This window comes from Corvus moneduloides, chromosome 19 (assembly GCF_009650955.1).
Source record: "Corvus moneduloides isolate bCorMon1 chromosome 19, bCorMon1.pri, whole genome shotgun sequence".
In the NCBI taxonomy this organism is placed as follows: domain Eukaryota; kingdom Metazoa; phylum Chordata; class Aves; order Passeriformes; family Corvidae; genus Corvus; species Corvus moneduloides.
Genome location: NC_045494.1, coordinates 11,377,125 through 11,516,878, shown reverse-complemented (window position 1 = coordinate 11,516,878; position 139,754 = coordinate 11,377,125). Strand labels below are relative to the sequence as shown.

The 139,754-nt window shown below is 49.4% G+C and overlaps 2 protein-coding genes and 1 long non-coding RNA gene across 11 annotated transcripts in view; 1 reads left to right on the top strand and 2 right to left on the bottom strand.

The window, feature by feature from the left end:
- The window catches only part of LOC116453707, a 4,376-nt gene extending 2,763 nt beyond the window's left edge, over positions 1 to 1,613 (bottom strand). Inside the window, exons 1-2 of the long non-coding RNA XR_004243908.1 lie at positions 1,346 to 1,613; positions 1 to 375 (exon numbers count right to left, since the gene is read on the bottom strand). The exon at positions 1 to 375 is cut by the window's left edge and continues 2,763 nt beyond it. This is a non-coding gene — a long non-coding RNA (uncharacterized LOC116453707). The remainder of the gene's footprint in view (positions 376 to 1,345) is intronic.
- Positions 1,614 to 21,943: 20,330 nt separating this feature from the next.
- MYH10 (myosin heavy chain 10) lies at positions 21,944 to 113,580 on the top strand. Of its 4 annotated transcripts, XM_032129189.1 has the most exons (43): positions 21,944 to 21,984; positions 24,424 to 24,801; positions 36,342 to 36,498; positions 54,893 to 54,920; positions 64,590 to 64,692; positions 69,990 to 70,019; positions 73,645 to 73,737; positions 77,147 to 77,210; positions 78,972 to 79,070; positions 79,957 to 80,100; positions 80,398 to 80,493; positions 83,949 to 84,067; positions 84,495 to 84,647; positions 85,024 to 85,197; positions 86,475 to 86,648; positions 87,421 to 87,535; positions 88,560 to 88,622; positions 90,960 to 91,153; positions 91,398 to 91,519; positions 91,851 to 91,920; positions 92,018 to 92,178; positions 92,744 to 92,852; positions 92,939 to 93,070; positions 93,890 to 94,096; positions 95,224 to 95,361; positions 95,825 to 95,948; positions 98,253 to 98,424; positions 99,207 to 99,419; positions 99,513 to 99,657; positions 100,755 to 100,961; positions 101,947 to 102,051; positions 103,041 to 103,193; positions 103,518 to 103,766; positions 104,318 to 104,530; positions 105,235 to 105,447; positions 106,658 to 106,819; positions 107,442 to 107,570; positions 108,715 to 108,803; positions 109,107 to 109,230; positions 109,315 to 109,523; positions 110,271 to 110,379; positions 110,672 to 110,844; positions 111,935 to 113,580. In XM_032129189.1, exons 2-43 carry the CDS (start codon positions 24,457 to 24,459, stop codon positions 112,077 to 112,079), a joined length of 6,024 nt encoding a protein of 2,007 aa, XP_031985080.1. In that variant the 5' UTR covers positions 21,944 to 21,984; positions 24,424 to 24,456; the 3' UTR covers positions 112,080 to 113,580. The 4 variants fall into 4 exon arrangements, with proteins under 4 accessions (XP_031985080.1, XP_031985081.1, XP_031985082.1 ...); XM_032129190.1 differs by lacking the exon at positions 69,990 to 70,019; XM_032129191.1 differs by lacking the exon at positions 88,560 to 88,622.
- A 1,207-nt stretch (positions 113,581 to 114,787) lies between these two features.
- Positions 114,788 to 139,457, bottom strand: NDEL1 (nudE neurodevelopment protein 1 like 1). 6 transcript variants are annotated; one of them, XM_032129195.1, is made up of 10 exons: positions 131,091 to 131,146; positions 130,850 to 130,947; positions 129,258 to 129,411; positions 127,928 to 128,076; positions 126,779 to 126,915; positions 124,606 to 124,779; positions 123,763 to 123,854; positions 121,538 to 121,689; positions 118,409 to 118,443; positions 116,223 to 116,315 (listed from the first exon to the last, which is right to left on the bottom strand). In XM_032129195.1, exons 2-10 carry the CDS (start codon positions 130,933 to 130,935, stop codon positions 116,308 to 116,310), a joined length of 987 nt encoding a protein of 328 aa, XP_031985086.1. In that variant the 5' UTR covers positions 130,936 to 130,947; positions 131,091 to 131,146; the 3' UTR covers positions 116,223 to 116,307. The 6 variants fall into 6 exon arrangements, with proteins under 6 accessions (XP_031985087.1, XP_031985090.1, XP_031985088.1 ...); XM_032129196.1 differs by lacking the exons at positions 118,409 to 118,443; positions 131,091 to 131,146 and adding an exon at positions 139,355 to 139,457 and having other exon boundaries at positions 114,788 to 116,315; XM_032129199.1 differs by lacking the exons at positions 118,409 to 118,443; positions 131,091 to 131,146 and adding an exon at positions 138,121 to 138,916 and having other exon boundaries at positions 114,788 to 116,315.
- Between the last annotated feature and the right edge of the window lie 297 nt (positions 139,458 to 139,754).

Here is a 139,754-nt window from a genome sequence, read left to right as displayed (position 1 = left end):
CATCACCCCCGCCCCAGCCCAGCTCAGGGTATGCCCAGGCTGTGCCAGTTCCAGGGACACCCTGGCAGCAGCACACAGGGATTAAACCGGGCCCTTCAAACGGACCGTGAGAGCTGCTGGAGGAGGCAGCCAGGGCCGGGAGCTGCCGGGGGCTGGACACGCTCCTTGTGCTGCCCCGTGCTCCTGTATCAGCTCCGAGCAGACACAGGAATGTCACACGTGTCCCAGTCACCAGGAACTGCGAGTCCTCCATGCTCAGCACTTGCTGGGGGTGGCTGTCCCCTTGCTCCGGGGAGCAGCAGCTCCTATCTGGCTGCTTTCATCTGCTGTGAAATCACTGCAGGAATTCTCCTCTAGCAGTTACTCATCCTCCTCCTCCCTCCCGGAAAAAAAAAAAAAAAAAAAAAAAAGCTGTTTTGTCAGTAAATGCGATAAAAATCTCTCCTTCATGTAGATTCAAGGTGAAGTTAATCAAAATATTTACACAATCCTCACGATACTGCACTCACCAGGGTTTTTGTTCCTGATTGCAGCAGGTGCCCCTCGAGCATCGCCCCAGCCCAGGGGAGCAAATCCCGAGCTGGTCTCTCCAGCCCTGGTGCCCACGGGCACCTCACACTGTCCCTGTGGTGCTTCCCCATGCCCACGGTCCCTGTCCCACCCTGCCCTGCTGCCTGCAAGGAGCTGTGTCTGTCAGCAGCTGGAAGCCTTGTACCTCCATGGAAGTTTTGAACTGGGGCTGGGAGGGAGAGCTCTCACTCGCTGGGCTGGGCTGGAGCAGTTAAAGGCAAAGCAGGTTCAAACCTGCAGCCCTGCACAGCACTGGACAGGACAGAGCCTGATGGACCCTGGGCTGTCCAGCTCAGCGTGCTCAGCACGGGGCTGTGGATCTGCTCCTGCACATCCCAGAGCCAGAGGCTCCCTTGCCCACCTTGCCCAGGAGTGTGGGTGCCCTGCAGTGGCACTGGCTGGGGCTGTGGGACTGGGCAGTGCCCTCTGGGCAGGTGCCCGTGTGTTCCTCCCCCTCTGCTCACACAGACAGATGGGAGCGATGGCAAAGCCACATCCTGCTGGCAGGGAGCACTCCCTGTCCTGTCACAGGCTGTGAACCGCAGCCACATCCACCCTGGGCTGCCAGGGAGTGCCCAAAGGAGCTGCTCCTCCCCTCCAGGCCACCAGCCCTCCTGTGATCCAGCAGCTCCATCCATCCCACCTCCTCCCACCGCACCCAGCAGCTCCCTGTGCATCCCAGCTCATCCCACCGGACCCACTGCTGTCCAGCCCACCTCGTCCTACCCAGACATCCCTCAGGTTGTGTTCATTCCTTCCCGGATGAATGCCTGACCTGGTGCTCCCGTCCTCTCAGGTTTGCAGAGGGGTTGGTGATTTTCTAGGCCCCCCACCCAGAGAAGGGAGCGAGGGGTGCCTCCTGCAGCACCCTCCCGATGGACAGCACAGCCTGCAGGGAGACCTGCAGAGATTTTTCAGGAAGCTGTGGCAGATCCCAACTGAGATTGGGCCAGGACCTTGCTTTGCCTTTGCTGACAGCTCACACACCTCACCCTGCCCATGGCATCGGCTCTGGCACCTCCTCAGCAGCCGGGAGCTGCCTGCACTGGCACCAGGGGTGATCTCACCACGGCGCTCCTCAGGTTGCTCCCGTTTATGGAGCTGCGGCAGTGAAGATTAAATTCTGAATTTCCACTTTTCACTGCTGAGCCACATCAGCACTGACGCGTGGCCAGACCTGCTTGGCCAGGTGAGCCACCTCCACCCTCAGTGCTTTGCATCCTCAGTAGCTCTGGTGGATCTGGGAGACCTGTTTTAGGAAGCTGAGAATCAGGATCTAGCACAAGGTCATCGTTTTGTTTTGTTGGGGTTTTTTCAGGCACTATAGAGAAACCTGTGCTCCTTTGCTCCTGGAGATAAGCTTTTCCTGCACCATTGTTCCAGGCTATTTTCCTTGATGTACTCTATTTTTGGCACATGCAACAAGCCCTAACGTCCTTCCCTATCTCTGCGCTCGCTGGAGTTCAGTTTAAAATATTTCTGGCCTTTATCTTAGATTTTCCAGTGCTGAAGCAACACCATGTATCCTCTAGACCATATTTTTGTCTTATGAATCACCAAGCTTTAGACAAGCCCCTACTGGGTATAAAGAGCCCCTGCTAAAGAGCCAGCAGTGCTGGGGCAGTGACCCAGCAGCTCCCCGAGCCTCCCCAGCAGTAGCTCTGGCACTGTTTGCATCCTGCCAGAGTCTAGACGAGTGTTTCTGATCCAGCAGAGAGGTATTAGCTCAGGCTCTGGACTTTGCTCCCACACACTTTTATCAAATGCTCCGGGAGTGCATTTGGAGCCACTAAATCTTCTCCTATTAACAGCCCATTTGCAGAAATGGAAAAGGTATTTCTGCGGTCTTGAGGGGGCAGTTTGTCAGGCAGGTTTCACTGATATTGGCTCTCTGTGAATAAAGACACGAAATATTCACGCTGGTTTCTCCTTCCCTGGGGCTTTTAATGCTCCAGCCCAGGTTGTGTTCTGGGCTCAGCCGTGCCATGGGTATCATGTCCTGGGGTCCCACTGACCAACAGCTCCTGGGGGCATTTGCAGCCCTTTGCAGGAGAACAACAGGGAATTGTCCATGGAGGAATTCCCACTGGAAAGTTAAAGGGGGTCCCAGCTACCACAGGCTGTCCCACAGGGGGTCTTTGTGGCCCCTTTATGGTGCCCCCTCCCCTATTCCTCGGCAGCTCTGATGTTGCCTCATCTCTCCTGGGGAGATGCCCAGTGCCCTTTGTGGGCAGGCTGAGTTCACCCCTGTGGGACTGAGCTGCCACACTGGGGACACCCAGCCCTGCTGGCATCGCAGGGGCTGCTGCCAGACCCTCACCCCCACCTTCCACACCCTCCTGCACCAACTGCCCACTCAGGCACATTATTTCCATCATGGGCGATTTACTGTGTTCCCTTTGGTTTTGAGACTGAGCCTCAGCCCCACAGCTCTGGGGGTCAAAGGGTGGCTCAGACTCATGAAGCCTCTTCCTTTACTCTTTGCAACATGGCTGGTGTAAAACGAAATGCCCAACACGCCCTTAAAAACCATAGAACCCCAGCCTGGTTTGGGTTGGAAGGGGCCTTAAAAATCATCCAGTGCCAGCCCTGCCATGGCAGGGACACCTCCCACTGTCCCAGGCTGCTCCAAGCCCCAATGTCCAGCCTGGCCTTGGGCACTGCCAGGGATCCAGGGGCAGCCCCAGCTGCTCTGGGCACCCTGTGCCAGGGCCTGGCACCCTCACAGAGGAATTTCTTCCTAACACCTAATCTAAATCTACCCACACATTCCCTGTGTCCTGTCCCTCCCTCCCTGCCTTGGAAATCCTCTCTCCCCATCTTTCCTGGAGCTCCTTCAGGCCCTGCAAGGCCACACTGAGGTCACCCCAGAGCTTCTCCTCTCCAGGTGAACACCCCCAGCTCTCGCAGCCTTTCCTCCCAGCAGAGCTGCTCCATCCCTCTGCTCATCCTGGTGCCTCCTCTGGACTGGCTCCAGCAGCTCCATGGTTTTATTTTTCTGTGCCACCCCCGGTGCTGCTCACCACCCAGCGGGAGTGAGGTCAGAGTATCCTGCAGGAGCTGCACCAGACTGCTCCTGTTTTTCCAAGCCTACCTGCCAGACCCTGCTAATGCACACAGCGTCAGATTATTTGGCATGAGTCACCTCGCCCAGAATGTTCCCCCTTGGAAGCAGTGGAAATATTCCTCCTCCATGTGCAGAATGCTGGGGCAGCGTGTGAGTGCAGGCTTGTGTCAGCTCTGCACACCTCCACCCCTGTGTGGGTGTCTGGGGCAATGTCCTGCCTGCCTCTGCTCTTGGCCCCTCCCGTGGCGATGCACTGGGGCACCTCAGGGCTCTTCTGCCTCTCTGCAGGGAGCTGGGTGATTCCCTGGCCAAGGGAAGGGTTCTGGAAAACTTTTTACAGCTCACCCATCCAAGGGCACCCAGTGGTGCTCCCACTGTCAGCCAGGGGAGTGCCACGGGCTGCAGGGGAAGGAGCAGGGGAAATAAACACGTGCTCCTGCACTGTCCCCATGGCCCTGGCTTTGAGCAGGGCCACCTCCACTCCTGGGCCATCACATCAGGACATGGCCCTGGTCACCAGGTACCACAGGCATCTCCCCACAAGGGACTTCGAGGGCCCCAGGCAGAACCTCCTTTGCCTAATTTTGGACACACCTGAAACAGGAGGTTATCAAGGGATGGGGAGGGGCAGGATGGGGAGGGAGAGAAGAATTCCTGGTAAATCACAGATGAGGGTGGCTGGAAAATCACAAACCACAGAAAGATGACTGAGAGAAAGAGAGAATGAGGACAAGGGATTTGGTGCACAGCTTCATGGACATCCCCTCCTGGCAAGGCCCAGGGTGAGCTAACGCCTGCCTTGGTGCTGCTCCAACACCAGGGACCCCCCCAGCCCTGCTGGGGCCACTGCACCCTGAGCCACTGTCACAGCAGCATCACAGGATGCTGGGCTGGAACAGCAAAGGCTCCACCCCTGTGTCCCTCTGCAGGGCTGACCCGAGCAGGATGCTCCCACCAGGATGCTGGGGAGGTGAGAGGGGGCTGAGAGCAGAGGGACAAAGACAGCACTGTGCAAACCCCAGAAATAAAAACACTTGCAGGAACTCACTTTTCCCACCCAAGGGTTGCTAATCTTATCCTGGCACAGCCTTCAGCCCCCAGCTCTGCACAAAGGCCACCCACTGCCCAGGAAGGCCCATCACATCCCACAATGTCTCTTTGTTCAGGAAGAGTTTCGGCTCCTGGGAGAAAGGAGTTGGCTCCCTCTGAACACATTAAACCCAACAAGCTTGGACAGAGCAGCTCTGAGTTTGCCCGTGGGGGGATTCAGCAGGAGCTGGGATTTATCCTGTTCCTCCTGTCCCGTGTTGGGTGCTGGTCCCCAGCAATGCTCCAAGTGCTCCCCAGCTTTGTGAGGCTGCCCTGAAGCAGGGGCAGAACCTGAGCCCTGCACAGGGATTTTATCCCCTCAGCCCTTCCCCCAAAGCTCTGTGCAAACACCCTTCACCCTCCAAGGCACAGAAACCCTGCTGCTGTTCTAGAGAAGACAATGAGCCCCAGGATGCTGAAGTGACCTGTCCATGCTCACACTGGAATGGGTCCAGCCAGGCCTGCGATATGAGAATTATGGGGTTCCTCACTCTGTAGGCTGGAGATGAAATGTCAGGGTTTTTCCCCAATTCCCAAAGGCTTTCCAGTAACGGAGCAGTTCTAATGAGGCAGGCAGCAGCAATCCAATCGGTGTTCAAGCCAGAGAGTTCTCTGAAATCCCTGCCATTGCTTCCAGATATTTTTCTTGCTGATCCTGTATTTGTTGCAGAGCTCCCAGGGTGCACCTGCAATGAAGTGCACTAATTACTAACCTGAAACTGGTTGTGTTTAGGATCCCGAATTTATGCTGCAGGGCCCTTTCAGGTTAACTGTAACAGCCTCAATTAATCCTTTATTTGTGGAGACTCAACCTGGTGAAAACAAACAGAGGTGAGGAGGAGCTGGGGCTCTTGGGTTTGGTTCCTTGCTCTCACCTCTGTCACTGACCCTTGGCACGACTTGGCAGAAGAAGCCAGGCCTGGTGGAGGAGATTCAAAGGAGATTTAGGAGATCTGCATCCAACTCCTGGCTCTGTTGCACATTCCCTGGGTCAAGTAAGGAGCCTCCTTAAACCCAAACCCTCCAGCAGCTTTTCCAGGAGTGGGGTGATCACAGAATCACAGAATTAATTTGGTTGGAAAGGACCTCTGTGATCATCGAGTCCAACCTGTGACCCATCACCACCCTGTCACCAGACCAAGGCACTGAGTGCCATGTCCTGAACACCTCCAGGGGTGACAGATCTCTCTTCTCAGGGATGGGGCCAATTCTCAGCCTCCCTGGCATTAGGACAAACATGTTTTGGCCATCCAACACTGAGAGCTCGTGGCTACCTGCGGAGCCCTGCTGCCCTTTGGATGCACATCCCATGTCCAGCCACGGGAAGCAGAGCAGTGCTGAGCCACCGAGGCCTCCCAGGGCTACCACACAGGGGACAGCGTGGATTGGGACTGGGACACTCCCAGTGGATGTCACCGGTGAGAAGGCCTTGGCCCTGCCTGGTGGCCCCACCATAGATCTGTGCGTGCACAGGAGCTCCCCCAGTCCCAGGCTGGGTCTCTGAGGAGCAGAGCAGCTCATCCCACATGAAAGCTGCTGCACGCAAAACCAGAAAATACAGTTGTCTCGCCAGCAGCCAGCGAGGCAACGGCCAAACCAGCCGAGCTGGATAGAAACCAGTCGGGCAGCCCTGCTCAGCCCAGTTAGGCTGGGCTGGGAGCGAGGCAGCGGGCAGGTTTAGGAAACACTCATCAAGCTCCTTCTTGTGCCTCTGTTGGCACAGCCACAGGCGCTGCTGCAGGCAGGGCCGGTGTGTGACCCCCGGTCCCAGCCCAGCTCCTGCACACACGGAAGGTGCAGGTTTCTCCTGGGAGCTGCCTCTGCTCCAGGTGCTGGTGGCTGCAGGGGCTCAGGGGTCAGGGCAGAGCGGGTTTGGCTGTGGGGCTGCAGGGTGAGGAGCAGCAGGAACCCTCTGTGTGAGGATGGGGACTGAGGGACACCTGCACAGCCTGTCTGGGTGGGGATGGGGGGAGCAGAGCCCATCGCTCACTGGGTCTGCTCAGGCAGCACTGGGCTGGGAGACCTCTGTCCATTTGTTCCTCATCCAGTGATGACCAGAACTGGACATGACCCATTTTGGATGGTGAATTGGCTCTGGTCATTTGCTCCCTCAGCTCCTCTGAGCTGAATTCTGCGATAGCAGCAATGCCCCTGGAGCTGCTCAGCCTGGACTGGAGATGGCCCAAGGGTTTGGAGAACAGAGTTACCCCCTGCAAATGGAGATGAGCTCATCATCCCCTCCACTGCAAAGCTGAGGGTCCCAGGATGAAAGCAGGAGAAGCCAAACCTAGCCCAAAGGAAGGTGTGGCTCATCCCGGGAAGGGGGTGGGTCAGGGAGCTCCCTGCCAGAGTTGTGTCTGCAGAAGGTTTAGGTGGATTCCAGGAGGCACTGAGAAAGTGCTTGAAAAGGCGATCTGTGGAGATTTGCTAAACCAACAAACCACACCAGGCTCAGAAAATCTTGCACAACAGAAGAAGTTGGAGGCTGGGAATGTATCCAGGGGACAACTTGTACCTGCTGATACCAATCTTACTCTCCCCATGTCATTTTTGCCCACTGTCCCCATTGGATTTCCCCTGACCCGCTCCATCAGTCATGGAATCTTCCTCTCCTCCCCAAGCTGGTCTTCAGAAAGAGAAAATGATGTGACTATGGGGGGTGACAAAGGAAGGGAGAAGTCAAGAGATCAAAGCACTTCAACTGGGAGACAACTGAAGTCCCCCCTCTGCGGGGACAGTCGTGGGTTGTGGTTTCTCCTGGATGAGCTGGGGGGGTTTGGCCAGCAGGGCATGGGATTGTCACAGCCCCAGGGTCTGTGGGAGCCCTGGAGCCATGGCAATGTGGGGGCTGCCCGCCTGGGAGCCAAGTAATCAGGAGGACCACATCCCTGGGAAGGCTTTTGGGGGTGGGAGAAGGGACTGTGGACAGTGGGAGGCACCAAACACCTGGTCCTGGGCAAGAGCATCAGCTGGGCTGCTGTGGTGGCTGGGCTGAGGGGACCTGGGCTGGGCTGAGGGGGACCCTGCTCTGAGCTGTCTTCCAGGGTCTCTCCAAAGGCCACTGCAGGGCTGCCCACAGGTGACAGTGGCAAGGGTGAGGTGTGAGGCAGCAGCTCCACACCCCCTCCGCTCCCAGGATGGGTCCTGGATCATCACCTCCTCCTCCTCCTCCTCTCCAGCACATCCCCGGCCAGGATCATCCCCGGCTGAGCAGGTCAGGGGAGGCTGAGCTGCAGGCAGGGCGTGGGGGCTGCTCAGGCTTGCTGAGTGCCATTCCCCGGCAGCAGCTCCTCCGAGGAAGCGATTCCCGGCCATGGGAAGCGATTGCAGGCGATAGGAAGCCGCTGAGTGAGCAGGGGCAGGGCGTGGGGCGGGTCGTGCTGCCGTGACTCAGCCCTGGCCCCGATCCTGCTGGTTTTCCACCCAGGCAGCCCAGCAGGGCAATTCCTCCTGGTGCGGAGGAAGGGCAGGACCGCGCAGTCCCATCCCAGCGATGAAAGCCGGTTTGGCTCCCGTGCCAGCTTCTCCACCCCACCACTGCCTGGACCACTCTGCATCCTCCATCCCCGCGGGCACCGAGCCTGCCAGAGCCACCAGACCTTCTCCTGCCCGGATCAGGATGGGAGGTGATGCACAGTGTAAAACACACGGGATCACAGGATCGCTGAGGTTGGAAAAGACCTCCAGGATCATCGAGTCCAAGCTGTGTCCGATCTCCACTTTGTCCCCAGCCCAGAGCACTGAGTGCCATGCCCAGGCCTTCCCTGGACACCTCCAGGGACCCCACCACCTCCCTGGGCAGCCCCTTCCCCTGCCTGGCCACCCTTTCTGTGACAAAATTCTCCCTGAGAATGATTTCACACATTTCCACGGTAGGTATTTGCCTTCAAGGGCTTTCAGGTTTCCACCCTTTACCCACCTGCCCTGCAGTTACTCCCAGGAAACACAACTTCTGCAAGCAGCAGAGGCCACATTTTCATGTGGCATAAAGCAACGAGACCCTGAGCAGCCCCTGAGCAGCCCCTGGAGCTGCCTCACACCCGCTCACCGTGTGGCTCCTTGCGAGCAGAAGAGCTCTGCACCACAGCTCAGCAGCTGGGGAACATCGAAGAGATTCCTCAGTGCTGAGAAAGAGCAAGCTGCTGGCTGGGAGTCAGCCAGAGCTCCCTGGAGGTGTGAGCTGTCCCCGTGGGACTGCTCGTGGCTGTGGGATGAGAGGTCGGAGTGCTGGGTGGGAGCTGGAGGAAGCTCGGGTGTGCTCCAGGTCTGCATCCCACCAAGCTGCACAACACGTGGGTGTGAGAGAGGGAGAGATTTCTGACTGAAGCCACTCCTTTCAACACCAGATCTGGGATATCAGATGGGTTTGAACAGAAGGACAGAGCTGACACTCTGGAGGCTGATTTGGCATCAAACAAATTTATAAATTACATTCAAAAATGGTATCGAGCTGGAGTTATGGAGGGGCTCAAAAAGCCGTGGTTTGGGGTGAATAATTGTACAAGGTCATTGCCACTCACTTAAACCCAAATGTTACAAATCCAGGAAATTCGGATCCGAGGTTAAGCATCAGGGAATTTCAGGCATGTCAGGAATGCAGAGATCAGGCACAAAACACCTGTAGTGGAACCAGGAAGGGGAGAAATGAAACAGGTCTTTGAAAGTGCGTTACATCTAGTCCAGCCACGGTGGGTGGATCATTCCTCGGTGTCACTATGGAGCAGGGACAGCACCTCCAGGAAAGCCCAGGAAAAGGGGGGGATGGAATTGTGAATTAACAACTCCATTTGCTCCCAGCTCCTGGGCTGGGTTGTGTGGTCGAGCCTGCCTGCACACATTCCTGCCCCTACACATCCAGCTTTTGGTTATTCCTGAGCAGCAATGAGGATGTTTCAGAGAACCAGAGACTCGAGGGACTGAAAAAGAGAAAAAATTTAATTTTTGTGCCTGCGAAGGGAAGGCTGAAAATGTGAACACCCAGTCTGAGTTGGCAGAGAGCTGGGGATGGGGGCTTTGGGCCCTGGAGTGCTGTGGGACCAGGCCTGGCTCCAGGCTGGCTGCATCCATGCCCTTCCCCATGCCGTTTCCAGCCGGGGATGCTGCCCAGCTGGGGGACAAATGTCTCTGTTGCAGGGACCAGCAGCACTGTCACAGTGGGGACTGGGGCCCAGCAGCCCATGTTGGGGACACTGGAGAAGCTCACGCTGGGAACAGGAGCTGGCAGCCGCAGCCCTGGTGCTGAGGGGACACAGGGGACGTGCAGCCAGGCTCCTGCCAGCTCCGGGGACACGGGACAAGCCCCACGGGTGGGGTGAGGGCACGGAAAGTGAGGTACTGCGATGGACCTGAGATAAGGACCAGGAGAGATCACTCAGCAAATACCGGGCAAAACAGGCTCCAATTAGAGATACTAATGGAATTTATTGCTACCAAAATCAGAGCAGGATAATGAGAAGTAAAAGAAAGCCTTAAAAAGACTTCCCTAGAGCACACCCGCCCCAGCTGGCACAGCCAGCAGGACTCTGTCCTGCCCCTTGGCACAGCAGCTCCCAGCACCCCGGGCTGTGGCAGGCAAGGGGCTCAGCACGGACCCCTCCCCGCCTCCAGCTGTCCCCGCTGTTTGCACCCAGCCCTGTTTGCACCCAGCCCTGTTTGCATCCAGCCCTGCTGCCAGCGGAGCACCGCGTGCAGCCCTGGGATTTGCAATTAATCCCCGGTGACAGTCTGCTCGCTGCTGGAGGAGCGTTAACCCCTGCGGAGCTGGGTGGGCGCCGGACGGTGAGGTCGGCACAGTCGGGATTAATCACACTGGAGTCCGCTTTAATTGCAGCTTGCCTGTGATCCTCGATGCCTCTTACAAAGTGATGGAAAATGACAAATATTCATCCCCTCTCTGGCAGCGGCCCTTTATCTTCCCACACTGCCACCAGGCTTTCCCAGCCCCGCTTCCAGGAGGGAAGAGTGTGAGCAGACACTCTGTAAGGGTAAAAGCTGGTCTGGGCAGCTGTCAGCTTCTGCATTCGCAGCATTCCTGCGAGCAGAGGCTGGGGGAGGAGGCGTGAGACACCGAGGTGGCTCATGGACACCCAGGTGCTGCCACTGAGGCCCCCAGAGCCTGAGAGGAGCAGGTCCAGGAAACACGGCAGAGGGGACACCTTCGGTGGGGCACAGAAAAGGCCACAAGTGTGGGGTTAAAGGAGCCCCAGGGACCCGCAGGGCACGCTGTGGCTGCGGGGACAGGCTGCAAAAGCATCCCTTCACAGCTCCGCAGCTCCTCCGGGGGAAATCCCGGGTTATCTGGGGGGCTGGCGGGATGTAGGTTCTTCCCCGCTCGTGTGCGATCCCTGAGTCAGGTGTGGGATAGCCCGCAGTGATCCTTGAGCTGGGAAAGCTTTCCTGGCTGTCATGCAGAGATGTGCAGCGGTGACTTGTGCTGCTGTGCCAGCCCCGGCCCCGCAGGGACACGCTGGGAGCACATGGGCAGGCAGAGAAAAGCCTTTGGAAGCAAAAAGCGAGGCAGGGAAGCAAGTGCAGGACCACAGGAGCGTGTGCTGCCTCAGGCACGGTGACACTGTGACCGCGGCGCTGGCCTGGGCCGCGGCGATGGAGGCTCAGCCCTCCCCGAGTATCCCGGGATTTCCCCCGGAGGAGCTGCGGGGCTGTGAAGGGATGCTTTTGCAGCCTGTCCCCGCAGCCACAGCGTGTCCTGGGGGTCCCTGGGGCTCCTTTAACCCCATCTCCATGAGCCCCGTGATTCCCAGCACGTCCCAGCCCCGGGATGCTGAGTCTGGAGTGCTGATTTCGAGGCAGGGGTCGAGTGGGATCTCAGGCTGCTGCCTCTCCTCATCTCTTCTGAAAATCTACCCAGTTTCTCCCCAGCTCCCAGAACTCAGGGGCCGTGCCCTGACCCCTCTGCAGGGCAGCCACTCTCCCCCTCCTCCTGGCACCTCTTGCTGGGGACACGGGTGGGTGCAGGGACAGCTTGTGGGGCATTTGGTCAGGCTTGGCCACAGCAATCCCACATCTGCACTCCAGGCAGAGCCCTCGGCGGATCCAGCCTGTGGGAGGCTGCTGGAAAGCCCCTCTTCTGCAGCACTTTCAGCTGCCTCCTCTGGAAAACCTGGGCTGGGAACACAGAGTGTGAAACCGTCCTCTGCTGAACAGGGCCTGCCCAGTTTGTGGCTACACCAAACTCCAGAAAAGGGCTGTTTCCCCCTCAAAAAAACCCCAACAAAACCAAACAAACAACAAAACACCACAGGAGGATTTCAAATATTGACCCCCAACAAGATGCCTCCAACTAAGTACGTTTTTGAATACGAGAAGCAAATAAATTGCATTCTGCCTCCCAGGCTTTGAAGGGACTTTAGGCTCCGAGAGAGCCCATCAGTCTTTCCCTGTTTATGGATCTGCTGCCGAGGTTGTGATTTGACCCGGAGTGGGATTGTCTCCCAGACATCCTGCAATATCTTCACTCCTGTCAAGCTCTGCCTTTCTCTCCTCCAGCGCTCGGCTCTGGCCAGGAGCCAGGGCCTCTCTAAACGTTACCAGAAGGGCTGGCAGGAGTTCAGCCCTAACTCATTACAGGTCCTGCAGACGTTCAGCTGGGGGTGAAGATTGGCCTCTTTTGGGACCCTGACAGGGAATTTAAATTGAAACGGGAGGATGGAGGGGAAGGAGCCCTATGGAAAAACGGAATTCCTGACAGGGATGTGTCCATGAAACCCCCCACTGGCTGCATGTCCCGCTGTGAATGGCGAGCTCTGCTCCCTGCAGCATGGGCTCGGGAATTGCCTGGATGTGGTGCTGGCACACTTACCCTGAGCCTGCTCAAGGTGGGGGTTTTACACACCCTAAAATAGTGACTTTGCTCCCCCCTGGGTATTTCCCTGCCCCCAGAGCTGAGAGTGGCTCCTGGGTGCAGTGGCCCAGTGGTTTTTGTCAGTGATTCCTCATTGCTCTGCTGCAGGGCTGGAATTAAGGGATTCCTTCACCTCGAAGCTCTGCTGGTTCCTTCTGTGCTGCTTCATCTCCTTTGGTGTTTTTTGCACCATGCAAACCCATCGTTGCTCAGCACTATCCAAACACAGTCCCTGTATGAACACTCCCCCTCTATGCTGATTTCCACATGATTTAACATTGAAAAATCCCTTGACTCTCTGCCCTGCAGGCACAGCAGCACCTGCAGAGGCTGTTCCAGTAGAAAACAACACTGAAAAAGGGCATTTTATTCTTTCCAGAATCAGGTTTAGCTTCCACCCTGCTGGTGATTGAATAAGAGCACACATATAAAATGACAAGTAAAAAATAATAAATAAATAAATAAACCATGCCAAAAAGCCGAGCTACCAAAGAGCCATTCATTTCAGCCCCTTTAAACCCCAGGATGTCAATGCACGCAGAGGAGGGGAGTCTCTGTTAAATATGCAGCACCAGGATCCTGCAGCAGAGGTGGGGGACGTCACGGTGGTTTCGTCTGCAGAGGACCTTAAATTCCTGTGCCAGATAGGCTCATTAAACTGGTGCCACTGGGGCTGTGGATGGGTTACATGGGGGTGGTTGCAGCCGCTCCTGTGCTGATACACAAATCCCTGCACCAGGAGCAGCACCTGGTTACCTGAACCCAAAAGGGATCATCCCTGAGGAGCAGCAGACCTTCCTCCAGTGCCTTCCAGCCAAGGTTAACATCCAGGATAATTAATAGCCTGTTTGTTTGTTTTACAAACAGCCTGTTCAGAGGCTCAGACCAATCTCATCCATCTTAAACAGGTGAGGAAAGGCACGAGTCCAATTAAAAACAAAATCATTGAATCATTTGCAAATCACCTTTGTCTTCTTCATCCTAAAGCTCTCCCAAGCATGGCCTCTGTGGTGCTCAGCCCTCCTCTGTCTGGGGGCTGGGAGCAATCACTGAGGAGCATGTGAGCTTCTCCATCCCGCTGGCACGGGCTGTGCCAATGCCAAGGTGGGATTTGGGAATGCTGCCTGCGTGGGAGCAGGGCAGGGGTCATGGGAATGGGGAGATGCTCACAGGAGCAGGGACAGGACCACAGAAATGCGCTGATTTTCAGAGGAACTGGGAGATGACCATGGGGATCAGGTTATGCTGATGAGAGGAGTGGGATGCCCATGTTGGCTGCACCCTGATTCCAGGTGCTCTGCCCTTTCAGCCCCGATGTCACCCTGTCAGAACTGTGCTCTGCATTTCTGGCACCCATTTCTGTGGTACCCAAGAGCTCCAAGCTCTGTGCTGTGGTTTTCTCCCACTCCTCCCGTGGCAGCACCTGCATTTCCCACCCACAGCGCACAATCCGGTGCCGTTTGCAGAGTGTGAACAAGCACTGGAGGTATTTTAGAAGTCACCCCATGGCTGAGCTGTCCCTGCTGGGATTGGTGAGGGAGTGCTCTGCTCCAGCCCTTTGCCAGTGCTGGATTGCTCGTGGTGAGAAGGGGAGGCTGAAGCTTTCCCCACCCAGCCCAGGCAGCTGCTGCAGGTCCCCTCTGCTGGCTGGGGACACCTCACCACATCACCACCCTTCCCATCAACAAAGGCATTCAAAACCCACCTGGATGGGTTCCTGTGTCACCTGCTCGGGGTGACCCTGCCTTGGCAGAGGGGTTGGACTGGATGATCTCCAAAGGTCCCTTCTAACCCTGACGATGCCGTGATCCTTTGAGGGCTGTGGCTTGGGGACAAGGTAGACCCTCAGAGCACATTCACAGGGTCTGGAGGGGACCAGATACTGCCAGCAGGATCCCAGTGCTCAGACCACAAAGGGGGACACTCCCTGACCCTAGCAGGGACATGCAAGCTCCTTTTCCCTTCAGCCTAGAGAAGCCCATGTGAGGCTGGGGCTGGGCTCTGCAGCGCTGATGGGCTGTGTGGGCTGTGCCAGGGGCTAACTGCTCCTCACCCTGCTCATCCTCACTGCCCCAGGGCGTTTGTCCACTGGGATTGCTGGGATCGATCCCCCCCTTCCCTCCCCAGCCCAGGGAAGGCGTTGGCATATGAGTTACAAACTCACGGACCAGCTGATAGCTGAGTATTGGCTGGTTAATTAAACCAGCAGGGTTCAGTCAATCATTAAATTGGATTGAGTGAGATTGAATGAGATGGTGTCTGTGGGCTGCCATCCCAGGGCGAGCCCGGCTGCCAAGGGAACTCCCCGTTCCCCCTGCAGAGCTGTGCTAGGGATGGGAGCAGGGACACTGACTGAGGGACATTCCCCAGCGAGAATTCATCTTCCAGCTCACAGGCACTGCACTCAGCTGCTGCGTTTTTACGGCTGAGGCTTTCTCCAGCTCGCATTAACCAGTGTCTGGAGCTGGTGTCCAGCAGGCCTCACCCTCCTGCTCTCAAGCCATGAGGAGGATTGTGAAGAGCAATGGGCTCCTTTAGAACATGGTAAAACAAACTGTGTGTAATCAATTGATAACAGGAGACCACCCTGCTCCCTCTCAGGCACACTTCATCACACCTCTGCACAGAGGTGAACTGGACCAGGACAGAGATCCTTCACGCCTGTGAGACCAAGAAATGCAGTGATACCACAGGTGGGAAGGCTGAGCTGCAGCAAAAGACACATCCTACAGCCACTGTGCCTGTCACAGTCTCTGCTGGACACAGGAGGGTGACAGCAGCTGGCACATGCTCCTCTGCATCCTCGGAGCTGTCCTGAGTGGGGAGTGACTGGGACCTCAAGGTCCAGCCTGGACCGTGTCTCCTGTTCCACAGCAGAAGCTGAGTTTTGCAGCCTGAGAGGGTGAAAATCTCCAGGTAAGAACCTCAAGGCCAACCTTCCAGGCCACTGAAGCCATGATGAGCCCCAGAGCCGGGGCTGAACCGTGGCCGTGGCGCTGGAGCTGCTGAGCAGGGCTGGCTCCCTGAGCTGCTCACACAAACTCCTGCCTGGTGCTCGGGTCCGCTGCTGGTCAGCTGGCCGTGCTCCCGCTGGCCCTGAGGGGCCCAGTGAGCTCTCCAAAGCCCAGGGAGGAGCTGTGATGCCAGGCTGCAGCTATAAAAAGCCCTGCAATTGCCTTCCGAGCTAGTGATTCAATAACAAAATGCAAAAGTAATATTAAAGCTGCCTGCTGTGCCAACTGCTGGCTGTCTGCAGCAATGAAAATGCCGTAAATCAGCCCCAATTAAAGACTGCAGAGTCTAACAGGAGGCTCCAACTGGAGCTGGGAAAACCCCCAGTACACTGGAACTGCCTGGGCAAACCCTGCACGCCATCACTTGCCGCTTGCAGGCCACTGGAGCTGGTCAGAGGCGCAGGGCTGAAGCCTGGCCCTGCAAGCACACACCTTTGAAGTGTGAGAGGGTTGGACAAGGTTAGGGGAGCTGGCTGTGCCTGTGCCCATGTCCAAACACGAGGCAGGGCTTGGGAATGCTTCTCTGTGGTTTTTTAGGCAGACACAAGCTCTTGTGGTCAGGTCTGAAGGAGCTGAAGTTGCTGCTGGCCCTGGACACTGCTGCTGGTGTGGTGGGACTGCTGGTGCGCTGGACACCATCCGTGCCTTCCTCAGGTGAGCCCTGAGGAGCTCACACCTTCTCACAGGCAGGGAGACATCCCAAATGCGTTATTTGTCTTTACAAATGGGGCCCAGGCTCCCAAGGTGCCCCAGCAGCCATCAGATCTCCACTCCTGGCGGGAGGTTCTCCTCTGGGGTCTGTTGGACGCTGTCCTCACCCAGTTCTTGGGTGTTTGCTCCTCAGAGGGGGCCCTGAAGGGTTTTTCTCCTTCTTGGCACGTGTGGGCACTGGCAGAGCCCCCGAGGGCAGGTGGGAGGTGGAGCTGGGATGTGCAGGGAGAGGCTTGGTTGGCAGTGTGGCCCCATCCTGTTCTACCAGTGCAGCTCGAGGGCTGGGGGACACCTGGGGCAGCCCTGGCCCGAGTGTCCCCTCATGGCTCAGCATCCCACCCCCCTGGCACGGCCTGGCCCCCAGTCCTGCAGAGAATGCCCTGCTCTGCCAGGCCTGTTCTCCTTGTCCACAGGCCATGGCTAGGGCTTCCCTCAGGGGCACCAATGGGAACTTTTCTGCACTGTTTCTTCTCTTCTGATCCTTTAATTGGGTAAAGAATGGATGGGTTTAGTTAAGTCTTCTCCACAAAGTAGTGCTTGGTGTCAGATGGAGGTTCTGGTTCAAGAGGAAGGATTTGGTCCCTTCAGCGCAGCCAAGGGCTGCTGCAGGGTGGTGAGAAGCCCTGGGCCACACAGGGGGCTCGTGTGCCTTGGCATCACTTCTGTATTTGTACACAAGAGATGTCAGACAATCCTGCCCAGGGACTGCCCAGGTACAAATGGGGCATTTCTCTCCCCATTTTATGGGGCATTTAGTCCCCCCAGCAGTGTGGGCAGAGGGACAGGGGATAAATAGATTTTCCAGCCAGGGTGCTGGGTGCTGGACCAGGACTGAGCCCTGTCTGTGGGGCACGAGAAACCAGGCTACAAAGAAACCCCACAGCCAAAATGTGAGGAGGGGAATCTTTCTCATCAGGAGAGCTCTGCATGGCAGGCTCATCCTGCTGGCATCCACACACCTAATCCTGCAGTTGTGCTGAGTAAAGGCCAGTTCTGGACAAGGCAGAGATCGCTGGGGAAATGTGCCCTTTGCAAGTGGCTCCATGGGAAACCTCCACCATTCTCTTCATTTAAGTCTGAAAAATCCCAGCTAGGTTGAACTAGATGATCCTGTGATGTTCATTTGCGCTTGATTTACCCTCTGATCCTGAGGTGCCCAATAAAACTTTCTTCTGGCCTTGATGATGGCTAAATAATTTCCCTTAAAACAATATTGCAAGTGGTAAGTGCCTCAGCAGTGCAAGCTGGTGTAGCTGGGATGATTATTGGAAGCTCTCAGTCAGACACAAGTACCAGGGCAGCTTCCCAAACCTGCTGCACACGGTTTTCCCAGGACATTTCCGATCCCAGGGCGTGGTGAGCAGGGCAGGGAAGGGCAGATCTGGCAAACAAATTCCTGCTTCGAGGGGAGAAGGGAGGTTCAGATTTCTGGATGGTTTAAAGCCGAGATTTGAGGATGAGCCCTCCTTTTCCTTGAGGGAAGAGCCCTGCATGCCAAACCCTTGTGCAGAGAGTGGAAGGCACAGTTGTGAAAATCCTGCTCTACCTTCCTAGTTTCCACTTCTTCCCAGCGCGATGGGTGGAGGGAGGGGAAGGAAGGGACAAAGCAAAGAGCAGCTGAGCACAGGTGCCCCCTGCACACCCAGGTCGTGCTCCAGCACGCCTGCAGCATGATCCAGGACGGATCCCACCCCTGTCCTCTGCTCCAGCCCTTCCTGCTCGAGGAGGCTCGAGATGCTCCGTGGAATGCCTTGGCTACCAGCACAGCCAGGAAACGTCTGCAGGGCTGGCGAGGTGTGCTCGGAGCAAAGGCAAACCCGTCCCTCTGCAGCTCAGGCCTTGACTCGCCCTGCAGAGGTGGCTATTTCTGCTGATGTGACATCAGGTTCACAGCAGCCTGGCCAAGCAACCCTTGTGCAATCCCCTTTTGAGAGGAAGGAGCAGACTTTCCATTCCTGATTTAGCGAACTTTTAAAACTCTCCAGGACTGAAATGTATGCTGGGTGAGACAATGGAACTCGTGTTTGGTGCTGATCCCTGTGTGAACACCCCTGTTTGGGAACGTTTCCTATTGACACACGAGATAAAATAACTGGTGTGGCCCTGGAGGACAGTCTGCTGCAAGAAATAAATGTAACCTCATCTTACTGCCATTTAGCACAGCTCGGAAAGCTCAAGCATCAAGCATGAGGCTTGAATTTCCCATTCCTTTCAAGCTTCTCACATGGAAATGTTTATTATAAAGCAATTTTCTTGTGGAATAATTTATCTTTTATTCCTACACCTCTCTGTTTTGATCCCACACAACAAAGCAGCCGGTTTGTACATGAGCAATTCTTCCTTTTCCTCCACCTTCCTCTGAAGGAGTCACAGCACCTTGTGCATCAAATGTGACCTCACCTCTGACATGGCAAATGGGCACAGTGACACCTCTTCCCTTTGGCAGGGGAGGTGCTGTGGCCACCCAAAGTCACGGCAGGTCAGGATTCAAACTGGGAACTGAATCCACATGGATTTCATTTAGGCATCCCCTTGTCACCACTAAGCACAAACCTTGTTCTGTGCATGGGCAACACCTGCATTTAAATATTGAATCTAAACCCTGGCTCAAAATCATTCAGGGCTTGAAGTTATTTGACCCAGAGAGAGGCCAAGATGTTCTGCTCTGTAGGGGCTCCTGGGCGGGGCCAGACCCGGATCTGTAACTCTTGGAGATGCATCCAAAAGCTTCCATAGACAGAAAGGGAGGACACCAGCCTGTGCAGGAAGCAAAAGTGCCAAATAATCAAGGAACGAGGGGGTTTTGGCTCATTTGTGGATGCTGCAAGGACACGGGACAGAACAAGCAGCTGTGGGATGCCAGGGGTGTTCTCCCTTGCAGAAGTGTGTCCTGCCCAGTTTGTCCCAAGCAGCCTGGGGATGGAGGGGAACATCACCCAGTATCGAAAGGAGCTTTCCAGGACATGCCACCAGTAGCAAAACCTCTAAATTAGAAACAATGGAGCATTTTTTGCCTAAATCCTCCATGTTGTTTAAAAAATCTCAGATTCTTATTTACCTGCCTGGTTCCAGCTCTGGAAACACCCATGGGACAGGCTTTGCCTTAAGCACGCCCTGGTAGCCACGGTATCAAGAGGCTTCTGTGTAAAGGTACAGGGGCAATTTTAGGGTTAGTGACCAGCTGAGTTTCTACTTCAAATGAAAATCCTATATGGAAAATGTTTCTTTCTGTTTTCTCCAGTCTCTGCTCTTTCCAGTCTCCTGGGTTAGACAGAAATATTATCTTTCCCTCCATGGGTTAAAGACATTGAGTGGATTTGGAGAATTCCTTCCTAACATGAGCTTGGATAAAAATAATAGTGTGATAAAATAATAACCCAATGCCATACCCTGTCACGCTCCACATGGCATCTACAGGACCCTTGAAGATTTTCCATGGAAATAATTTCCTAGAAGAAACTAAACTCCTCAAAGAGCTTGTGCCTAGATTAATGCTTCCTGGGTGGTGTTTCTATTTCTCTTTTAAACGATGCTGAATGTCTAAAAATGGAAGTTTTCTGGAAGCAGTGAGATTTGGAGGTGCTGCCCTAGGGCATGAGGGCATCGAGGTTTGGATGCTGCACCATCCCGAGGCCTTGGCTGCCCCGAGGGGTGACCACAACTGGTGATGCTGCTGCTCCTGATGCTGCTCCTTGTGCCTGTGGTCTTTCCAAAGGGAGCAAAATACTCACCAGGCTCCTCCGTTGGAAAGTTGTGGCACTGCCAGGGAGCTGGTACTGCTCTGTGAGCTCTGGCTGAGTGTCTTGTCTCATGGAGACCTGCTGGCTGAGCAAGGAAAAAGGGTAAATCCTGGGACATGGCTGTATTTAGGCAACCCAAAATCCACGTGGGGTTGCCTCACTCAGCTGCCTCGGGCTGCTCGGGGCAGTGGCCACTGAGCTGGGCTGCCCGGGAGTGGCACAGTCCTTGCACAGCGAAACACAGGGGAGGAACCAGTTGAGCCTTTTGGCTTTCATCTGCCTGCGAGTCAACACCCTGATTTTTCGGAGAAACAGGATGTGCAAGACCTCCCACTGCAATGGTAATTATGAGGGAGACTTTCAGAGAAAGGCGAGGAGCGCCAGGAGCTGTGCAGGAGCTGATTCGTGTGCAGCCACGGGCTGGGGTGACCCAGTGATTGCCAGCTCCGTGCCAGGAGCCTGGCTCCCCACGATTTGTCTGATTGCCTCCTTTTGAACCCAGCAACCCGTCCAAAAATGCTAAGTCGGATGGTAATGGCAGGTGTGATTTGAAACACTTCCGCTTGGGCAGGGAGATCACAGAAAGTCCTGCTTCCAAAGCACGGGAAAACGGGAGACATCCTTTCTCCTGTCCCCAGCCCTTCCCAGGATCCCAGATTCCAGCTCTGCCCCCGGACAGGTTTGATGCTCCCTCCTGCCACTTCTCCCCGCCGGCAGTCAGAAGGATCTAACACAAATTCCTTCCCCCGAAATGGCTTTAATTCAATTCCTGAGCTCCTCGTGTGCACTCGGGCCGGGTGGGGAAGGCAGGAACTGCTCCACGGGTACAGGGCCGGAGGCAGCCGTGGTTTGGGGAGAGGCTGTGCCCATTCCCGGGGGAATGCAGGCACCACGTGAGATTCCCGGGAAGCTCAGGCAGGGAGGAAACACGGGAAAGGCTCTGGAAAGGCCAGGGGAGGCCAGGGAGCCGGGAAGCTCTCCGTGATGAACCCCGGCCGCAGCCCGAGCGCGGGGTCCAGCAGCCCCCCGGGCATCCCCAAACCCACCCGGCAGCGGTTCCAGAGCGCAGCGGGCCCACGGGGCGCTCAGCGGCTCCGCAAACGCTGCTTCTCCCCGGCTGCAGCTCCCGCCTCCCCAGCCACAGAGCCACAAAAGGCGCTGCCCCGCGGGCGAGGGCTCCGAACCCTCGGGGTGATGGTTAAGGACGGGAGAAGCAGGAGCTGGCCCGGGCGGGCTGGGGCAGCAGCGCCGAGGGGCTGCAGAGGCGGCCGGGGACACTCGGCGGGGACACCGCGCGTCTGCGACCGGCCGGGGAGTGACCCGGGGCGGTCACCGAGGGCTGCGGCCGGGTCCGCGGGACGGGCCGTGTGGGAACCGGGCCGGGGCTCTGCACAGCCTGGCTCCGGTGCCGGTCGCATCCCCGGTGGCGGTCCCGGGGACAGGGACGGGGACAGGGACGGGGACGGGGATGGGGACGGGCCGCGGGGGCGCGCGGGCGAGTGCGGGGGAGGCGCGCGCCCGCCGCTCGCTGCAGCACCGGGGACGCGCCCCCGCCGGCCGTGCTGCAGCGGGGGGCGGGGCCCACCGTGACGGGCGCGGCGACTGCCCAATCAGAGCGGCGCTGCGGGGTGACGAGAGCCAATGGGCGCCGAGGGGGCGCGGCGCGGCGCGGGGGCGGGCCGGCCCACGGCGTGCGGAGGTTGCTATGGCTGTGGCCGGAGAGCGGCCGCGGCGCGGGCCAATGGGAGCGGGCGGAGCCACTGACGGACGCGGGCGCGGGCCAATGGGCGCGCGGCGCGCAGCGCCGGGGGCGGGCGGTGCGGCGGGGGGCGGCGGGGCCGGCGCGGCGCTAAAGGAGCGCGGCGGGCGCGGGGCGGAGCGGGCGCGGCGGAGCCGGCGGGCGGCGGGCGGGCGGCGGCCGGCGCTGCACAGGTGAGACCGCGGGGCCGGCGGCGGGCCCGGGGCACCGGCGGAGGGCGGCTCGGCGGGGCCCGCCCGCGGCGGGGGTGTGGCGGGGGCGGCGGGCCCGGCACACAAAGACCCCCTTGTTGGGCCGGCCGCCCGCGCCGCCCTCCCCCGCCCCCCCCGCTGCCGGTCCCGGCCCCGGGAGGAGGGGGCCGTTTTCGGCCATTTTCTGCCTTCCCCGCGGGCTCCGGGCGGGGGGCGCGGGGCTGCGGCCGCTCCGGGCGCCGCCGGGCCGAGCCCGCGGCCGCCTCTTTGTCCTTCGGGCCCGGCGAGGGGCAGCGCGGCGGCGGCCCCGGGGCGCTGCTCGGGCCGCCCTGCCCCGGGGGATGCCCCGGCCCCGCCGCGCCCCCCGTCCCCCTTTTGTTCAGAACGTGTGTGGGGGATTTTTGGGATTTTTTTTGCCTTTATTCGCACGTCGTCTGTTGGGAGTGCTGGATTCCTGCATGATAAATGTGCTCATTTGTGTGTTTCATTTGAATGCCATTGTTAGCGGAGGAGCCCTGGGTAGGGTGAGCTGCAGCTTGCTTTGCTTCTGCAGAGGGTCTTTTGTGATGGGCTTTGTGGGATTGAAAGCCCGAGTGGAAGAATGACCCTGAAACTGCCTGTGGTCCCCTGATGTTTAGGTTTATCCTCAGGAACTGCTGTAAACTCAGTTATACCATTCGTATATGACTTGTGTGTGCAGTCATATAGAAATGCATTCATTTCAGTCTTCACCCTTTAATTCCGCTGGGGAACAATAATGGTTAATTTTGTCGTATGAGCTTTATTTGACCTTCAGGTTTCTCTGCCTCTTGGTGTGTAAAAACGGAGTCCTGGCTGCCTTGGGCTGTGTCACACCTGCCCGGGGAGCGCTCAGGACCCGACACCGAGGGGCATTGGCATGCGAGGGTGGCACTGGCGTTCCAGGGCTTTGTTGGAACTTGGGCTGGAGTCTGGCTCAGTGGGGTCAGTCACCTTTCTCACTTGGGGTTCAAAGCTCGGTTATTTAATCTGTGGGCTTCTCGAGCCAAATGTGGCATTCATTGACTAAACCTTCGTTTTCCTGGCGGCGGAGTCCAGCTATCACTTGAGGTGTCCCCTGAACGATTCCATCTTTGTTCATGGAAATTTTCTGTCAGAGGCTCTTCTAAAATACTTTAAATGTTGAGTCATCATATCTTGATTTGAATTAAGCCATCTGTGCTAAGGGATCTGCTCCTCGCACCTCTGAAGAGTTCAGGGACTTCACGCTTGCTTCACGCTAAAGTTGGACAACGTAACGAATCTCTCTGCCTTAGATGGAGACACAATTATCCTATTTAATTATATGCCCTTCTCGGGAGGGTTGGGTTGCAGAACTTCCATCAGGGCACGCGCCAGAGTAGAAAAGGTGACAAATGCAATTTGGGAACCTGCCTGGCTTTGTTCCCAAGCTGCCCTTTGGGTTACCTACTGGAAAAGGCTCCCATAGCCAGTGTGACGTTCTTCAGCAGAAAGATGATGTGTGTTACAAACCAAGACGTTTAAAGTCCTGAGTATGAGGGGTCAGGCTTTACCTCGGTGCTCCCAGATGGATCTGCCAGCCCCAGGAATCCTGGCTGTGATGGCAGTGCCTATGGAAGGGGCAGGAGCCTCTCTTGGCTAGAGCCAGACAGGTAAAATGAATGTGCAGGGGCTCTTGTCAGTCAGTGGTTTTTCTTTCTGCTTCAAATTACCCATGGAGCTGTTGGAAAATCCAGCATCATTCCTTGCAGTGTTTTGAGCCTTGAGGTAAACTTGAGATCTGGAGACATTTTCTGGAATCTGGTGATGTCAGCACTCAGGACCGAGAACAGGAACAGGCTGTAGAAATGCAAAGTTTTTCGGGAAGAATATGAGCAATGTTTAGCTGCCTTGATGGCTTGCAGAAGCCCCAAGCGTCCCAAGTTCTTGTCTGAAGTTGAAAATCCACGTTTTTAAAACACATCCTTTCCGCCTTCTGGTTTCTGCAGCAGAATCCACTGAGCAGATTTATGGGTTTGTATCTCTCTCTGTATTTTTGTTTTTCACTGTTCCATCGCAGCTGAGTTTACTGCCAAGCTCCTGCTCCGTTTGCTCTTGTTCCATATCTAAGCCCAGCACACAGGTGTGTGTTTTCCTGCTTGCAGCTCTTGCTGGGATGTCTCTCCCTTGCTGCTTCACAGTTGGAGCCAGTCCCTGCTGGCTGTGCTGTGCTGGGTTTGGGTGACACTTGACAGGTCACCGACCTTGTGCGTGAGCAGGGGCTCGGTTGTGCAGCAGCTTCTCCATGCTGGGAGAAATGCCTGATGCTGTTTCTCCCAGAGACGATGTTGGTGGTGGATCGTGTAATTGCTGTGCCACAGCTGCACGGATCAGAGCGTGGTTGGTGTGTAACGTGCTCCTTGTTTTTCCCTCTCCTGACAGGGTGACTGGGAGTGGACACCTTCTCTTGCCAGGATGGCACAGCGGTCGGGGCAGGAGGATCCGGAGCGGTACCTCTTCGTGGACAGGGCTGTCATCTACAACCCTGCCACCCAGGCCGACTGGACTGCTAAAAAGTTGGTGTGGATCCCTTCGGAGCGCCATGGCTTCGAGGCAGCCAGCATCAAGGAGGAGAAAGGGGATGAGGTGTTGGTTGAACTGGCAGAGAATGGGAAGAAAGCGCTCGTCAATAAAGATGATGTTCAGAAGATGAATCCTCCCAAGTTCTCTAAAGTGGAAGACATGGCAGAATTAACCTGTTTAAATGAAGCCTCTGTATTGCATAATTTAAAGGATCGCTATTACTCTGGGCTCATCTATGTAAGTACTAATTTTGGGATCCATTCTGGGTGCTAATTCAGCTGACCTTACCTGATTCCCAACCCTACTGTTTGGGTAGGTCTTGTCTTTGATTTTGGCAGCCTAAATGCTTTATATCCATAGCATTTACATTAGTCCAAAGTCTTTTTCTGTGCTGTGTACCGGTCAAGAACTCTGTCATGAAACAAATAATACAATTCTGTGAGCATCTTTTAGCCACAGAATGTGAAATGACAGCTTGGGGGGCTCTGCTCGTGCTGCTCCTTGGAGCACTTGCCTCCTGCTGAACCAATCCAGGGAGCAGTGGCAAGTGGCTTCCTTGAGCTGAGGGAGGTGACAAACCCTCACTTTGCTGAATTGCTGTGTTTAATTGCTCATGGGAATGAGCACATCTCTTGTTTTAACTTGCTGCATGTTAAAAATGGCAATAAGAGGCTCTGCTGGTATTTAAAAGATGAAGTTTGAGAGTACTGGGAGTGCAAAATGTCTTTTTGGAACTGAGTATCAGCCTAGTGGCCAGGAAGGGATGTGTTCAAGCGCTTAAAATAAACCAAGAAGATAAAGCTTTTTTTTCCCAGTGGTTTTGAAGAACTAATTGAACATCTGGCTTATCACCATCTTGCTCTGGAGCTGGGAATCACAGCACCAAGGGTGCAGTGATTCTGCAGGTCTGACCCTGCTCCTCCCTTGGGCTCTGCCCTAGGTCTGTGCCTTCAGTTGGGAGCAGCTCCTGCTCTCTTGGCAGGCTGATTGCACAGTGACTTGTAGGGTCAGGGAGTCAGGAACAGCTACAAGGAGACTTTCTGTCTCAAAAGACACTGGAACATCTGCTTAAATGTGTGGTTCACTTTATAAACACTTAAAGCTTAGTCCATTTTATTTAGGCCTGGTAGTTGGCTCATTTTCCCCTCATTTTCTGGGGATTAGGGGTTACATTTTTAGCTTGACCCTTGGTAATATTTGGACTTATTAAAAATTATATACAACAACAAAGTGGTTTTTTATATTTGTGTGTCCTTGTCCGTTTCCTCTTCCAAGGCCTTGCACCAAGGTGCTCACAGCAGAGCTGGGTGAAAAATACTTCTGGAATGATTCCTGCATAAGGAAGCTAATTTGGTAATTAATACGGACTGGATTGAAAACTAAAACACGTTGATAGGTCAAAAGTTTTCAGCCTGTGTATCAATCCTGATGATGGCTGTTATGAAATTCGTTACAGCTATCATAGCCCTATGTCATTATGAAGGTTAAAAACCTGCAGGCCTCAAATGTCACAGCAAGCTCTAGTGCAAGGACTGCAGCCAGCACACACAGCCCCGGATGCTTCTGGGGGATGGTGTCAGAACCTGTCCCTCGTGTACACACAGAGGCTACAGGGCTGTGTCCTGCGTGGCTGACAAACCCTCCCTCTGTGAGAGACTGGCTGCTCGTGTGTGTGCAGTTTGTGAGGTCCTACAGGTGCCTTAGCTCTGTTCCCTTCTCTGAAGGATTCGTTCTTTCTCTGTTCCTTGGCTGTGTGACGCTGCTGCCGCGCAGGGCGATCGGTGCATGTGGATATTGTGACAGACTTCCCTGCCCCCAGCTGGGAGAAGTTGGTTGGGGTTAAGAAGCTCCTGGATTTGTCTTTACTGGAGGCCTGAGTTACAGGGACATTGCTGGAGGATGCTGCTCTTGCCAAGACCAGTGGTTCAGTACAGCTGTAATAATTGGCTTCTCAGCTGAAATTCAAACCTGGCTTACTTTGTGAAGGTGTGGAGAAGAGCAGTGGTGAGAAGTGTCAAGGACTGAATGCTGCAAAGATTCACAGGCCAGAGAGGAACTGCAAGAACTCGAGCTGGTGGGGGTTTTAGGGTTGGGGTCTCTCCTGGGGATCCCCACACTTTCATGAATGTTGCTGCTGCTGGCACAGCCCAGAACCACTGCCCCCAATTCCTGGGTAAGGGAATTCTCCTGGTGTAAGGAAAAGAGCCAAAGTTACCTGAGCTGAAGTGAGTTCTGGTGGTTTGGCCATAATGACAGGAGCTGGTAAAATGTTTGATTTCCAGGTTATTTCCCCATTATAACCAAACAAATCTTCAATGTTGGTGTTGGTCTCAAGCAGTTGAGGTGCAGGTGTGAATCCGATTTGGTGTCTTGGCATTTCCCAACAGGCAGCATGCAGTGTTGCCTTTCTAGGAAGTGGAAGATGCAAGAATGTCAACTGAAGCAGACACATGTTTCCTTTCAATCCCTAGAAAGGAAACAAATGAGTTGAGGGATTTGGCCAGTGGGTCCAGTCATCTGCCTGTAATCTCCATGTCCAGATGACGCTGCTGCAGGAACTGGGAGGCTGACTAAAGCCCAAAGTGACCTGGGCACTGATGCTCACTTCCAAGAGTTTCATTTAACATCCAAGTAGGGATGGCCAGGAGTTTCTGGAACTTGCAGCATCTCTAATGCCTGCCAAGTGACATGATCTCAGGCTCTGAGCATCACTGCTGAGCTGTGGGAGATGAACACAGGTGGAGAGTATGGAAGATCAGTGGCTTGTAAAGGCATGATGTCAGTGCTTGGTCTGTCTTTTGGGGGTCTGTTCATGGCAGCACAGAACCCAAAAGGGATCCGGAATTGTACAAGAACTGCTGGGGAGGGTGGTTGGAGTGTAAATTATGGTGATCCCAGTTTTGCTTTGGAGATGAAATAACGTTAATTTCTTGTTCCACTTTTGACATCACCTATTCCATTTCTGGCCACAAGGTTTATTTGGAGTGTAAGTGCTGGTTCTGTGAAGGTGCAGCCACCACAGCAGGTGGTTTATTTATTGTTTTCTCATTACTTCTGCCTTTGCTTGGAGTTTTTACTCTCCCTTGTGTTTCACAGCTAAACTTCCCTAAATCCTGTGCTTTTCTAGGGATATCAGTGTTTTTTATGTATCATTTGAGCCATCTAAATTGATCCTTCATATCCTGCTGGAGTGGGTTTTGGTTCCTGTAAATGCTTGTGAATGTTGATTCTTCAGCTTCAAAATGGAACTATTCTGCCTGCCCTGCTTTGGAGTGGCCAGCTTTAATCCTGGCTTCAGCCTGCATTAGTGACATCCTTCAGCTGCAGATCAGGAACTGGAGGTGGTTCACTGGGAGGGCACCCAGGAGGAATACCCACAGGCTTAGGAGGTCCTTTGAAGATTTGGAATAAACATGATTTTGCTCAGACGGGTTTTGTGGTGGTTCTTGAATATCCTTATCCCATGAACTGAGTTCCAGGTGACTTTCTGGGGGTGTTGATTTAAGAAAGGAGTAGTTCTAGTCAAAGGTTTGGGTCACTGAGGTCTGTACCCTGAGTGAGGAAACATCTTTATTCGTATAAAACCTGCATGTAAAATGCCACTGTGGAGGCTTCTAGATATCAGCCCTAGAGTTTGGTTTGTGCCTGCAAAATATGATTTCATAGGGGGAAGAAGTCTTTAAATCAGATAATGAGATGGAGAAATGAAATCCACTGGTAAGAGTCCCTCAGCCCTGGATGCTGCTTTTTCAAGACCACACTTAATTCTTAGTCACAAGCTGTTACAGACAAGATTACTGCTCTGGTAATTTTCCCTTCACGAGGTTTGGGGTTTTTCAGGAGCCACCTTCCAAACTTGTCATGTTAGTCCTTCTTTTCACTTTAAGGGCAAGATGATCTTTTTTTCTTTTTGAGCTCAATACTAATTTTAACACAAACTATGCCACTTCTAGAGCTGCAAAAAGCAAAGTGGTTCCTAATCACTCCAAATAATGTTTTAGTGCTTTGTTAAGCAGCATTCTGGATGTAAGTTTTGTAGTATTGGGAATTTTGAAGTCATAAAACATCCGAGTGGATTGGGTTGGAAGGGACCTTAAAGCACATCTTGTTCCTGCCTCTGCCATGGAAGGGACATCTTCCACCACCCCAGGTGGCTCAGAGGCCTCATCCAGCCAGACTGCTCAAAAATGTATGAAAGGCACTTCTGTTGATGAAAATGCAGGTAATTGCATGGATCAGGAATGTAAATACCTCATTCCTACTTCCATGGAAAGCAGCTTGTTCTTGATATTGCAAACCCTGGCATTGGAATGAATAAGCTACTAACTGTTAATACTTCTAAGTCAGGGCGAGGTGACACTTTCCCCAGCAATATAAAGCTCTTTTGATGGCAAGCAAGACTCTTCAATCCCACTTTTAAAGCATATTTTAAATTTACAAACATCACCTTATGCATCTCTTGTGAACAGGAATTGTTTTGTCAGACCCAGCGGGTCTCTCATGGTTGTACAGGTTGGACACAAGGTACTGATTTTCCAGGGAAGCCCAACTTTGGAGCAGCACATGGCTGTGTTTTAATGGTTTGACTGGTGAGTGCAGGTGAACACCTGAGGAGTTCTGGGATAAATGGCACGTTTCCCACTCAGTGGGTCTAGAAACATTCGAGTCTGAGTAGCTGTTCTAAGATGGGCTGGCAGGACCAGAAGTGTGTGTGGTGCAGTCAGGAGTTCCCACTCCTGTACCCACTGCAGTAGGATGGGATGAAGGAATTGCTCGCTCAAACATAGGGTGTAATTCAGCTGCAGTAAAAACCAAGGTATTCCAAATTCAATGGGCTTTATAGTCATTTATTTTAAAAAATGTTGCTGTTGCCACATCTGCTGTAGGCCCAGCTTTCCTGGAGGAAGGCCCTTGCCCACAGCTGGCTGTGTGGCTTTCTGATACCCCCATAAATCATTGCAGCTTCTCCTTAACTGCTTCCTGACCTCATTCAGTCAGAAGGATTAAAATGAACAGAATTTCTCAAATGCTTGACTTCGATTAACACGTGCCAGTATCCAGATGGCCTCCTGTGGCTGGTGGGGGATGTGGAGGAGCCCCTGGGCTACATTTGGGGGCTCAGGTACCCAGGATGTGTGTGCTGTGGGGAAAGTCAGGTTAGAGCTCACTGGTTTTGCTGTTCCTTGAGGAAGGACAAAAAGCTGGTGAAGCTTGAGGAAAGGTTTAGATTCAGCTTCAGAGTCCCCCAAACTCCAGTGAGCTGTGCATTATCTTCCTCGCCCACTCCCCCGTGTTTTTTTAAGCCAAGACTTCTGAGAAAGCATTGGAAGCTGTTTGTGTGAGGCTGAGAGTTCCTGGAAGCCTCCTGCTGGTTCTGCTCTCCTGGCACAGGGCTGCTGGGTTTTCTTTCCACCAGTGAAGTAGAAAACGTGCTCACTATTGTGCAAGTAAAACACTGCAGCAGGTATTTGTTGCTAATTGCAAGTGTTACCTCTCTAATGGGTCTGCAGCCCTGTTATTTCATTTTCAAATGTGCTTTCCACTGTATTGGAACAGAAGAGGGAAAGAATGTGAGCTATGCCATAGTTCCCAGTTCCAGAGCCTGCTGTGGGTGGCAGCTCTTAGAGCACTGCACTGGAGGAGCCGTCTTTAAGCTGTTCCTTCTGTTAAGCTGCTGCCTCCTGTGAGGCCTGAGTGTAACCTAGAACAATCTGTGGTATTATATAAGCATCTGTGTTCTAATTGCTTTAATTTTCCTGCTGGTCCAGTTGGGAATGTTTTGTGTTACTGAGTGTCAAAGATTGGTGTTAAAAGAAACCGGCAAGAAATGGAGTTTGTTACTTAATTCCATCTTTTTTCCTAACACAAACCAGTCACTGGATCTAATACTCAGTGTGTGGCAGAAGAAACTCTGGGGTTCACGTTGGTGGAACTGCTTTGGCACAAGAACTTTTTTTTGTATTAACTCTGATTTTTGGAAGACTCCTAAATGTGATCAAGTTGAGGGAACTCAGTGCAGGACTTAAGAGAAGTGAATCAATGCCTATCAGGCAGAGGTATGCAAAAGTGCTTGTTCTTGTCAAACTCAGTGCTTCTATAAAAAAGGGTGGATTGAAAGTGTAAAAAGGAGCAGCTTTGTGTCGTGGACTCCTGTCCAAGCGCTCAGGTCAGTGCACTGTGCTGCAGGACAGCCCTCCAGCCCCGTGCCTGTGGCAGAACTGTTGTAAAGCTGTCTGTGGAGCAGTGGGGCTCTGACATGCAGCTCTCCAGGAGCCTTGGGAAAGGATATTAATACTCCTCTGGCCCTGGTGCAAGCTCAGCTCATGTTTTAGCTGTGAGCAGTTGCTGCAGCTGAGGCAGTTCTGAGCCCAGGCTGTGACCCTGAGTGTGTCTGTGTGAGAGGAGGAGCTGGCAGAGCAGGGCATGGCCTGCACTGCTGGGCTAAGGGGGGTTTTTCTCTCTAAACACATCACCTGAAGGCTGTGAATGTGAAAATTCGGCACTGCTGAGCCTCTGCTCAGCTCCTGCTGTAGAGAACATTCACAGACAGGTCATCTACAGTGTGGGCTGAGCTTTTTCTTTAATAGCTGATGTATGTGTTGTGCTGCTTCCCTTTCTCATTCTCCTCCTCAGCTGCCCTGAGTAAATCCATGGCTCTCATGCCCCAGCCTCTCTGACCTGAGCTGCCCAGGCTGTTCCTTACCCATGTTGGACACTCTTTGATTCCAATGTTGTGCCCACCCCAGGGCACAGCCTCACCTTCATCCCCTCTGAGGCTGAAAGGCTGCCTGCCCTTCTTTAAAGCTTGAATTGGATAACTTCAGAGAGAAAAGGTGCTCTGTGAGAAAAACCATGTCTAGTTCAGGGAACTCAGTAGGGCTTGGAGTGTGAAAGGTGGGTCTGTAATCTCAGGAAGTGAAACCAAGCAAGAAAATGCTCTGTTGAGGCAATTTATCAACCTGGAGAGTGTGCTCCACTCAGTTATAGGATACTGCTTAAAATGTGTGTTGCTTGCTGGGCTGGGAATGGCTGGTTTCTGTTTCAGGTAATAATGAGAGCTGTCTAGATGCTTACTTCAGCTTAATTATTTATACAGTAATAGAGTGAATCCGTCACTTTTTGTATTTGAAGACTTGGAGAGAAGCGTTGAGCCTGTGTACTGGGGTGATGCAAGCTGATTGTAACAAATGCCCAAACTGTACCTGCATCTTGCTACTGTGCTCTCAAGTGGTGCTTTAAAGAGGCCTTTGGATGTCATGGCAGAAGAGACCAACCTAAGAGCCATAACAGCTTGTTCCTGGCTACAGGAACTGGTGGTCCAAGGGATAGCACCAGGCTTTTTGCCCTTCACTCCTCCTTTTTTTTGCCCTTAACTTCCCTGTGTATGCACAGGGAAGGGGTGATGTGGTTTTAAGGGAAGACAGGCCACGAAAGCCCCCACTGCAGGTTAGAAGCCTGAACTCCCATGTGTTTTCACCTGGGAATAACACCCTCTGTTTCCCAGTTGTTCCCTTCCACCCACCTCCCTCCCAGGATGTGGGGATGGAACAGAGTTTGGAACAGGCCAGTTCCAGGATCCTGAACTCTGCAGGCTGGGACAACTTAGCAGAACCCAGATTACCACATGATAAACTACTGGATACAGGCTGTAAGCATCTGGAAACCTTCAAACTGCACATTTAGTGTCCTGGAGGGGAGCTTGTATAACAAACCTCTGTCAGAGCTCTCCTTTACTTGTCTGGAGCCCTGCCTGGAGAGTGCATTCCAGGGTGTCCTATGGCTGTGGGTTGATCCTGTCTGTTCCTGGGTGAAGCAGGAGTGTGTTCAAACAACCAGCAGCAAACAGCTGATCCATGAGCTCAAGGTGAATCAGCATCTTTGCTTGCCTTTCAATTCTTAATGTACACATCCACCTCTGTCAGCTGAAAAATGAACCAAGGCTGGTTCTCCATCCAGACTGGGCTGTTACTGGAGCTCACCAGTGCTGATCCCAGCCTTTATTCCCATCTGACAATTCCATCAGTCCACATGCTGCAGGATTGTATTCTTTAAATGGGGTGTCCATTTGTTAAGCAGATGTGTGTTCCTGATAATTCCTCCTGTGGCTGCTCACCAAGAAGCTTTTTGAGGGGTTTTAAGCAATCTCTACTTCTCGTGTGTTTGGTTTCCGTGCAAAAAGCCCTTTCCTGCTTTTTTAGGCACAGTGATGTACTGTGAGACTTGCAGTTATAAAACAGCTCTGAAAGATTTTGGTACCATTTGCCTCCCTCCCAGTTACATTTGGCTCATTAAAAGCATCCTTTCTGTGTTTCTCTGCCTACCAAGCCGCAAAGACAGCCCACCAATATGTTCATATGTTGCTTCCTGCAATAGATGACAGTCAGGAAATTGGGAAAATTCAGTTCCATCTTCCTATGAATAAATTAAGGCTGTGCAGGGTGGTGCTGGTTTGAAAATGGTCTCATTTTGAAATTCTACAGGGAAACATCAGGAGAGTGAGCTGGGTAACAAACATGCAGGAAATCAAGGTGTTGGAGTTCAAGGTGCTGCATGCAAAGAGCTGTCATGGCACAGAGGGAATGGTCTGTAATAAAAGCCTATCCTCTATATTTTGTTTCAAATAAATGAATGCCAGCACTGGCAAAATGAAGAATTTTGTGCTTCTTAACTTCTAATTTGGCCCTGTTCAATACAGAACGTCTTCAGTTGACCCTGTGCAGTTGTCCAGGACATTTGTTGGCTTTTCCTGGATTGGCCAAGTTTTGTTGGCATCATTGGGCTTTGCTTATTCTTCCTTCCAGGTTCACAGGTTCATCCAATTACTGCTTCAGGAGATAGCCAGGAAAGGCTTCCAGGTTAGGTGTTATCAACAGAGGTCTGAAGGATTGTTAAGTTTGTTTTTCTAGGTTATTAATTCTTTATGTAGCTAAATAGTAACATTTACTCCGTATCTGTGCTGGGGAAATAAACTAAAGATGCCAAAGCAACTGAGGGGAGGAGAGAAGGATAATCTTCAAAGAGCTGTTCTACCCCAGCACTTACGATTTCTTTTTTTTTTTAAATTATTTAGCAGATCGATTTATTCATGTCTAGGGAATGGCACTGATTCTGGAGAAAAAACAACACCTTTCCTTTGGGAACATAAAATGCCAAAACAACTGGTCAAAGTTTTGGATGAACTTGCAGAGAAATCGAGGTGTTGCTGTTGAAAGAAGGTCACCAGTGTGGCTGGGTTTTGCAGTAGTTCCCTTACAGCTTAACCAGTCTCTGGTTTGGGAGTTCTGTCCTTGCTCAGGTGAACAACAGCAGCCCAGGGAGGTAAATTGCAAATCTCTGAGGCTGAGTGGGTGAAAAGCAGAGCAGGGCTCAGAGTGCTGCTGGGTGAGAGTCCAGAGCCCTCCCGGAGGGCAGAGCTCTGCTGGCCTCAGCACGTTTTGGTGCCAGGGCACTGGTCAGAGCTGTGCTGGGACAGGTCTGGAGTGGACTCTGGCTCTGGGAATTCCTTTCCCAGGCCCAGCTCTCTCCCCTGCAGTCAGCAAAAACCAGCTGGCTCTCCTGAGCTGTGGCTGCACTGGAGGAGCACAGGGGAAGTGCTGCTCCGTGGTTCTCAGCTGTGATTCTGTGGTGGGCTTAGTAAACATGTTCTTTCTTCTGGTTACCCTCATTTGAAGCCTAGACCAGAAACCAGGCTTGTGGCAGTTCTCAGAGCCTCCTGTCACTGGTGGTGGTGACAGCTGGATGTGGGTGACCTCAGCTGAGCACAGGGAAGGTGGCTGGGAATGGGTGTCCATTGTTCAGCAGTTAATTGGCTCCTTGGATGGTTGTACCAAGCTGTTGAAATAACTGTCCTGCCTTCCCTCCCTTCCAGTATCACCAGTGACCATGAATGAGTTTGGGCAGGGAACTGCTTCTATTTCCAACCAATTCTGTTTGACATTTGTCTGCAGGAGTATCCGGGTCAGTAAGTGAGGGCAAGAGCACTGATCCTGGCAAGAGGGACAGTGGTAGAAAAGGAGGCTGGGGAGGGACTGCCCACTTGCCAACAGACCCATGTTATATTGAGTTAATGACTGATAAGTTGTTCTTTACCCTTGGGTCAGTTGCCCTGATAAGATCTGTTTCCTTTCTCTTGAGAAAGAAATACCTTGTTTAGGTGGTAAGGCCCTGCAGTTATCATCCAGCAGATCTGACCAAAGCAGAGGGAGTATTTTCCTACAAGGACATAAGATGTCCCTATGTCAGGATATCTGGCTTGAAACCAATTCTTTTGCTTTGCTGATGGTGCTTCTGGACTCAGTTCAGAGAACACCTTCTGCCTGTCTTTCCAGAAGCTGGTGGAGGTGTAGAAAGGACAGGGGGCACCTTTTCCTCCAGATAAAATCTTTTATACTTAGAAAAGAAAAAAAAGGCAGAGTGGGACTTTCAGCTACTGTGTTCATACCAGTGTAGCAGAAATACTTTTTAAAATGGACAAATATTTTAAGGATGCTGAGTGACCTGCTCGGTACTCTGGGCTCTCAATAGCTGTCAATGCTGTCTGCTTATTCTCCCCATTCTTTTACTCCTCTCAACCTGAAAGGTAAAAAATGTGGTTTTCCTGACCTTCAGAAAGATACCTCCCATTTCTACCAAACCTGGTCTTTATTGCTCACATTCCTGAGCTGGTAAACTGGGAATTTCAGTAATGACCAAAAAGAACACACTGTCCAAGCATGTGAGGAGATAACAGTGAATGGAGAGATTCTGCTTTCTTAGAAGCAGTCAGTTCTGGTTGCTGCTGAAAGGGCCAGAGCCAACCAGATTCCTTGGATCAGGGAACACCCCGGGAGAGCTCTGGTGTGTGCAGGGAGCAGTGTCTGTCTGAGCTCAGCCTCTGATCCCGAGCCAGACCAGGCTCGTCTGTGCCTCCCACGCAGCCGAGTGTCCGTGGCTGCCTGTGCTCCTTCCTCTGCCAGGGATGGATGTTCCTGTGCTAACTTCCTTAGGAATAGCTGCTGTGGAGCAGAGGTGGAGCTGACTGGAGGAGTCTGTGGTGCTTGGATCACAGGGAAATGCAGCCCTGTGGGCATTGCTTCAGTGTGGGCTCAATTCTGTGACACTTGAGGCATTTTGACTGTGCAGAAATGTCTCAGTAAGAGTCAGTGAAATCAGCAATGTACAATTTGTGCTGGTTCCTTGATATTCTTGGTGTCACTTCTGTGATGGGTCAGTTCTGAAAGCAGAGTGTGAAACACCTGCAGGGCCAGGTGCCAGGGAGGGAATGACCCCTCTCTGGGATTGAGAAGGGCTGATGAGCAGGAAAGATGGACAGATATGAGAAAATAACAGGATAGCAGAAATAATGGGGGTTTGAAATAGGCGTTACCCAGATTATTTACTTGAGCAATGGATATTATCAGTTCCTTTAAAATGAAAATATCTTGGAATGCACATTTTACTGAAGGAGTTGAACATCAAAAGGTGTCCATAAAGCTGGAACTTGGCAAACGGAAGAGAGATTTAAATGTCTGTGGGAAAGAGATCAGATGCTCCTCTTCAAATTTACTTACGCTTATTATCTTTAAATTACTTTTTATGCAGGTAATTAAAGAGCCTTTTAAGAGAACTAGAAACCAATAATTTGAATATAGCATGTACTTTGAGTTGCTCTACAAAAAGCACCTCAATTTTGTTTTAAGATAAATATTACAGAACCTGTGAAAAGGCTTTCTGTTCTTTACGACTCTATTTCAATACTGTTTACTAACAGAAATGTTTGTTATTTTTTCTTTTTCCAGACCTATTCAGGGCTGTTCTGTGTAGTCATAAATCCTTACAAGAACCTCCCAATTTATTCAGAGAACATCATTGAGATGTACAGAGGGAAGAAGCGCCACGAGATGCCACCGCACATCTACGCGATATCCGAGTCTGCCTACAGGTGCATGCTGCAAGGTAAGGACCAGTCCCTGGGGATTTAACTGGCCACTCCTTAATGTGCCTGCAGCTTGGAGTTTCCCTATTCAGCTGCATGGAATCAGAATTTTAAAGAGGGGGGAGAGAACAGTGTTTGTGACTCGCTGAGGCGCAGCAGCAAAGTGACACCGGCGCAGCTGTGCTGGGCCTTTGGTGCGCTGAAGTTGTGACAGAAATACTTCGTTCCTAAAGAAAGAAGAGCTAAGTTTCATGTCAAAAGATGTTGTGCACTGGCTCTGGATGAAGGCAGTGAAAAAGAGTGTGACTGAAAAGGCAGTGCTATAAAAATGGTGTTTTGGCAGCTGACAAATAATCCGAGGTGACAATGGAACAATGGTGTGTTTCAGTTCAAAAAGAGGTCAGGGAAATACTTAACCTGGAGGAATTTCTTTTTTTTTTTCTCCTAGCTGATGTATGTGTGTAGTAGAATAGAGTGAGTTTATGGAGGGCTCATGGTTTGAATTTTGGCTTTAAGGCTGTGCTGGACCAACACGAAAACTGAATCTGATGTGATCTGACTTGGTTGAAATGAGCGCATGCTGTTGAACTTGCACAGCTGCATTTCTGACACAGTAGTCTGGAAACGCAGCTCATTCTATCTGATACTGATTGGTATTTAGGGGGCTGTTAAAGATGTGGGGACACCAGCATGTTGCATCCAGACAAGTGGTGTGCACACCTTGCTGTGTGTTGTGCTGTCGCTGTGGATGGACTGGAAGGAGGGGAAAACCTGTTTGACCTAATTCACACAAACTGAGGAAAAGCTGTTCCTGCTACCAGGTTAACCAACCATTTAAATGTTAACTTTGTTTTAGACATTTGATATCTTTAAATACATCACACAAGTCTTTGTTTCTACAGTTGTGACTTTGTCTTTAGGGCTGCTTAATAATCAACTGCAGGTTGCTGAGTGTCCTTTCACCTCAGGAGAACTGTGCCAGCAGAGTGGGGTGATGCAGAGACAGGTGGGGGAAGAGCAGCAAATTGGGGCCACCAAGAGTTGTTCTGCTTCCCAATGGATATTTGGGGCTCTGTTTTCATGTGTATTTGTGAAAGAAACTCTGACTGCTTGACCAGAACAGCAGCCTCTTAACAGCTCAGATCAGAGGACCCCTAATAAGTCCATGTGGAGTAATAGCAGAGCAAACCTTAAGATTTATTTTAAGGAGTTTATTGTAGCAGTCTCAAGTGGTTTGTGATTAAGGGCTTCCCAATCTGAAAGCACCTCTTGAAATGGTCTCAAGAATACATTGAAAAGTTCTTGAGACAAATGTCCTCTAATAAAGTAAGTCAATGTCAGTAGTTGCCACACTCCGGGTGCTCCATATATTTGCTCACATACCCTGCTGGTACTGATTTGTATCTCTGGAGATCTTGCTACATGGACAAATGTTACTGGTTTTGGAAGGTGGAATAAAAAAAAAATGCACGTGGTGGTGTGTGTTTGGTTACAGTCCTCTTTTCTTTCCTTCTGATGCATGGGGGTTTATATTTTGTATCAGATCTCTCTGTGCTTGCTTTCTTTTTGATTTTGATCGTCTGAGTTCTCATTTGAACAAACGAAGGCATAGCTTGGAATAAGAAAAATTAAACCCATGCAGTGGGATCCATTATTTAGGGAATAACTTGTGTAAAGTTAACTAAATCTGTGTTTCTAGTGCCCTTCACCTGTATGGGAGTTGTTTATTTTAGGAAGCATTTGCAGGAGTTAATGAATTTCCCACTGATGGTTTGTCTGCACAACTGCATTGCAGGGATAAATGAAAACTCCAGGATGGGCGTTAGTGCTGGTCAGGGTGAGGGTGAGCAGTGAGTGTTTGTGCCAGGTGGAGTGGGGAGCTCTGGCACTGACCCTGCTCCTTCTGTGCTTCCAGGGCCTCGGGGTGGGCCCTGATGCAGAGAGACCCTGCAGGGAACTGAGTTTGTCTCCCTGAAAATAAAACTTGCAATTACAGCAACCAAGGTTTTGTAGTCCTTAGAGCACCAAATGCTATTTGTCTTAACAGTAGCAGATTATTACATTATTCCATTTGTTTTCTGGTTATCAGTGGTGACACAAGGTCAGCTACTGAGTGTGCCCAGGATTTGGTGTGGATGAGTTTTCCCTATCAAGTATTTAACACATTGTGCAAAATGTCTTTAATCTTCTACCTCTGCCTTGTGTTTTAGCAGGCACTCAGCTTTTAACGAAACAGAAAATATGTGTCAGAAAGTCTTGGCTGGTAGAAATATGTCTCTAACCAAGAACTAGCTGGGTTAATCAAAATGCTTCAGATTAATCATCAGAGGTCTCTGCAAGCACTTATTTGCAGCAGAATCCTTGGCCAGGATGCTTTTGCTGATAAGTTACTGACACGTACTTATAAAAGTGTTGTTCTGCAGTTCCTGTCTGTGTCTGTGCACGTAGCTGCTCTGAGATAGAGCTGGGATGGCAAAGAGAGGGCTGGGGAGAGGAGTTTTTCCAGTATTATTGCAAGTCATGCTACTGCTGTTACAGCATATCCATAGGTTTCTTTTGATATGAATGACTGCTGTGTGTCCAGTATTTGACGTCTGAAGTTTAATTATTAGGATTCAAACCTGAAACTGAAACCATAGGAATGCAATTCCTTTGGAGAATATGACCTTACCCTAATAGAAATATCCTGGCCACTAATTTAGATTAATGAAAGTGGTTGGCTGGATTTTCCTGGCCTGTTCAGTGGTATTTTGTGCAGTATAATCATGTTTATTTTCCTTGCAGCTAATCACAAACTACTCATTTCCAGGTGTTTGTGAGCTGTGTTTACAGTGATTAACAGGATACCTGGACCTGAGCTGGGACTCTGAGCAACCTGATTCCTTAAACCACAATTTTTCTGTGCTGAGAATTGGGCACAGTGAGTAAAGTGTTACTCACTCTCTTAATGCTTTCATGCCTCTAATTCAGAGCATGGACAGTCACAGCTCAGCTTCCAGTTTCTGCTGTTCTGAGGTTTTGTATGTTTAAATTAATATTTGTGCTTAAATAAGAAAATGGAGATTTCTATTTAGATTATGAAAGCAGAAGATTTTCTGGTCAGCAGAACTGGTGCATGTGCATCTCCATAGTTATTCCTTGTCTTAAACATTGCTGGAACATTTTCCTAAGCTGGGGATACAAACAGATCCCTGCAGTTGTCCGTGTGTGCTGTGGTAGGAAAAGTCTGTGTGGAAGCCTGCCAGCCCTGCTCTGTTCTTGGCCCCCTGAAGAATTTCCTGTTTGGGGGGACCTCCTGCCCCTCTGGCTGCCCAGGTCAGCCCTCACCCTGCCCTTTGGGAAGGGAAGAATGGACTGGAGTTGTGGGTCAGTGCCTGCCAAACACAGCGGGCAGAGGGGTGGGGAAGAGCTCTGACACACAGAATAGATCCAAGAACCCAGTTTGGAGAGGGAGTGGTATTGGAATGAGTTCTGGAAGCTGCCACAGGAGAGGGAGCTGCAGAATTGTTCTCCATGGCTGAGTGTTGCAGATGAAGGGGGTCAGTGGTGGGGCAGCTGGGAGGCAACAGGGATTTGGGGCCAGTTCTGCAAGGAAAAGCAAAACTCAGGCAGTGCTGGATCTCCTGGGTGCTGCCTTTGCTGCAATGGTTGCATTAAAGATTGAGCTGAAGGTAGTCTTGTTTAAGGCAAGCAAGGCTTGGGCTGCATTCTAGTTATGCCAGTCAGGATTTCTCTTCAGGAAAAGACTCATTACCCAGTGCCTGACCGCAGAAGATAATAACCTGCAATTCAGCTTTCCAGACTGGATTTCCCCTCTCTTTCCCCCAGTAATTATTTTTCAAAGTGCTGTGGTGGTAGGGTGTTACTTCACAGGTGGTTTAATGGATTTCTCCTGCACTTTCCCTTCATTTCCCTGAGGAGAAGGTGAAGCAGGGAGTACCCATATCCCAGGGCTGATGGACTGAAATAAAGCCCAGCAGTGGGGTAGGGCTGCTGTTGGCCCCACAGAGCACTGCTGGACACTTGACACGATCATAAGGAACTGGTGTCCTAATCCCTGTGACAGTGTTGACCTTAATTCCGTTTGGTTATACAATTTGCAAGCCTTGCTGGAGTTTTTCAGTCCTGCTTAAAGTTATGGGCCATAAACATTTGTCACAGACTAGGATTTTCTTTAAGAAAATGAATTTTCTAGGGCTAATAGGTCTGTGGCAATATTTTACCAGCAAGGGAGACTTGATTGTGCAAAAGAAGCACTCATAAATTTTTCACTAGTGTTTTTTCCACAGCTGACTTTCTCTTTTCCCTCTTCCCTTCCAATTTTCCCACTGGATTTCTAGAGGAAGTATGGCTTTGTCTTATTGTGCCTCTTTATTCAGTGACATACAAGTGCTTTGGAAGAAATATTAAGGAAAACTTGTTGACTTTTTGTGGCTAAAGCCCAGCTTGCCTATTAATATTACTCTTGTATAATTATGCTTAGTCTCTTCTTTTTATCCTGCTTCCCTGAGGACATCTTGATGAGCACCAAATTAGCACTGATATTTTAGGCCTGCCTTTAATCCTGTTGCAGAGAAGGTTTATCGGAAACAGCGTAAGACGGGAACACTTGGCGTTGGAGAAGCCAGAACTGCCTACAGGTGCAATACTTCTCTCTTAAAAACACCTTATTGATCTATATTTGTAGTTAATCTTGATTTAAGTCCTCCCTTGGGGGCATATCCACCCCCAGATACGGAAGAAAAGAATTGAAACTAAAGTAAGGCAACTCTTTTCTTTTAAAGGTTTATTAAATCTTCAAATGGAAGAGGGAAAAATTGCTCTGAGACTGAAAAACTTGGGAGTGACGGCTGGTGTTCTCTGTTGTGAGGAGCAGATGGAACCTGATAAATGTGCCATGAATGTTCTTGGGATTTTCATTACATCTTGGCTTCCCAAAAGGGTCCCCGAGGCCTTTTAACGAGTTACAAAGTGCAGGATGATGATCCCAGCAGAACTGGCTGCTTGGTAAATGTCACGTGAAGGATTTGTAGGTCCCTTTATTGTTACACTGGGAATTCTGGGGTTTCACTTGGTCCACTCGGGCAGGTGTGGAATAGAAATACTAAGGTGACAATACCATTAACAGCCAGCTTGCTTGTACACTTCCAGGAGTGTCACATGCAGTGTCTTCACGGCTGAGTGCGGGGAAAGAGGTTCTTGAAGCAAGAAATTAAGTAGAAAAAACTGAAATCCATCATGCTGAAACAGTCTCCTGCCTCATTATTTTTGAATTTGAAGTAAAATGATAAATACTTCTGTCAGCTGAACTTGTTTTGCAATATTTCATCTCCTTCCCCTCACTTTTGTGTTCTGTCTCTTGATATTAAACCTGTGGGATTCAGGGGCTGGGAGTTGTCATGATTTGAATTACTGCACCTTGCTTGGCCAGCTGTGGATGGCATCAGTAGCAAGCACTTACTGAACAAGCTCAGTTGAACTTACACAATCTAGTTCTAAAACTGCATTTTTGACATTTTTGTTATTGCTGGGAAAGTTTTGGTTCTTTACTGACCTTTGTCCTTCTCTGTGTCAAGATGTCCATTGTTCAGCCTCAAGGTTGGGCGCTTAATTAGGAACGATGATATTGAAAGTGAACGAATCTCTCTTAAGGCTTAATTGCTTAGAAGTTGACATCTTTTTTTTATGTAATTTCAGTAACTTTCTTGTATTTACAAATGAGACAGGAGTGACAATTGTTACATTAGGAATTCTTACTTTCTTCAGTGCCTTGGTTTTCTTCCCACTGCTGAAGTGAAATGCTGCAGTAGATGAGCTACTTCCATGGGCTTTTTTGGTTGATATTCTGAGCAACCAGAGATGACTTTAATTTTAAAACTTGCTATGCAAGCTGGCCTCATAATTGAATTGTGACTGTGCCTACAGACAGGAATTCAAGACTTAAGTGCATCCAACTTGGGAAATCATTCATGAGGTGAATCATTTTGCGCGACTACTCAGTCAGCACCTGCTCCTGCACTGAAGCTTTAGTTTAAATTAAACTCTTTTTATTTCTACGTGGTTGTGAAATGGATAATTTGCTTCTGCTTGGCTCAAGCCTCGAGATGACAGGCACAGGCAGTAATGCCTTGATGTTACAAAACCTTCAATGTGTTCTAATCTTGAGAGCAGCGTGAGAGCCCTGCCGGGTGCTGCGTGCTGTGCACAAAGCTGGGTTTTGTCAGCCGTGCCTGGATTCCTCTGGGCTGCTGAACTAAGAGTGCAGCTATGCCATAACTGCTCCTGCCAGCACTTGCAGCAGCTCCTTTTCCCTCCCCCTTCCTCTCGACTTAAATTTCTTTGTTATCCTCTGGCAAGGAAGCAACAAGCAGCGGAGTGGTGTTTGTCCCTTAGCGAGAGGGGAGAAGTGAGGGCTGCTGGTGTCCTGCTCTCCTTGGCTCTGACCCCAGGGTCACATCAATTTATATCTTGGTGTATCTCCAGCCTCCTTTCACTTGTCCAGACCTGCTGCTCTCAGGTGCTTGGCTGCTCAGGAATTCCTGGCAGACTTTGTGAGCCTTCCTCAAGGATTCAGAGTTGCAAGGTGGTGTGCATCTGTTTCACAGAACAAGGTGAATAAAAGCTCATGGCTTTCTGATCACCCTGGGGCATTCAAATTCATCCTGTTCTAAGGCTTTCTCAGTGTGGTGGTAGAGCCATCAGATGGTGTGGAGAAGGAAAATGCAGAAGAGAAAGCAGGAAAAAATAGGTGTCTACCTCTTTATATATGTCTACTCTGAAGTTGCTCAGGGATTTTCTTGTGGAAAATTTGAGGAAAATACCAGGAAATCACTCTGAAGGGTTTGTAAGTAGAAAAATGTTGAAAATAGAAAAACTGCAAGAATCTCAGAGATGGAATAGCTGATGGACTGTGCTGCACAAAAACATTTGGCATAAAACATTTGGCAGCAGAGCAGCCAGATGTGAGCTACTGGTGCCATCTCTGAGGGTCCTGCTCAGATCTGGGAATCTGGAGACCACGGTACTCATGATCAGCTTTCCAGAAGGAGTTTGGTAACAGTCCTAACCAGAGGCTTGTAAGTGACTGCAGTGTGAGGAAAGGCCTTCATATAGGCAAAGAACTGGTTAAAGATTGGTCAATCTTGTCCATTGTTTTGTGCTTTTTATGGTTTGGGAGTTACTGCTGCAAACCCTGGAGCCTGCATTCCTCTGTTTGTGCTTGTTGTGCATAAACATCTTGGGAAAGATGAATTCTCTCGGTAATGTAGGAGCTGAAGGGATGAAGGGTCTGTGGAAATCTAAATGCATCTAAATGCAAATCAGGTAGAGAACGTGAGGAGTAAGTGGAAAAGGGATCAATCTAGGAAACGTTTTTACCACAGACTTGACACATTTTCTTTCTGTTTTCATAATACATATAATCAATCTATAATAATATAATATTTTTATAGTATATAGACTTACAGTACACCCCAAGCACAAACACAGGTGAGACCCCACCTGCAGAGCTACCTCCAGCTCAGGGGTCCAGCACAGGGAGGATGTGGAGCTGCTAGAGCCAGTCCAGAGGAGGCACCAGGATGATGCTCTGAGTACTGGAGTTATTCAGCCTGGAGAAGAGAAGGCTCTGGGGAGACCTTAGAGCCCCTTGCAGGGCCTGAAAGGACTCTTAAGAGAGCTGGAGAGGGACTTGGGACAAGGAATAGGGTGACAGGGCATGGGGGAATGGATTTAAATGGAAAAAGCAGAAGTTTAAATTGGAGATCAGGAAGAAACTGTTCTCTGTGAGGGTGGTTCTCTGGCACAGGGTGCCCAGAGCAGCTGTGGCTGCCCCTGGATCCCTGGCAGTGCCCAAGGCCAGGCTGGACATTGGGGCTGGGAGCAGCCTGGGACAGTGGGAGGTGTCCCTGCCCATGGCAGGGCTGGCACTGGAGGATCTCTAAAGTTCCTTCCAACCCAAACCATTCTGTGATTTAATCTGCACTTTATACAGCCCTGGCCTGCCCTGCTTTGGGCAAAGAGGAAATGGAGCAGGAGACATTGAAAAAACAACCCGAATGAACAAAACTGTTCGGTAAGGAAATGACAATTCAGGTCAGATGTAATAGAAGTCTGAGTCTGAAGTGGCAGAGGGAATGGTGAGCCTCCTCCACCCATCTCTTCCTATGCAGGAACAAAGAGTCACTACTTGAAATCTGCAGATGACATGTTGAAAACAGCAAAAAGAAGCAATTTTTTTTAACAGCAGAGCTAAACTGTGATAGTCTGTGCCTCAGGATATAGTGGGTGCCTAAAGCCTGGGTGAGGAGTACATGGATCAGGAAATTGCAGGAGAATTTGCTGTGAAAGTCTCGTGGGGAATCATCCTTACCTCCTATTTTCAATCCTTACAGTGCCTGCTGTCAGACCAACATCCTGATTCCAGGTCTGCCTTGCCCTGTCAGTGAGTTTAGTTTGGAGCCTGCACGTGGAAGGACAGGGGGGTTAAGTGGCCGTGGGTGTTCCTCGTGCTGGAGGGTTGGGATTGGGATGGGTTCCTGTTTGCCTCACTGGCCATGGACAGGAGAGGTGGGAGTGCAGGAATCTGCTGCAGCTGGCTCTGCAGAGCCTGATGGCACCGCTGGAAACTGCAGCACAGTTGTGAGTTTATGATGAGTGCGTGGAGCTTAATTAGTCTGTATTGGGTGCTTTCCATCTACTGCTCTGGAGTGTTCAACAGGCCAACAAGAGGTAAATGGCATTGTATCTCTTTTTAAAGCAGAAGTTGTTCGTGGTGACATTCAGCATTTCAAAAGAAAGGGGTTTAAAAGATGAAGTTAAATTTTTCTTCACAAAACCACAAGGAAATATTATTGCCTTTAGTACAGGAATGAGTTCATAATACTGGGTCAAAAATTTTTGCAATGATTATCTTCTTTCCTGTACCCTTGTTTTTCACATACTTTTCTAAAGAAGGACTAAGTCTGGAGGAAAGGTGATACTAGGTGCTGAAAATGGATGAGGAGAAGTTGTTGGTAGGGAGGTGCTCCTCCTGTTGCCCTCCTGCTTCAACGGGCAGATATTACCCCCCTTTTTAGTGTCATGTACACTTGGTTATTAGATGGAAACAGTGTTAAAACAGCAGTCACAGCCATTTGATAACCAGTGACTCCTGATGAGGGAAGGAGCCCTTCAGTTACCAGCGTATCTGCTGTGAAACTGCTGGATGGGTGTTAGTGCCTTGTACTTCCAGGAAATAATGTCTGTGTCAGGCCTGTGTGCTCAAGGGGGAGAGAGAAGGAGATTTTAAGGATTTCCCCCTGTAAATAGCAGAAGGATTATATGATGCTCATGTTTAGAGGAAGATTCTTGTGTGTGTGCACAAGTTCATGTGAGTAAAAGCTCTTCTGACCTTACAGAAATGAAGGTCGACACTTTTCCTCCAAAGGAGAAGAGATCTGTGACTTTGTCTTAAAAGCTGATGGATGGATTTATATTGTGCAATTGCACACTGTTGTGCTGAACTGGAATTTACTGTGAACTCAGTGGTGATTCAGGCACAAGAGGGTGGGAGTGTGGTGTTTGTCCTCTGACTTGTTGAACTTCTTTAAAACCTATGCAGAATCAAATTGAAAGCAAATTTGTGTTTAAAATGAACGTACCACTGACTTGGGTCTTTTGATGAAAGGATTTTAGTGTTTGAACTGTCTCACTTGATTTGAGGTACCCACCCTGCCCTCCCCAAATCTTAATTGCAGACAAATGTTCAGCTTGAACACACACAGCACATGAAGTGGGTTGTGCTGTACCTTTCCACACTCACATGGTGGGCTCGACTGTAAAGGGATGAAAACTCCAGAGCTTTTGTCTTCTGAAACGTCTCATGAGAATGTAGCAGTGGCTTTTGCATGTTCTCTTGCAAAAGTGTTTTGGAATTTCTTGTGTTCACCGCTTGGGAAAAATAGTAACTCCAGTGCTGAAGAGCAGAGGTGTAAGGAGTCTGTGGAGCAAATCTGTGACCAAAAATATTTCCACATAACCATGTTTGTCACAAGACTGGCTGTGGGACTGAGGATATATCCTTCAGAAAAATCCTTACAACTCACTGCCCAGCAGCAGCCAGGCCGAGGCGCTGGAATGGGTCCCTGCACGTGGCTGGCCTTGCTGTGGTGGGGTGATGTGTGAGGTGATCTGTGTCCTGTGTGTGACTGAACACAACACCAAACCATGCCCCTGCTGTGTCACTGTTGTCACACTTGCTCTCTCCCCAAACTCGTGGAGTTCAGGCATAATCAAACAGCTTGGGAAAGAGGTCACTGGAGTGAAAGTTGCCAGCCCGTTTTGTTAAGTGGTTTGTGCTAGATTGTTTGTTTGGAAAGGAGAAGAGCAAAAGTTAAATGAGTGAGCTTACATGGCAGATCTTAAAGGGCCTCCTTGAATCATTGTCTCAGTTGACAGTGTAATCTTTGTCTAAACAAAATTGTTCTACATGGGAAGTAGAGCAACTTAAGCAGGATTGATGGAGAATGGAAACCACTGCTATGCTGAGTGCTCTGCAGTCCAAATAAACCTTGTCCAGCCTGTGGCTTGCCAGCTACTACTAATCTTAGGTTACTGCTAAGCAGAATGCAAATAAGAGCTGAAATGTAAGCGTAGGGATGGCCTGTGTGGATTTTCAGTTCTCCTGGGAGGGCTCCTTGGGAGGCACAAGTCAGGAGGGCAGAGACCTGCTCCTGTGTCTCGGCAGCTCCACGGGCATCAGTCCTGGCAGCTGTGGCCGGGGCAGTCGGGGGAGTCTTTCCCTCTGGGCTGTCACTGCCCTTCAGCTGAGCTGCAGGAAACCCTCCTGTGTGACCCAGCCCTTGGCCTGGGCAGCGAGCTGGGCCCAGCAGCTGTGCCTGGCCCCGAGCTTGGCACTGTGGGGATCAGGAGCCCAGGGAGTTTTCCCTGATTTTCTCCGAACTGAAGCTGCCTTGTGTGCTCTGCTCATCTCCTAAATTACAGCAGTCCCCTCTTTGAAGAGGCTGGATAAATAAACCCATACCTGTTTGAATTTGGTACGGGGGCAGCACGTTACCTATAAACTGCTGTTCACAAACTTAGCAGCTCTGTTGTAAGTTCTAAATTAGATCTACTAGAGCTTCTCTTAATGATATTTAATAAAGGGAGTGAAAGACTGATAGTGAAAACTAAACCATAGTTAAGGTTCTTCAAACTTAATTAGGGCTAAAAAGTGAAATAAAATTCCAGTTCTCCCTGGTACGTGGCAGGGAAGCTACCCCCAGCTGCATGTGGTGGGCAGGACATAGTCCTGTTTGTTTTGTCCTCTTGTGCTGACTCAGCCCTGGCTGGCAGGGCTGAGCACGTCACAGTTTTCTCCTCAGGAATTTGGGGAATTTCAAGCTAATGTTGCAAATGCCTCGCTCGTGATTTCTAAAATAGTCTCAATTCACAGCTTGGCTGAGTCCTCCCAGGCTGGGGCTGTGCTGGGTGAGGGAATAATGAGCGTGGTCACCTCGTGTGCTGCAGACATGCAAAAACTCCCTGTATCCAGTGCTGTGGGTCACTGTAACAAGTGGCAGGGTAAGCCATGACTGGGCTTCGAGTGACCTCTGCTATGTATCACTGCTAATTATTAACGTAATGGACTCAGCCAGCAGCAAACCTGGAGCATGGCCGTTGTGGTTTATCTCAGATGTTCCAGAGGAAAGGATAGAACCACATGTTTTTTTCCCCCTGTTTAATAAAATCTTTTGTTACTTTAACTCAACAAATAGCAGGAACACCTAGTGTTTACACCAATGCCCCACCCCACAGTGGAGAGGTGTTTCAGTGACCCTTCACTACAGAGTTGGGGATCTCCTGCAGCAAGAGGCAGGAGTGAAATGCTGCTTTGTTAAAAGGGTTTGTGGCAGCTCGAGCTGACAGTTCTCAGCCAGGCAGAGGAAATGCAGGAGACGCTGGCTGTGTCTGTCGTGTATCAGGCTGCGTGGGAAATGCCAGGTGAACACCCAGAGCTGCCAACTGCTGATTGATTTAAAGCAGCTCTGTTGGATTTGCCTTTGAAGCTGGGCTGCAGGAAGAGGGTTGATGTAATTCTCCATGGACTGATGTCTGAGCGGTACTGGGGGCTTTCAGTGTTCTGAGACAAAAGTGTCTGAGCACTGATGAAGCAAAGCTGATAAATATTCTAAGACTTTAAACCACTGGATAACCCACGAGGAGTGGACTGCACCTGAATTTGATCTTTCCTCTGGTATAGATTAATGTTACACCTTTTGGGACAAAGAATGAGAATTTCTGCAAGTTCATTGCTTGGCAGTTTGAAAGAAATAAGAGTTGGATGTAAAACCTGACCAACATATGAATGAGCTGATGATGACAAGGCAAGAAGACAAAAACAAATGCAGTTTGAAGGTGCACCACGAGAGGTGGCTTCCCCTGAAGTGTCCTTGAGAATTTCTGACTTCCAGAGGTTCCTTTCAGCTTTTGGAAGGATAGTGCAATGATCCTACTCACCTTTCTTGGAGATACCTGTGATGTTTCCATCCTGTAGTCACCTGAAACCTCCTGAGTGGGTAACCTGACAGTGATACTGTCCAGCTCCCGTAGCACTGCTGGATGTGTCACATCAGACACTTCGGGCATGTGTAGGTTCAGCTTCTTTAAAACTTTAAACAGTTTTAACTTGGTGAAATTTAGGTGTTAAAACTTGAAATGTCAACTTTGGATCGTTAGCAAGTGTCCTGCTTCCTGCCAAGTTCCCTGGAGCGTTTGATGGGTCACAGTGGGCACAATGCTGATTTATTCCTGCAAAGTGCCCTGGCTGTGGGAGGCTGCAGAGCAGCGCTGAGAGCAGTGAGCTGCACATGGAGATGATTGCACAGCTGCAGATGGAGGTGAAATGTAGGATAGCCAGCAATCTCGTGGTGCCCACAAGTGTGGCGGGGTGCATTTGGCCTGGTAGGTGCCCAGCAAGCAAACTTGTGCCTGTCACTCTTCCTGCTGGCTCTGGGTAGAGGTGTTTGTTGCAAGTCACTTTGCAGTGCTAAGTGTTTGATGATAGTTTAGGGAGTAACCAGGCAACATTTGAAAGACAAACACAAATTAAAAAGACATGCTTCATCTCTGTAAGCAGATCTCTTCCCATGCTTATCAGCCCAGCGGGAAAATAGGAAAAAAGAAAATAATTGGAAGCTTGGAATGGAAGAGTGGCAGGTTGTGGGACCACCTGCGTGCTTTTCTTGCCGTGAAGCGTTCATGGCCTGGTCCTGTGAGTGCTCTGGCAGCAGCAAAATCTGTGCTGCTGGGAAGGTCCCTCTCCCCCAGGCACTGACCCGTTTTCACAGAACTTGTCAGGAATGCAATTTTTAAATGACCTTGGGTAGATTGATATCTGAGCCTGTTCACTTACAGCAGAGGGCACACATACAACAGATCCTTGGAGCCTGCATCCACAACAAACAAGGCCATCCACCAGGGAGCTTTTCCTGGGCTGTGGTCTGTGGCACCTGGGGATGAAATACCACCTACAAATAAACAAGCACCCTCCGTTCCCCTCCGTGGGGTCTCTTTTTAGAAAGCCAGTGATGTCTCCTGTTTGAGAATATCAAAGAATTTGCCTCCTCCACCCCCCCAAAAAAGCTGGGATTTTTTTTGATGTCTGTTGCAGAAATGGGGCTGGCATTTGATCACTGCTCTGGAGAGGGAAAAGGAAAGGCTATGCCAGAATGAATGATCCACAAGAGTTTTGTGCTTGGGTTTGGGGGAGGACAACCCTTGCTGTACCTGCAAATAAGAACCATTTTCCTCTCCATGGTTTTCTGCTGGCTGGATGTGTGGTAGCCCTTTGCTTTCTCCCCAGCCTGAGTTGGGAAAGCAGGTTAAAACTCACATCCATTTTCACTGCTTTGCTGGATTGAACCTTTTTCACCTTGGCACACTTATTTCATGTTCTTACCTTAAATAAGGGGATTGAGAGACAGGGTCTGTATGGAAGTTCCTGTTTGATAAGAATTGTAATCAGAGAGAGGTTAAAGCTGAAAGCAGGCAAGGCACACGTGGAATTGTTTTCATAGATTTATCAATGAGTGCTAATTCAAAAAATGCCTTTCTGGTTGGGCAGGTCACTCAGGGACAGCTCCAAATGGCTCCTTCCATTCATTCCCAGTCAAATTGTGAGAGACATCTGGACATTTGCAATACTCAAAATATCAATATAGTAAAGGGTAATTGGAGCAAAGCCAGTTGTAGAGGCTGGGTATCTGTGTGCTTGTAAACTCTGCTCTGTGAGAAAGCTCCTGTGCTTGAAATGTTGCTGCCTTTGAGTTTCAGTGGGAAACTTGAAGATAGATTTTTGCTTTTCTGTTTGATTGTCTTGTTTCAGTTTATAAATGACTACAGTGTGACCAGAGCAGAACAAAGTTATGCCTTTAAGAAAAGCTGCTTTTAAAATACTGTAATTCTTTTCTAGACAGAGTCTATAGGTTGGAACTACAACTTCTCAGAACGTGCTGCCTGAACCAATTACCCAACAAATGTTTAATGTACGTCTGGAGCCTTCCCCTGGAGTTAACAGGGGTTTGTTAGGGCTAGGCTGTTTTGGGAGGATATAGCTTGGTGAATGAAGGGCTATAGCCTCAAATGATTTTGTATTCTGACAGCCAAAACTTCCTGAATTTTATTATAACATCAGGATCTATTCTGACTGGATTTTTAAAAGCCCTTCTGCTGCTGAGCACCAGGTTTGTTTGAGCAGCTGCCAGCTGCTGTCCCCAGAGCTAATTCCTCTGGGGAGGGGAGAGCAGAGTAGGTAAAAATGACTTTTAGAGCTGTAATTCTTCCTGTGTTATGTTCTGGTAATTCTCCTTGGCCTCTCTTCCAAGGGTTTGTCCCTGTAGTACGAGGGGTTTTGTGGGGCTGCTGCTGCTCCTCACCTGGGGCTCAGATCCTGCCCGTGGGTGGAGGTGAGAGGAGCAGGAGTGAAAGACATTCACTGGGAAGAGTCTGCAGCTCACCTGGGCTGGGCAATGTGCTTTTCACTGTGGCTTTAGGGTGACCAGAGCCTCAGAAGCTGGCACAAGAGGTGGTTCTCATTTTCCATATGCTAATTCCACTGTTTGTCTGGCTCTGTTACAAACTCCACCAGGGAGCTGATCTGGTTGAAAACTAAATTTTGCTGTTCCATCAGCTACTGTGCATGTGCCCAGTCAGCTGCTGGTTCCGAGGGGGGAATGGGATGAGACACTGGGCAGAGGAAAGGAGACATCAACAGCTGCTCAAGTTGAATTACAGCAGGGGGGGAGCTCCAGCCTAAAGCTGGAAGTTTTTGGAGTATCAGGTTGTATTGCCTTCGTGCTTCCAGATTCTTCCATTCAAAAGGATATCCTAGTCTATAGAAAGTGTTACTTCATCAGCAGAAAATAATTTTTTTTTTATTCTTAGACTCTGCATGACTTTAACTCTGATTTTCAAATTAGAGATATTGGATAAAATCTTTTCTGTGCAACTTGAATGTTGTGGTCTTCAGTGTAGCTTGAAGACCTTGGATGATATTTAAATCCAAGCTGCATAAGTGGTAGATTCCAATGGGACTTGCCTGTTTTGGTTTGTGATTAAAACCAAAGGGTTGTCTTGTGATGTTCCTTAAATTAAGAGCTTGGTGTTATTTCATTACCTCTTAAATGTCCTCATCCTCGTGCTAATATTCACCTGATTGAGCTGAACTGACTTACTGAGCATCTTTGATGAGTGAGCTGAGTTGCTTTAACCCCTGATCAGCCAAGCCCTGGAGTCTGCTCAGAGGAGTTCAGAGCTTCTGCCTCACCCCAGAGAACAAATCTGGCAAGAGCCACACATGGGCTCAGCCCTTCCAGGCAGGCTGAGTGGAATGTAGGTACAGTCCTGAGGAGGGGAACCACCTGCTCGGAAATCAAGGCTGCAGACACATCGTGTTTTCTGGGGGAGGAGAAGAGCTGAAGAAACCAGCCACAAATAACCCTTCCACGTTAGTCATTTTGTCAGAGGCTTTTTCAGAGTGAGTCTGGGGAGATCAGCTCTTCCTTAGGCCAGAAGGTACCTGGTATTGGACACTGTGTGAAGCATCACCCCGAGCTTTCATGTGTAGGTTTGGGTACTGTCAGGTCAGTGCTGGGTGCTGGAACTGGCCATCAGCATAAGGGAAGGATCACAAGGCAAAACCTGGAGCTTGCTGTTGTCTTACTTCCACTTTCACGGTCTGTGAGGTTTCAGAGTCCAGATGGACACAGAGAAATGGATTTGGAGTTGATCTGCACTTGAGTGCAGATAATTTACTTTGTAGGATCTGTGTCCATTCAGGCTCCTGGACAGAGAAAATTAAAAAGCTTGGCTGCACTTGCTGGAGCTTCTGGCAATGACAAATAAATACAACTTTCTGGACTTGTAGATTGTCTCTAGGACTAATTGGGTGAGAAAATTCATTTATGCAGTGTGCCTTGTGTGTTGTTGCACAGTAGCATTGCCTGGTAAATGCACAGGTAACAAATGTCATGATCCAAAGCATTGACAAACACACACTGTCTTTAAATAAATTAAACTTCAAGGCAAATGCTAGCTGTGTTAAGTTTTTTTGAAGTTCCAAACTGAAGAGCTCTAGTTTAGAGGAGACTGTGTTTTTTGAGGTAATGGCCTAGCTACAGTGACAAAATTAGAGTGAAGTGATTCCCGGGAAGTAAGAAAGGGAAAAATCAACTTGTCACTTTAAAAAAACGCCTCAGTAAATACTAAAGCTAAGAAATACTGACTTTCAACCCTACTCATGGTACCGACTTGGCTTTCATTCCGCTGTTTCTTCTGAAAGAACAGATGATTTGTCCTGTCCTGCGTCACCTTGAGTTTTTGCTGGCATACGGAGCTCAGTGCATGAGTCACTGCTGGCTGCCCCTAAGCAGGTCAGGGTCACAGAGCTGCACTGCTCTGTCTGTGCAGGACACCCAGCTGCGGCTGCAGCCCTGCCCTGCAGCTGCTCCTGGCACCAAAAACTTATTTTTGGTAGGTCTTGCAAGACCAGCTCCCAGATAGCAAACCCAGAAGAACATAAACAAGTGTTTTCTTAATGTTTCTCTTGTCATACTCCCACTGCTTTTGCCCACTCTCACTTTTCATTTCTTGCAGTCCCAGGCTTCTCCTTTCTTCTTTTTGGTGTGTCTGTGCAGGAGTTGCTACACCTCATGCAGCTGTAGGGAATGATCCGGGAGCATCCCTGCAGGATTGTCAGGAGGGTCACCAACTCTTGGAATTTTTCTTTCCCACTTTTTAATAATCTAAACTAATATTTCAGTTTTCCTGCACTCATTCTGCTGTTTGTTACCCTTCAGGAGGGATTTTTGGAGCTCATATCTGCTTGCAAGACACAGTCACAGGCTGCAGGATTCACGTTCTGCCCCTGGTAAAGCGCAGCCCAGTGCAGCTGCTCTGCACAGCACGCCAGGGGATCACTCCTAGTTCTTAGTATTTTTGAACAACGGCTTCGAAGTACAACTGACTGCATGTTTTTAACATTTCTCAGCCAGAAAGCACCTCCATTTCTTGTCATAGTTGGTGTTAATGCAGTCTAAAACTTGCCAGGGGTGGCATCTGTGCCTCAGCCTGTGGTGGCAGCGTGCAGGAGGAGCATCTGCCTGCTCTGAAAGACTTGAACTGAAATGTTTTACTTGCTGCAGGTATATTTGGATGTTTTGATGATATAATTTTTAATATGGTGCTGAAATATATTCTGTGGAGCTCTTGCCATGATGAAATAGCCCTTGCAGGCTGTGTCTGACCTTCAGGAGTTCTTCTCAAAGATCGTGAGCACAGCTCTGCGTGGCACAGAAGTGCTGAGCCACGGTGCTGCAGCATTTGGGTTTCCCTGGATGTCCTTTGGACAAGGCTTGCATGAATAAGCTGAATTGTGGGAGCTCTTCAGGCCTGTGTGTTCATTTAAAAAAGGAAACAAAAAGCTGTGGAGGAAAGCACTTGTTTGCAGGAGATGGCAGTGCTCTTTCCAAGTGTGTAGTCAGGGTTGTGTGCTTGAAACTGTTTTCTCCTCACATAAGGTTTTAAATTCTTTATGCGAACAGAATAAGAAGTGTAAGTCCACTTTAGCTGAAAATATATTCAAAAACCTTACTGTGGATGATTAATAAATTGAACCAGAATTTTGACTTCATTATCTGAAATGGCAAAACTTTTAGGAACTTCTAAGCTGTTGTTTGAGGGGTGTGTGCATGTGAACTGGGGATATTATTAAAGGGATATTATTAAAGGGATATTATTAAAATTACTTCAGAGTGTCCTTAGAATTCTTAAACTGAAAAAATGAATATTAAAAATTTTAAATTAAAAGAAACCGTATTGCAAATCACAGAACAGTGTAAACAAACCCCTGTAACCATGTTTGTTCTTGTTTTGCAGACCGTGAGGACCAATCAATTCTCTGCACGTGAGTGACTGCTTTTCATTTGGGCACTTTTGGGGATCTGTATTGTGAGAGGGGGCTTTGGTACAGCTGTGGGAGTCAAATCTTGGTCTTTAATCTTGACAGGCAGCGGGAAAAGATGTAGCATGAAGTGATATTTAATATGGGGATATGGTCTTTTAATACTGTAATTCACATTACTGCGTTTTCTGGGCATGTGCTGCTTAAGAAATGTAATTTAAAAATGGCAGTGAAGAGTTGTGCATCTGATCCAAAAGCTTTAAGAAGTTCCCATCTCGGCAGTGCTGTGCTGTAACTGCTCAGTGGGAAATGCCTGGGGGAGACAAGAGCCAAAAGTGGCTCTGGAGACCCTGAGCAGCAGCTCAGCTTTGGGTGTGCCTCAAGGGGGGATCTCCGAGGAAGGTGACACGAAGGTTCCCTTTTACCTGAACTCCCTTTTCCCCGCAAGAGCAAACTTCTTCTTAGCTGAGTTTTCCTGGGATCTGGAACTGCAGTGCTTGGGAAGCCAGAACACAAGCAGGATTTCAGCTTGTGAGCCTCCTGAGCTGCTCTGTGCTTGGACTGCAGCTGGAAGGGGTGATCCAGCTTCCTTCCCTCTCCCCCACGGACTGTGTGTTCCTGCAGCTTCCTGTGCTGGCGCTGGGAGTTGCAGCCGGTGGGATAAGGATTCCCTGCGTGCTCAGGGAGCGAGGCTGGCTCAAACCCAGCCCTGCACAGAATGGTGCTTTTCACGTTCAGTCCCCTGGGCCAGCCCTCCGTGTGCCAGCCTGAAGGTGCGAGGTGCAGGAGGGAAACTGTCCCTGCTGGGAGCAGCCTGGGGCTCAGGGTGGTTCATCTGTGTTGGGAACCACACCTTGGCTCTGTCCTGGAGCTGCCTGCAGGGACCAGGCCTGGGTGGAACACAGCGTGCTCAGGTGTCTGAGGGAGAGGGGCAGGTACAGTGCTCGGGTGCCCCTCTGCTGGGTGCCACTGTGTTGGGAGGATCCTGCTGCCTGGAATAGCTCAGTGGGGAGACCAACTGCTGGAAGGAGTCCTGGGTTTAGTGTCCTTCTTGACATGAAGGGATTCAGTTCTCCATCTTCTGCTTCCTACAGAAGTGTCTTAACTCTCAGAGTCTCTACAGGACTAAGGGTGGATCCTTTCAAGCCATGCTTTTTCCAGCTATGGATACCATGAATACAAGGTTCTCAGGGCCTAAGGACACAGAAGCAAAGAGAGTTCTGTACTTAAGATAAAAGTTGATCCAGTTAATTCAGGCTTGGCTAGGTCTGTGGTTCCTGCTCCTAGCAGGACTTCTGTTTTCATGTGATCGCTATTTCATGTGCCATGCACAAAGCAGCCCTCAAAGCAGGGATGGGATCCCAGAGTGAGAAGAAACGCTTTGTTCTCGTGTGTTTGTGGATGCTTTGGCAGCGTGTGCTTGCCCCAGGTGAATGTTTTGAAGTAGCTTCATGTTTTGTGTCTGTGCATGAACTTCACTCTCCTTTGCATGGTCAGCTGAGCCGCAAGGTTGGAGTGGCAGTGCTGCAGGATTTGGTGAATGTCCAATCTGCTCATTTCCAAGTTGGAAAGCCTCTAAGCTCTCCTGCCTTCAACTTTGTCATCACCTCGCCTCTAAGGTTCCTGTGAGCTTTTGATCCTTCTGTACTGAGTGGACAATTGATCCCTGTTTGGTATCTGGTACAGAGCATGGAATTCGTGCATCTTGGGCTGGGTTCTGGGTGGCTGGGCTTGGCTCTGCCTTGCATTGCTGCTTCTGGTGAAGAGGTAAATTGTGTGTCCCCCTTCATGCCCCTGGTTTTGCAGGTCCTAGACTAAGGCAGGAATAAATGAAATGCAAGGAGAGTGTCTTAACCACACTGGAAGGGGTTTCAGAAACTCCTGTGGCGCTTCATAAGGCTCATCTTCTCATCCCAAACTTGCTGTCTCAGGACCTGGATTACCTGATTGACCCTGATGTTTACTAAAGCTGGCAGCCCTCAGAATACTTTTTCATTTCTCCAGTAGGAGTGGTTCAGGGTAGCTAATGGGGGAAAAACCACCCTTTGAGTGGACAGTTGTGGTGTGCCTGTCATTTCCCTGTCTCTGACTGCCTGGACCGGAATTGTCTGCAGACAAAGCTCTCCCACTTCTTGCTGAAGGTCTGTCTGCTTTGCATCTTCACCTTTCTTCCCTTGCCTCTATTGATGAAGTTTCCTGGTTTTTTTACCTCTCATGGCCTTTAGAGGAGGAGCAGTAATGGTATTTGAAGGACACCAGGGCTCTGCATCCAGCCCCCTTTTCCTCTTGGCAGACAGCAGTGCTGCTTTTGGGGCAATTCCTAAGTATGGGATCGGTGCTATGACAAGCCTTTGGGTTCTTGGTCTTCAGAGATTGTCTCTGCAGTTTTCCAGGTGCCTTCCTTTGGTTCTTAGTGAATGTCCAATCCATTTGTACTTACCTTGGAAAGCTTCAAACACTCTGGTCTCCAATTTTGTTGTTGCCTCGCCTGCAAGATGAACGTAAGCTTTTGATCTTCTGAACTCAATAGAGAACTGAATGCTGATTTGAATGTGGCACACATGGCATTTTTATCCTTGGCATGAGAGTGTGTAATTAAATCTGGGGTTGAGGCAGTTCCATTGTCTTCCCCCATGCAGATCTTTAGGAAACACCAGTTTGTTTCCTCAAAAAGGCCTGCACTCCTGCAATCATTATTCTAGTAAATAACAAGCTCTGTGAGGAAGGTGAGTGCAGGTCAATCTTCTTGAGGAGTCCACTTTGCTGAGAGTTCTCTTAATTTTTTTTCTCTCTGCAAGCTATGCTGAAGGATGAGCTGTGTTTCACTGAGATGCTGCAGGAACAGGCTTTTACCTCCATAGCTGCACAGATGGCTCTCCAAGCATGTCTCTCATAACATCTCATTGTTTGGAAGGCAGTGGGGTTACCTGGAGGTTTCCTGTCTCAGCTTCATCACCTGCTAATGTTCCATCAGGAGTTCTGCATAAACTGGTGTTTTTAAAGTCGGTAATATTTTCCCAAAGTCAAATGTACCAAGGAGGTAAAAAAAAGCCTCCACCAAACTGTGCTGCTGCATTCTCTGGCTGCAAAACACCTTGTCCTGACATGGAATCTGGTTCTTAGGAGGGGATTGCTGGGACTGGCAGCTGCTCTGGCTGTCCTGCGCTTCTCCAATCCAGACTTGATGACAGATGCCTTCCTGCTCTTGCTGTAGACAGGAGGTGTCTCTGAGCATGAAGTGCTGTGCTGTCTTGCTCTCTTTGTTACCTTCTTTTCTCTCCCCTTTCCACTCCCCACCTTTTAAGCACCCAAATTTAGACAATTGTGTTGTTGCAGGGACTGTCTCCAGGGCGTGACTGGGAGTTAGTGGTGTGTAACATGCACTGACTCCCTTGCTTCTGGTTTTTATCTTGGTTCATAGTGGCACCTCCCCTTCCCCATCTGTTTGTGTGAGTTGGGGAGTACTGAGCCCAGGAAGAAACTTGGAGAATAAACTTATTATGGATAGGCTTTTCTCAGAGTGAACCAAAAGTCCTTTTCCCATACCTGGAGGCCTCTGCTGTCCCATGGCATCCCCCTGATTTCCTCAGGAGCAGTGATGGGATTTCTGATGTGCCCTTTGGCCTTTCACCAACTGAAAAACCCAAATATGGCCAGAGACAGGAACATTTACAGCTCCCAAATCCCTTGGACGATCCATGGGTGAGAGCCAGATTATTGCTTGGCTAAAGATGAGATGGGAGGAGCTGAACAAACAGTAATGGTGAGAATTTCTTCTTAGCTTTGAAGTTGGATGGTTTAATCTTGGGCTGCTAACCACTAACAGATGGTGAGAAAGGCTGCTGGAGCTCTCCTCTGCTTGGGAGTTTAGTTCATCCAGCTTTTCAACGAAAAGCAAAGGAGCACCCCTCAAAACCAGCACTTTTCTGGGAAGCTGGGCTTAACCAACGTGCATCTCATCACTCCCCCTTGACTGGAGTGCAAATGAAAGTTTATTTTGGACTTTGCCTGTAAATTCTTAGTTTGCTGAAAAGAAAGGAAAATACGTGGAGTTCCAGAAACGTCATGTTCCTCCTAGCTTATAAGTAATAGATATATATAACATAAGTTCTATATATATGTATAAAAGCAGTAGCTTTCAGCCTGTGTTGACTCAGCATCCATCAGTGATTTGTACAGAGATGTGATGCCAACACTGCAACATTCCCAGATCTTCCCGCACATTTTCCCATTTCTGTGGGATGTGAAGTTGTGCTGAAGAGCTTTTCAGGGCGGGTTTTGGTTGGTTTTTTTTCTTGGAGAAGCTCCAGCTGCTATTTTGTGAAGTTTTGGTGTTTCTCTGCTTGCTGAGCATGCCAGGCTGATGACCAAGATGAAGAAATTTGTGTTGTGGTAATTAGGAATTTGGGAAACACTCAAGAAAGTCAACTCTGAAAATGTGCTGCACTGCACTTTCAGAGCCAGTGCGTTCTGAAGTGGAGACTCTTACCACAGCCTTCTGGTATTCCCCAAACTGGGCCTGGGCCTGATAAAGAGGTGTTTAGCAGATGCTTGCAGCCCTACAAGGATATCTAATCTGAACTGGCTTCCGTAGGAGTGATGGGGTGTGGAGAGAATAGAGGCTGCTTATTAAAGGCCAACACCAGCAAATACCAAACATTTTTGTATACAACCCCTGGCTGGAGTCCAGCTGGTAACATTCCCTAGGCAAGTGGTGTGGAGATGATGTGAAGCATCAGGAGGCAAAGGAAGCAACTCTAAAGCAGCCACGTAAATAGTAAAGCCAATTAATGACTCTTTTCCAAACTATCAGTTATACCTCTTGCAGAAAATAAGCCAGGTGATTAAGACACCCTTTAATTACAGGTCTTGTCTGTAAATATCTGTTAATTTGTAACTGGCAGATGATCTGCTCAGTTGTGCCTGAGAATAAGTGTCTCCTCTGTTCTTTGCAACTGCTGTTGTGACAAGGACAAAAGGCCATTGTTGGGGCTCTTACATAGGCAGTTACTTTCTCCTCCAAACAATTTAAGTGCATATTTCCATATTTCCATGGTTTGGGGCCTTCTCTAAGTGGCTGCTTCCATGGAAGGAGGCCCTGCTGGCCAGGGGAGCTGTGAGCAGCAGGTTGGGTTCTGTGTGCTGGGAACTTGCCCAGGTGCCAAGGGAGTGGTGCCACTTCTTCACAGGAGGACCCTCTGCTGCCACATGAACTTCTCATCGCAGAGCTTGTTCCTGATCAGGAAGGATAGAACCAGCCTGAAATTCCTGGGGCAGAGGAAAGGCTTGAGTGATCCAGGCATCCAAAATGCAAAATCCTGACTTGTTTGGGTTAGCTTTTCAGGAATTTAAATCACAGAGATGATCTCCAACTGCATCTGACCATCCTAACGCATTCCACATCTTCAGGAATATTGTTAGTCTGCAGACTGTGCCCAGGCAGCAAGACAAAGAAAAGCTGTCTTTGAACTGCAGAGCTTCCTTTGGACGTGGGGGTTTGTGTCCCTCTGCCCTGTGCTGCTCGGGCACTTTGTACCTTCTGGGAAGCCTCTGCTCATGGAGTTCATGGCTCTCTGGGGAAGTGGGCTGGAAGGGGGCCAGTCTGTGCAGTGGGCCTTCAGTAAACAACTTTAAACTCATCTGACTTCCCTAAAGTCCATAAAGCATTTCCCAGGTCAGGGAGAGGTGGTGGCCCTGCCACGCCGGGTGCTGTCACTGTCACAAGATGTGTGAATGCCTCAAAGCTGCTGGACAGCAAGGAAAGCAACTGTTCCCTCTGGGAATAGGTCCCTTGGGAGGGGCACTTGACCTGTTCCTGGAATAACACCTGCTGCTGGAAGTGGTGCTGTGGGGAGAGGCTCCCACCCCTGCTTGCTGCCTCTTTGCTTTGTCACCTGCGAGTCCTCTCCCTCTCTGTTCTGCCTGTTCTCCAGAGGAGAATCCATTCAGCAGTGGAAGTGCCTTTTGTGCAAGATTTGGGCTCGAGTTGCTCAGGGAAGGAGCTGCAGCTGGTTGAGTCAGTGCCTGGTTTTTGCTAACCAAATTGGAGCTGGGATAAATTTGCCTGGAGAGTTCTCGGCTTTGCTGAAAATGGCACTCCAGCTTTACATTCAAAACCATGTTAAACTTTAAAGTGCTCATGCTGGCTAAACTTTTCCTATTTTAAATGTGCATGAAGCTGCTTCAAAGCAGCAGCTTTGCTGCTCCAGGGAAGAGCACTTGGACATGGGATCCTGCATAAATTCACCAGTCAGTGTGTGACTTTGTTTGACCTGTCCCTGGAAGGTGGCTTCCAAGGGAGAGATCCCTCAGTTAAGTGATGGAATAACCTTGTAATTCCAACTATAGCTAAGGAGGGTTTGCTTCCTTGGGAGCACTGTTTGGCACAGCCCAAGGCTGGAGCTGAGTGTTTCCATTCAGCCCCATAAGGTTTGGATTCTACCAGTGGAGCTGAGCCTGAAATGAAGGAGGTGAAATAAAGAGCCTCATGCAGTTTTAGCAGAGCTGCCACTGACTGAGGTAAGGCTGGTTCTCAGCCCAGGGCTTTAGTTGTTTAGTTTATGATAACAGATTGAGTTGTATTAAAACAAGGGGTTGAAAAAGTTGAGCTTTAGCTTCGTGATTCCATCCCCATTCCGTAACTATTGTACGTGGTGTTACTCAGAGTTTACCTTTTTTGGGCAGGTTGATAGAGGTAGAAGATTTTAATTTATTTTTATAATCCCCGTGTTTGCACTCCTGGGAAAGAACCAAAGTATGCAGATGTCATTATTCCTATAAATGCAAAGGACTTTATCCTAAATCTTCGAATTCTTTCATAGTATGTGGCAGCAGAGCTATTTGACACGATGCTGCAGGAAATATTTGGCATTCTTGTAAGCTCCAGGGAGAGCAGGACTGGGATGATAACATCCGTTAGTGTTGCTTTTGAATGAGGTCTTGCATAAAGACTCTCTAAAATACCCCTCTGTTAGACTTAGAGGGTTTTTAACACAAGGAATGTGTTTCAAGCTGCTGCTTTTCCTGTGCTTGTGCAGCTTTGCTGGTGTGCCTGCAGCTGACTCTTCCAACCCTGTGCTGCCCTTTTCCAAAGCTGCCCTCTGAGCTGTGTTTATTGTACCAGCTTCTCTGCACTGTGTGTGTTAGAGGAGATTTCCCTCTTTTAAAATGGAATAAACTTTCTTCTTGTGATTTGACAGAAATGTTTCTCTAGCTTCACAGGCACAGCTAATAGTGCATTCCCAAGCTCTGCTGACAATAAGAACAAATTGTAGTGTTTTAAAATGTAAATGTATATTTTGCTGTGCTTCTTACTTCTCTTACCTGCTGGAATAGTTTTAGCGTTAGCATATTTTAATACACATCTAGAAACAGGCAAAGCTGCTTTTATTATTGCTCATGGTCATGAATTATGTTAATGTAAACACTGCAGTGAAAGGGAAATGAGAAATAAAGACTTGAGAAGCAAGAATTGGCACCTGATGGTTTGGGGATTTTTTCCTGCTTATCAGCATTCACATTTGTCATGTTTGTGGGGACTCTGGGCTGGGTGGAAATGGGATTTTTCATTAGGTCAGAGGGTGTTGTTCCACTTGTAGCGGTCCCAAAGTACACCCAGTTTCTGGGTTTCATACTGATGGTATCTTGGCAAAAAGGAAACCCAGTTATCCATTAGCCAATTCTCAGAGTAATCTCCTTTGCAACCAGCTTTTCAGGTAGGACCTTCCAGGTTTTTCCATGCACTGAGCAAAGCCAGCCCAGTCAACAAGTTTGCAGGGAACTCCCCTCTGTCTCTGGAAAGCTCGGAGTAATTGAATGCAGTGCTTTCTAATCTTTCATATTCTGTGGTATTTCCCAATGATTGTGAGGAGAAATGGACCAAAGTGGTTTTAGACAGACTGATGGAGCTGCTTCCAAGAAGCAGATGCCACCAGTAGAACAGGGGCCCTTGGTTAACCCTCTGGAACTGCAGCCACAGCTGGGTCAGTGAGGCTGTGGAATATCCCACAGCTCAGCTGCAGGACCATTTTGTCCAGGGTTTTCCAGCCAAACCTGGGGCTTGCTGCTGTTCTGTCAGGACAAACAGCAGCTGTTTCACCTGAAGCTCTTGTGAGGAGTCCCACGAGCTGCTGTGAATAAAGCTTCTTGCTCCTGGGTGCAGAAATGCCCATCCTGCCATCCCTTAGCAGAGGCTCCCCTCTCTTAGGGCCATTCCCTGTGGGGTTGCTGTGATTTTGCTGTTGGAAGGTGAGGAGCAATGAGAGTGTTTGAGTCTGTTCTCTCAAAAATCTGGGCTGGTATCAGTATGCTTCCTGTATGTGCAGAATTAAAATTCCAAGAGCTCTCTCGCCTCCTTTCTGCAGCTGCTGAGTGCAGTGTGAGGATAGGGATGCTCCTCAGCTCTTATCTGATCTAGAAGTGCAGGTCTGGAGGTACTGAATCCCTAAGGAAATGCAGATTAGCTACCAAACTGGGGTGTACAGCACGATGGAAAAGGCTGCAAAAGAAGGTGCTTAAATTCCCCTGGTAAATGAACATTTCCATTATAAGTAGCTTAGAGGAGAAATAAGCAGGCAGAGAAAATATGTGCTTGTTATTCTTACAAAGGAGTTGGCCTCCAAACTGTTAATTTTTGAACAACTGTTGAATGACAGGAGTGCTTCCACTCTTTCCATGCAAATCCCCATAATAAAATCCCTTTCAGCTTCCCACACGTCAGAGCTGCTCGTGGCAGTCGCTGTCTCCCTGGAAATCTTCCTCCCGTGGTTTGCAGCCATTGAGTCCTGCCTAGGGCACACCTCCATCCCTCTGCGGGGTGGATGTGTCTGAAGATCAGACCTAGGTTAGAAAAAAACCCCCCAACTGGCATTTTTAGAGCCGTACTAACATCAATTGTGATTGCAGGGACGTGAACTTGGTCACATTTCCTGCCCTGAGTATCTCCTGTAAACCTCTCCATCATTCTGTCTAAACATATTCTGCTTTAAATCCACCTCTGGCTTAAAAATGAAATGTGCATGTGCTATCTGTATTGATCTGTGAACTCTGCCACTCTGCACTGATAAATTCATTTCTTAATGGTTTCATGTAGCCCCGTGGCATTAAATATATTTTTAACCTAGAAAAAAGTCAGAGACGAGCAGTGGAAAGAATCTCTTGTTTAAAGTGTGTTTTACTGCACTGTATTTCTGCCTCCTAAAGGTACTGTTTCCCTTAACTTGGAAATTCCCATATCCAAATCCTGGTATATAAAGTATATTCAAATCATGCTAAGTGTAAAAGTGTGTATATATATATATCTATCTCATGATTTAAAAATAAAAGTGTATCTGCACCCTGAAAAATTCTGTCTGCAGTGATCAGGGCAGGGGACAAGTGTTTCATGTTACCTTGGGTAGCAAGGAGTTCAGGCATGAAGCCAAAAGCTCTTAATCAAACTGATGTTACACCTTGTATCAACACCTTAATGCTCAGGGGATCTTTAGGATGAAGGAAGGATTTTCAACAAATACCTTGTGGTTCCCTGCAACATCCCTGCTGTTGGGTTTAGGGGGTCAGTGAAGATCTGCTGCACGGGCAGGGCCATAAATGGGATGAAGTGAGGGGCTGGAAACAAAGATTGCTGAGTTGTTGAAGATGAATTTTGAGGAAAATGTCTGCCCTGTTTTGCAGAGGTGAATCTGGTGCCGGGAAGACTGAGAACACTAAGAAGGTTATTCAGTACCTTGCTCATGTTGCTTCCTCCCATAAAGGAAGAAAGGACCATAATATTCCTGTAAGTTGGGATATTTTCTCATTTGTCTATTGCTCTTTTTGCAAACAACCATCTTTGCATTTGAAAAAAAGACTTTTTTTTTATTAAAGATAAACTGTAATATAATTGTGTAATTTTGTCTCAACCATTATTTTCTCTTTAGCAGTGGCTGAAATGAGCAGTTACACCAAAACTTCTAATCCATGTCAGCTGCTTAATTTCTGTTGTGAAATTAAAGGCTTTATACAAATAAAAGCAAAGCTTTCTGATGCAATAAACCCCATTTTCCAAAAAAAATCGATAAACCCAGGCAATTCTAACTGAATTTAGTTCCCACTGGATGCAGTTTTTAGTACTATATTTGTGAAGAAGCTTTCTGTGCCTTCAAAAATTAACTTGTGAATGGGAAAAATCATCCATCTTAAAAACTGCTGTAGACTTGCTATATCTAGAAGCCGGCATCTAATTAAAAGCTCAGATTTTGTTACACTGTAAACAAGTGAGTATATACTTTTATATCTGAGAATATTGGTTTTTTTTGGTATCTTGAAACTTATTTATATAGAAGTTTCTGATTTATATAGAAGTTTCTTTAGATTTCCTGCCAGGCTTCAACATTTGCACTGAATTTTTAGTGATTGTTTGCTTTTAAAAAACAGGAATGGGTTTGAATATTTGTTATTATGGGCACTTGGATCTCTTTGCAGTGAAATATTAATTCAGCTTTGCTACAAACAGCGTCTAACTGTAATCAAACTGGCACGTGCCTGGTTTTCCAGTGGTAATCCAGGTGCCTGTGGTGGCTGGAGCCTTCAAGCTACATTATCTTATGGAATTCTAGAATTAGAGACGTACAGAATTACAGCAAAGACCTCTAAGATCAAGTCCAGCCTTTGCCCAATACCCCATTGCCACCAAACCATCCCATGAAGTGTCACTTCCACTCATTTTCTGAACCCCTCTGGGGATGCTGGTTCCATCACCTCCCTGGCAGCCTGTTCCAATGTTTAACCACTCTGTCAGTGAAGAAATTGCTCCTCATACCCAACCCGAACCTCCTCTGGCACAACTTGAGGCCATTTCCCCCCTGTAGCAGCTACAACTTCTGTAAATTTAGTGCAGCTTACATGAATTCATATTAAGACATTCCTGAATGTGCCAAGGCTCAAACATGTAGGAACACGAGATGACTTTTGACCAGTCTGTGAAGGGAAAAAAAGTCAAGGATTTGAAGTGGGAGAGAAGGAAAGGTTGCAGGTAGATTTGGAGAAATCTAGTGAAGTGTATGGGGAAACTTCAATTTTTGCTTTAATCAAGAGCAAATAATGTGAGTCTGTGCGTTGATACTCAGACTGGTGCTGGTTTATCACACAGAACAGATGAAAATTTGTCTCTGTGAGTGTTTCCTGAGCAGCCTGAGAGTGCTGCACTTGTGGGCTGCAGGTGGCAGGAGGAGATTTCTCAGGACTGGAGGCTCAGGGCTGTGTTCATGGCTCTGCCCCGTGTGTTGGGAGGTGGTGGCTCTGGGGGCACTGTTTGGGACATCATCCATCAGAACTGGTTTTCTGTGGAGGTTTTGATTTATGAATATTCTTGGCTTTATCACTAGGCAGCCTTCAACAAACCCAGTATTTTTTAAATTTCTACAGAAGCAAAATTGCCCACAGGTTTTTGGAGAGGAGGGAATTGTGCAGGGTTTGCACCAAGTATTTCTAAATGTACTGTTGATAACTTGGAATACCTCGGGCTGAGAGATGCTTCTGGAAGCCTCTTGTCCAGACACCTTTCAAAATGTACCTTCCTTCGAAGGGAGATTGCATTGCCCAAGCCCTTGTAAAGCTGAGTTTTGAAAATCTTGAGGGATGGAGATGATGCAACTCCTCAGGGAGCCTGTGAAGGCACAGGACAGAAAGGGGAAAGCTGAGATGTGGAGCACAATAGGGGTAGGGGACTCCCCTGAATAATCTTGGATCGTGCCTTTCATTCAGAGCAGTACCACAGTGAGCACTGAATTTGCCATATATCCATGAAAAATGCAGAAAGTTTGCCTCACCAAACCAATTTTGAAAATATAAATGAGTCTCTCTTGTTCTGCAGCAATTAGTTTTAGTTGTGTATTGGAAACAAAGAATGTCTAAGCCTCATAGGTGCCACTGGAAAGCTGGGAAGTGTCAGAATGGGGGTTACAGAAGCAGCCCTAATTTGGTCCTGTTTGCATATTCATCAGAAAGCTGTAGAGGGCTGGTGGTGATCCACAGTCTGTAGAGCCTGTGCATTACCCTGTGCACAAGAAGATGCTAATTAGGCTTGTTAAATTAATCCATGACTTGTACCCATCCTGTTACAGATAATTATCAGCAACATGCATATTTCTGAGACTGTTGAATGTCTCATGGATTATTTTTTTTTAAATGAAGCAATTTGTATGCTAAGCCTAGGGTTGACTTTGATTTGCCTGACAGAGTGCTGTAAAAATAGAACAAACCAAAGGAGCAGCCCCAGTCTGACACCTCAGAGCAGCACTGATGTCACTGGGGCTCACCAGGTCCCTTCTCCAGCTGGGAAGGTGGGGAAATGCTCAGCCTCTGTGAGGAGCATCTCTGCCCATCCCCTGCACAGCCTGGCAGTGGTTGGCATCCAGCTGCTGATCCATGAGGCTTTTTTGTCCCCAAATCCCTCTTTCCTTAGAGCTGCCAAAGTCCTGCCCAGCCCTTAGCACATCGTGCCTGGAAATCGAGTCAATAACACAGGGTAGCCACAGGGGCTGGAATTTCAGCCTTAATAGCAATGTTTCCTGATTTTTGAGTGTGGAATCTGTAGCCCCAGTGTCTCATTTCCTGAGTAATCCCAAGATGTTGTCTTGGGCGCTGCGCTCGGATGTGTGGGGAGGAGGAGGTGGTGGTAGAAATGTGCAAGAGAAACTTCAGTAATTGCGGGATTTGGCAGAGCCAGGGGAGACCGCAGCAGCCCCTGAAATTGGGGATAGAGGCAGAGCAGGGGAGGGCAGGGCGAGGTGCTTGGCAGTGGGTTATAAACGAGAGCTCCTCTAAAGGCTGAAGGTGGGGTAGAAGTAAACCTGAATTTCTGGCTGCAGTGAGCTTGGTTGGGAGGCAGAGCTGGCACAGGGATGGTCCTGGTTGGTGGGGAGGAAGGGACAGAAGATGGAAGATATCTGTAAAAAACTGAAAGCTTTTGCTTCACCTTGAGCTCTAAAGAATTTGAGGGCTTGGGGTGGTAGTGGTAAGAACTTCAAAGCTGAGTATTTTGCCTGCTCCAAGCATTTATTCAGGACCGGCTTTATAAAGACCAGCACTGTGCTTTAGCTCAGGTGCCTCGGGCCAGAGCTGACCCACGCTGGTGTGTGCTGGGCTGGGCAGCTGTGCCAGGCTCCTCAGCCACACAGGAGCCCCTCTCCCCTCCACTCCCAGGAGTTCTGTAGGCTCACGGCTGTGCAGGGAGGGTGTGTGGAGCTGCAGGGGAGGAAGAGAGCAAGGACGGGGAATAGGTGAGCATGGGGAGCAGGGTGATGTGTCTGCAGAGGGTTTGGACAGGTTGAGCACAGGGAGAAGGGAGGGAAGGAGGCTTCTGAACGGCTCAGTTTTGTGGCTCATCACTCCCCTGTGCAGCAGGAGAGGCAGGCTGAGAGAAAAGAATGAAAGAATGTTTCACTGCCTGTGTTAGTGTCACTTTATTATGGCCAATCTTGTTGCAACCCCTGGGACACCTCCCACCGTCCCAGGCTGCTCCAAGCCCCAATGTCCAGCCTGGCCTTGGGCACTGCCAGGGATCCAGGGGCAGCCCCAGCTGCTCTGGGCACCCTGTGCCAGGGCCTGGCACCCTCCCAGCCAAGAATTCCTTCCCAATATCCCATCTAACCGTGCCCTTTTTCAGCTTAAGGCCACTCCATCGTTGCTGTCCCCCCATCCCTTGTCCCCAGTCCCTCTCCAGCTCTCCTGAGCCCCTTTAGGTACTGGAAGGGGCTCTAAGGTTTCCCCAAAGCTTTCTCACCCCAAACCGCCTCTGTTTTCACTCAAGCCCAGCTTTCATGTTGGTGCTATTTTAAACTTTAGAACTCATTATGGTACTTTCAGGTTAGTGATTGCTTTCAGTGGCTGCATAGCTGAAATGCTCAATTGCTTAATTTGTTTTATTAATTTCTAAAGAAGCACAATTAGTTTTTGAAGGACAGGATCTCAGGTAGGCTCACTCTGGCTGAAGCTGCCCTGGGTTTCCCAAGTGGGATTTAACTGCCCTAATTTAACCACAGGGAAGTTAAATCTGTGTCTGATTGTGCTCAGTTCTGTTTCTAGTAGGACAAGAGTGGACACCCAAGAGTGCAGTTCATCTTTTCTAAATATAAACAAATGAAATTCCTCTGAATTCCGAGCTGTTCCTGTCCTCCTCCATGATTCCAAGAGGGAATCTTTTCCTGGCAGAGTGCAGCTTTGAAAATTCACATTACTTACCTGAACAAGCCAAACCTCTGCCAGCTGCTTTGCAGAGCTCTGCCAGAATCTGTCATTCTGCACTAATAAAGTAAGAGTCACAGAAAGAGGGAGTGCATTTGGCTTGGTATAAAAATTTCTTGTTGTGTGTGTTTCTCCACAATATTTTGCCCCAGGGTCTCGGATATGAAGCTTAAGATTATTAAACTCACAGACTGAGCCAAGGAAGAAAGAAAGGAATTGAAAATTTCTGCAGAAGCTGTGCAGATTTGAATTTTGAAGGGTTTTTATTTCACTTTATTACCTTCACGTTCCTTTTGTCCTTCTTGCTGGCAAAATTTCCAGTTTAAGGTTGTACTTCTGCTCGTGGTGGTGCTTGTAAGAAAGAAACTAAGGTCTTGTCTCAAATGTGGCTTTGCATTTCTTAAGTGTTTGTAGCACAGAGCAAAACCAACCCCCCAGACTCCTTTGTGTGGCCTCCCTCGTGTTGTTCCATAACCTCTGTGAGTGTTGAAGGACAGTGATCATCTCCTCCATCCAAACCTCCTCACGGTGCCCAAGGCTGGTGAGAAAGGGACTTGGTGTTGGGGTTAATTTTGAAAGCAGTGCCCAAATAATGCAACTCCTGCCCTTTTCCTCGCTGCCCCAGGGCCGTCTGTCATCTTGGGTGTAATTAGTCCTTTGCCTAAACACAGGTTGCAGTATTTTGCACATGCCAATAACTTCTGTTCTAAAATGAATTTGGGCAGTTTCTATGAAACTTTCTGTGAAGTGAGTGTGTAGTTAAACGTGCTGACAGTGCTAATTTGGGATGTGACATGCAGCTGGAATGCCTGCTTGCTAACTTATCATTTGTTTGTTTGCAATGAACAGCCTGAATCACCCAAACCCGTGAAACACCAGGCAAGTGGTTTTTTTTAATGCTTTTACAATCAAATAGGTGAACTGATGTATATTCTTCTCTTTGTGCTGATAATGTGGGAAACCTCGAAGAAATAGTCAGCTAATAGGAAATTTTGGAAATATTTAACTGGCTTTGAGAGAGGGAAGAGTGAGCAGCTCATGAGTTTCTCAGCATTTGCAAAGGACTTTTAACCACTTTTAAGGCCTGAAGTGAGAGGTTTGCCCTCTCTGCAGCCACCCTCCTCCAAAATACTGTGTGTGTATTGGGTAATGTGCTGCTGAGAGAGTGCAGAACACTTTTAAAATATTAAACAAAGCACTAAATAAAAGATTGGGTTAATGGAAGCTACAGAATTCTTTTGATTAACTGTTTTGTCTGAATATTTTTATAGCTTTGCAAATCACGAATGAAGACTTTGATCTCAAGTGTAAAAGGCTTGGCATAAGCAAAAGTCTTCTGAAATCAGAAGTTTCCCCTGACTTTCTAGGACAAGTGGGGTGAGCAGAGTGGGATCTGCTGTCTGAATTAGTGTTTGCTCATTTGAGCTCCAGCTGCTCTCACTGCTCAGCTTGGCTGGAGCTGCTGGGCAGGTAACGCTGCCCATCCCGTGCTCCCGATCCCCCTGTCCCTGGGGACAGCAGCAGTTGCTGTCTGATCCCACTTTTCTGGATGAGAGGAGGAATTGCAGTGCTCCAGTGCTGTGGGCTTTGCCTGCAGGAGGCTTAGGTGGAAGTTGAGGGCAGGGCTGTGGAAAGGGATAAGTAATTGCTGCCACGAGATAAATGCTCCACTCCAACCCGAGCTGGTAAGTGATGCCTTTGTCCTGGGCACCAGCTTTTAAATAAAGAAAAAGCTTTGCAGCAGCTCCTCGGGGTGTAACCAACCTTGGAAAGTGAAGCAGCTCCCTTGGGTTAGTTCAGCTGGGTGAGTTCCCCCCCTTGCATTTCTCTGAAGCTGGTTAGTGCACTGTGACTGTGGTGCAAAGGGAAATAGTAAAGGAAGCTTCAGGTGTGGTATATTGGATGCAAAAAGCAATCCCTGGACAGCTGTGATGCCTCTGGGAGTGTGTGGTACCCTGTTAAAGCTCTGCAGCCCAGCTGTGTGTCTGAGCCCGTGGTCTCATTTTCAGAAGCTGCAGAGGTTCTTAGTATTTAACTTAACCCTCCCTCCTTGCACACATCAGTCAGTTCTAAGGGTTTTTATGGAACTATTTGTCAAGTCCAAAAGCAGACGGAGTGGTGTTTGCTTTAACCCTCCTTTTGCTTAGAGCTGGCGTGTCAGGGCTGACACAAAACGTTTGGTGGTGAACATTTTAACTGTGTCCGTGGAAAATGCTAATCCCGAGTTGCTGATACTGCGTAAGCCATGGAATCATTAACATCTCTGTTTCAATGTCGTGTGGAACTCCAGAGTGGATCCCTGTTGTATGTGAGTAGCATGGAGCTTCCCCTGCCTCCCCCAGGCCGCCCCCAAACCCAGTCACTGGGCTGCTGGTTTTTCTGGAACTGAGACAATAACCTGGCCTTGTCTTCGTGGTGCCCTGCATGAACTATTGCATGACCTCACTCTTCCCACAGTTCCCATACTGCTTTTTCCAAGTTCTGGGGAGATGCCTACACAGGAGCTGTGCCCAGAGGCCAAACTGACACTCTGGAGTTCAGTGTCTTTGCAAAACACTGAGCTCTTCAAAAAGAGAATTGGTTTTGGCCGAAAGCAGTCCATGGAGAGAGGAAAACTCCTAAATCAGGAGCCTTTTTCCACAGCGAGGGGTTTGCTTTCCTTGGTGACAGCTGTGACGAGTCTGTGTGTGCAGCACCGAGCACTGCTCGTTCCCATGGTTTTCACCCACAGCTGAGGATCCAACTGCTTCCTTCAGCTCCTCAGGGATGATTGCAAAAGCGAGCTGCTGAGCCCTTCCTGCCTCCAGTCAGAGAATTTGGGTAAATGTGTTTAGTGCTGCCCTGCAGAGCCCCAGCCCAGGCGGTGCCTCCCAGGACAGACACAGCCGTGCCCATGGAGCAGCCGCTCTGCAGCCAGTGGATTTCTTCTCCAGAATATTTCAGAGTTGGACGTGCCAGCTGTGCCCCACTGGCTGCCTTCGCTGGACGTGCTGGGCTTTATCCCAAGATCAGTGATGAAGGAATGCTCCCTTGGATCTTGGTGTGCCCGCAGGAGCCGGCAGCGCGCTGGGAGGGGAGGTTGGAGCATTCCCAGCATCTGAGGCTTTTACATGAGAAACTTGGAGAATATCAATTGCAGGCATCTAGATTTTCTCCAGTTGCAGGTTTTTTGTCAGTTTAAACGTGCTTTTAACCTGTCACCGTGGCAGCCCTGCCGTGGCACCGCTGCGTGTGCTCTGGGCTAACACATTTATTCCTTCTGCATTTATTCCTTCTTCACTTACTCCAGAATTCAGGGAATATGTAGTCCCAAAGGGAATACATTTGGAAGTAAGCAACTTCTGAGCAGATAACTTGAGGTAACATGGAAGAAGGAGCAGCCATTTATTTCCAGGAGAGCTTGAAATATATTTCAATATACAAATAAAACTCTTTTAGGTGTTAAGTGGTGAATTTTTAGAGTTCCTGTCTAAGAATTGACCTCGTGTGGAAGCCTTAGGAGACTTAATGTTTCCTGTTCTTTGATGCTCAGTCTGGGGCCTTTATTCATCAAGACTATAAATAATTGGAAAAAGCAGGTTCATGAACACAAACGTCAGATTTGGAGACTACATTCCAGACAGCTTCACTTTCTTTTTTTTTTTTCCCAAACCATCCTTCAGAGCAGGAAGACAATATATTTTCCTGTGTACATTTGTGCCTCCTGGGCTCTTGGAAGCAGCACAGACTTTTTTTGTTAGCAGACCTCCTCATGGACAGCACTTATAAAAGCTGTTGTGCAATTTCCTTGAGATAAGTACTTCAAATTCTAAATTCATTGGCCAGAACTTACAATAACATTTAACAAATGCATTAAACATCCTGAGCAATGCTGGCTGGATTGAGCAACTTGAAAGTGATGTTTGTAATTGGCGTTGCTGAGTTCTGCTGTGCTGTTCTGGCCTTCTCAGGTGTGGGCAGGTCAGAGGTGTTGCAATGAGATGAGTTTCAGTCTGGCTGACTGAAGGGGAGTTTCACTGACCTGAAAGGAAGTTTGAAACTAGGTATTTGTAAGTGTGAAAATAGGTGTCCCAGCTGTATTATCAACATGAAGTTTAAGAATAACCCTGCACTAAAATCTTAAAGCAGTTAAATTGGTTTCTCCCCTTAAGCACTCAAGGTCTGTGCCTGATTTCATTAGCCCTAAATGTGAATTTTCTTTTCCATCTTCAGTGACTTTCAACATCCATCAAGTCCTATCTGGTCCCTGCTCTGTGTGTGTGTGTCTGTGTGTGTGTTTTAATAAACAAACCCCAGCCAGAAAAACACCACCAAAAATCCAGCCACGTTCATCCCTGGATGGAGGAGACTCGGCAGCTTTGGGAGTGAGGGGAAGGATGAGAATCCCCTTCTGGAGGTGGTGGCACTGCCACAGCCAGGGGAAGTGACTGTCAGGAGAGGCAGAATGCTTGACCCCTCTTGCTCTGTGATAAATGTGTTTATTTCTCTGTCTGTGTGGTTTTAGGGGGAGCTGGAGCGGCAGCTGCTTCAGGCCAATCCCATTCTGGAATCCTTTGGGAATGCAAAGACAGTGAAAAACGACAACTCCTCCCGCTTTGTGAGTACCTCCTTGTCCCTTCAGAGTCTGTAAACCTGATTGCTGCTTATGGAGAAGCTGCCTTTTTTTAGGTACTTCTCTCATTAGTGTCAGAGGCTTTCTCTGTTCTCTTCCTCCGTGAATCCAGGTTCTTTCACAGTGCCTTCTGCATTTTTGGGGTCACTGGACATCTCCTCACTGGCTCTTGGCAAAACGTTATTTTATTCTAACTCCAGCCATCCCTGAGCTGACAGCAGTGCTCATAATCTAACAAACATCGCTGTGCTGGGGAGCTGAGCTGGGGCTTGTGTGCACAAATCCTGCTGGATTCCTGTAATGTGGGAAGGACTGTGGCATCCCCATGGAACTGGGGGAGCCTGCAGCCTTCTTGTCCATAGCTGTGACTTTATCAGTTGATTGGATTGGAGAAAACATCCTGAATTTCTACAGAAACGCAGAACTTGCATATAAAACCCATCTAAATTTACCGATTTACTGCAGGAAAGTCAAAAAGCCACTGTGTGACTTACTCCAGGTGTCAGGCACTGCTGTAGCTGCTCCATGTTTTTGTTGGGTCCCTGCCTCCTCTTCACAGAGTGTTTTGGTGGCTGATAACCACTTCTGATGGGTTCCATTGTTTTAAAAACTGTGGTGGAACTCAGGGTGAATAAATAGCTTTTTACCACTTCTTAGAACTTCCTTTCCTTTGGAAAAAAAAAAAAAAAAGCCATCTCTTATTTCAGGGGGAAGATGTTTTTAGTACAATTTCAGAAGTGTACAGGAGGTATTAAATCTTTTTTTCTTGCGAGAACAGCACTAAAATCTCAGAACAAATGAAAGATTTCTTGTCTGCCTTTGACATTTCAACAGTTGCTTGGATTTATAATGCATGAACTCAACTCCAGTGATAAGAACTCTGGAAAACTGGATGACTAAATCCATCAGCCCTTTCAGCTGGGAAGGGAGAGCAGAGTTTTACGGAAATTCAGCTTTTTTAATTTTATAGCCCTGTTATTTATAATATTGCCTGGTGCTTGTAGAAGCTGGGTACAGGATTTATGATATCAACAGGTTTCACTGCACAATGATTCTACTTTGTTACCCGTCTTGCATCCATCAGAGGCTGTACTAATTTAATGAGAATACTTTTTCCCCTAAAAGATGTCAGCATCTGGTTTGTGTTATTTTGAGCTCTGCATTGCCTTCATGAACATAATCACTCCGAGGGCTCCAGCTCTGTTTTCATAAAGGAGCAAGTATAATTCATTCCAGATGGTCTCATCTCATGCAGAAAAAAATAAGCTTTAACAGCCATTTTAAGACCTGACTTAAAAAATCTCTCTCCTCCCACCAAGTGAGAGGTGGTGTTGTTCAGCTGTGCAGGCTTGACAGCCTTGCCCTGCTCCTGATAACACCAGGGAGGACCCAAATAAGGCCAGTGGCCAATGGATTTTATTTTGTCCCCTTTTTTCTTCTACCAAGGGCAGTTCTCTTGTGTTGTAGGGAATAAATCTCTATTTTGCATTGGATAGGAGGGTGAGCTTGCTGGATTTATGTGGCAGCACTAAATGCTTCCCTCTGATGTGGTTTTTCCAAAGCCCTGGACTCAGTGCTGTGATGGTGTCAACAGAATTCAGCCCTTAGATGAGCATCACTGCAGCCTCTGAATGCTAAATTAAAAGATTCCACAGCCAGATTTGCCAGTGCCAGCTGAAAGGCTGTAGTAAAATTGTGCTTTTAAGAAGATGAACTGGACAAGGGACCTCTCCAGTGATGCCTGAACTTGGAAGCAGGGAGTGTGGGTCCCTCTTCCGATGTGTCACCTTGTTCAGTGACTGCATCTCCTCTCAGTTATTTCTGCTGGTGGAGCTGCTAACTTGGCAGCAGGAAATGAGTTAACTTCTAAGGGTGAAATGGAGCAAAATGGTTCCAAATTCTATCAGAAAAAGCCACTGCCTAGAGCTGATGTAATGCTTCATGTTTGTTTTTACCTGTGCCATGGCAAGTCCCAGGCTCTCTGTGCCCATTCTGGGTGAGGTGTCTGTTGCCATTGTTGCCCTGCTGGGGCTGACATGTGCCTCAGGTATCTGTTCTGCTGCCCGAGGTTCAGTAAAATGTCAGTTCGTTCCTCGTGCCAGGTGTAAATACAGCTTTTGGGGATTGTTGCTGAGCAGAAGGGAGAAATGCTGTAGGAACAGGCTGGGCTGAGGGTGCTGTGTGTCTTGGTAGCCAGAAATCTGAGTTCAGGAGCTGCTCCCTGCAGGCCAAGCCCTGTTGTGGTCCCCCAAAATAATACTGCTTATCTTGGGCTGTTCCTGTCAGACAGGTACCCTGCAAGTTGTGGAGTAGAATATTTAAGAAGAAAATCAGTAGTAGAGTCCTGAGCTGAATGGATCTGCCAGGAAAGCATTGACTTTAACAAACTGATAACACCAGTCAGACTGGAGATAAGGCAGGGTTTGGATCCAGACTGCAAGAGCAGTTTCCAAAGGGCTCTGTATAAGATTTTAGTAGGTGGCTGGGTTCAGATACCATCTGGAGAAGTGCTTGGACAGGTGATAGCAAACTTTGTCTGCTCCCTGATCTCCAACCTGTCCCAAAATGATGTGTGTGGATAGAGGGGTGTGGAAGGTGGATGCAGTGAGGATGGAGAGCCCAGTGTAGGACTGGATATTCCCACTGGTTGTTCACATTTTTGCAGCCAGGGCAATACCAAACAATTTCATGAGCACAAAGTGGAAATATGGGGATGATGTTAAAAGTGGTCCAGCCCCAAACCAGAGCCTGTTGTCCTGTTGGGAATGTTTGTAGGCAAGTGACAAATCAGATGGGGGAACTGAGGTGACATAAAACTGGAATAAAAATCCACTGGCAACTGCTTTATTTCCAAGAGCTGCCCTTCATGGAGAGCACCTGTGGGAAATGTGCTGTTTATTTGAGCTGTGTGTGTGAGAAATGGGTCTGTTGTTTAATCTGCTCCTTTCTTCACCAGCTGCTGGAGAAGGGAGACCATGGAGGCCTTTTGGAAAAGGAAGGAGAAATCTTTTGGGCCAGGCAGTACCTGAGGTTCGGGAGTTGAAGCCCCTTCAGGCACCAAAAAGTGCCACAGAAATGTGCACACTTGGAATCTCAGCTTCCCACCTCAGCCAGAGTGTTTGCTCAGGGAAAATTGAGCCTCTTGTTCCGAGGAGTTTTTCCTAAGCCTGGATTCCAAATATATCTGGACTAGGAGTTCCTTAATCTTTGGAGTGTGTTTGTGTGCAGCGTGCTCCATTGGAATGATGGCTGAGCACATGGAAGGTGAAGGGTTTCATCTGAACTTGGGAAATCCTTGATCCATGAATGCATTTGGATTATGTTTGATACAGACAGCATTGTCTTAGTTAAAAAACAAAAATTAATTATGAAAAAAATCTTCTTTTCTTTGCAGGGCAAATTCATCAGGATTAACTTCGATGTCACTGGGTACATTGTTGGGGCCAACATTGAGACCTGTATCCTTTTCCTGCCACATCCTTGCAAAATGCAAGTTCCCTGCTTTGTTTTGCTTTAACCCTAGAATTCTTTGGAATGCAGAGGAAGGTTGCCACACTTGGACATTCCTTTGACAGCATCCATCCCTTCCTTGGTTTCAAAGCAGCCGATCAAATATCTCAGATTCAGCGGCTTCCTCCTGTTTGGAAATCCTAAACTCCCAAATTCCACACTCTCAAACCTGCTGGATTTTCAGCCTGGCCTTAAACCCAGGGTGTGTTGAAAAGGGAAAACATGTAAAATGTGCTTGCTCTAGGAACATTTTTGAGAATCCCCCAACGCCTTCCTAAGGAGAAGCTGAGCCTCGAGTCGTGCCAGGAGCTTGGCTGGGAGCAGCTCCTGCCTGGAGAGGGATGCTCCTGATCCAGTGACAGAGCTGGGCCACCTCCTGATTGCTTAGCCCTTCTAGATACCCATGAAGGTTCAATAACACAAGATCTTCTATTACACTTAATTAATTATAATTAATACCAAAGCCAATTCAGTTTTAGCTCGAAGATTCGTTTCTATTTATGAGTGTAAAACCAAGTAAAAATACTGGCACTGAAAGCCCTTCCCTGAAGTTGTTTTCTCTGTGCTAAAAATGTATTGTGTGATTTTGTGTTCAGCCTGTTCTCTGGGAGAACAGCAGTGGAGTGGTGATAAAATGGTGAAATTGGAAGTCTTGGTAAGCAACATGAAGTGAACATTGATGATAAACAATGCTGTAGTTAAGCTTCCATTTAGTTCCTGTGTTTTTAAACAGCTTGACCTGAAGTGCATTAAATGTTTGGAATTGTCAGAAAATGTGATTTCCCAATAAGGCTGGGAAAAGATCTATAGTTATTCAAAATATGCTGCAATGATAAGTGGTGTTTTTTCGTTCACCACAGCACAGGAATGAAGGCAGCTTTTAGGAAGGTCCAGATGAATTGTTTTGCCCAGAGCTTTGTGAAAACAGGAGGATTTAACTCTTGGAGAATTTTTTCTTCATCACAGGGACTCATCCTTGCCGGTGTCATTTCAAATCCCTGTCCTGCATTCGCTTTACAATATGGAATATCAAGAAATAAAGAAATTAAATAAGATTACAGCTCATGGCACTACCTGCTGCAGAAATTGAATTTGGGAGCTGTTTAAAGGGAGTGTGGATTGTTATGGAAAAATGCAATGCTTGGAAGAAATGACAAATGCACTTTGGATGATAAAGGACCTCTGAGTTCAGCTATGACCTCAGTAGAAGTGATGGAGAAGGATGGGAGCTCGCCCTCACTGGAACTGCAGCTGATCCAGGGCAGACAGTGGTGGCTGCACAGAGCAGGGAAATGCAGGGAAATGCAGGCAACAGCCAAGGGATGGCAGTGCTGAAGTGTCAGGAGTTTGCTGAGATGAAAAGTGCATTTCTGCCAGTCTCAGCTGGAAATCTCTTGCTTACTAAAAGTTCATCTTGGACCTAGTCCAGTCATAGAATCCCAGACTGGTTTGGAGTGGAAGGGGCCTTAAAGCTCACCCAGTCCCGTGGCAGGGACACCTCCCACTGTGCCAGGCTGCTCCCAGCCCCAGTGTCCAGCCTGGCCTTGGACACTGCCAGGGATCCAGGGGCAGCCCCAGCTGCTCTGGACATTACTCCTAAAATTCTCTTTGGTCTCAGACTAATTCCATATCCTGCTCTGGAGCTCTTGTTTGCTCTGTAAGTTTTTAAGCAAAGATTGCAGGTGATCCTTGACTCCAGGTGTTCCCAGACTTGCTGGAGAAGTCTCGTGCTGTCCGTCAGGCCAAGGATGAGCGGACGTTCCACATCTTCTATCAGCTCCTGGCTGGAGCAGGAGAGCACCTCAAGTGTAAGCTGGAATCTCAGCTGGCAGACCTGTTGGGTGCTGCTTTTGTTATTTCAGTGGGGCAGGACGGGTTTGAATTATTCTTTGGTCATGAATGGTGAGTTTTAAAAGAAGGAGAGGCCAGGTAGCTCTGCTCTGAAATAACTCCTGTGTTGTATCAATGTGCTGGGGAGCCGCTCTGGTGTTTCAAGCAAATATCTCCCCCATGCCAAAGCCCAGTTTGGGCAGGCTCTGGCTGGGAATCCCTGGATTGAGTCTGCAAAGTTCCCAGCTGAAAACAGCCAGCCCTGGTCAGCAGTGGCAGCCTGATCTCCTCCAGCCTACAGAGAAATTTAACCCAAACTTAGTGAAACCGTGGCGCTTTCTTCAGGCCATTGCAGTGCTGGGGTGGTTATCTCAACTCTGTTTGGGTATTTTTTCACCTCCTTGGGAATTTCTGGTAGGTTGTGATAAGTGAAACTGATAGAGATACAGACTTCAGAGAATTGATCCACTCCTCCTGTATGAGATAAGCTGGTGTTCAGCATCCTTGATGTGCTCATCATCAATCCCTAAGTCCATCTCTGGGTCTGTTACCTTTCGGTAGAGATCCTCCTTTTAGGATATTCCAGATGGGGATTTGAGATCTGGGTAATGTTCTGTGGGCAGGCTTAATGCATTAAAGAGCTCATGGAGGTTGCTGCAGAGAGAGAGTCTGAGTCTGGCCTCAGCTTGGGAGGTGCACTTGTGTTTTTAGGGTTTCAGATGCTGCTGTCCTGGCTGGTAGCCATATCTGAGGAACTGATTTCCTAAAGCAGAGCTGGGGAATGGAGTGAGAACAGAGCACGGGTGGGTGTGAACAGCATTTCTGAGCTTGTTTTTCTGTCTCTTCCCCTTCCCCCCAATACAGCTGACCTGCTGCTCGAAGGATTTAACAACTACAGATTTTTATCTAATGGCTACATCCCCATCCCTGGGCAACAAGACAAGGATAACTTTCAGGAGACAATGGAAGCCATGCATATCATGGGCTTTTCACACGACGAGATCTTGTGTAAGTTTTGGAGCCTCTGGAATTTTCAGAGTGTCCTTTTCTCTCTTACACACACACACTCTGCTAATTTAATGTCACCAAATTTAATGTTGCTTCAGTGTCTTTGACAGCCTGAAGAAAATGTTTTCTTAACTCCAACTGGAGTTGAATTCAAGCCATTTGCCCAAAAAGCTCAGTACAAACTATATTTCCTCCCTGAGTTTCTCCTTGGAATTTGGAAGGAAAGAGACACAAGAGAAATTAGTTAAGCTGAGCCCTCTGCCATTAAACTGATGCACATGTCTTTTGTTATCACAGCCATGCTGAAAGTGGTGTCCTCAGTGCTGCAGTTTGGAAACATTTCCTTTAAGAAGGAGAGGAACACAGATCAGGCCTCTATGCCAGAGAACACTGGTGAGTTGCTCACGTCTGGACCGTGTCCTTTGACTTGTGCTGGAGTTCTCTTCCTGCCCTTTGTCCAGTGCACATCTCGACAAGCTCAGAGCAGTGCTGAGCATCCTTGGCAGTGCTCTGGGCCAAAATGAGCCCAGGCCTGGGCTGATGGCACCAACAGGCAATTACTGAACCTCTCCCCTTCCATCTCCTCCTGCAGACAAATGGAAGTGTCCATCAGGGGAATTTATGCTGTTTGCATTGCTGCTAAGCTTTGAACAAGTATTTTGGTTGTAATCTTGTTTATTGCTCTCTCCAAAGACTTAAGCCCTAGGAAGAAGTTCATGCTTAAATCAGTTTGTTTTCTTTGGTTCCTGGGAGCAGTTTTGTTGCCAATGATAAGAGCCCTGGAGCCAAGCACAACTTCCATGGTGCAATGGCTGAAGACAGGAATGCTGGATTTAGCACAGGCTGGTTTCTGGAGTGTCCCAGCAGTGTGGCTGAGACTGAATTTATCAGTGCCTGCAATGCAATCAGCATTTTGAAGGATATATTTCTTCCCCCACCCAAAAAAAAAAGCTGCTGAGGCATACTTGAGGTTTTTATTTAGTACTTTCCAGTGCTTTCATGGAAAGGCAGTTTGGAGAACTGACATCAGTTGGGAGAGCAGTGGGAACCTCCATTCCCAGGACCTGCTGCATGGACATGGACAGCTCAGATTCTTGTCTGGGTCTCATTCTGTAACTGTCCCAAATTGCTGAGCACATGGGTCACTTGCAATGCCCCAAATTGTCCTTTCTGAGGGCAGTGGCTGCTGCCCAGGTGGGGGTTGAAGGTCAGTAGTTACTGACTTGGCATTTGGCACTTTTTGTGTTGCAGTGAGGAGAAAAGATGGGTGAGGGATTAATTTTTTGGGCTTTTACTGCTGGTTTAGAGAACCCACCTGGGTCCTTGTCCATGTGGAAGGTGGGATGTGGAAAGATAGAGATGCTTCTTGACTATCTTCATTTTAGTTGCATTACCATTGGTTTTTAGACATAAATTCTGAACTACAACCCTGGCTATAAATAGATTGATACTCCTGGGTATTTACAGTACTGGATACAAAATTCTGGCTCATAAAGCCAAAAGGATGGACAGCTCAGATCACATTTAAAGCGTATTTTTGTCCTCTTGTATTTAAAAATTTGGGTATATGGTCTATGTTACTGCATCTTTCTGAAGAGGTTGAGTGAACTGATCTCTCCTTCCTTGTCACCTGCATTGTCACGTGTCATTGTGAGGGGTTTCCTTGCATCCTCTGGAGAAATCAGTGTGTCCTGATAGTGCCTCCTCTTGTTTGGAGGCTGGGTGTGATACAGGCCAGGTATTGTCTCCATGGATGGGAAGGAGCTGCTGTGGGCAGTGGAGATGGGAACCAATTCAAAGAACGTGGGAAGCAAATTCTCCCCCATAGATGGTGAATGTAGATAAACAAATCCTGGTCTCAAGTACAGATACCAGAGATGCAGGGAAGCCACAGAGCCTTCGTGGGTTAGGAGGATGAGAAGCTGTTCTTGGAGAATCATTTAATGCTCACCAGATTGGGCAGGAGCCTTTCTGCTGAGAGGGCAGAAGTTCAAAGCAATCTCATGAAGTTCATGTTCACCTCTGATAGGAGCTTTTCAGTATCTTGGCTTTATAATTAATTTGGAATTTTCTATCCAAACTCCAGCAGTAATAAAACATGAGTCAGGACAGTCAGGGTTTTCTCCAGTCACATCTTTTTAATGGTCCTTTCTCACTCTAAACAAACAAGGAGCTGCCCCTGCCCGTGGCAGGGGTTGGAACTGGGGGATATTTAAGGTCCCTTCCACCACAAACCATCCTGTGAGCCTCAGATGAATTACACTTATTTTAGAGTGCAAGATGAATCAGGCTGAGACAGTGTGGCCCACTCCTACCCTTAGATGTGACAGAACAGTGGAAGTGGGATCAGTTTCTCAGAGGAAGCTCAGAAGTGCTTGGCTGCAGCCTCCTCCAGGGGCTCAGTAGATGGGATGCTTAGGATTACACCTGCTGTGGTTTATTGGTATTATTCTCCCCTAAACTACAGTTGATTACTGACTGGAAAGGTTGGGACAATAAATTCCATGTTCCTGGTTTATGAAAGGAGCTGAGTGTGGTGTTTGGAGTACTCTGGGAGAGGGGACCCTCCTTCCTTTATGGTATCCAGTGTGTCACTGCACCAAGCTCATGGCTACTTAATATTTTCAAGTTCTTGTTTTGTTTTGTTTGTTTGTTTTAAGGACCCTCATAGCACTTTCTCCTTGGCCCCAGAGGCTGTGAGTTTTGTCTGATGTGCTGCTGCTCACTGGTTTTATACTCAAAGCACAGAAATACTCCTGTTTGTAGCTCAAGCAGAAGGAGTGCTCAGTTTGTGACACTCCCCTAATTTCACTGCTTGTGTGTCAGGTCATGAACCCTTCTAGCAAATACACGGCCAGACAGAGAATCTCAACATTAAAGGGCAATAATGGTGGTTTTAACACTAAAGAAAACCATAATGCAGCAGAAACTCTCATGTATTGGTTTGAAAATCTGTTTTATAATGCTGATTTGAAAAAACAGCTTTTTCTTTTCGTTTTGACAGTAGAAGAAGCTGTCAGATGACAAAGATAAGGGGCCAAGTACTTACTGGGTGGTATGGAGAGCTTCCTGCTAAAGGGCAACACTTCCCTGGACCTAAAAATACCTTTGGCGTCACTCTCATTTTTAGAAGTGTGGAATCATAACCACCCAACCTCCTGGGCCACGTGTTCAGGGAAAGGGATTGATGCAACAGGAATCTGTAGGGCTGGCGTGGGTAATGCACTATTTAAATAATGGAATGGCATCAGGAGGGTTCTTGCTGTTAAAGTGCACTGATGCCTGTGGTGTTATTCTGTATAAAATACTTGGAATCCTGGAATGGTTTGTGTTGGGAGGGACCTTAAAGATCATCCCATCCCACCCCTGCCATGGCAGGGACACCTCCCACTGTCCCAGGCTGCTCCCAGCCCCAATGTCCAGCCTGGCCTTGGGCACTGCCAGGGATGGGGAGTCCTCAGCTCCCTGGACACGGTGACAGATCCCTGTTTTGTGCTGGCACAGCCGCCCGGATTGAAGCAGCTTTTAAGCCGACTTTAGGATGATGGATTGGATGTGTGACGTCCTTTCTTCCTGGGGATGAGAAAGGAGATGTGTTCCCTTTTAAAGTAACTAACAAAGCACTTGTACCTGAGCTGGGGGCTGTTGATGAGCTGCACTCCCGTGGAATCCAGTGCTCCCCAAGGACATCCAGCTGTGTCCCTCTGGAGAGTCTGCCAGCCTCGGGGACAGAGCCCCTGAGGGCTGGGGACCGTCCCAGGGCGCTTGTGCAGCTCCTGAGGTGCCAACTGCTCCCGAGGTGCCTGGGCAGGGTCTCAGTGCTCCCTCCCTGCCTTTGTCCCTTGCAGTCGCACAGAAGCTCTGCCACCTGCTGGGAATGAACGTCATGGAGTTCACCCGGGCCATCCTCACCCCTCGCATCAAAGTGGGCCGGGACTACGTCCAGAAAGCCCAGACCAAAGAACAGGTAAGGTTTAAAAGGTGCTTTAAAGACCAAGTGAAGCTGGTCCTCATTAGCTCCTAACAAAGAAAATTGGCATTGAGTGCTGCTTTGTTTAAGCTTTACTGTCTTTATGAAATGTTCTTATATGGTAAAAATCATTTGTAGAACAGAAGAAACCTTTCCCTTTCCTTGACTTCCTCCTGGTTTCATCCTTTCATGTTGTGACATTATCAAATACTTGGAGACCTTTTGCTTTTATGGAACAGTTTAGAAAGAAATTCTTCTTAACATTGATCAAGCTCCAAACTGTTCCTACTGCTTGTTTTCATTCCTCGCTGGTATTAACTCCATCCAGCTTCTTCTTTTACGGAGTTATTTGTGATAACATCCATGTCTGTGTCCTTTTGATGGCTTTTCCAGGGTAAATAAATTTTCCTGTTTGGATTTGCAGGCGGACTTTGCAGTGGAAGCTTTGGCAAAGGCCACCTACGAGCGCCTCTTCCGCTGGCTCGTGCACCGTATCAACAAAGCCTTGGACAGGACCAAACGTCAGGGAGCATCTTTCATTGGAATCCTGGATATTGCTGGATTTGAAATCTTCGAGGTACTTGGAAATACCACTGCTCAGATTTCCCTTTTCCCTGTTTTTGTGGGATCAGGACACGCTGCAGAGGCACGGGAAGCAGCGTGTTCCGAGGTTACACGAGGGGTTTGTTTGGGGTGTACAAAAGCTTTGACAGCCCAAAATCACAGTGCCAAAAAGTCATTATTTAGTCTTTAATCCTTCTTCTACGTGTGGTGGTTGTTCCTACTATAATTTCTGTAATGGAGATTTGTATAATTGTTTGCCACTTTTCTTTAAGTTATATTTGAACTTTGCAGAGTTTTGGAGAATTTCCTTATAAAGTCAAATTTTTGACTCCCAGATCTGTGGTATCTTGTCACTGACTCATTCTTGAATACTGATGCTATTCTTGTAGCTGAACTCCTTTGAGCAGCTCTGCATTAACTACACCAATGAGAAGCTGCAGCAATTATTCAACCACACCATGTTTATCCTGGAGCAAGAGGAATACCAGCGAGAGGGGATCGAGTGGAACTTCATTGATTTTGGCCTGGATCTGCAGCCTTGCATTGACTTAATTGAAAGACCTGTAAGTTTGAACATGAATAATGCTCTGAGGAGGAGGGCTTGGACTGCTGAGTGTGTCTTTTGCTGCCTGCAAATGAGACATTTCTTGTGGAGCTGTCATTAAAAGGGAATTAACTGTAATGCTGGAGTTCAAATCTAAAATACTGTGTATTGTTAATAAATTTATCCAGAGGGGATTTTGCCCTTATGTCAGTGTAAAACACTGAGCTCGAGATGTGAAGCTGCTATTTTTAGACGTTTTTCCCTGGTACTAATGAAGTCGTTAATCCTGTCCCTGTCACTGAACTGTGCCGTTGTGGTGTCAGAGCTTTGGGACTCAGGTAGAAAGTCTTTCCAAGACTTGTGGTAAACTTCCTTCATTTGAAATCAATAGCAAAATTCCTGAAACTTCCTGTAGAGTAGAGTTTTCCCTCAGAAAACTGCCTTGCAAATAGGAAAGCAGGATCTTAAAAGTGGTTTTAGTCACTGTGGTTTTAACATCCTCCTCTGGCTGCTCAATTTATGGAAGCTGAAGAGGCTTTAAAGAGCAGGAGGAGCAGATGGGGAGAACAGAGACTGTTGAAAGTTTGTTCTTTCCATCTCAGAACCTGTGACCTTTAAAATTAAACCTGGGCTGTTGCAGTTACTCCTCCCTGCCTTTGTCTGTGTGTGTGTCCTGGGCTGCAGGTGAGCTCCCAGTGCTGCTCTGCATCCTGACCAGCAGAAAAGCTGCATTCCTGTTTTTCTTGAGAAAAGGGAAATCTTGTTTCAGCTATCAAAGGTCTGCACTTTGTGTGTGGAACTTAGAAAGTTCTGCCTCCAAGGAAGGTAAAATCTCCTCCCAAAAGCCTCAGGGGACAAGTGTGGCTCCTCAACGTGCACGTTTAGGCGAACAGCCAAAAATATCTCAAGTTATTTATTAATATAAAAGCAAACCTCAGTACCCCCACAATTGCTCTGTAAATGGGATGCCAGGCACATTGAAACATCTCTCTCCAGATGTGTGAACTTTGCATTCCCTCAGAACCTTTTGGGTATAAAACCCTTACAAAGCAAGGCTCTGGTCAGCACCACCAGCTCAGTGGTGTCTCCACAGACATTGGAATGAGTTTGTTTGAACCAGCCATAACATCCCTCTCGACCTGGACTCCCCTACAGCTGGTTTTAACTGAAATGAGGTTTGAATCAGTTTGGATGATTGTTATGATCTTCAGTGGTGTGTTGGAAATACTAAACTTTAAAATATATATATATATGTATATAAGCCACGAACACAGATTAAATCCAGCTGCATTTCAGGCAAATCCTCCTGGTGTGTTGGCATTGCTGGATGAAGAATGCTGGTTCCCTAAAGCTACTGACAAGACATTTGTGGAAAAATTGGTCCAAGAGCAAGGAACTCATTCCAAGTTCCAAAAGCCAAGACAGCTAAAGGACAAAGCAGACTTCTGCATTATTCACTATGCAGGGAAGGTAAGGGTTAAACATTAAATTCTTGTGTGGAAAGGTTGGTTTGGGGCAAGTCCTCTGCTTTCCTTCCAAAGCCTGGGTGCAAAAAGACACGACTTTTGCCTTGGTTGAAGCAGAGCCATGCAAATCTACACAGAGATTTAGTTGGACTTGGGGAATTTTAGGGCTCCCTGGGTTGGGATGAAACCCAGGTTGGTATCAGTGAGTTTTTAGCTGCTGGGCTGGGGTTTATTTGGAAGCCACAGGGCTGGCTCTTTGCAGATAAGAGCTTTGTTTTCTTTATAGAACCAACTGTTTAAATGTAAATACTGTAGAGAAATTAAAAAAAAAAATCATGCTGCAGCACATCCTTAATTTACTCTCCAGTAATTTAGATCAAGTAATTGGTATCTGTCCTAGAGCTGGTTTTACATCTTCCCAGTGAAGCCTTATTTTGGCAATAAACTGGGCAGCAAGTGAACACCCAGCTGTCAGTAAGCAAGAAGTCAGGTTGCTGAATGTTAAAGAAAACTCCCATTTACTCTTTCAAAAGCATAACAAAGTTCTGTGGTACTTTGAAGTGTTCTAAGGAGGCTCAGCAAGCAAACTCTGAACACCCAGGCTTGGTAAGGACAGGCAGGGTTGGACTCTGGGCTTGGAGGTCTTCTCCAACCTTTGTGATTTTGTGATTGTGAGCATTGACAGAAAGAGGAAAGCACCACTGTAGTTTGATGCTGGTAAATAAAGACCTAAAGCTGGTTCTCCTCTGAGCCTGTGCCCCTTGGCTGCTCTGCAGGTGGACTACAAGGCAGATGAGTGGCTGATGAAGAACATGGACCCTCTGAATGACAACGTGGCCACACTCCTGCACCAGTCCTCGGACAAATTCGTGGCTGAGCTTTGGAAGGATGGTAAGAGATCTCTGAGCACAGACTGTTGGGGATTTCACCTTGCTGGATGAGTTGTTTGGGGTTCTTTTTATGCCGGTTCCCTCCTCACCCTCCAGTTCTCCACTGTAAACACCGACAGCGTTCTCTCTCTTTATTTAGTGCCCTAAGTCCACCAGGGAAGCTGAGTTGCACCTCTGGTCCCTTGCACATGTACCATTTCTGAGTAGCTGCTTCTCATGTTCATTACTGGCACTGATCTTCACTTACTACTTGCTACTCTGTGTCCAGTTTAATGTAGAATCTTGTCCAAAACTCTGGGTTGGGACTTGCTGCAGTGGAGTCCTGAGTGTGACCAGCTGTAGTGGTTCTTGCTGTTGGTAAAACATTGTCTCCTGTGAGCACCAGCACAGTACTTTCCTGTGCAGTGGTGGGTGGTACCCTGGAAATCCACATCTCCTAAAATTAATTTCATTAATAGCACTGCTGGGATATTGTATATTAAAGTCCAGTCCTGTTTGAACTGTACCCTGCTGCTCAGCCAGCTTACCTGCACATCACCTGCATGTATTTATCAGCACTTTTACCAACTGACTCCAAGAAGCAGAAACAGCCACATAAATACTTAGCAGGCACTTTTCTATCCTGGTTTAACATCACAGTGTATTGATTAGAGTGTATTTACGTGTCACAGGATATAAACCCTGTGGTTTGTTACTTGAGGAGCAAATGAAGCTTGTGATGTAGATGGTTAATGCTGAGTTTCCCTCTTGGAGCAGCCACAAAGAGCAGCTTTAATGAGTCTGTACAGAACTTTTTGGTTGGGGATCTGCTCCTTTCCCTTGGAGGACACACACAGAGAATTGTGTTTTGGTCCAAACCCTGTTCCCACAGACAATTGAAATGTGCATGGAATATGTTGTGGCCTGACTGCTTTTGTAGCACAGTGAAGTGTGTTTGCAATTGATGAACCTGTTGTTTTTACTAACTCAAGTGTCTTGTGTATCTGCTCTTCTGTCTTTCTGTTTCTGCTGTTTCTCTGCCTTAGAGATTCAGAATATTCAGAGAGCCTGTTTCTATGACAATATTTCTGGTCTTCATGAGCCACCAGGTGAATGGATATAAAACAGTAGGCCTACTAAAGGCAGGGCTGTTGTACCTCCAGGAGAACCATTTTTGCTCGTAGGCTTGCATGAACTTCTCATTTCATGCTGAATTTAGGTAAAACCCCCCAGCCCCCGTGGGGCCCCCAGTGCCTTCCTGTCCAGCTGCTGCTGCACACACACAAAGCATCTCCAGTTATGCATTGCAGATGAAAAGGTTTGTTGCTTCCTAGTTCCATGAGGAGATGTAGAATTGCCTCTAAGTGACAATTCTGGTAGCTCCAAGCATTTGAGAGAATGCAAAAGCTTTGTAACACTATCAAGCTTCTTTCTGCAGTCCAACATTGACAAAACTCTGGGATGTTTTAGGACGTGGCTGTGTCCTTTTGGGAGGAGAGCTCAAGAATGTTTTGAAGTATCAGGATGAGTGCTGCAGTTTTAGTAGGGGTAGGAAGTGAAATAAACTCCTTCCAGCCTTGTTGGAATTGTTCTTTTATTTAAAAACATCTTAATTTTAATATTCCCCTTTGTATATAAGCTGCAGATGTTTTTTGGGGTATTGAGAAATCAAGAAATGCACTTGGGATGTCTTTGAGGACATTTTAGATATTTAATTCAACCTCCTCAGCCTTTTTGGATTCCTCTTCCCAAGTTTAGAAACACATGGATGTGAAGGTTGTGCCTTCAGATTTTGGGTTTATCTTTCACTGCTCCTGATACATCCCATCCCTGAGGAAACCAGTGGTGTTCCTAAAGGAATCCCTGGAGAGCTTTGTTCCAGGGGCTTCAGCAGGGGGTGATGGTCCAGTCATGCAGTTCCACATTTGCTTTTAAACCTAGAGGCAGAGCTTACATTTAACTCCAATAATCCTGTTTGAAGTATAAATCACCCTCTTAGAGCTGGAGCACAGAGGGGAGCAAAACAAAACTGGGCCAGATCAGATCTGTTTGCCAAATTGTAGAAAGTACACGGTGGAAAAAAACCTGAGTGGTTGCAGCCCTTAGTGAGGCCTGGTAGCTGCAGGTTTCTGATATTGACAATCATTTCATCCTCTATAAACTGATTCCCTGTAATCTCTATCCCATGTCTGATTTGGGACAGAATTCTGCTTCAAAATAAATATTTGGGATATGATCTTATAAACACCTTGCCACCGACTTATTTCTCCAATAAGTTTAATTCTTGTGTTCAAAACCCTGTGGAGGATCTGGGCTCTGCTCTACATTCAAGACTTACAACTGATTATTCAAACTTGCTGCCCTGTGTTTTTCTGCTTTTAATTTTCCTTTTCTTTATTTTTAATAGCCCTTTGGCCAGTTGAATATTAGGAAGAAGTTAAATAGTGTCACTTATTTGTTCTGGTAGCAAAGCATAATTTCCTCTGCTTTGGTTTAAATGAATTTGAAGATAATATGACAATCAAAGCTGTAGCCTACAAATAGCTGCTTGTTTCTGGCTGGCCAGCTTGGATTTCATGGGGAACCCACAAATGCTGGGATTTGCTCAGTCCTAAGAAGCACCAGCTGTAATTCTTGAGGTGTTAAGCCACCTGTGTATTTTTTAGTGAACTGTTTGCATAATTCTTGACGTGCACATGGAATCACCTTCAAGGTTTTAATGACGGCAGTCACATTTCTAATTGTGCTTCTGAAAAACAAACCCTTGAGGTCCTTACCCAAAATGCTCAATAAAATCAAAGAAAAAGCTCTCTTGCGGTGCTTTATGGCAGCTTTGAAGTGCTTTAGTGTGGAGTTTTCCTGGTTTGAAATTTGTCTTTTGGGTAGGGAGGTGTTTGCAGGTGTATTTAAAAATGGGAAGAACTCTTCCGAATAGCAGCTGAGCAGAAGTCTGGCAGACACTTCTTCCCCTCTTGTCACTGAAATAACCCTATTTCCAACTATTCTGTAAATTTCTATTAAAACATGAATTAAACTCAGGTTTAATCTATCTCATTGCCATAAGTGACCCTTCATTTTAAGCACATATGCACAGATGTGTAACTGCAAATGTTCAGCCCAGATATTGTGCATTGTAAGAACTCAGGTAGAAAAGCTGCCTGGAAGCTGGGAATTCTCTCTCCATATAAAGTTGACTTAAATACAGAAAGCAGCTTTCCTGGTCATGTAGAACTGCAAGTAAAGAGCTGGATATTTCAGTCTGTACCTCCTGAAGCTACACTCTCGTGCTGGATAAGTTTGTGGCTTTTGGTCCCCAAGCTTGTGCACAGTGTCCCCGGTCCTGCTGCGGCTGCCTTGTCCCGCCAAGCTTCCGCTGCTGCTCCTCCTGCAAAGCCAGCCCTGCCAAGCCCGGGGGCCACTCAGCCCTTGCCTCTTGTCCTTGCCAGTGGATCGCATCGTGGGGCTGGACCAGGTCACCGGCATCACGGAGACGGCCTTTGGCTCTGCCTACAAGACCAAGAAGGGGATGTTCCGCACCGTGGGGCAGCTCTACAAGGAGTCCCTCACCAAGCTGATGGCCACGCTCCGCAACACCAACCCCAACTTCGTGCGCTGCATCATCCCCAACCACGAGAAGAGGGTATGGGCTGCAGGCCACTCCTCATTCTTGCTTTTTATTACTTTTCACCTGCACTAAGTCCTGCATCCTGTCTGGGCCTTCCTTTTCCGATCACGGTTTGGTTGTCACACTGAGCAGCATCCTCTCAGAATTCCCTGCACGTCCCCTGATTCACACAGTTGGCTTAGGAGAGTAGCCTGAAAAGCTGAAAGTACAGTTTTCCACGAATACAAATTAAAACCATCCTTGTTTTTGTTTTGTCCAGGCTGGAAAACTGGACCCACATCTGGTTCTAGATCAGCTCCGGTGCAACGGGGTTTTGGAAGGAATCAGGATCTGTCGGCAAGGATTCCCAAACAGGATAGTGTTCCAGGAATTCAGGCAGAGGTAACAGCAGGAACAGGCTTTGAAGTTCTTAGGAGCTAGAGTTCCTTGTTAAATAATTGAAGACCCCACACTCCTCCCTTCTCCTCCAACCCAACTTGAAGCAAATCAAAACCTCTGTGTGAGGCCTTGAACTTCAAGTGTTTAACTACTGCAGTTTATTCTAAAGACAGTAGAGAAGGGGAAACAATCCCAAATTGGCTGCTGGAAAAACTTGCTGGAGAAATTCCCTAACTGTGCACTTGGTCACTACAGTTTATGCTATGAATTTATGCTATAAATCACATTGCTTGTTGTTGAATGTAATCTTTTGTTTTTTTCATTTGCCTTAAAGGTATGAGATCCTCACTCCCAATGCAATTCCCAAAGGTTTCATGGATGGTAAGCAGGCCTGTGAGCGTATGGTAAGTGTTCATAGCTAAATATTGTCAAAACATTGAAGAATTCCCCAAAATGGTCCTTTTCTTGGTGTAACAACAACATCCTTGCCTGTCTGTTTAGATCAGAGCCTTAGAGCTGGACCCCAACTTGTACAGAATTGGACAGAGCAAAATCTTCTTCCGAGCTGGAGTCCTGGCTCACTTGGAAGAAGAGCGGGATCTGAAGATCACGGACATCATCATCTTCTTCCAGGCAGTGTGCAGGGGATACCTGGCCAGGAAGTGAGTGTGCTCCTGGGTCTGGATCTCCCTTTGGGTCTCTAAAACCTCCCTGATAGGGAGCTGTGCATTAAAACTTCCATTTCAGGAGAGGTTTTCTGAGTGTGTTGCCTGAGGAGCTGTAGTTGTATCCTCGGTATTAAGTGGATTTTTGCCTGGGAAGAATTTGCACCTTCATTCCTTAACAATATCTGCTTTTCTCACTCTTGGCTTTGTGGCACACACAGCCCTTTCCAGTGCCTGCACATTCCTTTGTGTCCCACTGGAGGTTCCTGGAAGTACTCTGGAAAGCTGCTTTCTAAAAATTAAAGTAGCTAATTCATTCTGATTTTGTCTTTTTAAGAAAAAAACCTGTTGAGAGTAAGAACAAACAGCATTTTTCATTATTGGAAATGGTGAATCCAGCTCTTGCTCTGACTGTAGGAGCAAGAGCTCATAAATTCAGTGTGGTTACTGAAACTTATAAATAAGCCTGTTTATGGTCTGCAAGTGTTGTAGGGTTGGGTAACCTAAAAATTAAATGATGGTCAGCTGTATTTAACACAAACTTTTTTTACTCTGTGTTCAGGGCCTTTGCAAAGAAGCAGCAGCAGCTGAGTGCACTGAAAATCCTGCAGAGGAATTGTGCTGCGTATCTGAAGCTGAGGCACTGGCAGTGGTGGAGAGTCTTCACCAAGGTTCCTCCTGTTCTGTTCTGTTCTGTGTTATTCACCTATAAATAGATGAGTGCAGGGTCTCAGTCTTTCATTTCAAACTTTTGCAGGTGAAGCCTCTTCTTCAGGTCACTCGTCAGGAAGAAGAACTTCAAGCCAAGGATGAGGAGCTGATGAAGGTGAAAGAAAAACAAACAAAAGTGGAAGCAGAACTTGAGGAAATGGAAAGGAAGCATCAACAGGTTTGTGTGCAGGATCAGCTTTTGATATGGGGGACATGAACTGTGCTCTGTCCCGTGTGAGGGAGCCAAGCTGGGGAGCAAAAGAGAATCAGGTGAGCTGGTTCCCACTCTGCTGGAGCATGGAATAGGAAGCTACAGCACGAGCTGTTCCTCCAGGGATGCAGAAACATGTTAACAAAACTGAATCTTCTTTGGTGGCCTTTCCTGGTTTCCAGGAGAAATTCAGTGGCAGTGTCATCTGTGCCTGGGCTGGGCAAGCTGTGGGCAAACACCTGGAGCAGCTCTACAGATGTGGTGGCTTTCTGTGATGGCAGAAATTTGGTGGATAAGGGAAGAGCAATTTTGGTGTCATCTACCTGGACTTGTGCATTTGGCACTGTCCCACAGGACATCCTGGTCTCTAAACCAGAGAGACATGGAGTTCATGGATGGACCCCTCAGTGGAGAAGGAATGGGCTGGATGGGGGCACTCCAGGAGTGGCAGTCAGTGGCTCCACGCCCAGGGACAAGTGGCATCCTCAGAGCTGGGGATTGGGACTGGCCAGAAGTTCTGATGTCTCCAAGTGCCAGGATCAGCCCATGGCACTGCTCTGCCACTCTGCAGGGATCAGTGCAGGGGGCAGTCCAGGAAATGGTGCTGGAGCCAAAGCTGCTGCTAAAGCCTCTTCTGAAAGTCTTTGGGTTGGGATGTTAACCAGGGAGTCAGGAATTGGAGCAGAACTTGGCCTTTAAGTACCTCTGTAGCTGCCACAGGTGTGATCTCTCACGAGAGACTCTGGAGTGTCATTTTTCAAGCTTTGCTGCCTTTTGTATTTGCAGGTACTGGAGGAGAAGAACATCCTTGCAGAGCAGCTCCAGGCTGAGACAGAGCTCTTTGCAGAGGCTGAGGAGATGAGGGCTCGCTTGGCTGCCAAAAAGCAAGAGCTGGAAGAAATTCTCCATGATTTGGAGTCCAGGGTCGAGGAGGAGGAGGAAAGAAACCAAATATTGCAGAATGAGAAGAAGAAAATGCAGGGCCATATCCAGGTATGGTTCTCAGTGACTGGAGATGGAAAAGGGGCATGGGGAAGCTCCCTCAGCATCTCTGCAGGACAGAGGAATTTGGCTCCTGAGTGGAATAAGATGAATTTTTTTCTCTTCTCTCCCTGTGTTCAGTGTGATGAGCTTTGTGTGGTCTCCAGGCAGGTGAGGGTGAGGACAGAAAGTCAGGATGCCCTGTCAGTGTGTGCTGAGAGATAATTAAAGGCAGCAAAGTGCTGCTGAGAGGGCAGGAGCCAGGAATGACTGCATGGGGCTTGCAGGCTGATGGGATGGTGTCACTTGTGGCAGAAATGTTGTTTTTTGACTGAATTCCAGTGAACATCATGAAGAATATTCCTCATTTCACTTTACTAAGACAGTGTCATTTCCTCCAAGTTACTTGGTTGAGGTTTTTTTGAAAATCAGATTATTTAGATGCTTCCTTTTAAAAAATGGTGTCCCTGAAAAAGGGAGTAGCTGAGAACTTAGCTGTCTTTCAAAATATTAAAAGTAGTTGAAGAGGAAATAAACTCCACTTCTCACAGCTCTTGATGCCTTTTCATAGATGTCCATTAATCATATTTAAATGAATGATATTTAAACCCACAAATGACCCTCAGAAGCACAGTGCATTATTGCTTTTTACCTCTTTGTGCCAATAACTGAACTGTCTCAGCTGTGACTTTGAAACAAGAAGAGCAGTTTCCTTTGGAATCTCTTCCCACATCCTGGCATTTTCCCACCAGGTGCCCCGTTCAGGTGCAGTGTGCTGGGAAGTCTCTGACATAAAAAGCCTGATCTGATTTGGTTGTCATTGATGACAGATTTTTTATTTTATAGTTGGAATTAGGAAGGTGAAAGACTGTGGAAGTGAGTGGGTGTTTCCTAGACAGCACATTTCACCCAAAGCTGGAATTCAGAGCATCAAAAATTCCATGTGTATCCCATGGCCCTTAATTTTCTTACCAGATCATTGATCCTGTAAATGGATCCAACAAGGAAATGTGGGTTTAGTGTGTGTTAGGGTAAGAGGCTTTTCACAATAACACATCTCTGTCACTAAATTAAAAAAAATAAATGTTACCACATGGATAACCTGGAAGATGCACAGATGCAGTTGTGTCTCTTCCCAGGACCTGGAGGAGCAGCTTGATGAGGAGGAGGGAGCTCGGCAGAAGCTGCAGCTTGAGAAAGTGACAGCTGAAGCAAAGATCAAGAAGATGGAGGAGGAGATCCTACTGCTGGAGGACCAAAATTCCAAATTTCTGAAGGTGAGAGCAGTGTGGAGGTGCCAAGGGACAGCTCTCAAAGCTGCTGGCACAGGATCTGTGACCTTTGCACCTGGACACTTGAGGGCTGTGAACAGGGCAAGGCTGAGACGCTGCAGAGGAGTTTGGCCTGACTTCCCAGAGGGAGTTTGTCATGCACTTTCCCTTCATGACTCTCCCAAATCTTAGACCTGGAGGAACTCTTTGTAGCTGCCATTGTTCTTTGCAAACAGTTTTCTAATGCTGCCCTAAAGCCAGGCCTCCTGTGTGCTGACTTCCAGGTCTCTCTTGGAAAATAAGTGTTCATGTTTCCCCACAATTCCAGTTGATCCTTAATACTGACAGTCACTTGAAATGTGCTCTGTGCTATCCCCCAGTGGGTTTTGTACATTCCTTTATTTGCATTGCTTTGGGATTCTTCAGGTTGAGTTTAAGAAACTATTTTTTGTTTCTTCCTCCTCCCCAGGAAAAGAAGCTGATGGAGGATCGGATTGCTGAATGCTCTTCTCAGCTGGCTGAAGAAGAAGAAAAAGCCAAGAACTTGGCCAAGCTGAAGAACAAGCAGGAAATGATGATCACTGATTTGGAAGGTTTGTTCTGCCTGGAATGGCCTGGGAACAGCTTGGACATGGTGCCAGGAGGGAATGGATCACTTGGGACAGGGAATGCAGTGTCTGCTCAGCCTGTGAAGTGTAACCTGAGCTGCAGATACTCAATAGCTGCTATTTCAGCCAATTCCTGAAGGAAATTTGTGTCTCTTGCAAGACTTGTTGCATCTGGCTGCTCAGTCTCTCTCCTGCTGAACTTGTCAGGTTTTCATTTTTGAGAATCTGTTTCCTTTACAGACACACTCAGAAATTCCTGCTGTTGCCTGTATCCATTAGCACCAGGGGAAAGCATCCTGGCTCCTGGGAAGTTGCTCCCACTCTTCTCTTACACCAGAGCAATGTATTCCTGTAGGAATGGCAGCAGGCACTCTTCAGGCTTCCGGGATTGTTTTTTAACAAGCAGATCTCAATTATTTTGCTTTTCTTAATGTTTTATCTGCCTTGTATTTATAGACATACTTTATTTTACAGTGCTTTATTTTTAATGAGCAGCCTGGTCTGGTGGGAGGTGTCCCTGCCCAAGGCAGGGGGTTGGAATGAGATGAGCTTTAAGGTCCCTTCCAACACAAACCATTCTGTGATTCCATCTCAAATGGTTCCATTTATTTCTGATTGTTCTGCCAGTGTTGTCACTAGCTGAACCTGCCCCATATGCAACCTCTCTTGGTTTTATGTTGGTTTTTTTTAATTACTGTAGATACTGTGCAACATTAATGAGCTGCCAAGTCAAAGTTGCAAAAGAATAAGACAAAGTTGCTCTCTGTGCCCTAATTTGGGAATAGTTCTTGCACTTGGTGTGTTGTAGCCTGTCTTGCTACATACTTTAAGGCTGATGTGCTTCTGGAAGAATATCAAAGTTTTACCTTATCTGTATAGGAAGGTATTGAACTAACAGGGGTAGCAGTGATTGATGAACCTTGTCTTTAACAGTTGCATTCAGAGACCTTAAGATGGGTCTAAGTAAGCTTTACTCACTGGAAAATAATGCTGGAGCTGCTCTGTGCTTAAATCAGGACTAGGAACTTGACAGATGTGTTTGGTTACAGAGCCATTCCGAGACTGATGACCTTAGAAGTGGAAATTAAAGCTTATATTTAAGGCATGCAATTTCTGGGCTAGGAAAGCAGAGTAAAATGATATTTGCTCTTGGAGATGATTCAAGAAGCCATTAACGTCTCTCTGCTAGAGTCTTGGCACTGCTAGGCACTGATATTTGGGGAAAAAAATTAATTCAGTTTGCTGTGAACTTTCTCAGTTACAAAACTGGGTCTTGTGACACTGCTCTAACTGTCACTCACCAGGAACTTAATGTAAAAACAGAGGGAAGAGTACAGTTCTTTGGGAATGTGAAACTGTTGAGAGAAAAGCTGTGTTGCTTTGAGTTGTCTGGAAAATCCCAGATAGCCCAGGGTGGCTCTGAGGTGATTCTTGACCATGGCTCCCTTTCCATGTTGAAGATCCTGGTCCAGGAGGAGGCTTAGGAAGGGTGAGAGGGAAATCTCTGCACTGAGGGCCCACAAAGTATTGAACAAGGGTAATAACTCCTGTTATCACATGGAATCCTAAATATATGCCAGTGCCTTTAGAATTGTTCTGCTCAGCAAAACCTTCTGTGGCTGAGCTCTGTTCCACCCCTGCTCAGCAGTGGATGTGGGCAGCACAGCCAGGGTCTGTCTGACTGTGCCACCAGAGTCAAGGACATGTTTGATTGCTGTGGCAGTGCAATGGGATGGTTGTCCCAAAGAATTCCTTAGGGCAGGAGTATCCTGGCTACACAGGTCAGTCACTGGGAGGAAGCTCTCAGGGTTGCAGAGTTTTGCTCAGTATTGGTGGGATGTGATTAAACAGCACAGGTACTTGCAAAAATGGTTTGTTCAAGTTCTCTTTAAGCTGTGCTGTTTTCCAGTAGACCTTTTTGAGTCTGGCCTAGCCCTTCCAAAGCCAGGCAAGCCAGCATTTGTTCCAGTCCATAGTTTATCTTCTTTTTGAGTGTTGATTTCTGGGATTGTCTGGCCTAACAGCTCAAGCTGGTCTGTTAGATCCCACTCCTTATTTTCCACCAAGATGTTTCTGTTGCCTCATCTCAAACAATTCACAGTTGTCACAGACTTTCCCCTGACTTTCTGACTAAATCATGCAGTTCTCCTTTGCTATTTCATTTTTCTTCAGACTGGAGAAAGAATTGAGGCAGCATAAATTAAACTTCCCACCCTCCTGCTACCCCAAACCCCCTGAGGGTGACAAGAGAAACAATTCCACATGAATTCAATTCTTTGCTTCCTTTAGAACGCCTAAAAAAGGAGGAGAAGACCCGTCAAGAGTTAGAAAAAGCTAAAAGAAAACTGGATGGGGAGACAACAGACCTGCAGGACCAAATAGCTGAGCTGCAAGCCCAGATTGAGGAGCTGAAGATCCAGCTGGCCAAGAAAGAGGAGGAGCTGCAGGCTGCCCTGGCCAGGTCAGTGTGGGACAAACCTGCTCCCCCAAACTGAATCTCACCTGGCTGCAATAAGAGCTGGGAACGCTGGAATAGCAGAGCTCTGGAGCAGCTCTGGACCCCTGTGCTGTGCACAGACATGGCAAATTTAAAGGAATTCAGTGATCCCTCAGCATCCTTGCAAACCTGCAAAAAGAAGTTTCACGTGGTGTCATAGCGTTTGGGCTCTGGAAGCTTTTTTAATCTCCCAAAATTCAGCCTCAGGAGGGAAGAATGTGTATTTCTCAGTGGGTTTTAACAAAGTGCTGGGCAGGACAGACTTTATCTGGGTCTGTGTGATACTCCTGCAGTCCCATGTTATGCTGAAATCATCTGTATTTTTTAAGTATAATTTTGCAGGAAGAGGAAATTCTACAGATGGAACATTTCTGGGCACTGTTGAGATCTACAAAATCAGAATACTTGACTGTAAACTAAAGCTTGATCATTCTGATAGTGAGCCTTGGTGGGGTCTTGAGAGTAACTGTGGGCTTTTATCTGTAGTATCTGTTATCTATCCCTGGCAGTGTCCAAGGCCAGGCTGGATGGGGCTTGGAGTAACCTGGGATAGTGGAAGATGTCCCTGCCCATGGCACAGGGTGGCAATTTGATGATGTTTAAGATCCCTTCCAACCCAACCATTCTATAATTTTTTAGGTTTATTTTATTCTAGTGGAAAAGTTAAGATATTTTTGTAGGTAATCGAGGCAGATAGTTATGAGAGGAGGTGAAATCCCATTAACTGTGGTGCCTGTGTTTGACAGAGGGGATGAAGAAGCAGTTCAGAAGAACAATGCACTGAAGGTGATCAGGGAGCTGCAGGCTCAGATTGCAGAGCTCCAGGAGGACCTGGAGTCTGAGAAGGCGTCACGGAATAAGGCAGAAAAGCAGAAAAGGGATTTGAGTGAAGAGTTGGAGGCTTTAAAAACTGAACTGGAAGATACTTTGGATACCACTGCAGCCCAGCAAGAGCTGAGGTAGGATCATGGTCTGTGTAAGAAAGCACCATTGAAATTCATCTTTGATTTACAAAGGCTGAAATGTTGATTTTTTGATGACCCTTCCTCCAGGACAAAGCGAGAGCAGGAGGTGGCTGAACTGAAGAAAGCAATTGAAGAGGAGACAAAAAACCATGAAGCCCAGATCCAGGAGATCAGGCAGAGGCATGCTACTGCCCTGGAGGAGCTCTCTGAACAGCTTGAACAGGCCAAAAGGGTGAGGAGAAAATGAACTTTCTGCTTCAGGAGTTTTTATAAGTACCATAGGTGGCCTGGTTCCTTCCATGGCAGCTGAGCTAAGGTTTTCCATGGTCACAGAGCTAAGCTGTCCTCTAAAAGTGCATCACAATTGCAGCTGAGATTTATCCTGCTGGTCTGACGATGCTGCAGCTATTTAGCAGCACATCTGAGCTGTGTGCTCTGGCCACCAGCACCAGAGCAGGCAGCAGGAGGCACAGGTGCATCATGTGGCTCCTGTTCTTGTTCTGAAGGAGGATTATTCCAACACTGCCAAAAGAAGAAGTCTCTAGGTCTTGAAATTAGAGTTGGGGTCATTACAAATGTGTGTGTAGACTACTCATATCCTGTAGGGATGTTTTTATGTAGGGAATGCTTCACAAGATTTCTTAGTATTTTTAATTAAGTGAGAAATATAGTTAGACTGTTTTTTACTGGCTTTATTCCCCTAAAAATCTTCTGCATGTCTTGTGCTCCTTGTTCAATAAATATTCTCAATAAGAGCATGAAAAGATGGAAAAATACCCTGCAATCTGAAACAAAGCTCCTGTGACAAGATGGTGTCAGCCCTGGTGATACAGCAAGAATGACACTGAAACATCCCTTATGCCAATTACTGCTTTTTAAAAAGGCTTTTGACAAATGTCACTGCAGTGCTGAGAATTGCTTTGTTCTGCACTTCCAGGCTGCTCTGCCTACTCAAATCAGGGCAGCTTTGGTTCATACCTTCCCTTTTATTTCTGTGAGATGAGCCATGCTGATCTGTTAATGGGCACATTCCTTCCTCCTTGCAGTGCTACCAAAACAGTCATTTCCAGTGCTGCCATCCCAGATCCTGCCTGTCCTGGTCCTCACTGTTACCTGTGCTGGCTGGGAGAGGAGCCCCCTGAATTCACTCAGTCTTCACCTGACACACACACAACGTCACTCAGCAGCGCTTCCAACACTCCCTGCTCACATCTTGCTGAGCACTTGGCTTCAGTCTGAACATGGAAACCTGATCTGCAGAACCACTTGGAGCAGGAAATATTCACCTTTTAACAAAGTGTTGAATTTCTTCCCCTTTGTCTTTCCTAGTTCAAGGCAAACCTTGAAAAGAACAAGCAAGGCTTAGAGTCTGACAACAAGGAGCTGGCGTGCGAGGTGAAGGTGCTGCAACAGGTCAAGGCAGAGTCTGAGCACAAGAGGAAGAAACTCGATGCTCAGGTGCAGGAGCTGACTGCAAAGGTGTCAGAAGGGGAGAGGCTGAGGGTGGAGCTGGCGGAGAAGGCGAACAAACTGCAGGTAAGGCTCTGGAAGTCCTAAAATCCTGGAAAACAGGCAAGGAACTCGAAGTTGTAACCAAGTGCAGAAATGGCCTGTGGAGGATGTGGGAGGTGACCTCAGTGAAGGGCTCTCATGGAGTTGGGAGGCCCTAAAGTGGTGATGTGCTTCAGATGGAGAAACTGGACAGCTGTGACATCAATCCTGAATGTTCTGGGCTGTGCAAGAGTTACAGTGGCTTTGAAGGATGTGGCTTCCATCCTGGAGAGCAAATCCTACAGGGAGCTCTGCACAGTCCAGCTGGAATACGGGATTTTGGCTTGGCTGTGGAATTGAGTAGATTGAGCTGAGCTTTTCCATAGGTGTGAGCAAAAATTCATGGTGGCCACAGGTTTGCTTTTGTGCTCAAAGCTGGCAGGGAGGGATTGCAAGCACAGGCCCATTTTTCTGGGAAATGGAGCAAACAGGCAAAATGCAGCCATGGCTGACCTCTGAAGCACAGCCATGAGGACTTCAGGTAGATCCAGCTGAAGCACTTCAAAAAGGGAACGGCCCAGTTCTCTGTGGAGGAAGCTTTCAGGCTGTCCTCACTGTATATAAAAGTAGTGTAGCCCAAAATAATACACTGGCACCTGGCAGTAACCTCTTCTCTTGCAGCGATGCTTTAAACCCAGCTGCCACCCTGATAATCCCTGAATTAATGCTTCCATGAAATATATGGTCCTAGAATTAAAATAGCATTAAAGTGTGAATGCAGGGATCAGAACAAAGTGCTGTGCTAAGTACCAGAGCTTAATAGCATAACTCTTGCTTTGTTACTGCACTTCAGGACTGACATTCAGCTTCAGTTCTGTAGCCACACCTCAGTATTTTTAGCTGGTCTCTCTCTGCTGGGCTCTGTTGCTGCCTTCCCATACCTGGAATTTGTTGAGGTTTTGTGTTGTGCAGTTCCAGCTCCCAGTGGGGTTTGGGCTGTGCTGTTACCTTTGGGCTGCTTGCTTTGCAGAATGAGCTGGATAATGTCTCCAGTCTCCTGGAGGAGGCAGAGAAGAAAGGCATCAAGTTTGCCAAGGATGCAGCCAGTTTGGAATCTCAGCTTCAGGATACACAGGTGTGTGTGCAGCAAAGCTGAGCTTGGCACTGGAGCTTTGCTCCTCAGGGAAATGCTGACTGCTAACAGAAAATACATTTTCATTCATGCTTTGGGAAGTCCCCTGGGTAGAAGCTGAATTTCCTGTTGAGTCCAGTGGATGTGGAACCAAGTTTTCATTGTCTGAGCTTCACTACCTGATAGCTGGTAGTTCTCTTTTATATCTTTGTGGGAGATAAGAATCAAATAAAAAACCCCTTTCCAGGTAGAATTTAATGTCAATATCCGTGGGGTATATGAGGAACAAAACCCTGTCTTCTACTGACAGCTTCAAATTCTTACAGCTGAAGTTCAAACTGTCAGGCTTTGGTTCTTAATTAAGAAAATGCAGCTTTCTGCAGATACTCATGACTTCAATGCATTTTGTCTTCCCTGTATAAAAGTTCTAATGGTGACCACTTAACTGCAGAACTCCTTGAATGATGTTAATCACAACTGGAGGGGTTTGTAGGGAGCAGGATGGGGGAGAGGGGATGGGATGGGGGTTACGTTACACCTTTCATTACTTTGTTAAGACAGAAGTTTCCACCTTTAAAGTGACCTTTATCTTTAGGCAATGCAGAAAAACCTGGAAGCATTGTGCCATTGCAGGATTTGCTGCCCCATGTTCTTCCCAGGTGGTTTAAAATAGGTGCTCTGTGCTTGTCTGAAGAAAGGAAAATGCATTTTGAAGGTGACTTCTGTGCTAGTCCCTTGAAAGGTGGAAAAGCATCACCCATTAACTTCTAGAACAGACTCTGGCATGAATTCCCTGATCAGAAGTAAGCTTTATGAAGGTTTAAAAGTGCCCAAAATGAATGGTCAGTGGCTTTTTGAAAACCCAAGTAACAGATGTCTTCATAAAGCATGTCCTTGTCCCAAAATCTGAGACAAAAATAAACCTGAAACTCCACAGGTGGAGTTGTGGGGGTTTCAGAGCACACTCAGCTCTGCCCATGCCTGTGTTCCAGGAGCTGCTCCAGGAGGAAACCCGCCAGAAGCTCAACCTCAGCAGCAGGATAAGGCAGCTGGAAGAGGAGAAAAACAACCTGCAAGAGCAGCAGGAGGAGGAAGAGGAGGCCAGGAAGAACCTGGAGAAACAGATGCTGGCCTTGCAGGCCCAGGTAAGCTGCTGTGAGTGGAGGCTTGTGTGAGGTGTCCCAAACCGCTGTCCCAGAGCTTTGGGGAACACATCAGGGAACCTCCACAGGTGCTGGAGCAGATTGTGGGATGAAGTTTCCTGTGGCCTTTCTCCATTGCAGTGATGATGTGTGCAGTGATCTGTGATGGGCAGGGCTTTGCCCTGCTTAGCACCCTGGAAACTCCCAGTTTTTGTGTTCCCTGAGCTTGCAGCAACATCTCTTCCTGCTTTTGCACTTTGCCCCTGGGTGCCTTTCCTCCCTCTCGTGATGCACTGAGGGACTTCACTTGTTTTTATTGAATTTCAGTTGGCTGAGGCCAAGAAGAAGGTAGATGATGACTTGGGAACCATTGAAGGCCTGGAGGAGACTAAGAAGAAGCTGTTGAAGGACATGGAGTCCCTAAGCCAGCGCCTGGAGGAGAAGGCTCTGGCTTATGACAAACTGGAGAAGACCAAGAACCGCTTGCAGCAGGAGCTGGATGACCTGATGGTGGATCTGGATCACCAGCGCCAGATTGTCTCCAACTTGGAGAAAAAGCAGAAGAAGTTTGATCAGGTACTCCAGTCTCCTGTCATCTTCCTGGCTTTTTAGGATTTTTAAGCAGCATCTTGTTTTTAGTGTTGCTGCAGAAATGAGCCTTGTATAAAGAAGGGTCTGACAGGAGTGCTGTGGTTATTGATAATCCTGTGAGCAGCTGGCCTTTGTTAAGAGGAACTTGCCACTCCCAATTTTGTGAGCCAAATGCCATCTCTGAGGCTTGTTAGATCAAGTAATCAGCTCTTCATATACAAAAAGAGACTTATGCTGAAACGAAAACTTAAGAGTTTTATTGTAATCCCTCAAGGTAGACTAAAAAAACGATCTGAAGAGTGAAAGATGGAAATCATATGAAACTTGAGTCTTGATGAGTAGCTTGCTTTCCTCCTCTCCTCCCAGAGGAGCTGTAGCTGTTCTCTTACTGGTACTTTGATCACGACTGATGGACCAGACAGCTCCTGAAGGCCAGTTAAACTTAGAGCATGAACCACTTCCTGAATAAAACACCTGAGGCAGGAAGGACCTGATTGTGGAGCTTAAGAGATAGATTAATTGTTTCTTCTGTTCAGATGCTGGCAGAAGAAAAGAACATTTCTGCCAGATATGCAGAGGAGCGAGATCGTGCTGAGGCAGAGGCGAGGGAGAAGGAAACCAAAGCCCTGTCCCTGGCTCGGGCCCTGGAGGAGGCCCTGGAAGCCAAGGAGGAATTTGAAAGGCAGAACAAGCAGCTGCGTGCAGATATGGAAGATTTGATGAGCTCCAAAGATGATGTGGGCAAAAATGTAAGTATGGTTCCACACTGGGACTAAGAGGGAAAGCTCCCTGGTGGGAGAAGGGTCTGTGACACAAGAACAGAACTTTCTGAAGCTGACCCAAAATGCTGGAGGAATTAATGCCCAGAATAAGGGGCTGGTCCTTGTTAACATGAGGCCTCTTCAAAAGCTGTGTTCTCCCCCTCTGCATGGAGGATTCCAAATGTCAGTTTTATACTTTTGGATCACTGGAGGTGGGACTGTGGTCAGACAGAACTGGTTATGTGTTGCTGCTCTGATAGATGGGGACAGCCACTTCCTCATTTTTGTGTTGCTGGGTGTATTTTTGTGTGTAAATGAGGGATAATGAGGATTTCTGTTACCTTTGGTCAAGCTGGGTTGCAGGACGTGGTTGAAGCGAAGGCAGAGCAGAACTGTGACCCTTCAGTGTCCTCCCTCCTGCACCCAGCTGAGGCAGCAGCAAAGGCCCCTGTCACAGCCCCACATGATTATCCAAGAAGCAGATCTGCCCTTCTGCCAGGCCTGGGTGAGGGGTGTGGGTCTGCACTGACCCTCTGGGGCCTCTGCTTCAGCCCCCCACTGTTGCTCTGCCTGTTCTGATTCATTGTCCAGCTCAGAGGGCCACAAAATGCAGTCCCTGACCTGTCCTGCTGCTCGAAGCTGCTGGTGTGAGGTCCCTGAAGGACAGGCTGTGATCAGGGTTTGTGCCTTAGGTCCACGAGCTGGAGAAGTCCAAGAGAACCCTGGAGCAGCAGGTGGAGGAGATGAGGACTCAGCTGGAGGAGCTGGAAGATGAACTGCAGGCCACAGAAGATGCCAAACTCCGTCTGGAGGTGAACATGCAGGCTATGAAAGCCCAGTTTGACAGAGATCTGCAAGCCAGAGATGAACAGAATGAGGAGAAGAAGAGGATGCTGGTGAAACAAGTATGTCTGGTTTACTCTGTGTTGTAGTCAGAAGGGGGGGAGGGTCTTTTGCCAGAATTCTGGGCCTCTGTGCTACCAGAAGAATAAAACTTTGCTTAAAGATTCCATCCTATGGAAATCCCAAACCATAGAATTTTTACAAACCATACAGTAGTTCTGGCTGAGGACTGGCCACTGCCACCAGGCAGTGCCAGGCAGCTGCTCGTGGCATCCAAAACCACTCACGAGGTTTGGCTGTTGCTGCCTGGGTGTATTCCCAGGACAGGGATATCTCAGTTGCATTTTCAAGCCCATCCTGTTTGATATCCAGGAACAAATCCATGGATGCGGAGATAGACTCAAAAATTAACTGAACAGATTCCCAAATGAAAATCATGGCAGAGCTTCCAGGTTCACTGGGCTTGAGAATTCTGGGAACACAGAGATCAGAAGAGCCTCAAGAAATGCCTTTAGAGTTCCATGTTTGTAAGAGAAGATGGTTCTAAATTAACATTAAGTGTTGAGGAATAAGCCAGCCAGTATTTCAAGATTTATCACAGGAAAACAAAATCTGAGAATCACCAGTGTAGAGATATCTTAGGAATAAACCTGGCCTGGAGGGTTTGGAAGGTCACTGCAGTACACAGTTGCTGTTACCTCAACTGGACAAGAGCTCCTGACCTTGCACTGGGAGGGAGATTTGCTTCCAAACAAAACATTCTTTCCTGTTGGTAACGTGTGGCATTTCTGGCTCAGTTTATTTTTGCATAGGTTTGGCTCAGTCCATGTGGCCTGGCTGTTCACACACTCCTGTTTTGTTTTGGGAAAAGAAGTTGTTGGTGTATAAATGCCAGTAACAGGCATTCAAAGGGAATGGTTTCATTGTTTCCTTGACACAACGAGGTGATTCTAGTTCTTATTTTCCATCAGAGTTAGTGACATCTGCCCTGGAGCCATCCCCTGTGGTGGATGGGAGTGGTGGGCAGGAGGCTGAAATGGAGATGCTCCAGATGCCGAGTTCTTTCCTCGGGTTTCCCTTTTGCTCAGTGCAGAGGTCTCTACTTCCATTTGGGATTTGGCCTTGCCATCCACAGTGCCTTCCCCCTAGCTGCCATTCCGTGGCCTTTTCCCATGGAGAGGTGTCCCTGTGCTCTGGGCAGGCCTTTTGGGGTCCCTGCCCTGCTGAGGGCTGTGTGGCCCTGCAGGGGCTGATCCTGCCCGTGGTCCCCAGGTGCGGGAGCTGGAGGCCGAGCTGGAGGACGAGCGCAAGCAGCGGGCGCTGGCCGTGGCAGCCAAGAAGAAACTGGAGATGGACCTGAAGGACCTGGAGGGGCAGATAGAGGCTGCAAACAAGGCCCGGGATGAGGCCATCAAACAGCTCAGGAAGCTCCAGGTAGGCACAGCTGATCAGGGAGCTGGTTCTGTCCTGGGAGCTGCCCAGGGACTGCTTCCATTCAGTGCAGCTGAAGGCAGAGGGAGAATCAGACTCCACTCATGGGTCTGAGAGTATCTGACCTGGATTTATGCTCTACTCAAAACTTACCCTTTTACAGACTCTCAGAATGGTTTGGGTTGGAAGGAACCTTTAGGCTCATCTCATTCCAAACCCCCCTGCCACAAAAAACACTTTCCACATCCCTAGAGGTGTCCAAGGCCAGGTTGGATGGAGCTTGGAGCAACCTGGGATAGTGGAAGGTGTCCCTGCCATGGCAGGGGTGTGACTGGATGATAATTAAGGTCCCTTCCAGCTCAGGCCATTCTAAAATTCCACTCTATAATTCTGTGGAATGCTTGGAGTCTTGGAATGTGATATTTCTGACCAGGCATTGAAGGGTGGAAGGATGAGAAAATGAACTTCTACAATACAGAAGAACTGGAAATGCCTTTAAGTGGAATGAAGCCACTTAAGGAGAAAAGCTTTATCTCTTAGGGGCTGGAATGCATCAGAGCTAGAATGGATCTTGTGATTGTCCTAATGCAGCCTGGCTGTTCCTTACCCTGCTTTCCACCTGCAGGCTCAGATGAAGGACTACCAGCGGGAGCTGGAAGAGGCCCGAGCATCCAGGGATGAGATCTTTGCCCAGTCCAAAGAGAGTGAGAAGAAGCTCAAAAGTCTCGAAGCAGAAATACTCCAGCTCCAAGAGGTGAGTTGGAAATCCAAGAGATTTGTTTTTCTTCCCAGAGTAAGGCAGAGAGTGAAAATATTAAAAAACAAGGTAGTGAGTTGACCAGAGAAATGGGAGCCAGGAGAACTCTGGTTCCCCTGCTCCAGGTCATCACTGAGGTCTTTACAGCTTCATAGGAGTCATTCCAGGAGTCTGGGCTTCCTGGATAGCAGGGAAGCTTTACTGCTGCTTAAACACACTCGAGCCTTCCCTACGGTGTGCTGGGTGGTTCAGGAGTCTCTGAGAGGTGCAGTGTTCAGTGTCAGCACTGAAATGGGTTCTTAGGGTTTATATATTTACAATTCCCTCTCTGGCCTCAGTGAACCATTTGTGTGTGTGGAGGTTTATCCCTCTGCCCTCTCAGCCCTTTCTCTTATGGGCATCAATGTTGGCACTTTATGTAAGAGCTCCAAGTCTTGCTGCCTCTCTCTCATCTTCCACTCTCGCCCTGTGCTGCCACAAGGTCAGACTGCAGAGTGTCCCTGTGCCTCTCTTGTCTGCTTTAGCTGCAGAACAAGGCCTGCAGCAGTTGTCCAGACTCACCACCCTTCCCTTGGAGCCTTCACAGATAACGTGGCACTGCCTGGAGCTTCTCCAGGCGGACTTTGGTGGCCTTCAGGCATCAGTGTGGCACTCGTAGAGCATTTAATTGTCCTTAGCAAATGCTTGAGTGTTTCTGCCACTTAAGGGATTTATAATCTGGGGTTCAGTGCTGTGTGTGCTGTTGTGCTAAAGCTTTTCAGTTTTTATTCTCTTCTTGCCTTCATGCTGAGAGCTCTGTGAGAACCTAAAACATTTGCTTAATTTAGCACCTGCTGTACACTGACTGTGTCGGTCAGAGCATGTGGTACAGTGGTTGCTCCTGCTGCTGAGGGCTTGGGTGTTACTGATCTTCCTGGATTTTCTTCGCCTTGCTTTGTGTGGGGAACAGGGAGAAGTAACCCCATTGCAGTCCCCGGGCAGTGCGGGAATATCCGGCTGATGTGTCCTGCTGGCTTATCCATTAAAAGCCCCCAGGGATATCCCAGTTCACAGCATCTCCCAGAAGCTGTTAGGAGGCCGAGCTGTTTGCCGAAGCTGTAGGGTTCCCGAGGCTGCACTGACTCTTTCCCACCCTCGGCAGGAGTTCGCGGCGTCGGAGCGCGCCCGGCGGCACGCGGAGCAGGAGCGGGACGAGCTGGCGGACGAGATCGCCAACAGCGCCTCTGGAAAGTGAGTCTGGGCTGGGACAGGGAGGCTCAGGCTGGATCCTAGGGAAAGGTTCTTCCCCCAGAGGGTGCTGGGCACTGCCCAGGCTCCCCAGGGAATGGGCACGGCCCCGAGGCTGCCAGAGCTCCAGGAGCATTGGGACAGCACTGCCAGGGATGCCCAGGGTGGGAGTGTTGGGGTGTCTGTGCAGGGCCAGGGGCTGGATCTTTCTGGATCCCTTCTAGCTCAGGAGACTCCCTGATCCTAAGTGACCTCCCCAGGAGCTCTGTGGGCTCTGGACACGCCCTGACCCCTTCCCCTGTGCAGGTCAGCGCTGCTGGACGAGAAGCGCCGGCTGGAGGCTCGGATTGCCCAGCTGGAGGAGGAGCTGGAGGAGGAGCAGAGCAACATGGAGCTGCTCAACGAGCGCTTCCGAAAGACCACGCTGCAGGTGAGCCCAGGGGCAGCCGCTGCTGGGGGTGACATCCACGGAGGCTCTGGTGGCACTGAGTGACCCCTGTCCCCTCCCTGCCAGGTGGACACGCTTAACTCGGAGCTGGCTGGCGAGCGCAGCGCGGCCCAGAAGAGTGAGAACGCGCGGCAGCAGCTGGAGAGGCAGAACAAGGAGCTCAAGGCCAAGCTGCAGGAACTGGAGGGCTCTGTCAAGTCCAAATTCAAGGCAACAATTTCTACTCTAGAAGCCAAGATTGCACAGCTCGAAGAACAGCTCGAGCAGGAAGCCAAGTAAGGGGAAAAACCTGGTTGCCTGTATGGGTTAAAGAGCTGAAAGTTCCATGCTGGAAGTTTCTGAAAGGCCTTGGGTTTATTGTCTGGAGACTCCTGTTTAGGGGATAAACTTTACCAAGGCAGCTGTAGAGTAACTGGGGTTGGGAGTTTCAGAATCTATTTGCTTCCTGCCAGCTGGATGAACCCTGCAAGGTGTTGATGTCGCAGAGCCACAGGGTGCTGCAGGAGTTTCCTGGGACAAGGTGAAATGTCCCCTTGAGACCCCTGGTTGCTTGGTTAGAGGAACAGCTTAGGTGGGACAGTTTGAGACTAATCCTGTGCTCTCCAGAAGTCTTTCTGCAGTGAATTATCCATCTGTCCTTTCAATCCTATTCTCAAAATTCACTTTTTTAGCTGGTTCCTCCCCCCATCTGCAGCTGGTCCTACCGCCACCTCTGTCCTTTCTGTGCCCTGGGCTCTGCAGCAGGCCCGTGTTACTGGTTAAGCAGCATCTTTAAAGCTGCTCTGTCCAATCTCGTTGTGAGGGCACCCTCTGAGCCCTCTTTCCATGCTCACATGGCCCCAGGGCAAAGGCTTTGTGCTCTGAGAGCTGCATCCCTGCATCCCAGGCAGCCCCTGGCATGAGTCAGTTCCATTGCTGGTGTCTGGCATGTGCAGAGAGCTCAGTTACACCTTCAGGAGGGACAGATCCCGTGTTCCCAGCCCTCAAGTACTGGGACAAAGGATGGCTTTGGATTGTTCCAGGGAAAGAGCAGCTGCCAACAAGCTGGTGCGCCGCACGGAGAAGAAGCTGAAGGAGGTTTTCATGCAGGTGGAGGACGAGCGGCGCCACGCGGACCAGTACAAGGAGCAGGTGTGTGGGGGTCAGGAAAACCTCCCTGGGGTGGGAAGGGCTTGTGAAGAGGAATTGGAATGGAAATACCTAAGGGAATCTACAGTGATGGTTAAACCAGCAGAGAAAGCCCAGCAGGGATTCTCCCTGTGTGTGTGAGCTCTGCTGGGCTGGGCTGTTCCCAGCCTGCTCTGCCAGAGCCAGGAGCTCCGTGGTGTTCCCGGGCGCTGAGGCTGTGCTGCGTCCCCAGCCGGGGGGAGCAGGGTTGGGGTGCAGCTGTTGGGGTGACCCTGAGTGCCGGCTTTGGCTGCAGATGGAGAAGGCCAATGCCAGGATGAAGCAGCTGAAGCGGCAGCTGGAGGAGGCGGAGGAGGAGGCCACGCGCGCCAACGCGTCCCGGCGCAAGCTGCAGCGGGAGCTGGACGATGCCACGGAGGCCAACGAGGGGCTGAGCCGGGAGGTCAGCACCCTCAAAAACAGGCTAAGGTCAGTGCCACTGGAACACTGGGACTGGGATCTACCCAAGCCCTTCTGAGCCCGCAGACCCTCCATCGTCCCTGGGGAACATCCAGCTGGGAACTGCTGAGATGAGGGAATGGGTCAAACCGGAGCCTGGTGATGGGAACAAGGAAGCTGCCAGATATTCCACAGGGATATTCCTGACAGCTCCTGAGCTCAGACTCCTCAGAGTTTCCATTGGCAGGTTCCCTGGGTAGCCAGTTCAACCCAGCCACAGGTAAATGTGACAGAGGAGGTGGTTCAGTTGTGCCTTTCCAGTGGTTGGTGCTGGCCCCGTTTTTCCTGGCCCTCACTTTTGGGGATGTTGCAGCAGTTTCCTCGAGAGCAGGTCTGTGGGACCCAGGTCTGTGCCAGGGATAGGGGGGAGTCAGCAGGGATGAGGCTCCTGCAGCCCGTCAGCCACGCTGAGGGGCACAGAGGGGCTGGGCCTGGCTGGAGCTGCTGAGCTGAGCTGAGCTTCCCTGGCAGCCTTGGAATTTTGTACAGAACCTGCTCTTGTCTCTGCTGGGTGCTCCTACAGAGACAGCAGTTTAGGTTACTGGAGACTTGCAAACCTAAGGTGAGGTATAAACTGAGCAGGAATGCCAGAGAGGTGTTGGAGCTCAGGGTTCTGGCTCCCTGGGCAGGGAGGGGGCTTTGAGACTCCCTGTGGGACTGAGCTGCCCCATTCCCACATGGCTGAGCAGGGAGGGCTGCCAGGGTGACCTTTCAGTTCCTGAAGGGACTTTGGACAAGGGCCTGGAGGGACAGGACACAGGGAATGGTTCCCACTGCCCGAGGGCAGCGTTAGATGGGAGAAATTCCTCCCTGTGAGGGTGCCAGGCCCTGGCACAGGGTGCCCAGAGCAGCTGGGGCTGCCCCTGGATCCCTGGCAGTGCCCAAGGCCAGGCTGGACATTGGGGCTGGGAGCAGCCTGGGACAGTGGGAGGTGTGGGATGAGCTGTGGCAGGGGTGGGATGAGCTGAGCTTTAGGATCCCCCCAGGCCAAGCCCTGCGGTGCTCTGGGCTGGCCCGGGCTGTGCAGGACCCTCACCCCGCTCTGTTCCCCGGCTCGCAGGAGGGGAGGGCCCATCACCTTCTCCTCGAGCCGCTCGGGGCGGCGGCAGCTGCACATCGAGGGCGCCTCGCTGGAGCTGTCGGACGACGACGCCGAGAGCAAAGGCAGCGACGTGAACGAGGCCCCGCCCGCCCCCGCCGAGTAGCGCCCGGCCCCGCCTGCATGCAGAGACCTTTCCAGCCCCGGGCAGGAGCACTCGGAGCGCCCTGCCCTGCCCTCGGAACTGCCTTGTGGCCGGAAAGCTGCCTTACGACCCTCGGCATGTGCTACAAGGTTCCTTATCATAGGTCAACCATGTCTTAAGGCTCTCCAGCCTCACCACACTGTACCCTGCTTCAGATATAGGTACAACTGCTTTTTTATATATAGTAAACAACCGGGATCGTCTCTGTTCAGTGCATCTCTTTTCCAGATACTCATTGTAAAGCCATTTTATAAAGCATCATGTGAAGGATGAAACTTTTTTTTATCAATCCAGAAGCGTCATTCCCAGCGGGTGGGTGGCCAGGACAGACCCCTTGCCGTGGCTGTGCATGCCTTGTGTCCAGCAGCATCCTTCAGGCTCCGGGCTCGCCGGCCCCGGGCTGGGCGCAGTCTCTCAGATCAGTGAAGACCAAACCGCACCTGTTTCTTTCTTTTCTCCCAATTGTTGTGATCCGCACACAACCCCTGAGTGAACTGTGAAAAACGGCCTTGGGAAGTGTTAGAGGGAAGTGTAGGGATGAGTGAGTAGTGTCCATTTTTATCCTGCAATCCCATTTGAAGTGTTCTCAGCACCTGCTCCATCCGTTCGTGTCCATGCAGTCCAGGCACACCGAGGTGGGTCCCCGTCCCCTGTACAGCCCTGCGTGCTCAGAGCCCCCGGGGCCCTGCAGACACCCAGGCTGGGATAATGTGAACACCAGTGGGAAATAAACACACAGCACAGGCAAAACTAATTTATTAATGTGAGGCCGAGTCAGGGCGTGGGAGGCTCTGGGACCGCCGGCAGCCCCGGGGTCCTGCGGGGCCGGGGCTCGGGGCTCCCGCCCTGGATGGATGGATGTTGCCTGCCTACAGTTAACATGCCAGTGGATGTGAATCCTTTTTTTTTTTTGTTGTTGTTTTGTTGTTGTTTTTTTATTTTGAGCAGTATTACAGTGAGTAGTTAGCGTTCTTTTTGTTTAAATAGCTGAAAACTGACATTACAGAAAGTGCCTTAGACACTACAGTACTAAGACAACGTTACATATATAATTTGCCTATATAACAATGATTTAATGTATTAATTTTGACTGTGCTTCATATCATGTACCTCTCTAGTCCAAGTGGTATTATTGATATTAGTGACAATGAATCAGTGTTAACTAGGAAACTTCCTCTGCCACATGCTCAAAACCCGTGGATTTCCCTTTTTGGTTAAAAGCTTTAACATCTGTCGCAAAGGTTTTGTTGTGTGTGTTTGGATATTTTTAATCAAACTGGCTGTTGACCACCAGGCGTCTGACTGCAAATATCTTGTTTTCTTGTATACCCATATTTCTAGACAATGATTTTTGTAAGACAATAAATTTATTCATTATAGATGCGGCCGCCTGCTCTGTTTACTTACTGGAAGAGCTCTCCCGAGGCTGGCATAGACCTTAATAAACGAGATATGACTGGAAGCTGCCTTTTCCCTTTTTCCTGTTTTGTTTGTTTGCTTTTTTTTTCCTTTTATTTTGACCTAAATACAGCATCAATGGCTTGGTCCGAGCTGAGCCCTTGCCTTTGAATGCCACTGGCAGGGCCCAGCTGGAGCACAAAGGGAGCTCTGAGCTCTCCTGCTGCCCCTCAGGGCCATGGCACAGGCACAGCCCCACTTGTGCCTTCAGCAGGCTCTGGGCTCCTGCCTGAGCAGTTGCATCCCATATTTTGGGGTCCTGGGGTGCAAAACCTGCCCTAGAACTGGGGGAGGAAAGGCCCAGGAGCTGCAGGAGTCTGGGCTGGGAGCTTTTGGCTCCCCCCAGAGAGGTGGGAAAGGGGGGAGGGAGGTGAGTGGGTTAAAAACGTGAGGGAATGAGGACACAGAGCAGGCCGAGGGGCTGGGTGGGTGCTGCTCCCACCCTTTCCAGGGGACCTGTGGCTCCCGGGGCCTGGCTTGGGGCTGGAGCCTCCAGCACCGAGGGGCTGCTGGAGCCCAGGGGTGGGCCCAGGCTCCTGGATGGAACTTGGTCAGTCCTGGGCAACCTTTTCCTCCTTCACTGCTGTGGAAAAGAAGGGATGAGGAAGGGCTTTTCCCTGCTGCTGGCACGGCTGGGAGCAGGGCAGGGCCTGTCCCTGTCCCTGGCAGCCGGCCTGGGCTCGGCTGTGAGCTGGGACTGGAACGGGGCAGGAGGGCGGGCGGCCGCAGGGAGGGTGACCCCGCTGGGCTCAGGGCGTCTGAGGGTCTGGCAGGAGCTGGCAGCGAGTGCGTCCCCAGAGGAACGGGGGGTGCTGGGGTGTCCGTGCGGGGTGTCCGTGCGGGGCCGCACACGAGCACAGCCTCGGGCTGGGCAGCGGAGCCGAGCCCGGCCGGACAGCGGCAGCAGCGGCAGCCCCGGCTCGGGCCCCAGCCCGGCTCTTGTGCACAGGAAACTCCTTCCAGCTGCTCCACGGAGGCAGAAATCCTCCGGAAGGCAGCTGGAGGCTTCCAGCATGTCGCCAGCTGAAATATTGTGTCCCCCCTGAGGGCCAGCAGCAGAGGCTGGGCCGGTGTGTGCTCAGCCCCAGCAGCATCCCGTGCCGCTCTCCCAAGGGCAGGGGCGTGGGATGATGTGGCACTGCCTGAACATCGGCCCTCCCTGGGCCATGGCAGAAACCCCTATGGGACAAAGTAAGAGCCACGGCCACTGGTTCTGCAAAATCCACTGATTCCACATTAAAAGAACTTTATTTTTGGAAGATTAGTCTCATTTGTTTTCATTCTTTTGAAACCACATCATGTCAGTGGCACCAGGGTGGAACGGTACATCCTATGGAAACATGCCAGAGAGAGGCTGAATAAATAAAGCTACAAAGCCCAAGTTATGTACAAAGACCTCAGGCAAAGGTATTATGTTTACAAATCTATGTACAATAAAACAAATGTAAACAGTCAAATGCAGCAGAGGATGCACAGGAAGGAAGGACCATACAAACCCTAATGGCAAAGGGACAATCCCACCTCCACTGCTGGGCCAGTGGGGTTTTTTTCTCAGCATTTGTAACTCAACCACCTGGGAGCTGCAGAGCCCCTGAACGACGATTGCTGAACCCTCAGCTCCAACCCTGGCTCCATTTGCTGGTTCTGTCTAAAAATCCACAGACTCTGAGGCACATGGACAGAGAAACCACACAAATGTGTTGCCTGAAAGACCCACAGGGCTCAGTCGCCCCAAACTGTCACAGGTGATGCTGGACAGTCCAGTCCTACAGCACAGGGGTGGTGGGCAGGGCAGGGCGGGCCTTGGGGCCAGGTGGAGCAGCAGCTTCCTAAAGCTCCCACGGGGTTGCTGTGTGGAGGGTGAGGGATGGAGGCCGAGTCCAGCAGGGCCACGGAGCTGTGGGGCAGCCCTGGGGGCACCTGAGGGCACAGCCCCTGGGCACAGCACTGCCACCCCTGCACCAGGGCAGGAGCCCCAGCGGGAACAGCTCAGCCGTGCTTGGCCCTGCCAAGGCATCTGGGGGGGCTGGGATGGTCGCCCCAGTGCGCTGCCACGCCCCCTCTCCCTCCTTGCCCTGGCCCTCTGTGTGTGTCCAGCTGTCCAGTGGGGATGGGCCGGGCTGGAGCCGCTCATCCAGCCCTGCTGTGACTGCCACTGACACAGCTGGAACTGAGACAGGACCTGGGGCCAGCTCCAGGTGCAAATAGCGCCAGGGCCGATGCCAGCCTCCCAGGGCACTGCCACGAGGCCTGAGGGCAGCAGCTGCAGGGCCTGGGAGGGGACCGGGACAGGAGAACGAACCTGTGAGAGGAGCGGCCAAAGCTCTGTCAGACCTCAGTGAGAGGAGAGGGAAAGCCAAGGGGCCGAGGCCGGGCGTGTCCCCAAGCACAGCAGGACCCCTGTGCCCCCCAGACAGAGCAGGGCTCGGTGTCTCCAAGCACAGCAGAGGGTGGCAGCTCGTGGGGCCAGGGCAGAGAACGTCCACTAGAGCAACAGCAGAAAACAAACTGTATTGACAGGACATGGAGGGCCGTGGGCTCGGGGTCTCCTCTCAGGGCCATGTTCCAGCAGGGTGGGAATGGGGAGGAATCAGGAGCAGTTCTTCTCGTGGTGGGCTGAGAAAAGCATCCAAGTCCAAACTCCTGTGGGCTCATACACTCAGGGGGAGCATTCCCGGCGCCGAGGACGGTCGGGAGCCCCCCAGGCCGGGGGGCCCTTGGTCAAAGCCGTTCACTGCCCTGGGAAGGAGAGAGAGCCCGTCAGGGAGGAGCAGCCGGGGGCAGGGCACTGCTGCCCCTCCCCAGCACCCGGAACCCTCCCTGGCCCCGCTCCTCCTCCTCACGGCGTCCCCGGGGACAGGGCCAGGACAGCACCGGGACAGGGCCCCAGCTCCGGCTGCCAGGTCAGGGCCCACGCCAGGGCCGGAGCTGGCACGTCCTGGCTGAGGCGACTGTCCCAGGAGGACGAGTGGCCCCAGAGCCTGAGCCCGCTGGGTCTGTGCACGATGGGTCTGTGCACGATGGGTCTGTGCACGATGGGTCTGTGCACGATGGGTCCGTGCAGGGTCAGGCCCAGCCTCCCTCAGCGTCGGCTGCAGCCGTCCCTTCCCTGGCACTGGGTGCCCGTGTGCCCGGAGCGAGGGCACAGCCCCCGGGGCGGTGCCTGCCCTGTGCCCGTGTCCCTCAGGAGGGGACACACACACACACACACACACACACACACACACGCCCTGAGGGCGGCCAGTGCCACGGCAGAGCTGTCTCTGTGCCCCAGCAATCCCCCCTGGGATGGGTGGGAGAGGAGCCTGTGGGTCCAGCAGCTTTTCCATCTGACACGGCTCCATCCCAGCCCAGGAGCAATGACATCCCTGATCTGCACTTCCCCCCACACCAGCCCTGCCCTCAGGGGGCTCTGCAATGCTCAGGGTGGGGGAGAGCCCCACAGCTCTGGAGGCTCAGCAGGTCCTGCTTCCATGTCCAGCTCTGCAGCACTTCTCCAGCTCTGCCTTTCTTCATCCAAGGTGAAGCAGCAGCCTGGATTTGCTGGGCCACAGCAAAAGGCACCAAACAGCAGCAGCAGCTGGGGGATACTGAGAGCTGGCACTAAGGCTGAGCTTAGGGAGGGCTTACCCAGCCTTGGGTTTCTGATGGGAACATGAAAAGGCACCAAAAAAAGGGAAAGACATCAGCATTACTGCAGTGGGAGACAGAATTAAAGGAAAATGAAATAACTTAAACACAGCAAGTGTAAAAATAACCAATAAAAGGTCCTGCTTTAGCTTCCAGGAGTGAGCTGGGAAAAGCTCTTGTACTCCAGCTCCGACTCGGGCAGTTCTGGGAGGTCTCTGGAGCCTCCTGCCCATAGTGATTAACCCCAGCCAGGTCCCCCTCCTGCTCCTGCCTCCTTTCCCTGGCCCTCAGACCACTCCAGCAAACTCTGCGGTGCCTGTGCCATGTCCTTGCTCTGGGATTCCCAAGAAACCAGGCTCCAAACAGAGCCAGGAGCAGCATTCCCTGCTGGGAAGGTCCCTGCAGTGGTTGCTGAGGGATGTTTCTGACCTCCTGTCCCTGCAGTGCCATGGGCTTTGTGTCTGTGTCCAACCACTCTGCCCTGACTGTTAATTTAGACTCATTAACCTGCATTTCGAGCTGGACTTTGTACTTAGCACCTCATGCCCAAGATACCCTCAGCTCTAAGTTTCCAACACATCCTCAGTGGAAGATTCTTCTGAAGCTGAACAGTCCAGCTTGAAGGGAAAACAGAGCTGGCAAAGCACACTTGGAGACCTGGAACTGCCCCAGCTGCTCCCAGCTGCCACGGCTGTGCTGGGCATGGACAGTGACACCGAGCAGGGACACTGCTGTCCCTGCCCACACTGTCCCCTCCCTGCTCTACCCCGGCCATCTCCCAGCCACCTGTGCCCTTGTTTGCTTTCCTGTCTGCCACAACCACATCACTGCACACCAAGAGCCACAAAATGCTGCAGGAAAATCACAACCGAAGGGCAAACCTTCCGAATGAACTCCATCAATGAAGCCACACCTCCCCTGAATCCCTGCTGGGACCAGTTCAATCAGAAACATGCACTTATTTGAAGTATTACACAGATCAAGAAAGCAAGCAGCACTCAGGCTTATGTTTGCAACAGGTCACAGCACCAGAGAGGTTTATTTCGAGTAAGGAGAAAGAGCAGTTGCAGCCTCAGGCTCTATCAGGGCCCATTAGTGTGTGACACTACCAACTACCTCGTGCAGTTACCAGAGCCCCCAAATCTGCCCCAAGCCCCAGGTTACACCACATGCAGCCAATCAGTGCAAATGAATTCATTTACCCATGACCAAGGTGGGGAATATGACCTTCTCACGCCTAGTGGAGAGAAAGGGAAAGTTTATGCACACAAAAATGACATTCCTGAGCACAACCCTTGAAGCAACAACTGGGGCCAAGCAAAGGTGTTAAACCAGACCTCAGCAAACCTCTCCTGTCTGACCTCTGCACAGTGAGACTGCTCTGCACGTGCAACCCAGCACAGGACAGGCACAGGATTCCTGTACCTGAGTCACCCACAGCTCCCTCTGTCCCAGGAAAACCTTTAAATAAGGTGGATCTGGGACTGAAAAGTGACCCGGATTTCACAGCCTGGTGTATTCTGATCAGGGCTGTGGGGGACAGCACAGAGACACCTCCGACTGCTGTGTGTGAGCACAGGCACTTCTCACATTCAAACTTCAGCTCGTTTCATTAAAACAAAGCCCAAGAGATTCACAAAAATAACCAGGAATAAACATCAGCTATGAGGCCTTTGGCATTCAGGACTGCAGGAAGGGGAACAGGCACCTCAGGCTGGCTGTCCCAGTGCCAGGGCCCTGCAGAGCCCAGAGCAGTTTTGTTCCCTGGACAAAACTGGACTGACATTAACAACCAATTAACAATAATTACAACAGCAAAAAGCAAGTATCCATCCCGAGGACCATCCTCGGGTGCTGTTCTGCCATTCCCTGGCATCTGGACAGAACCTGCATGTTCCTGAAGGGACCAATCTGCAGGAAACTGATCTTCCACCAGACACTGCTGAGTTTTTAACAAGTAGGAAAGCCCTGACTGCCCCAATCCTGCAGCCAAGCTTTGGTGCAAGCCCTGCTGTGCTCCAGGCCTCCCCTGAAGCAGGGCTGCCCTGTTCCCCACCGAGGGCAAAGAGCAGGGGCTTGGCAAGAGCTGGAGATGCCTCAAATATTTCAACCAACTAAATGGCAGAAGGAGGAAGGTAAACAGAGCTGTAATGGTGTGGCTGAGTTATCTCTGAGCCAACCCCACCACTCAGCCACCAGCTGTTCCTTAGGCAGCAGCTGCAGATTGGATCAGGGCTGCACTCACACCTGGATCAGGGCCACACCCACACCTGGATCAGGGCTGCACCCACACCTGGATCAGGGCCACACCCACACCTGGATCAGGGCTGCACCCACACCTGGATCAGGGCCACACCCACACCTGGATCAGGGCTGCACCCACACCTGGATCAGGGCTGCACTCACAGCTGGATCAGGGCTGCACCCACACCTGGATCAGGGCTGCACTCACAGCTGGATCAGGGCTGCACCCACACCTGGATCAGGGCTGCACTCACAGCTGGATCAGGGACACACCCACACCTGGATCAGGGCTGCACCCACACCTGGATCAGGGACACACCCACACCTGGATCAGGGCTGCACCCACACCTGGATCAGGGCTGCACTCACACCTGGATCAAGGACACACCCACACCTGGATCAGGGCTGCACCCACACCTGGATCAGGGCCACACCCACACCTGGATCAGGGCCACACCCACACCTTGACCAGGCTCCAGCAACACCCAGGGCAGGGAGGAGAGTTGATGGCTGGAGAGGAAGGAAGGAAGGGACAAGAAGGGCAGGCGTGGCTCAGGCCCTCGTGCCCACCCCGCACAGCCACTCTGGGCCAGCATGGCCAGGGCTCGGCTGTGACCCTGGCTGGGGACAGCTCCCAGTCCAGCTCCCAGGGCTGAGCCAGGCTTTCCACAGCAGCCCTGGAGCCTGCACCCAGCACAGGCACTGCCAGCACCTCCTGGCACAGAGCAGGGGAGCAGGAGTGGGTGAAGGGACAGCCTGGGAACAGCACACAGGGGTACAGGGGACCAGGACAGGACAGTGGGGCTGTGCAGCATCTCTGGCAACTTGCAGATAAGCACAGCAACCACTTCCAGCCCTTTATCCTGTCCACTAACACCCCCAGCTCTGCTGCAGCATTTCCTTCCTGGGTTTCTAAGCCTTCCTCAGCCCCAGCCTGCTCCTCCCTCCAGGCAGCCAGCCCAGGTAAGGAGTGTGATGACAATCTGCATAATTAAAAGTGACCCCCACCCCACAGAGCAATCAGCTTATTTGTCACACCACACCTCAATATAGCTGCGCTGCCTGCTAAGAGCTGCCATAATCCCTCCCCAGCACTTCCAGCTCCCTGGGGGATGCACAGCCCCCTCAGCCCTGCAGCACACACAGCCCAAAAGCTGATTTGCACATGACTTCAAGGCTCTGAACTCTGCCTTTCCCAAAGCAGCAAACACCAATGGCTCTAGGAGCTCTGAGTGCCAGTTTTTAAGGTGCAGCTCACCCTGCTCCCCACACGGCTCTGCTGAGGATGAATGTGGGAAGCTCAGCTGGCTGCTCTGGCACTTTCAGGTTGGAAACAGCTCATTTCATTCTCTAAAATAAAGACAGGATTGAGGAAGTGCTGAATAACAGCATTAAATGGCACTGAGGTTTAACGTGAGGACACACAGGGAGCATGGAGGCTGTTCTGCCCCCAGTACCTCTGTGCTTTCCACCTTTGTACACCCATGGGGCCTTGTGCTGTGAGGCACTGGGGAAAACCCTCCTGCAGAAGCATTTCCCAGTGTCCCAGAGGGAGCTCTGAGCACGGCAGACACACACACGAGGGCTCCTTGTTCCCAGGAAAGCAATCCCCGGCTCCGAGGCTGACTCACAGCAGGGAGGAGCCACCCCTCAGCAGCCAGAATTCCTCCACCGATGGTTCATCCCTCACAGAGGGGGTGTGAGCACCCAGGATCCCTCCCAGGGAACATCCCTGCCTGCCCCAGCTGCTCCAAGGCAGTCTCCACGTCTGGGGCTCTGCGTGCACTTGCCCAGAGCACGCCTGGCAACCCCTCCTCTGCTCCTGAGATGCCCTCAGAGGGCCCATTCCTCACTGCCTGGGGTTGGTGTTGCAGCCCCCAAGAGCTCAGGCAGGACAGGCACTGCCAGCTGAGGCACAGCCACACTGCTTTCCTCTCTGCTTTACAGAAATCCCCTGCAGACTTTGCACCCACGAGTTATTTCTCCTACGGGATGAAAACGGTGGTGGGCTAAAGACGAGCCGTGAAAACTGCTCCAAGGAGCTGCTGCAATGCCCCCCCCGAGGGCAGAGCTGTGCCCTGGCTCACCCCTTGTCGAAGAAGGACGTGTGCCCTGGGTGTGGGTACTTTGTGCCATTGCTGCTCATCACGGCGCTGTTGACATTCCCTGAAATGTAGGATTTCCGTGATGCCTGGTCCTTTGCAAAATTCCTGCAAGCAGCTAATTTGGATTCTAAGGCCTGCGAAAGGGGAGAGAAAAAAATAGTATTAAAAAAGTAATAATTAAAAGGAAGTACTTTGCTGCTTATGAGCCTAAGACTGCCATGATCAGGACTTCAGTGTGATCACCCTTGGCAAAAAAATGGGAACAAAGCTGTCATTTCTTCTGTCACCCAACCACAAAGGAAACACACAGATGCTGATGCAGACTGCCAGGCATTACTCAGCTCCACGAGGGCTCAGATTCTAGAACAGATGAACTTTGAAATAATTACCCAAGATAAGGAAGCCAAATCCTAGCAGAAGTTACCAAAATTTCTTGCTTCAGCAGCTGCTGCGAGCTGATCAGAAGACCGAGAACCTAAAGCAGAATCCTCAAGTTTTAAGAGGGGCTGTGCATTTGGAAAGTTGGTTTTTTCACCAGGACAACACCTGCTGGAATTTCTTTCTTAATCTTGGCTTGCAAAATAGTCAATTTCTAAAGCTCCACTGCCACCCTTCCCAACAGGCCTGGTGAGGTCTTTCTCCTCTATGTAAAGTGACAGTGACTCCTGGAAGGAGGAGCAACATCCCGATTCTCTCCTTTACTCCAGAACATCACCTGCCCATTCTGCCACCATCAGGGGCTGAATATCCCTCTTATCCTGAATATCCACGGCGTGTAGCAGGAAGTCCGTACCCATTACACCCCTGTGTGTGGGGGCACTCAGAACATGGCAGATGCCTGCACTGGAAACTGAAATTCATCTCCCCAAATGTGAGGTTTGGTGCTGTTCTGCACAGAATATTCCATTACCAGGGCACTGACATGCTGCCACAGGTAAGTGAACCCTGTGCAGACTCCTAGGAATCCATGGAAGTTTATTTAGGGATTATGGACTATACAGGCAGCTGTAGATAACTCTGGGTGTCACGGATTGTCCCCTGGCCACAGCCAGTGTGGTCTGAGCCAAGGGCTCCCTGTCTCAGCTGCAGGCAGGAAAGCAAAGTGGAAACTTCCTGCAGAGACAGGGAGTGTAAGGTTTGGGATGAGGCACAGCCAAACCCCAAAGAGCTTGACCACCCTATAATTGTTCCTAGAGCAGTGCATGAGCTGGAACCCTGTCCCAGTGGCCGAGCTGTGGCTCAGGGCAGCCTGGGAGAGAAGCTTGCTTATTTGGCATTTCCTGTCCTTGCAGAGTAATCACATGGGATTGTCACTAAGCTCCCTAAATCCCCTGCAGACTCTTACTCACAATGATCCCCTTTTAAACATGTCACTGCTAACCCCGAGCTGTCCTGCTGCCCTTTCAACCAAGGCTGAGCTCGCTGCCTCCAAATGGGAGCAGCCAGGCAATTTTTCACGTCCAACTTTGCTAAAACAACTGTCTGTACTGCAGCTCCTGCCGGGCTCAGCGTGGTTACACAGGCACAGGGCACAGCCAGAGCCAGTTCCCTGAGCTTCACTCACACACAAACAAACCACCACGGCTCACCAAGAAGCTCCTGGGAGCTCAGGAGTCATTTCTTGCTCCAAGTGGAAAGCCTGGGTCCTGAACAACACTGCAGCAGATGTTTAAAGCACTTCTTCCCTGCTCACAGTGTAATCCCTTTAAAGGCTCATGCATTTCACTTCCCCACCAACCACAGATGGGAGCACTTGGCTTTCTCCTGATTTATTTTCTCACTTTCTTACCAAAGGTTTCCAGGCTGGTTTTTCTTTGAGTATCTGTGGCACAACTCCCTGGGAGAGGAGCTCTCCCACCAGCAGACCCTGGCAGGGTGATCCCAGCTCCTCCCTCAGCCAGAGCCTGAGCTCCAGCTCTGCAGCCCAGAGGAAGCTGCAGGCCCAGTTCAGGCAAGAACAAGTTAACAGTCTCCAACCCAGTACTTGAAAAACTTTTACTCCAAATAGGAATTTTGTCACCCCAAATCGGATCAGAACCACGGGATCATGCTTTAAAAATCAAAATAATTAAAAAAAAAAGCATTATCAAATACTAAGCAGTGAATGTGGATGATTTGGCAGCTGCAGAATGTACCCAGCATGGGCCAAGGCCGTGTTGAGATTAAGCACAAGGACAGAAGCCCCAGGGAGAGCCCGGAGTACTCACCCCCACTTTCCGTAGCAGATCTCCCACAATGTTGAGTGCAGATATTCGAGCTGAAGGAGTCAGTGGGCTGGTACCAAACCCATTTGGTATAGCTGCAAACACAGACACTTCTTATTACTTCACTCCTCCACAGTTCAGGTTTGAAAAAAATTTAAATTCATCAGCTTCTACATAAAAAAACCCCAAACATATCTACGATCTTGCTGCAGACATTTCATACCATTACCCACAATAACTGCAGGATCACTAGCCAGAGAAAAATGATAAAGCTTGACTCCTGCCCACTGCCCCCGGTCCCATTAGCCCCCCAGGCAGAGTTCATGCACTCTCCATCTGCAAGGCTACTGAGTGCAATCCATCTAATCCAGCCAGAGCTCCCTCTGGAATCGACTCCTTCTCATTTGAAAAATAAAGTATTAATCCCTGTGACTGTCCAGAGCCTTCCAGATGGGAAAAGGGGCTGGACTAACATCCCACTGCCTCACGGAGGAAACAGGACCCCTGAAAAGGCAGAGTGGTAGCAGAGACTCCAAATTCCTGCCCATGTTCACCCAGCACTGCTGCTGCCTATTTGAGCAGAAATATCAGTCCCTGCACTTCCCTGAATTTCCAGATATCATCAGTGCTCTACAGCAGGCACCCACTGCAGAGTGCAAACCCCTCCTGCCCCCAAAGGCAGTGTCTGAGCTTCACTGTCCTTCTCCATGCTGTTTACTCCTGAAATGCACCCGATGCTGCCCCGGGATTCAAACACAACTCATGGAAGTGTGTGGGATCCACACCCCCACATCCACCTCGGGTTCCCTAAGGAGCACAACGAGACCTCATTCCTGTGGGTGATACCTTTTGGGGAAGGAAAACTATTTTCTGATCCTTTTCCAACGGGTGTAGCTGGCAAGGAGAGAGAGGCCTGGACAGCTGAATCCATCTTCTCACAGTCCAGAGTGGGCGAGCTGGGTGCTGATTTTCGGGTTACCTCCTGCTGCCTTTCCCTCACAGCCAGCTCTTGCCGTAGGTCTGAGGATTGAGAGAAGGAAAAACCCCACAAAATCCCATATTAATGACTGATTCTCTCACAAACACTCTCTCTGTTCATTTGGGAGGGGCAGCAGGAGACAATTCCCAACAATCCAGGATTAGTGCCTGCTGCTGCTTCCTCCAGCAGTGAGGACAGCCCTCAGAGCAGCCCCAGCCCCATCCCATCCCTTCCCATTCCAGCTGGGACAGGGAGGGAGCAAACAGCCCTGCCTGCCCCAGAGAGCTCCCTGTCCCTGGGATGGGGGCAGCCAATTTGCCTCAGGATTTTTCCCCATTTGCAGCATGAGCTCCATGTTACAAAAACTGCAGCTGGACACAAAGGGCTGCTGCTGCTGAGCCCAGCTCCTGCTCAAACACAGCTTGGAAAAACAGGAATGACCAATATATTCCAGTGTTTCCCATTCTCTACATTCTCCTTCCAGTTAATCCACATAAGCCAAAGGCAGTCCAAGGGTTGCATCCAGTTTCTTGATGCCTTGGCAAGTAAAGGAGCAGAATGGAGGGCAGTCCAAAGGAAAGGGACTCCAAGGGAAAAGATGGAGCATTAGGAAAGCCTGGTTTTATTCTCACCTCCTCCCAGACTGCAGCTTATCCCCTACCCTGTCCCCTTCCCTTTCCACAGCTTTCTGCTACAAAGAGAATCCAGCCCAGCCCAGCAATGGATCTCTCAAATCCTCACAAAGATACAAACAAACATTACAAGTGAGTTGTTCCTTTTTGGGCAGAGCAACTTCATTTTCACAGAGCTCCCATTCCTTGCCTCAATCTGGCACAAGAGCAAAATTAACTGCACATTACAGCTTTTAAGTTGTCACAAATATTTAGAACTGATTTTAGGTAAAACAGCAGAGCCGAAGTGACAATCTGTCTGGGCTTCCAGAAGAGGATCTGAGGTTGCTCAATCAGAAATGTCATGTTTGAGTTTGACAGTACCAGTTCTTTTAGAGGCTACTGTTCCTGCTTGCTGCCTGGGGGAATAACTCACGAATGCTAAAAATTTCCAAATGACTCATCTAAGAAACAAGATGTCTGTTTTGTTGATTGTTCCAGTGTTCTAGAAAACAGTCCCCTGGGTTTTGCTGGTTTTTCCAGTTTTATTGCCCTAATCTCAAATTACAATACATATATTTCCTCAGAAAATCTTCCTCTTCATATTTAGTACTAAATCCCCGTGCTTCCAATAAAGCTCCCAATTTCTGGGGCACAAACTTGCTTCAAAAAGGGTCACAAAGGAGAATAACAACAAAAAATCCCAACCTGCTGTCAGATTGTGTCACACTTAGGTCCAGGCTTCAAATGAGGAAGTCTTTTAGGAAGCTTCATTTAGGGAACAAAACTGCAAAGCACCAACCTCTAAACTACATAATTGGCTGGCACAGGCTTGTGAGCAGATCACCTCCACTGTCAGAGAAATCCATTTACACCAACCATTAAAAATGCTTCCCCAGCATCCTCAACGTGAAATCCACTGGGGAATTCCCAACTCCCAGTCACATCCCAGAACACCATCCCAAACATCTCTCACTCACTGGTCTAAACACAACCTTTACTGGAATATCTTGAATAAAATATTTAAGGCAATTTCCAAGGGGCTTAGAAGGAACACAGGAGAGATTTTTTTAGGAATTAATTAACCATTTCTCCTGTATTTCCCTGTTGTTTCCTGTGCTTTCCCTTCCTATAAACCCACAGCAAGAGGAACTTTTGAAGCACATTTCCTCAATTATCTTATATCCGTGGAACAGAGTATTTTTGTGCTAAAAATCCTGAATTAATCTGATATTAGTTCTGCCCAAATGAGGAAATTATTTTTTGGCTATACTGGACATACAAAGAACACACTGTTAGTAACACCGACAGCATCCAGTTCAAGTCTCATCATGTGAGGCTTTCCAGAAACATGAGCTTTGCTTGCTGCACATCTCTTTTAGCAAAGCAACCCTGCACCAGGACACAGAACCAACCAGACCAGCCATACCTCTTGCTTCATCCTTTAATCTCTGTACAGAGACCAGCAATGACTCCTTGTCATCCAATTCACTTTCTAAAAATGCATTTCTCTCAATAGCTTGGTTCAGCCTTTGTTCAAAGTCTTCCAATGAAACTATTGTTGCCCTAGAAACAAAATCCAGAATATTAGGTTCTCCAGCTCAGCCAGCATAAAAGCTTATTCAAAACCATAACAGAAGAAAAATGTTAGCAGGGCTCCATTCAAGGTAAGCATGTGAAAGCCATGGAAATGCTTCTTAAAAGGGAGTAATCAACTCCAAAGAAACAGGAGAAAAAGATGAAAAGAACATGATAGCATCTGGCTCTCAGGGATGCACCAAAGATGTGGGAAAGAGCCAGTGCAGAGCAGCCAGCTCCATTTTTCCCAAGCCATGCTCCAAAGCTGTGCATTAATCAGAGCACCAGCTCAGCTGGGGCTGTGCTCTCAGGGCTCTGCACGGGCACAGCCCAGCCAAGGTGGGAAGCAGAGCACTGGGATACTGCCTAAGACCCAATTCCTCCCAAAGTCAGCGTCAAAAGTTAGTCAAGAGCTTAAGAGCCTTGTGGAAACAGGGCCTCAGCTCTCAGATCTTTTTTCCAGATAGCCAGAGGTTCACTCCTGCTCTCCTGAATCAACGGCAGAGTTCCCATTCAGCAGAAGGGAAGCATGACCTCCTCCCAAACTGGGTGTTCCCAGCAGCAGCCTGCAAAGGGCAGGATTGTTCCCTGCAGCTGTTCTGCCAGGGACAGGAGACTCCTCTGGCCTGTTTGATTTAACAGGGACTATGGAAAGCAGGAGCTCCTGACTTCAAAGGGGCTCTGAGCCAGCAGGACCACAAATAAAGTCATCTAGTTGAGAGTACCAAAGGCAGTGCAGTGGCCTGGCTGGATCTGGGCTTGTTCCTCACAGGAGCACAAACCACACTGTCCCACTGCCCTTCCTGCTGCAACAGGAACCAGCTGAGGCAGGTGAGGGGCAACTGCACTGGTCAAACAATCCGGTGCCTTGGGGGTGTTTGGGTTTTTCTGATTGTGCATTATCCTCCCTTTAAGGAACAATAAAATGCTCGAGCTGAGTAGCAAAGAAAAGATCTTTGCAGTGCAAACTTGAAAGGAAGAGGAGGTTTGCAGCCTTCACCTCTTTGCACGTTCCAGGTCATCGTTGGCCTGCTCCAGCTCCCTCACATATTTGTGCAGCTGATCTTTGATGGCCCTTGTCTGGCTCAGGTCATCCTCCAACAACGACACCTGCTTGTAACTCTGGGCGTACTGGTGCTCCAGTTTCTCCTGAAACAAAGAACAGGGAGATAAATATCAGCTGCTGGCACTGTCCAAGTCATCAGCAGGAAAAGGGCACAAAAAGTACCACTGTCTTCGCAGAATGCTGATTTGGGACTGCTGGTAATTCAGAGCAGAAACTGGAGAGGGAGAAGGAACACGCTGTGAACATCAGGGCTGGCTGCAGTACAAAACCCCAGACATTTCACCACAGCACAGCTGCTTCTCAGGGATGTGTCCCTGCACCTGCTCCCCACAGCCTGCACTGACAGCTGCCCCAGAAGGCAGAGAGAAATCCAACTGCACAGCCTCCCCTACAGCGCTTCTCCCTTGACAGCACCCACCCTGACACCAGAAATTGTCTGACGTGCCCATGAGCAAAAACGAGCCACTGAAATCTTCACAAAACCTCCGGGCCCACGAACTCATCCTCAGAAGAATTCACTGCCCAACGCCCTCTGAGGGCACTGAGAGGCCTGTGGAGAAACTACTGACCTCATAAAACACATCCTAACCCTACAAGTACAGCTGGCACTGGAGACACAAAGTAATCCCATAAACCCTCCTTCCACTGAGTGAACTTCTAACCTCTGTCTTCACTAAATAAGCCAACACTGCCCAAAATGCTGCTTTTTCAAGATTTCAAGAGAGGCGAGAACTTGTTAACACAGAAGCATCAATTCAGAGCTGCCTTCTGCACATGCAGGTCCTTAAGCAATTCCTGGCTCCACAGATGCGGCTGTGAATGGATGTGGAGACTCCCTGAAAGATGAGCACAAATCACCCATTTTCTGTTTCCTTTGGGGTCTCATAAAACCAAGGAGACCCTGAGGGCCAAAAGACTGGTTTAAAAGAAAGGTGACCAGGCAGTGGCCTGACAAACCCCTTGTGCTGTCCCCGTTGCTATGCCGGTGCTCCCTGAGGAACAAACAAAGCTCCTCCTTGGCACAGCCTCGGGAATTCAAACCAGCACCAACTCCAGGACAACGTTTCATGACGTGAACAAGAAAAATTCTGCCAGAAATGTCCCTGGCCTTATTTGGGGTACATGCCATGCTTCAGTGTGGATCTTAACCAGACAACTCCTTTTTTATTTGGATATTCAGTGCCCAAGAGCAGCCCAGACGATCCAAAAGGAGATCCAAGATGCAGCTGAAAGGAAAAGCAACACTATCACAGAGAAAACCTACCTTTAATGTTTCCACTTCATATTTCAGTCTTTGGTTATCTGCTTGCAAATCTCTGTTCCTCTGCTCAGCTTGCACTAGCTGTGCCTCCAACTCAGCTTCTAATTCCCTGCTTCCCTCCTGGAACTCAGCCAGCTCCTCACGGGCCTCCTGGAAGCTGCAAGGAGAGGATTTCATCAGTGGAAAAGCCAGCATCTCCCAAGTTAAAACAAAATCTGCAGCTCTTCTAAAATAAAAAGCTGAAAAACGGGAGTTTTAAAGCACTTAAGTGTCATCCATGGGCCTCTAAGGGGAAACAGAAAAATGGGGAAACAGAGAAATTACATTAAGCTGAACTATTGAAGGAAATTAATTCTCTTACATCAAACCCAACAGCTACCTTAAATGGCTGTGTGGAATCAAAGCTATTTACAGGATTCATGGGAGCCTGAGAAGCACTTTGTGCTCCATTAGCTTTCACTGCTAGCAGACTTTATGGTACAGACAATGAATTAAGCAAACATTTAACCAGATTTTGGTTAAAAACTGAAGACAGAACAACAGTTTCTGCATCTCTGCACTAGCTGGAAAATTAAAGTTCTTAAAAATCATGCAGAGTCAGGAAGCCAGGACATGCCTACCTCCTACCACTGCAAGTTATTAAATACTAGAAGTAGCCACCCCACATACTTTGCTTATTAAATTTGCATCTTTACCACAGGTAATAGCTCGGCCCTGAGCAGGCAGCAGAGAAAACCACCAAGGCTTTAGGCAACAACACATCCACTGGTGTCTCAGATGGAATTTCTGACACACAAGAACAGCTTTGGGTTCTCCACATGGACAGGCTGCTCCACATTCCCAACACCTCCCTCCCAAAATACCCCAAACCAAACAAAAAAAGCCACTTGCACCTTGGGTTCTTTGGGCTTGAGGGAGGTTTAACTTCAGCTCAACTGCACATGAGTTACACTGAATGCAAAGAAAGCTTTCAAAAAAAACCCAAACTGGGATCCTCCTCCAGTGCCCCCCACTCCAAAAAAACCTCAGCCCACCTCCCAGTCCCTCCAGAAGCACAGCACTGCTCCAGAGAGCAGCTTCTCTTGGCACTTTTGGTAACAAAAAAGCCCTATGCCCCCTAAGAGATGCAAACCACTGGTACAGGCAGGGCCAGGAGCTACAGAACACTTGAATCAAATGCAGCAGACACCAAATCAGCCACTTTTCATACCAGTAATTCCACTACAAGAAGCTTGAGGGAACAGCAGTGATACAAGGCAAGCCCAAAGGCGCCTTCTTATCATAAAACATCAAGATACCACTTAAGGCAGCACTTTTAATTACACAAAGGTGCACGTGATCATAAAAAGGCTCTGCTCTTGCTCAGACATGCTCAAAACATAGCCTGCAGTTCCTGGCATGGTGACACTGTGCAAGAAACACTCAGCTCCCACAGAGATGGAAATTTTAAAGCTGGAAATCCTTTACAGAGAATTCCCTTCTCACAGGTTCTTTCTAAACCATCTAATAACCACCTTGGTGTGGCCTTGCAGAGGAATAGATTAAACAGTGTTCTGGTCATTAAGAACCAAATTCAGCTTGCAAATCCACAATACCTTTGTTTGTACTTCAAGGAAAGCTCTTTCCAATATGCAGTTTCCTCCTTTGGACTCGAAAAAGTAGGAATTTCTTCACTGTCCATGATCAACACGACCTGCAGGACACAAACACAGGAATACACTCAGGGCAAACACAGGCAACCACCCCCAAAACCTCTGCTGAATCCTGGGCTTCAGGACTTGGCACCCATGTCCAGGATGCCAACAATCCCTCCCAGGGCTCATCCAGCACACAGACCTGCCCCAACGAGCCACAGGATTTTCCCCAGCCTCTGGAAGTGCTTGTGGAGCAGCCTGAAATGAGACCAGAAGGTTTGGCTGTATTTTGTACCTGCCACCGAAGCTCCAGTTGGTGCCACAAGCCCACTCAGGCCCCCAGCCGGTTTTACAGCTATCAGTTTCCACTTCAGTTCATTAAATGTTCTTAAAGAGATTTTGCCTCCTGCCACCACACAGCGACTTCGCCACAGCTGCTTTTAGAGCTGCAGCGGTGAGTAATGAAGGAGGATGAACACTCCAAGTGAGCAACTACAAACAGCTCTGCGTGGAGATCAAAATTCAACTTACTCTTCCTGCAGCAAGTCCTGGCTAATTCCTGCTTGCAGGTAACAGGAATTATCCACATAGTTCTGCTGCCTCAAACAGACACGAGGAAGGTCAGCCTCTCCCATAAATGACATGGTCACGTCACACGGGAGTGTTCCAGCCTGGAGCTATTCAGAGGAGAAGTTTCCCATGCCAAGGCAGTGGAGATCCCCTCGCCATGAGGATCCTCCTTTCTTGGACCTCCACAGGCTCTCAGCCAGCACAAGAAACACAATCAAACATAATTTTTATATTGTTTTATATGGTCCAGGGGACATGAGACAGTGGAGGCCTCAGCACACACCAGGTCTCAGAGCTGATGAAGGTGATCAAATGCACAGCGGGACCAGGAGAACGCTCAGATCCCAGCCCAGGAGATGCATCATTGCTCCACCTCTCCAAGCAATCCTACAGCTCTCCAAGGCATCTTTTTTTTCCTCCTCAAAAAGCCAACCCTCAAATTCTGTCCTTACCACCCAGAAGAAGAACGGGGTGAACCCAACCTCCTCTGTGCTCCAAGCAGAGGCTGTGAACGCCTGCACCAAGCCCATTGATCAGAAGAGCTGACCTAGAAGTCCTGACTTTCACACTCTGGCAGGCATCACTTCTCAGCCAACTCTGGCCCTTCAGGCTAAAATTGTCACACTAATGTGTTCTGTATCTCAGTGACCCACATTTTTGACACCGAAAAGTGGGCCAGAACAATCCCATGCTTCTGTCAGAGGGCAGCCAGGCCAAACACAGCGAGGCAGAACTGGCACATTGGTTCTCCAGTTGAGACTGCAGCTGCCACAAGCCAAGAGCAAATTTATCCAGAGGATGCCAAGCACCTCAAAACACCTCAAATCTCGCACTGTGTTTATTTAACTTCACAGCTTTATTGCAGAAGCACACGTGTCATGGCTCAGGTCATCACACTGCCCAGGAGAAATGACGGTGCTTCCTTTCCTGCACTGAGAAGGAAAAGTACCTGTGGAGCTACTCCCATGATGAATTTCAGATAGGGATTTCTTCGTGTCAGCTGTTACCAAGGCAGCTCAGTCACTCCACAGGGACAAAGCCCAAGTCCTGGGCAGAAGCCTGTGGATGTGGAGCCCAGTATTCCTGCCTGAACTGCTGCAGTTCCACGGTGGGAGCAGACACCTGACAAAGCTCAGGTGCGTCCAGCTGCTCCTGGACAGTAATTCCCACTGCCAGGACAAGGCACTGCTGGGTGCTGTCCACAGCACTTGTCCAGCACTGATCCAACCCTTCCATAAATCCCTTCAACCTTTCCCTGTACGGCTCTAAACCAGCACACTCGGAGAGGCTCAGAGCAGCAGGGAGCACATTCATCCCCAAACAAATGAGACAAAGCACAACATAGGCCCAGCTCCCACAACTCCAGAGGAGCTGAGCTCAAAAGGTGAGCAGCCAAGCCAGCTGTCAGCAAAATTCAGGATGTGGTTAGAAAAAAGCTTGTGCAAGAAAGCATCTTACATCATTTCCTAGAAGTAGCTGAGATAAGGCACAAGACTCCTTCCTGTCTGCTCACATGGGGCACACCCTGAGAAATAAATATCCACGGGATCCCTGCAAGCACAGCGGCCTGTGCAGGAACAGGAACAGCTGGAAGGGACTCACAAGGACAGGAGGTGAGTTCGCCCCCCACTCCTTGTCCAAAGATTTTTCCTTTCAGACACTGGAGGGAGGAGATTCAGCCCAGTGCTGGCTCAGGCCCTGGGCAGGAACTCTTCTTTCCAAACCCACCCAGACCTTTTCCAACTCTCTCATCCTGCCTTGGTGAAGCCACCTGCACAAGGTGGTAGCTCATGACTGCCCCTGCTCTATGTCTCCCACCATCCCTAATGCTATCAGCAGGGATTTGGGATCTGCTGACTGCGCTGCATAAAGCCCTGCTGCAGATGCCAGCGTGCACTGCTGAGCTCCAGCACCCATACCCCGCTTTTTGTCACTTGTATTCCCTTGTGGGCATGAGGGGCAGGAGAAGGAGAGAAGAGCACACAGACACGGTGGTTCGTGGCCAAAATACCAGCCTGGGAGCTGGGAGATACTGACAGCTTCCAAACCTGCTCCCAGCACACACATGGCCACAGGAAAATCCTTCACTCTGCCAACCTTTGTCCATTCCCTCAGAATGATGGCACAAAAACACGGACTGTGCAAGCAGAGAGGAAATCCCAGGAGTTAGCAGAACATAACCAGACAATTTAACAGAACCACACAATTCCACACATCTCATGTGTGGGAGAGGGGATGCCCACGGAATACCAAGAGTTGAACAAAAACTGCTTTGCCTCAGCCTGCTGCCTGTTGTCCCGGCCCCGGGAATTCTGTCAGGAGCTGAGAACCAGCACGGCCAGTCCTTCCTATTCAGGGCTCCTTTGCATACGTGGCACTCGCAGAATCCAGCCTTTGACAAACAACACTGAGGCTTTCAGGGAGCAGACAAGACAATGCAGCAGCGTCTTCCAGGGAAAATGAGAGCAGGCTTATGCTGCTGCCCACTCAAATTCATTCCAACACAGCTTAGCATTCACACAGTGCCCTGGGAAAACACAGCTCCGTGGGCACAGCTCCAGCTCCAAAGCTGCTCCCAGACAAGAACTACGTTCAAAACACCGGGGCTCCTTTCAAGCCCCCCTGGACCAAGTCAGCAGGACAGAGGAACTCTCTACTGTGAAAACGAAAGAACTTTTCCACGCTGCAATGACTCTAAAAAACACAGTGTGTAGGTTAAGAACTTGTCTAAATCCAGAGGGTTTTGTACGGGACAAATCTGTTTTCCCACCTCAAAAGCATCCTTAAAACAAGAGGAGCAGTATCCTCTGGACATCACAAGAGCGAAAGGCTCAAGAATGTACCAGAAGTAACCAATCTAACATGCAGACAGTATTTTTCAAGTAATTTAAGGAATCTTGCATTCAAGGCCAACCCCAAATCCCTCTGGAGCCACCTTCCAGCTAAGCCATGAAAACACAAACACAGCTTGAAGTGTAACATGGTACCTTAAAAAAGCTTCCCGGGCTCTCCATGTGACGGGAGACTGCAGCGAAGGCTGGGATGAAATCTAAGACCAAAACACTGAGCCTGAAATCTAACACGATGTCTCAGCTGGGATCCACCCCTTCCCACAGTCGGGAATCCACCCCTGCCTGCTCTCAAAGTCACTCAGCCGCTCACACGTCACGGCAGGGATGACTTTGAGCACCGCTCACACGCTGCAATTCACCCTGGATGTACCTGCAGCATCTCAAGTGGCTGCATAAAGCATTCCTCCTGATTGCCATTGCCTCACACTCTCCCACTGAACACCAGCTCAGAAACACTGCCATATAAAGAGAATGAGTATTATTTGATCTCCATGAACAGGTCGTTTTTCTTCACAGTTTTCTGCTTTCTTCCTCACAACCCCATTTGCCCAGTATTTTCAGACACCAAACATGAAAAATAAAGCAGAAGCAAAGCAAGGCCACTCAATCAGGACCAACCACAGGGCTGAACTCCCCCAGCTACGCTTGGCTGTTCCCCCCTCCCCTCAAGGCACCGCAAATGTCCACTGACCTTTGGAATTAAACAAGCAACCACCTCAAATAGGACTTGATCGAGAAGTTCTGCCAAGCTCACATGTGGCCTTCAGTTCTCGAGATAACAACCCACTCTGGCTATCACAAAATGTCCAAGTGCCTGTTGGCTGCCGCAGTGCCCCCTTCTCGGAGGCAATGACGCTGTCACCGAGTGCTGGCACCGTCCAGAGCTGCCACGCAGAGCAGGAAGGACTGTCCCCAACCAGCTCTTCTTCCTCTTCCCCTTTTTTGCTGATTCACAGGCAGAAAAGCAGAAGAAATCTTCTGTCCACCATTCTTCACCTTCTCAAACCAAGATGACCAACAGGTAACCCCAAACTCCTGAAGCTCTTGATTTTTTTCCCCGCAAACCCAATCAAGACTCAAAGCAAGGTAAGCCGAGCACTTCAGCCAAAACTCAAAGCAAATGTGCATTGTCTTATTAGAAGATGGAAAACAAACAGGCAAAAGCCATGGATTAGATTCCACCAATCAATTTGGGCTTGTTTTGCTCATCCTGAAATAGGAGCCGGCGGATTTCCATACGCGTTTGGATGTGTGCCTGCATCCATCACCAGGGTGAAACTGAACCTCTGGGAAGTGAACCTTCTCCTGCAGTTCTATTCTTGAACTGAATGTTCCCGAGTGAACCACAACAAATGCCTCCTTCTCCCTTACAACAGCAGCACAGGAGCCTTCAGGAAGAGAAGAAAGTCACCGAGCACAGCGTCAGCACAACGCTCCTTGCTCTGCTGCAACAATAAATCCTGCATTTCCAATTTGGGCAGCACTGGAGGCAGGAGATAACCAATTCCTACCTGCAGGAACTTGGTGCCAAATTCAGTAAAGCCTTTAAGATAAACTAAGCAGCACACAGCGAAGCCTTGTTATCTCAACAGCCTCATTAATCAAATATACCATGTCTGCTCTACACCACATGGCCAAGAACTCATCTGTCTGGTGAATATTTGATATCCAGTCACAGAAAAACCCTTGAAGAGTGAGCCAGCACTGGGCTGGAAGCCTTGAAACCAGAAGAAATGCACTGATGCAAGAAGCCTCTTCTCAGAAATCAAGCTACAACTACCAAAACTATCAGAATTTTGTATTAAAAAACATTGATGGCTTTCACAAACATGGAAAGTTTCAGATATTTGACCCCTATTCCTTCCCAATCAACCTCACCAAAGTGACTAGAAAAGGAAAGCTGAAGAGGTTGGTGCTCCTGATGCAGGTCCAGGACTGCCAGAGGTGAAGGAAGGGCCCCTGGAGATGTGTGTGTCCCAGAACAACCTGGCCTGAGCACGGGGACAATTTGCTCCCAGCTCTGTACCCAGGAACTCCAGAGGGATGAATCCACACAGAGCAGAGTAAACAGCAAACTGAGGAGGAAATTCAGGCTGTGGAAAGGATACACTCGTCCCTGACTGAGCCTCTGCTCCCTCCTAGGCAGGCTGGCGAGGTGTGACAGGCACCGGGAGCTCTGATCCTGACCCACACCAGGCTGGCAGCTGGCACAGGCTGCCACAGAGCTGAACCCCTCTGGAGATCACCCACCCAGCTCCACCTTCTCCAGCTCAAAGCTGCCTGCTTGCTCCTTAAACCTTGAGGAATCCCAGGGCATCCCACCCAGCAGCAGCAGTGATTTACCTGAGAGGTTGTGGCACACACAGCACAGAGCCTGCAGCAGTGACAGCTCCAGGTCCCCTGGGCCTCCCTGTCACTCCAGCAATTCAAACCATCCCGATGACAACATCTCCTGGGAAGGCGGCGGCCAGAGGGTGAGATGCTTCTGGACACCACAGAATGACCAAGGAATTCCAAGGGAAAAGCACTCAGCACGGATTTCTGCCAAAAGGACTGAATTCTGTTGCTTTTACATCTCTGAAGTTCTACCAGTGTCGGGGGTAGGGGTAAAATGGATTTGAAAAATACCCCCTGAAATGGCATCACAGACCAGCCCCCAGCAGGGAGGGGCTCTGCAGCGAGCACTTAACAACAGGAATGTTAAAAATAACCCCCCAAACTCTGTTAATCAGGAGAAGGAACCAGCACAACCTTCCACTGAGCTGTGGGGACAGAAGAGCCCTCCAGGGACACAACCACATCATGAAAAATCTGCTCTGATGGGTCTGGCTGGCTTTGCCCGGGGTCAGGGCAGCACAGCAGTGCAGGCAGTTTGCTGAACACACTCCCCACCTTATCTTGATTATGTTTGTGGTGTCACAAACATCAAGGGCTGCAAAAATACCATATCCTTTCTGCAGTCTCACTTTCCTGGCTCAAAAAACCAACTGTAATGGACTGAGGGCGTAAACTGTACTTTGTTGCTGTACTTCTTGGCAGTCTGCTGCCAGCAGTGTCTCCAGAGACAAGATTCCTTGTGACACCAAGGTCACAGACATCATCAGTCCCGTGCTTTCTCTCCACTTTCGTACTTTCCTTTCTCTTCTCTGCCCTTCTTCACCAAATGAGGAATTATCTTACGTATTTGCAACCTCTAAAGAGTCAGGGACAAAAAAAAAAAGAGGGTTTTCTCCTGAAGAGGAAGGAAGGCGGCTCAAACAGTGACTCAAACACTGCCTCTGAACGCTTCCTCCACTTCTGGGACTCCCAGTGACATGTGGGATTAAATCTTGTCACCCGGGCTCTGCTTCCACATACGCAACAATACAGAAATGCACAGCCCAGCCAGAAAACAGGGCAGGGGATCTCTTCCAGGGCAGGCCTGACACTGTCAATCCCAGACCCACACTATTTACCCACCCCTGCCACATCCTGTGCAGCCACAGTTAACTGGCACCATCAACCAGCCTGTCTGTGCAGCCCCACTGCAAGCATCAAACTGACATTTAAATAAATAAATATTGAAGCACAGAATCATTCAGGTTGGAAAAGACCGCTGAGATCATCAAGTCCAACCTCTGACTAATCACCACCTTGTCAAGCAGACCAGAGCACTCAATGCCATGTCCAAGAGTTTCCTGAACACCTCCAGGGATGGGGACTCCACCACTTCCCTGGGCAGCCCCTTCCAAAATATCTAAAAGGTTTCTTTTCTGCCTTGGGACAGCTTCTTCCCCTTACAGTTACTGATACCTCTAACAAAACACTGACCTTGGAAAGGCCACCAGCTCTCCGCAGTGTCCAGGAATTGTTTCTTGGGGGGTTGGGAAAAAAAATAAAGGAAGAAAAAAAATTTTCTGAAGTATCCAAGGAACTCTTCTACAGCAGTGTCTTGTATTTAACCACCTCTCAGGCAACAAATGCCACAGGCATCCGAAAGTGCCCTCCACCCCCTGCACTTGTGAGCAAGTCAGGAGAGTGGCAGAGGGACCAGAGAAGCCCTGAGTCACTCCCAGTGCAGATTGGGCTGTGGGTGGGAGAGCACAGCTCTCCTCCTCCCGGGAGGGAGAGGGATGTGCTGGTGGGAGTCACTCGGCGGAGGCCTGGCTCGGGGAATGTCTCTGCCCTCCTGTCAGCGCATCCTTTCCAGCACGTCTGCTGCAATTCGGGTCACGCTCATCACCCGAGCACGGGGCACGGGCTGCTCGGGGCCGGGCACGTTCAGATGAACACAACAGGGCTCTCTGGGCTGACAGGAAGGATAACAGCCTCAGAGAAAAACCCGCGCTGAGTTATTGACAAACATCCAACAGAGATCACAGAATCACAGGAGACCTCTGAGATCATCGAGCCCAACCTGAGACCAAACACCCCCTTGTAGCCCACAGCAGGGCACTGAGCTCCACCGGCCTTTCCCTAAACACCTCCAGGGATGCCGACTGCATCACCACCTCCCTGCCCACTCCAGCATCCAATCATCATTTCCGAGAGGAATTTCTTCCTAAAAAAGACGCTGCGCCCCGGGCATAGGATCGATCAGGGATTTTACGAGAACAGAGGCAAACCACGCGTCCGGCTCCCTGCCAGTGACGGGAAAACGTCCACGCTCGGGGCCAAGGCCGGCAGAGCGGCGGGCAGGGCCCGGGGCAGCTCCGAGCCCCCGGTGCGGCCGGGCCGGCCCCGCACCCGGCGCGGTCCCTGCGGTGGGGGCCCGGCAGGGCGGCGGCCGAGCGGGGCCGCGCCATGACTGACAGCGCCCTCCGCCAATGGGAAGCGGCGGCGCCGCGCCCGCAGCCAATGGCGCGGCTCGGGGGCGGGCCCTGCCCCGTTGTCAATTCGCAGCCAATCGCGGCGCGGAGCGGGGCCCGCAGCACCCCCGGCCCCCTCCCCGCCCGCCCCGCGCCCCCCGCCCGCCGCGCCCGGCCCGGCCCGCTGGGGCCTCCGCTGGGGCCTCCGCTGGGACCTCCGCGGGGACCCCCGGGCCGGCCCCGGCCCCGCCGCTCACCGGAGCGCATCCCCTGTCACAGCCGCCGCAGCGCGCGCCGCCGCCGGGGCCGCCTCATCCGGGGACTGGAGGGCGGGGCCGCCGCGTGATGCAAGAGCCGGGGGGGGGGCGCTGTCGTCACGCGGGGGCGTGGTTCGGGCGGTGCCGGTCCCGGTGCCGGTGCCGGTCCTGGTCCTGGTCCCGGTCCTGGTCCCGGTCCTGGTCCTGGTCCTGGTCCCGGTCCCGGTCCCGGTCCCGGTCCCGGTGCCGCCGCTGGTTCGCGTCCCGTTCGCCCCGGCCCCCGCCCCGCACGGCATGGGACACCCCCCCCCGCCCGCCCCCATCCCACCGGCCGCTCCCGGCGTGAGGTGGTCCCGCCCTTCTCCCTTTGCGGCCTTCGGAAGCTGCCCCCTGCCCGTCC

Bases quoted from the DNA above. Each gene is read 5' to 3' on its own strand.
- MYH10 (XM_032129189.1), top strand. From the start codon at position 24,457: ATGGCACAGCGGTCGGGGCAGGAGGATCCGGAGCGGTACCTCTTCGTG. The intron at 92,179-92,743 runs GTGAGTGTGCTC...CTCTGTGTTCAG, and splicing joins AGGGGATACCTGGCCAGGAA to GGCCTTTGCAAAGAAGCAGC. The intron at 95,949-98,252 runs GTTTGTTCTGCC...TGCTTCCTTTAG, and splicing joins GATGATCACTGATTTGGAAG to AACGCCTAAAAAAGGAGGAG.
- NDEL1 (XM_032129193.1), bottom strand. From the start codon at position 134,472: ATGGAGAGCCCGGGAAGCTTTTTTAAG. The intron at 128,077-129,257 runs GTAGGTTTTCTC...TCTTTGTTTCAG, and splicing joins ATGAAGTGGAAACATTAAAG to GAGAAACTGGAGCACCAGTA. The intron at 121,690-123,762 runs GTGAGTACTCCG...CCCCTTTCGCAG, and splicing joins ATCTGCTACGGAAAGTGGGG to GCCTTAGAATCCAAATTAGC.